The sequence below is a fragment of the Prinia subflava genome, chromosome 4, assembly GCF_021018805.1.
Source record: "Prinia subflava isolate CZ2003 ecotype Zambia chromosome 4, Cam_Psub_1.2, whole genome shotgun sequence".
Lineage (NCBI taxonomy): Eukaryota > Metazoa > Chordata > Aves > Passeriformes > Cisticolidae > Prinia > Prinia subflava.
The window spans coordinates 32093403-32237581 of record NC_086250.1 but is presented as its reverse complement, the minus strand read 5'-3'; the positions used below and the strand labels follow the sequence as shown (position 1 = coordinate 32237581).

Genomic DNA, 144179 nt, shown 5'->3' with positions numbered 1-144179 from the left:
ATGTTACTGGAGTCATATAGAACAGAATTGTGATATGCTGAATGAAAAAGCAAAAATATCATCATCACTTACATGTCCATTCCCACACCTTTCACTTCAAAATGTAGGATAATTTGTCTTGACAAATATATGGTGCCAATGAAAAGAAAATATTTCTTTTGTATTCCTTTCATACTTGTATTGAACATAGTAATCTGCCTAGGTTAGAATGACTAGTTAGGAATTTGTCCTAATTTTACAGAGAAAATCTCAGACACTGAACTAAACAATATGAAAATATTTTATGACCCCTGAAGCATTTTCCAGTTTTTGGGTACTCAGATTTTTTCCTTTCCCTCATGCCTCATGTAAAGTAATTGAATAGGAAAGACAAAGAAAATGCAAATAAACCCCAAGTAAGGGTCATAACAAGTTTACAAATTGGGAATAATAATTTAATTTATAAAATTGTGAGTCTTTTGCAGATAATTGGGATATTGGAAAAAGAATTTAAAAATTACCTTCATAAAGAATCCTGAGTTTTTGAAAACAAATACAACATTTTTTCAGCTGATAGCAGGAAATGTGATAACTCAATTTTTTGTAGCTAAAATATTGTAGGTATAAGTATTTTTGAAACTGATATGTATTTTTGAACATATCTAACCCAAGCTTCATGTTACTGCAAGGGAGTTTCAGATCACAATGTACTCCAAAACAAATCTTATTAAAAAAAAATTCAATCTCTAGATAACTATTTTCTCATTCTTTCCTGTTGTTCATTGCTGCCCTGAAGTAAAACAGAATGGTGACCTAGTCACGATGGCCACAAACTGAAAGAAAAGAAATCTATTTCTTTCTGTTTGAGTTACCTCCTGGATTTTGCTTGTTGAAAACCGGAGACATCAGCCTCAGAGTAGAGCAGAGATGCTACCATAGTTCACAGGATTACTCAGGGTATTTCCAAAACCTGCTGTTATTAAAGCTGGTCTTTAGATAGAACTTCATTAATGGCTACAAAATGGCAGTTTGAGGGAGAATCTTACACTCTTGCTGAAGTGCCACTGCTGCAGAAGATGCTGAGCTACATTGGCCATAGCCTTGTGGGCTGTGACCCTCAGCTACAAACTCTTTGCTTGTCAGAAGGTGTGGAACATGTCTCAAAAAATAATGAAAACTAAATCTATAGCTACAGTTTTGTTTGGGAAAAAACATCAAATTTTTCTATAACCTTCCTTTGTTCATATGAATATTTCCTTGGTAGGTCTCTTACTCATAAAGAGAAAAACAGAAAGAAAAAAGACTCTACCACATGACTGCAGAAAAAGGAATGTCTTGAGCTGGCTACTTGTTAAGTTCTTATTTATCTGTGTTCTTATACATCGCATTGAAGTGGCACTTTTCAAGGACCTGTTAGGGAGGTGGGAAGTTATTGCTCTCTTCTGACACAAGTCTATGTTGGGAAATTTTGCTTTGAAGGGAGGCGTGTTTATGGTGATGGCTTGACCACAACTACAGGCAGCCCAAAACTGAAGCAAGAGGGTGGGGGGAAAAAAAAAAAAAAAAAAAAGGGAAAAAAAAAAAAAAAAAAAAGAGAGAGAGAAGAAAAAAGTCAATCTAAAAAATGTTGTGTGGTAACCACATCACTGAGTTATAATGTAAAACAGACAAAACGATGGGAAAACAGGTTTGAACATACAGTGAGTTGCCCTTTTGCAAAAGAGTGATCCTAGTGGGTTAAAAAGATAGTAATCTAAACTATCCCTTACTACAAAAAAGGGAAAGCTTTAAATAAGCTGTTGTCTTAGTCATCAATTAAATAATAACCACTAAGTAAACTAGTTGACATCTTTGTTAAATAGGAATTTAATTATAAAACTTGAATCTTGGCAATGGCACTTGAAGTGACACTTTAAACTGTGATCAGAAGTGTGTATGTTATCCTTCTCTTCTACACACAGAAGTGTGTATCCTATCGTTACTAATAACACCTCTTTATGTGGAGGAATTCCTTTTCCTTTTCCTAATTTTCACATTTCACCCTTTATCCACTTTTTATGTCCTTGAGAGAAATATGTCCAAAGCAGTTTTAATATCTGTATATTACCAAAGTAGTATGAAGTCCAGTAAAATTATAGTGGATTACTGGATTTCTAACAGGAGAGATAATAAAGAAAAATAAGATTTATTTTTATTATTCTTTGTATCTTTCTATATATATATGTGGAAATACATTTATTTGGTAATATTTCTCTGAACTCTAAGAAAAATCTTCATAGTACGACCATTCTTGTGTAGAATGTACAGAGTAATAGAAGTATCATATCCTTGACATCCATTATCTCTCTTCTCTACCACAGTTTTCTGTCATTTATTTCTGTAAAGTTTTGTTGCAGTATATTAGACTATATTCATTAAATTTATTAATATTTATTAAATAAAATAACAGACAACGTACTGTTATACATTGGAGTATATAAACAATATAACAAAAAAATAACAATATAATGTATTCTTTGAATTTTAATATTGTATAGCATAATTTCAATATTTTAAATTTTACTTTTATTACTTATAGTTTTTAGTGACAAATAAATAAAATTATTAGAAAGCAAAAATCCAAACTGATGGTGCTTTTTCCTGAAAGATATTCTGCCAAGCATGGTAAAATTTGGCTGTATCAAAATTCCAGGGTTTCTACGATACTACAGTACTGTGTGATTTATTCATGTTTGTAGATCAACATCTAAATTGAAGGAAACATTTCTACCAGATAAAGGCATCAGTGCAAGAGCTGACTTCAAATGAAGTGCAGACTGTATCCACAGCAGAGATTCTCACCTTCCTGTCTTTCACTCTTCTTACACTGACACAACATTTCCACAGTCAAAAACAGAGGGAATTTCCTCTTTAAATAAGAGAAAATAACGGGGAGGTAGGGAGAACTAATTGCCAGCACCAAGAAGATGCCACAGCCTCTGCTGTCAAAGTCTCTCTCTGAGATTACCCTGTGTCTGAGACCCCTGTGCAGCAGAAGATGGGTAGAAGAAGGCCAGAGTGCATGGGCAGCATTTGCTATCTCTGCTCTGAATCCCTTACTCTGTGGGCAGAAGCTGCAGCAGCTCCCTTGGCACAGTGTGGCAATATCTCTATTGGATTTAGATCAAGCCCAGAAATTGTGTAGGTTACTCAGCTTTGCTGAGATTTGAAGCATGGATACCATTATTCCCACAAAATAAGGCGAATTCTGATTTTTCAGAAGTAATCATGGCAACAAATAATTATATTTATTTAACTCTGCCAAAGCTTTCTAATAGTCTCTTAGACATTCCTGACTGAGGAGCCTGTGATTCAGAATGAAGTGTTAGGAAAATAGCTTGAGGATATTCTTGTCATTCAAAACCTTTCTCAAAAAATCTTTCCATTTCAGCAAGTTTCATTAAATAGTTTTGATTGAAGAAGTAGAACAAGAACAGAAGTTTTCCCTTTTTAAAAAAAGTTTATACTTAAAATATTCACGCAGCATCCAAGAAATAATATACTGTTCAGTCTTTATTTTCTGGAGTGAGTCTGCTTTTCTTTTTTTGAGTGAACTCTGCAGCTACCACAGTAAAAAAAGTGTTCTGGCCTCTACTGTTAAGCATGTCCCATTTAGTTTAAATACAGATTAAGGATTGTAATCTGTATGCTTCATTGAACCTGGTAAATGAAGAATTTACTTTAAAATCTCCAGACATGAGGATTTTTACTACTTTTGTCCACAGTTACTTCTTGTCACTAAATTGCCTTGACTCTTGAGACAAGTCAGGAATTTTCTGTTTCTACAGTCAGTGTCTCAGGCAGTGTCCCAGAATAACTTCAGGGTCTTTATATGACAAAAGATACAGTTCAAAGTCTCATCAAGCAGTTGGAGTGGCATTTCTCCAAGAATTTTTTCTTTTTTCCTCCCTCCAATTCCTCCTTTCCTTCTTCTCCTCTTATATCCAATTGTTAAGCAGAAAAAATGAGTTCAATGGATGAAAAAAAATAAATCAGTTAATTACAAAATCAGTTTACACATCTTTTGACCTGTTTTTCAAATTATGAAAGCAAGACTGGGAATTTGGGAAATCTTCTTTTCCCAAATACATGTTGATAAACACTACACAAACACAAAAATACATATATTTTCCCAAATCATGTCATCTGTTGTCTGTTGAGCTATGAAAGAAAGATTATGTTAGCAAGAGGAGATTTTCCCTATATATCTCTTTACTTGCATAAAATGGGAAATTAAAGCATGGGTTTGGTTACTGCACACATAATACATACTCTACACCAGCATCTTTTCCCCACAATGACTGGCTTATGAAAATCAGAAGGGAAAAAGTAAAACCAGTACGGCTTCCCCAAGATCCTCATCTTCAAAGCGCAGACTCGCTGAGACTCAAAGAATGGAGGTCTCAGAACATCTTTGATATTCCTGTGCCTTTGAAGTGTTGGGCAGTGACCAGGAGGCCATTCCATACCTATGAGCAATGGCTTTAACCTGACTTGGACTCCATATAGACAACTTTCTTCTTTTCATAGTTTTCTGAAAACTTACACTTTTCAATGTTTAATGTATGATCTATAGCTTGAGATGTTGAAAGTCTGTCAAAGAACATTTTTATTTTTAGATCTAAATACTTCCTCTACTATAGATCTTTTATGTAGAAAGATAATTTATTTTTTCTCTTTCAGTTTTATACCATGTGTTTTTATCACATTTTTTATTTGTGCTCTGCATGGACAACCTGATTTTGTGTCCCTATTCATTTGGAATGCACTAAAGTCCATATATCCATGGATAAATATTTCATAAAGATATAGTTTTAACTGATAAAAATACTGAGGAAAACTCTTTCATTCTACTTTACTTCATAACATCAAACAACTGATAACTGATTGTGTCAGGTCTGAAACTACCTTTTTAGATTTTTGCTTTGAGGTTTGACTTTTTCTTTTGTCATTTCTTTCTTCACTTCCTAACACTTGGTCCAATAAAGAAATTTTGTCACTAAATGTAAGATTCTCTTTTATAAATGACAAATATTTTCAATTTTTTTTTTCCTAAAGTGTCATTATAAATAAAGTATTGTTCAGACACTTAATTGAAAGTGAAAAATAAGATAGACAATAGCTTTTGGAATTATGTAAAAAGTAGAAGCACTTTAAACAGATGTTTTTGAATATTCTATTCAGTTTTAAAATATTATTTTTAGACTTTCTTTAGAATCAGTTTTTCAAATATTAGTTATCTTAGTGTACTTTAAAGTTAGTTCAATTCACCAGTACAGAATTTCTACATAAAAATCTTGCAAATTTGAATTGGCTGATTTTCAGTGCGATGTTTACTGTAACAAATACAATATGTAAAATACATATATAGAATTTCAGAATTCTATGAAACTATTCAGGTACACTTTTTCTTCTTAATACAGTTATTACTAAAAATAATTTAAAAATTAAACTAGTTTTTCTCACTCTTCTGTAATGAAATAATTTAGAGCTGTTTACAAAAAGTAAGGTTTTTTTGAGACAGTAACATCCCGAAGCAGTTTTCAGGTAAACAAAGACCTGTTCTTCTGAACATTCCTAAAAAAACTTTTTGACCAGCTCATGACCCAAAGAAGGAAAAGTAGATTTTTGCTTAGAGCCCACACAATTATATTACAAGTTTTGTAAATTTTCCCAGAAGAGAAAGAAATAACATATGTTTTCAGAGCCATCCCTAAGGACTCTGATGCAAAGGAAAACTTATTTTCCAAAATACATTAGTACACAGTTGAATTCACATAACACATATAGACTCCAGTGTTATTTCAATTTTTTTTTTTTTTAGTTTATTTTTGCAATCATAATTATGGGCAAAAATATAATTACATTTTTAATAGAATATAAAAAAGCAAGAAACAAAATCTATTGCAGTGATTTGATGTTAAGTGACATCAAAACTATGGCAAAAGCAAAATGGAAAGGCAAACCTTAGAGAACAGACTGATTAAATCAGTCAATATATTTAAATATATTTACTTAATCAAAGATAGTAAAGAGCTAAGCTGATTGCATTGGATAATGTGGTCATCAGAGGAAAAATATTAATCTAGATGAGAAAAATATCCTAGTATTATTGTCTGGTACCTAAGAGTAGAGAAATTAAATTTAGAAATGCATATAGGTATATATGAACATCTATCAAGAATGTTATTACCATCATGTATGTTAGGAATGGTAGAAGTGAATTTTATATTTCTTGGCATTTCAAGTTTAAGTCATAATTCTCTGGAATGAAGATAAAAAAATTCAGCCACTTTCACTCTGGCTGAAATTCTACCACTACAAAACCAGCAATCAACAGACATAATTTAAAGTTCCTGACTGCCTGGTGAGCGCTTCTGGTACACATTCCCATCTTTCTGTCTGGTCTTCCTTTAGAAGGGAAAAGTCATTCCTTTAGCCAGCTTTCACTGCGGGTTTTAAAATACTCATTTCCTTCCTCTAAGTGAACAAAATTCGTTGCTATATTTTTACCTCTAGCTGTTTTCTGTATGGCAGCACACTATTCAAATACAGAAATATCACTGTCTATCTAATTAAAACCTAAGACACAGAACCACATAGGCAGAAAAAAATCCATAAGAGCATTAAAACCAGCCATAAACCTAGCCAAATTAACCACTAAGTAATGTACCTAAACACTATACTTGCACATCTTTTAAATACCTCCAAGGGTGGTGACTCCACCATTTCAATGGAGTGTTCCAGAGCTTGATAACACTCTTGGTGTAGAAATTTTTCCTAATAAGCAATATAAAATTTCCCCAGGCACAACTTCAGGCTATTTCCTCTTGTCCTGTCACTCATTAACAGGGAGAAAATACTAATGCCCATCTCATTAAGACCTCCTTTCTGGTAGTTGTAGAGTGATAAAGTGATGTATTTATGTAAATTCATATTTATAATATATGCACTTAGAATCTACTCATATGAGTATAAGCATTAATATGAATATAATGAATATTTTAAAAAGATTTCTTCAATAGTCTTTCCATAAAAATCAGTTACAAGTCATTCTGATTCTTTACTAATTTTGAAACTCAATTGCATGAAAATTTTTAATAACTGGAAAAAAATATGCCATGCTGCTTGGCATGGATGTAATTTTATCATTTATGCATTAAATGAGACAGGCATATGTCTAAAAAAGGTCAATAGAATGAAGATGTGGTTACGCTCTGGTAGCAATCATTTATTACTTCAATACACAAACCTGTTGGTTGGTGAAATGAGTTTTGAAAACAACCAATAGTCTGACTTTTGTTGAGGCCAATGGACACATATGCCCAGGTATTTGAGGAAATACCCCAGGACTGAATAGTCTATTCAGCTGCCAAGATATGTTCAATTAAGAAACTAACTATTGACAGTGATAAATTCTGTAGTGTTTTTCTAATTTCAAAAGATTTTCTGGATATTTATTCTTCCTAAAATAAAATACTACTAGTAAAATTTTCATTAGAATTTTTCAGATAATTTCCATGGAAACTTATAATTTGGGCTGTATAATGCCTTATTTACCAACCTCTTAAAGAATACCACACAAATACTTTCTGGAACAAATAACTTACAAATAAAGTCTGTGTCGAAAGAAAATTAAAATTCTGATTTATGGCACTCTTCCAAAGCTGTGAAAAGCTTACTGATTGCAGTCTAAGAAATTAGTTGGAGAAAAATGTTGGTTTTCAAGATGTTATTTTTCATGGGTTTTATTCAACGGCTTTTGAAAGTGTCAAATCTGATGTTGCCCTTACATCAGGGAGGGTCAAAGCTTACGTAATCTAAAGTGAATGTGACATTCAAGATCATCACAGGTTTGTAGAAGATAATAAGTCCATTTCTCATGGAAACAAATTGTTCTACCATTAATTTACAAGTCGGTAAGGGAAATAATTGTTTTACCATTAATTAATTTATAGGTATAATTTTTAGGTAAGCACTTTAAAACCAATGAATACTCAAAATCAATAATATTTGGATTGTCATTGCTCAAATGTATTAGACTTCCACAACCCAAGTTTCCTAAGTATGTTTTCTTTTGCACATAACTGCTGAACTACTGAACAGTCTTTGTTGGACATATAAGAGCAATTTCTTACGCTGTATGTATTCAAAGTCCTCCAACATTCCTAAATAGAATGTGATGGCTTAGAGAGTTGATGATGAATGTTTTCCTCCATCAGATTATTCCACACAATTTTTCATAGTAAAAGCAGCAGGAATCAGAGAATCCTAGAATTAAATGCAGACTAAGAAAGCTATGATGAAAATTCAGCTCCTTCAAGGAAATTGTATACTTAAAATTGCTTTTTTATAAAGTCTAAGATGCTACATTCACCTGTTTGTTCAAATTTGTTATTTTTTACAGGAGAAAAGAAGTGTTACTTTGGCTGTGAAAATTATTTACTTTGTACAAGAAAAGTTAGATTTGAAATGGTGTCTCACTTTGGCACTAGGTGGAGCTATCTCTTTGAAATTAGTCAACTCTGTTGCCAATTCAACTTCTCGTCCATGTGTATTGTACTGCAAATTAACATATAAGGGTGAAAAAAAGGAGAGAAAAATAATAAAGAGAAAAATTCAAGAGATGAAGCCAAACAAGTAATATAATTATTTAAGTCATTATGAAAATGATTCCAGAATAATTTCAAATTCAAATGTTCTTTTAACACATTGAAAGCTTTTTCCATGGTGGTAATTTTTATTAAATACTACTGCAAACTTAAAGTCTGAAGAAGTAGACTAAGTAAAATGAGATTAGTTAAGAGCTACTTGTTTTGTTTCAACTACTGCAGTAACAATACATGATGCTCACCATGGGGGTAATGCAACTAGATTTTTTGCTTCATATTTTGACATATATGCTTCTATTCTGAAGCTACTGCTCCTTGGAAGCTAAAAACTCAGTATCTAACCTCTCCTCCACACACTCAGTTGAAGGTATTTCATTTTCAGAACATTTGATGTGTAAACACATAATCAAAATCTGGTTCCAATTAGAACCAAATTCTGTGAGTATTTTTGGATGGGACTATTCTTGCAAGAGGTTACTAAACTGTGTTAATCAAAAATAATTAAGAGGAATTCTTTGTAATAAGGTTCAAAACAAGTTCTGTGGGTTATGGAGCCTCAGAAGGAATGACTTTTAGTGAGACTCATGCAAAATTTCAAAAATTTCCGTGGGATGTTTCAGTTTTACAACATATTGTCAGAGGCATTAGAACAGAAATAAGTAAGCTGGCTAAGAAACAAAAAGTAAGTACACATAGTAAGATTAGCTTTCCCATGGATTACACAACTCCTTTTTTTTTCTTTTTGGAGCTTCCAAAATAGGCTTTCCACAAGCTGTGCCAGATGTCTTTCTCCAGTACCACATCACCTCTTTTTGAATCCACTAAATAGGAAGACTATTCTTGGCTAACACTGTGTGCTATGGTCTTTTTCCAAACAAAGAGAAAAGATAAGGAAATCTGCAGCTCATTTATCTACATTCTAGCAGATTTCCAAAGTTCCCAGTGTGTGGCTAGACTGTCAAACACTAAGGTGTACCATGTACTGAAATGGCCCGATTTTCATGCAAAATGGTTTTTCCTTTTTGAAATGTCTAAATACACGTCCTGTGCCTCTCCCTCATGCTGTGCTGTTTCCAAATCAGCACAAATTCCCCATGTCATTAATCCACTTTGCATTGGAAATCATTTTGTTACGACTGTATTTCATTTTCCATCTTTGTGGTTACTGCGTAAGTAAAATGAAATACTTGAAAGGGCTTTTTCATCCACCAGTAACCAGAAAAATTGCACATGAGCCAACAATGTGCAGTTGCAGCCCGAAAAGGCTGTCATACCCCAGGCTGTGTAAAAGGAAGTGTGGCCAGGAGGTGGAGGGAGATGATTCTTCTCTGCTCTGGTGAGATATCACCTGGACTACTGTGTCCAGATACAAGAAAATATGGACTTGTTGGAGCTGGTCCAGAAGAGTGGCACATAGATGATCAAAAAGACTGAGCATCTCAGCTGTGAAGAAAGACACAGAGAGCTCAGGTTGCTCAGCCTGGAGAAGTTTCTGACAACTTATTTGGTCTTTGAATATGTAAGAGTTGTTTTATATAAGTAAGATGGAAAAAACCTTTTTAGCAGGGTCTGTTGCAATAGGGTGAGGAGAAAACAGTTTTAAACTGATAGAGTGTAAATTTAGATTTGATATAAGGAAGAGATTCTTTGCTGTGAGGGTGATGAGACATTGACACGTTGTCCAGAGAAGCTGGGGATGCCCCATTACTGGAAATGTTCAGTGTTGTGCTGGATCACTAGGATGACAGGGTTGAACTGGATGATCTTTAAGAGTCCCTTCCAACCCAACCCATTCTATGATTCTGTTTTTCTAAGTACCTAAATTTGTAATTTAGTTATGAAGGAAGTCCGTCATGGACATATGGTGCATCTTGGTCCATGCAACAGGATTATTAGACATTTAAAGCAGTGCTGCTTGAGAAAGGTGAGAGCTGAATCTGAATTAGTGGGCTTGGTGAACATGCCTCAAAAGTGCATTCAGTCTGTATTAATATATTTGCATGGTGTGTAAACTTCTAAAAGCAGAACAAAACAAAGTTTAAATTATTTGAACAGCATAGACTTTAACTGAAAATTGTTGTAAAAACCAGATCAAGAATAAATGTGGGGTTTTTTTCTATTCACTATACTAAAAAATACGTATCTTTAATGTAACTTTTATACAGTTCTGACCTTTATAGACAGAAAAAAGTAAACATTATTAGTAATAACAATAACATTGTCAGCAACAGCAGATATTTGTGCCCTGCCTAGTTGATATCTAGCAATTATATATATGCTCTAGGCTTTTGAAAAAGCTCAGAGTCAATAGATTGTAAAATTTTCAATGCTGCCCTCCATAATGCAATGTTCTACCCAATGATTAAGGATTCTAATTTTCTATGCTTCAGAGTAACAGAAAATAAACTAAAATATTTATAAAAGAAAAAAATCCACAGAGTTTGATAGAGCCTATTTTGAACAATGAAGTCTTCATTGCTATGGAAATCATGAAGTTATTTCTAGGATACCCTATTGCCTCCTCTGGCATATGCTGATATGAGACAGAGGAAGACTCTTCATTTTACTTCCCAATAAATTATGGCTAGTGAAGTTACTTAGAAAAATGAGAACAAATTCTAAGTAAATGCTGAAATTTGTTAATAATGGGCAGGGAGAGAAAATTTTAATAACCCAAAGAACAAATTTTAATTTCACAAAAAATTACCACCTGAGTTCTGTGTTTCATATATAGTCTGTTTCATTTGAATACTCATGAATATAAATTATTAAACAACTTTGTAAAGTTAACATCAAAAACTGTTCACATCCCTGACAGTTCTATTGAAAGCATAATGGATGCTACTAACACAGACCTGCATATATAAACTGATTGCATTTATTTGCATTTGTCTGGGTTGTTAAAGATGATTTGAAACTATGATACAAATTGATTCTAGGGTCTGTTCTATGTGCTTCAGTTTCAGGAGAGATCTTGATTTTTGTTAGCACTTGTTAGCAGATTCTTGGAAGGTAGCCTATTGCAAGTTGAAAGGGAAAGAGCGAAAGGCGGTTAGGGAAAGCTCAGCTTTACTGGAAACACACAGATGAAAGCAGTCTTCTGTTTTGCAAATATACAGGATTTTCTGAGAGCAATGAATAGCTCTCTGAGAAAACATTTTTGAGAGTGCAAAAAGGTTTATCTTTTTTTTATTATTGCTATGACATTAACATAACAAGATTAAAACACTGGAAGTAGGTTAAAAGGATTAACATTTAGTTTTAGGTGATTAACAGCCTATTTGCAGAGAGGTCTTATCCCTGGTATGTAGGAAAAAAATGAAATTATAATGAAGTCATGCATGAAACTATTTCTCCTTGAGGAACTGATTTTTCATTAACCATTTAAATAGTAAGTGATGATTAAAATACAGCACAATTCACTCAAAATTCCCATTTATTTGGTTCCATTAGATTTATATTCAGAAATTAAATTGGTTACAGAGATCAGCATGGTTAGCCCAGTGTCTGGCACCAGATAAAAATCTGAGTACTGGTGAGATTTCTTTGGTTCAAATTCAAAGCTGAAATGAATGAGTGCTACTTGCCAAAACTTTGCTACAAGAACCATAAATCAATCCTGTAGTTAAAGTCTGTTCAGAGTATTTGCTAGGAATTTTGTGTAATCAATAAAGATTTACACATGTAAAATATAGCATCTTATGTGCAAGTAAAATACAAAATGGGAACACTAGATGAAGTAATGTAACTGTTATTAACCTTATTTGGGATGGAGAAGTACAGCACGTATTGAAGGTAACAATGGAGAAACAGTATGAAAATAATTAGCACTATTTTAAAATAGGTGATTCTTTCCCTTGCACATTTCTATGAATTTCCTTCCCTGCAGTGCTTGTGCCACTTATTTCCTTACAGATCTCTTACAATACATACCATAGCGATATGAAAGGATTCCCAGTGGTTCACTGAAACCTTTAGTTTTTACCTTTCTCACCAACTTGAATGAAACAATTTTAATTTTTTCAGCATCCAGATCTTAAAAATGTAGGTTTTAAAATGTCACCATAATTGTTTCTAGATTATGTATATCTTCTTTGGCTTTTTAAAAATAAATTTTTGTCTACATGGTTTTTTAAAATTTAATGTGAGATACTGACCCCTTTATAAAAAAGAATTAGTCTGCTAAGTAGGTCCCAAAAAATTGTATCCCATTTTTTTCCCAAGAAGTGCATTTTAATTGTCTTGAATATCTTTGAATGTCTAGAACTATAAATGAACAAAAACCAGATAAAGATGTCAGATACTCACTGTTTCAGCAGTTCTTTAAAACTTATTTTTGCATTGTTTCCCAGACATTTTTTAAAGAGCTATACCAGTCCATTAGTGGTCTTTTATCCTGAAACTGAGGATATTGCTTAGTTTCTACACCCAAAATTAGTTTTACAAATAGGAAAATAGATTATTTAAGGTGATTGAAATGGATGAAATAAGTGATTTGTGACTGAAGCTGGTCAAACTTTTATTATAAGCCTTAAAGTTTGTGTAAATCCATGGTGGAGCAGGCAAAGTGCAGGTTGGAGGACTCCATACACAACATATTTTCAAATAATGATCCAGATGGGTTCATTATAGGCTAGTTAGGCAGTACCTGGAGCAAGTTTCACAGCTGCCATTAGATATTTCTGTCAATCTACAGAAAGTGTAAGTCCAGGAGATTAAAAAGAAAGGATGGGATGGATGTGCCAAATCTTGGCAGCTCTCCTAAGTAGATAGGTGTCATGCAAGAGATGTCTGCACTGAGTGTGAGAACAGCTGATGTCACCTGTGTTTATCTTCTATCACAAAAAAAGGAAAATGTTTAGAAAGTAGGAAATATTTAGAAAGTACAACCTAGTAGTCCTTGTATCAGCATAATACATAAATTTTTGATTTTATCTTCTGGTTATGCCCAAAATAACTTCTTTTTTTCAGTATGACATATTTGTACAAGCATGGAACATCCTGTATCTATCTTTTCTATCCCTTCATGTGTACAAGGACATATACCCTGGGCTGCCTAGTGAGTAAGTACAAGAACCCAGCTCTTTTTAATTTTCCTCATCTTATTTTCTTGACTTTAAATCATTCTCTGATCACACCATTCTTGGTGTCTTCTATGAACTTGGGATTTTTATTGCTGTTGCATCCATAACTTTCTGTACTGCTCCTGAGGAGGCCTTTCTATCACTAGCCAGCAGAAAAAAGATTGTGCCATAAATCACAGTGACACACAGAAATCTATTTTAAGTGACCCACAGCAAGACTTGCCTTTTTCACCATGATATGATACATACAATTTCAAAACAGTTATCAGGCAATCTCTGGTCCAAGACACAACCCTTAAGAGGACAACTCAGTAACTAACTCAGTTTTGAACACCATGTAAGTGTGTTTCAAACACTATTTTCCAGTGATTTCCCATTTTTTTCAGGCTCCTTATAGTAAGTTCACATTTTTGTGACAGCTTCTGAATATTTAACATAGAGCAGACACTAAATATTTACTGGACTCTGTATATTTAAAGCAATCCTAAAGCAAATTAGCTTGTCAAAGAAGGAAATCAGATTGGTTTGATATGATTTAATCTTTAAAATCCATGTTGACTATTTCTTGTATGATTACACTCTAGATATTTGTCTATAGTATGTTTATTACTTGTTCTTAAATTGTTAGAAAAATATAGGTTTGCACTCTAATGCTATTCACTATCTTTCAAAGGTAGGTTAGATTGCAGTCTAAGTTGTACCTAAATAAAACACTGAATTTTGTTGTGTACCTTGAGAGGTACCCAACTTTCCTGTTATTTGGCTTGGAACCTTCCAGTATCTAAATTTAGGCACCTTTACATGCTCATAAATACCTTCCTGGAGTCACATGTAATCTAAATTTCTTGTCAAAACCCACCTGAATGTTGTTGGAAGTCTGTTGCATTTGTTGCTGGAAAGCATTTCACTTCCCTTTGAATTTTCACTACTGTCATTAAATCTGTGCTAGAGATTGCACTCAGATATGACAGTGTGGCAAGGCTTTCCACATCTAGTTCTCTTCCATTTCCTGTCTTTTTTTGACTTAGTTCTTCATTTAAAATTGTTGCTCAGGCAAATCCTTTCCACTGTTCATGAACATTTCATTGAATTTGTCAGACATCTGAAACTCTTCAAGTGATGAGTCTCTGCAAATCTTTCTCTTTTTAGTTATCTGTAAGAGTTTCCTATAATGACTCATTCATATGTAAATATCCATGCTGGAGATGCTCTAGGTCAAATGTGATCAATATCCCTCTTGTTTACTGGAGAGAAATGCAGAGATGGCTGTGAAAAAGGAGATTGCTAAATCCAGACACTCCAGTTCCCCACATTTGAAATGACACTTGTTTTATCTGCACAATTTTTTCATCCAACTTTTTTTTAAAATTTCATTTAATATTTATTTTTATTTCTGAAAATGACAATAAGAAATCAGAAGGAAAGAAGATCAAGTACCAATTTCAGGAAAGTATATTTTCTGTCTTACATATTATGACTACTTTATAAAATTCAAACAAATGTTTAAGTAGTCTGTGACCTTCATGCAACTTGCAAAAGCTTTTTAGCTCCTTGCTGCCTTAAGGATCTTGAGCTCCTTCATTTCATGGGTCCATGGGACCTGATGAGATGCATCTTCAGATTCTGAGGGAACTGACAGATGAAGTGGCTGAGCCACTACACAACGTGTTTGGGAAGTCATGTCAGCCTTGTAAAGTTCCTACTGACAGAAAAAAGGGAAACATAGAACTCATTTCTACAAAGAATAAAAGTAGGACACAGGGAGGTCCACGCCAGTCAGTCTCCCCTCTGTACCCAGTAAGATCATGGATCAGATCCTCCTGGAACCTTGGCTAAGGCACACAGAAAATAAAGAGGTTGTTGGTGACAGCCTACATGGCCACATTATGGGGAAATTGTACCTGACAAAACTGGTGACCTTTTATGATAGGGTTACAGCATTGGTAGATAAGGGAAAAGCAACAGATATGATTTACCTGGACTTGTGCTAAGCATCTGACATTGTCTCACACAACATCCTTGCCTCTAAACTGGAGAGACAATGGTTTTAATATGTGAATCCCTTGGTGGGTAAAAATTTGACTGAATGATCACACTCATACTTTCTGGCTAGATGTCCAAGTGGAGACCAGTGACCAATAGTGTTCAGCACTAATCAAGGGACATTTACAAGAAAAAGTAAATTATGCATATTATTTTGAAGAGAAAAATAAGTATTTACTTATGGAAATGGTCCTGCAGGATTGTTACTGTGGCTTTGCGAAGGTTAGAGGTGTGTACGTCCCAGTATCTTCAAAGAGGGGCAGAATAAATTCATGGAAGAAAAACTGTGTGAGGACTATGAAATTCACAGAGAGCTGTAGATGACCAGAAGCTCTGGAACTGAAAGTGGTCACAGATCACAAAAAGAGGTATCACTACCCATGCTTTGTGCTGATACTCTTTCTGAAAGACAAAGAACTTTGGCTGGCAGGATGGCTGTTCATGTCAATGGGACTTTCCCATTTTCTTGGCTTTAATACTGCTTTGTGTTCAACACTTAATTTTTGGTAGCTGTAGAAACTCTGGTAAACATCTAAACGAGAACTAAGTCCAGGAGTAGAATTAGATTTTCATTTTGGGAGCCAGGTAGCAATTTTTTTCTCCATTGTATTCAAACTGTATTTTAATACATCTGACATATAACTGAATAATATCATTTCAATAAAGATTAAAGATAAAAGCAGGATGGGAGAAAGAAACTCGTAATTAACAAAATAACTTTATTAAAGAAAGCGTTTAGTTAATTTTCTAGTTAGCCTTACCTTTCAAACATTCACTGTTTCAAATCTGAAGAAAGCAAAAAACAATCTTGTTTATTTCAAATCTAAACTCATGCTTGGAGAAATATTTTTTTGGGAGGCAAAATTTTTCTAATAACTCTTCTTTTTTATCATTGAAGAGGTGGATATTCAGTATTTCATTCAGCTCCTTACTCTTTCCAGCTTAACTGACTTTACCTAATGTTCTACATGAGGCATAACAGAAAAAATGTGAGTAGTATTAGGAGTATTCTTAAAGCTACTCACCATTATCTATAATTTAGAGGCATTATCAGTTATAGTTAAAAACTGGCGTGTTTATTGTAATGTGTCACTGTATAAAGCCCATATTTACAGCTTTTATCAGAACAAAATATAATAATTGATTTTCCAGAAGTCACAGAAAGCATCCATTAATGAGTATTTTCAGGATGTAAGCTAAAGTATTGAAAAGAAGAAAATAAAGTATATTCTTGCCTAAAAATAAAGCTTTGCTCTTACAATGAGTTCTGGATACAGCCCAAACACTGTGTAAATTGGTACATATATCTCTATAACATCATTTTGGGCAGACTGTAGTTTGTGCCTACCCCTGTGCTTGTGTTGAGCTCCAAGCGTGTCTATGTGGCTCTGCATCTGCATGCAAACCTGTTCTGGAACTCTACTCTTTTCTTCTTGTCACAGATCAAATACAGATTTTTATTCATTACACTGAATGTGCAGAAGTCCTTATTTTAACATGTAGCATATTCATTAAAAGCTCAAAGAGAAAATAATGTCAAATGTTCTTCAATTCAAACCACATGTCAAGTAGGTTCATTTAATGCTGAAATGGTCATTGAGAGCCCTGGCTTAGAGGAGATATTTCTTCTCAGTAATGTGCTGAGCCGCTTGTAGCTACTGTAATAAGCAGTCTACTCCTTTTCTACTAGTCTGAAGATTCACTATAACTAATATTACAGGACTTTTTAGAAAAGGCTGTCAGATATGTACTGCAGTTTAACATGAGAAACAAGCATAGCATGATTTAAGGAAAAAAAATTATCCATCACTCTCAGTGTATGCATTAATATAAAAGCCGTGTTTATAGTGTACTGAGAATCTTGCTTGTGCAAAGCCAAGAGGTTCCTAGTCATGTTAAAAAGCAGAAAAGAATCACATAAATAAGATAAAAATATTTGATTGTAGAACTTTATATTTCTTTTTGTGATTCCATTCTTCACATGCAAGCCATACACATGCAGAACGTTTGGCAAATTCATACTTGCTTTGAGGGCATTTATTTTTCATAGAATGTTAGTGTCATAAAAGAGTTTAAGTTCAAAGGGGCTTCTCAAGGTCAGCTAGTGCAACCCCCCTGCAGTGCACAGGGACATCTTCAGCTAAATCAGGCTGCTTAGAGCCACATCCAACCTTAACCTGGATGTTTGCTACCACCTCTTTGAGTAACCAGTTCAGGTGCCCCACCAACACTATTTTAAAACGTGTCTTCCTTATATCCTGCCTCAATTTACCCTCTTTCAATTTAAAACCATTATTGCTCTTGTCCTGTTACAATATGCCTTTGCAAAAAGTCTCTGTTTGTGGCAGTGTGTTAATTTAATCAGTTATGCTTTGTATAATTTTGTACTCGTTGGGTTCTCTGTACCCCACCCCCCGATTGTTCCTTTGTTTAACTCACATGACTCCTGCACCTGTTATGCGGCACACGGTTAGCTGTCTGTTATTTCTCCCGCCTTTGTAAAACCCCTCCCACTCTCTCCTGATTAGCCCAAAATATGTTCTCCTACCCCCGGATCCCTTAGCAACCTGCCCTGGTTGGCTGGCAGCGGCTGACCACCCCCTTTGCCCCCCTCCGAATCCCTCGGACAAAAACCCCCTGCACCCTCCTCCCCCCGGACTGTCCCGGGCTGGAGAGGTGTTTGTAATAAACCCTCTGTTCGTCTGGAATTGTTTCCTCTTTTCGTTCCACTGCCTGTCGAATCTCCATCGCTCACACGGGCCCCTGATAAGACAAGAACCCACAGGAGTCAGTACTGCTTGCACTGCTCACAGGCTGACCCTTGCAAACTCTGCCGCAGCATCTGGGCTGGTCGTAATAGAGCCGTTGGCTCTGAGTGAGCACCCCGACAGAGTGTTGGCGTCCACCGCGGGGCCTTTGAAAGAGGCTTTCAGCGCCTTTATGGACCCCCCGGACAGGATTGGTGGGCGAAGAGCCGAGCCCACCTGAATTATTCCCTGGTCGTCACGCCGCCCCGGGTTTGAGCAGCCTCTGCGGAGGAGTGCTCCCCGGGGAAGGGAGGGCAGCCGTCTCCGCCGCGTCCCAAAGACAGTCCTCCTCCGGCAGTGGATTTTCTGGAGCAGTTTTAGAGCACCCATGCCAGGGTTTCGTAAGTAAGCAAACCCCCCTAGACCGCGGGGCAGGTTGGTGGGACGGCATTCCCCTTGTGGCAGCCTGTGGGGGACAGCCCCCCCCCCAGGCTGAGGTTGCGCGACCCCCAGGGATCGGGTTTTTCAGCCCCCTGTCCCGGGGGGCTTTTCGTTCCCTCGGTTGATTTAAGGCTTTTATTTTTGTGTGCGAGCGCGGGCTCGTGCGGGGCTGCCAGCAGTTGTGGTTTTTCGCCGGCCAGCTCGTTTCAGTTTCGCCGCGCGCGCGGGCTTTTTGCGGCAGCGGTCGGGCGCGTGGTACATCGGTTTAAAAAGGCACGGCGGCAGAGGTTTTTTTTCGTTGTGATATTTCGTTCGCTGGCTCCAGAAATTACGCAGGCAGAATGGGTGCTTCTCTGTCGGCTTCCCAGAAAGGAGTGTTTTACAGTTGCGTTGCATTGTTAGAAGCTAATAATGTTAAGTTCTCTAAGGATTGTTTAAAAAAGCTGATCAGATGGGTTTTCCTGCACTACCCGACGGCATCCCCGCCGATGGTCCACACCTCCCAGTTTTGGGAGCTGGTGGAAAAGAAACTGTTACAATTAGGCAACGCCGGGGAAAAGGACACACAGAAGTTAGCTTTTTTAATTTTGCAATTAAAGACGGCAGCAACGAAAAAGGGAGTGCAGAAAAGCTCTCAGGAAACCCAGCTTGCCCCGGTTTCCCTTCAACCCAGTCGCAGTCCCTCTGCTCCGAGAAGGGGAATTTTAAGGAAAGCAACGACTCAGAGAGTTGTCAGCCCAGTCTCTCCGAAAAATTCCCGGCCCCCGAGCCTCAGTAGTCTTGGACAGACTGCTGAGGACTCCTCGAAAAGCTCTGGCCAAGCGGATCAAGGACCTTCACCTGCCCCGCTTCCCCGAACTGCAAACCCAAGGTTCAGTTTAATTTAAATGCGTCACACCGGCCATCAAATGGCGGCAGTGACCCACCTAATGGCGTCCACTCCTCCACGTGGCTGCCACCGTTCCCCCATCCCCTGAACCCCTTTCTTCCCTCCAACCCCTTCCTTCCCTCAGCTCCTCCCCCAGTCCCTCCCATAGCCCCTCCCCAGACCCCTCCCTCCTCCCCAAAGGTCCCGCCCACTCACCCTGCCCCTCAACACGCCCCTGAGGCGGGGCCGAGTCCCTCTCCCTGCCCCGGAAGGACGCCATCTTGCCGGCAATTTTCCCATGCCCTCATTTCCGGTTCCCACGGTTGGGAACCAGAAGAAATGAGCGAGGGTGAGCTGGAGGTCACTCTCTCTGCTGCGCCAGTCACCTACCGCAGAACACGTGGTGGTGACACACCAAAACCCAATTGGCATGCTTTTTCCCAAAGCATCATTCGGGATTTATGCAAGGCTCACAAGGAATATGGCAGGGAGAGTCCCTACTTCCGTGGCCTCCTCACTGCTGATCTCGCAGGTGTCCATGTTGTTCCAGCAGACCTCCAGCAGCTTTTCTCTTGCCTAATGAATGGCACAGAGTTTAAGCTCTGGGACGCAGCATTCAAACAGGCCCTGCGAGAGGCAATGCCTCAGTTACCCTTCCCAGCCATCGATGAACAGGGCAATCCCCTTTGCCTTGAGTTGCTTGCTGGTGAAGGTTCCTATGTTTCCCCTGAGTCCCAGGCAGCCCTAATACCCTCGGCAGTCCTCTCTATTATAAAAGATATAGCCTGCAAGGCTTTCTTTTGCTTGCAGCCAGACGCACCATCACCACCCTATACCACCATTAGGCAGGGACCTTCTGAATCATTTGTTGCCTTTGTAGAGCGGCTCACCAGAGCAGTGGAAGTTCAAGTTAAAACAGAAAGTGCACGGGAAGGTATTATAGGGGAGCTTGTTTTCGTTAATGCTAACGACCTGTGTAAACAGGCAATTTTGAGTCTTCCCCTAGATCCGCCCCGCACTCTCCAGTCCATGCTCCAGGTGTGCCAGATGAAGGTGCCCTTCCTTGCCCGGCGGAACCCACCACCACCCTCCCAGGCAACCTTTCCACCCAAGGCTTGCGTGCTGCAGAATCATCCCAACAGCCTCGACATCGTCCGCCTCAGCGGCGACCCTCCTTCGGCAACCACCCTGGTCGCTGCTTCTTCTGCAAGGAGGAAGGACACTGGACTGCCAACTGCCCTAGGAAACCTTCAAAACAGCATTCTCCAACTACACCTCCGGGAACGCCGGTGCCTTCCCAGGCACAGCAAAAAAACTGAAAGAGGAGCGTGGGTCCACCCAGCGTGACGACCCCAATCGGGTGGACCAGGCAGGGACCTCCAAAGGGGGTCAATTTGATGGACAATTTACACCGGACTTGACATCACCTGAACATGACATAGCAAAACCAATTCTCACCACCTCTTCCTTTTTTGAACCCTACAGGTTGCATCTCACCAGACCATTGTACCTGATGGATAGGGACTTTCATTTCGTCACCATAGACCCAAGGAAGTTGCATCGGTGGCCAATGACTGGCTAAGGTAAGTTCATCGTCGTTGGTGATTGCAAATATACTCCGCAGGAGATTGAGGTAGTCCCGGGGACACTTCACAACAACCCCAGGGCCCTCATTCTCTGGCCGCGCTGCACTCATCCACCCACATTTTTACCCAAGGGCCAGGTCATCGCACAGGCAATCCCATATGGTGACCCAGAACATCTTACCTTTACTGTGAATGCTGTACATCACATTTCCACCCGTAAGCCCTTGGTGCAAGGTACACTTACTGTGGGGGATGAGTCAATAGATAAAGATCTTCTTTTTGACACAGGAGCAGATGTTACGATTATTCCGACCGCGGAATGGCCGTTGCATTGGGCCCTGGAAGACGTGGACGGACAGTTCCGAGGTGTAGGAGGGTTCCAATTCGCAAAACAGTCAAAAAGCGTGGTAAAAATTACGGGGCCAAAAGGACAATTGGCTGCCATCCGTCCTTTTGTTTTAGATTACCAGGAACCCCTGCTGGGTAGAGACCTCATGGCCCAGTGGGGGGTCACAATTGAAATTCCCGACCCCTCACAAAATTTTTGGGCAGCGGCTGCTGAAAAGCGCCCGACCCTCAAACTGAATTGGACGACAGATAAACCAGTCTGAGTTGAGCAGTGGTCGCTAACAAAAGAGAAATTACAGGCACTTGAGGAGCTCGTGGAGGAGCAATTAGCTAAAGGTCACATCGTGGAGACCAATTCTCCATGGAACCCACCCGTTTTTGTCATTTGAAAGAGTGACACAAAACGATGGCGCCTCCTCCACGACCTCCGCCAAATTAACGAGGTAATTGAAGATATGGGGTCTCTCCAACCTGGGATGCCTTCCCCAACCATGCTGCCACAAAATTGGAATCTGGCTATAATTGACATAAAAGATTGCTTTTTCCAAATTCCTCTACACCCGGATGATGCCCCGCGTTTCGCCTTCTCGGTTCCTTCCATCAGCCGAGCGGCCCCAAGGAAGAGGTACCACTGGAAGGTGCTCTCCCAAGGGATGAAGGCCTCCCCAGTGATGTGTCAGCAGTACGTCTCTTCCTTGCTGTCCCCTGTGCGTGCAGCCACGGAGGGGGTTGTCATCCACCACTATATGGATGACATCCTCATTTGCGTGCCGACCGAAGATGAACTTATGCGAGCGCTTGACCTTGTAACCAATTCGTTAGTTGCTGCAGGGTTCGAGCTGCAAAAAGATAAGATCCAAAGGATGCCACCCTGGAAGTACCTGGGCCTGGAGATTGGTAAGAGGACCATTGTGCCTCAAAAATTGGAAATTCGGACAAATGTCTGTACCCTTGCGGACGCCCATCAGCTTTGCGGTGCCTTGAATTGGGTAAGGCCCTGGCTAGGTCTGACCACCTAGGACTTAGCCCCTCTTTTCAATTTATTGAAAGGGGGAGAGGAGCTCAGTTCTCCTAGGGTGCTTACCGCAGAGGCAAAAGCAGCATTGGAGAAGGTCCAGCAGGCAATGACATTGCGACAGGCACATAGATGTGATCCCGAGCTTCCCTTTCGGTTCATCATTCTGGGTAAGCTGCCACATCTACATGGGATCATTTTTCAATGGGACACAGGTGCAAAAACATCAGCACACAACACTAAGGGCCAAGGCAGAAAGGACCCTCTCCTTGTTATAGAGTGGGTCTTTCTCAGCCACCATCGGCCCAAAAGAATGACACAGCCACAAGAGCTTATGGCTGAGCTCATCCGCAAAGCAAGAACGCGGATGAAAGATTTGGCAGGGTGCGACTTTGAATGTATTCACATGCCAATTGGACTGTCAACAGGCCAAATGACCAAACCCATGTTGGAACACCTGCTTCAAGAGAATGAAGCACTTCAATTCGCTCTAGATTCCTTTATGGGCCAAATTTCAATTCATTGGCCGGCCCACAAATTATTTAATTCGGACGTAACATTTAGATTGGCTTTAAGGAGTGTCCAGAGCAGGAGACCTCTCGATGTGCTGACAGTTTTTACAGACGCGTCCGGGAGTTCTCACAAGTCAGTAATGACTTGGGAAGACCCTGAAACTCGGCAGTGGGAGGCAGTATTAAAATAGTTGAGGGTTCACCTCAAATAGCTGAGTTGGCCGCTGTCGTCAGGGCACTTGAGAGATTCCCTGGACCTCTCAATATTGTAACCGACTCCGCATACGTAGCGGGGGTGGTATCTAGAGCAGATCAGGCAATTTTACAAGAGGTGTCCAACACAGCTCTGTATGAGCAGCTCTCGAAATTGGTCAAGCTTGTCTCCCACCGAGAGCAACCGTTTTATGTGATGCATACCAGGTCACATACCGATTTGCCTGGGTTTATTGCTGAGGGTAACAGGAGGGCTGACGCTCTTGCTGCCTCTGTAGCGATAGCCCCGTTGCCTGACGTTTTTGAGCAGGCCAAGCTCAGTCATCAGTTGTTCCACCAGAATGCGCCTAGCTTGGTCAGACGTTTTAACCTCACACGTCAACAAGCTAAGGCGATCGTCGGCTCGTGTCCTTCCTGCCAGTCCCACGCTGTGCCTACCCTGCATGCCGGAGTCAACCCTCGCGGGTTGGAGAGCTGTGAACTCTGGCAGACGGATGTCACCCACATTCCATCATTTGGGAGACTGAAGTACGTTCACGTCTCCGTCGATACCTTCTCTGGCGCTGTCTATGCCTCTGCGCACGCAGGTGAGAGGGCCCAACATGCCATCCAACACTTTGTTCAGGCCTTCTCATTCATGGGCATCCCCAAGGGGATCAAAACAGACAACGGCCCTGCGTACAAGTCCAAGGAATTTGCTGGCTTCCTGCAGCAATGGGGAGTGGAGCACAAAACAGGCATCCCCCACTCCCCCACAGGCCAAGCAATCGTAGAGAGGACACACCAAGAGATCAAGAGGGTCCTTAAACATCAGCAGCAGGTGTTAAAGGTGGATCCGCCGGCAATCAGATTGGCCAGAGCCCTTTATGTCATCAATTTTCTAAATTGTTCCTTTGAAAATCCCAATCCGCCCATTACCACACACTTTGGGTGCAATAAGGAGTGGCAGTTCGATCCCAAGCCCCCAGTGCTGGTGAGATCGCCTGAGTCAGGGAAGGTGGAGGGTCCATTTGACCTGGTGACGTGGGGGCGTGGGTACGCTTGTGTCCTCACGCCTACCGGGATCAAATGGATACCTGCCAAGTGGGTAAAACCATTCATTAAAAGGAAGAGGGAGCGTGACGACAGCGTCCCACAGGTGGCTTCGGCGGCATTCCGCTGTTGAAGGCGAGTCTCCTCCAGACCCTCTCTTCCCATCCTGTGGGAATGGGACCATGACCTGTCCTTTACCTATTTTTGTGACCCAAATTAATAATTTTTGGCCTCCCAATTTTGTTTTTCAGACCCGGACCCAAGATGCTAAGCCTCCCGACCGTGCTCTTTCTGACCAGGCTGCTAACATTCACTCAAGCTTGGGCCATCCCACAGCCATGAGCCAACGTGTGGGCTCTGCTCGCGGAATCTATGGGACAGGATCACATCTGTCTCAATCAAGCATCAGCCTCAGACCCGATGTCCACATGCCTCATAGGGATTCCCTTTAAACAGAGGGAAATGCCTGAAAGACTTCTCTATTGTGCCCCCTGCATCAGTAAGACCCCCCAAGTTAATCCTTTTATTGGCTAGAGGAATTTTATGCTTTCCCTGCCAAATATGAGGGAGGAACTCCGAGAGCTGCAGTTCCTTGGAGCGACTACAGCTCCCGCCTGCATTAGTATTACCAATTCAGCCGACGCTTTAGACAACCGCACCAAGCACGTTTTTCAATCTAAGGTGCTGGACAGAGCCCACTCGTGGTGTGAGAGGTTGGCCAAGGGAGTTTTTCCCCCTCAAATTCACAACCACCCCAAAAGGTTACCCGAGGGAGTCTTTCTGATCTGCAGAGATCGGGCTTGGGCAGGTATCCCCTCTCGTCTTTCTGGAGGTCCGTGCACCCTAGGGAAGGTAGGGCTGTTCACAACCAACAAGATGCAAATTACGGATTGGAAAGAAAAGCAAAAGAGACAAAGTGGTGCACATGGATCGGCAGTTTCCAAAAGAGACCTTAGAAAATTAGACCCGGATTGCGATTCGGAAATTATTCATTGGAACAAAACTAAAGAGGTCGCAATCACAAATTTTGCCCCATGGGTCTCCATTGCTAAGGCTGTGGGGGAATTGGGACATTTAGAACGTTGGGTGGTGAAACAAGCAAATTTAACCTCCAGAACCCTATTCAACCTCCTGCAGGATGAGGAAATAATGAGGCAAGCTTCCCTCCATAATCTGGCAGCCATAGACTACCTCTTACTTCTCCACGATCACACGTGTGAGGAGTTTGAGGGTCTGTGTTGTTTTAATTTGTCAACTCGGGCTGAGAGCACTCGAAAACTCATTGCACAGATGCAAGATATGATCAGTGACATCAAAAGAGAGACAGGTGATTGGATGAGCAACATTTTTAAAGGTTGGGGTTTATCTGGATGGGCTGGGTCCATTTTAAAAACATGTTTGTTGATTTTGTTTATTATTTTAGTTGTTTGTCTTGCTTTCAGACTAATCAGGAGATCGTTAATTAAGTTAGTTTTAAGTTCCACATCTGCTCCCTCTCCGGCTGCTGCTCGGGTCGCTATGGCCACGGCTCCTGAAGACGAGTTGAAGGAGCTTGAGAAGGACCTTGAGGAAGAAGGTGACGGTGAAAACCTCGCAGACGATTAGTGGCCAACCCAACAACCATGATTTGCCAAATGTTACCTGGACTCTGAGCATCTGCTGGACCCCCCTCAGTTTCGTTCTTTTTAGTAAAAAGAAAAGGGGGAGATGTGGCAGTGTGTTAATTTAATCAGTTATGCTTTGTATAATTTTGTACTCGTTGGGTTCTCTGTACCCCACCCCCCGATTGTTCCTTTGTTTAACTCACATGACTCCTGCACCTGTTATGCGGCACACGGTTAGCTGTCTGTTATTTCTCCCGCCTTTGTAAAACCCCTCCCACTCTCTCCTGATTAGCCCAAAATATGTTCTCCTACCCCCGGATCCCTTAGCAACCTGCCCTGGTTGGCCAGCAGTGACTGACCACCCCCTTTGCCCCCCCTCCGACTCGCCTCGGACAAAAACCCCCTGCACCCTCCTCCCCCCAGACAGTCCCGGGCTGGAGAGGTGTTTGTAATAAACCCTCTGTTCGTCTGGAATTGTTTCCTCTTTTCGTTCCACTGCCTGTCGAATCTCCATCACTCACACGGGCCCCTGATAAGACAAGAACCCACAGGAGTCAGTACTGCTTGCGCTGCTCGCAGGCTGACCCTCTCAAACTCTGCCGCAGCATCTGGGCTGGTCGTAATAGAGCCGTTGGCTCTGAGTGAGCAGCCCGACATCTGTTCATGTTTCCTGTAGGCTCCCTTCATGTGGAAATCCACAATTAGGTCACTACAAAGTGTCTTTTTCAGGCTGCACAATCCTGATTCTCTCAGCCTTTCCTCACAGGAGGGCTGAATGTCATCCCTCTGAACATTTTGGTGTCCCTCCTCTGGACTCTCTCCAACAGGTCCCTGTCCTTCCTGTGCTAGGACTCCAGAGCTGGGTGCATCCCTGCAGGTGGGGACTCACCAGAGTGGAGAAGAAGGGTAGAATGCCCTCCCTGGCTCTGGTGCCCACACCGCTTTGGATGCAGCCCAGGATGCCACTGGTTTTTGGGTTTCAGGTTCATGCTGTTTGGTTATGCCCAGATTCTCCTCCACCAGCACCCCCAAGGCCTTCATTGCAGGGCTGTTCTTAACCCATTCATTCCTCAGCCTGTGGTGATACTGAGGATGGCTCTGACCCAGGTGCAGCACATTATACATGGCCTCATTAATCTCATGAAGTTCCCACGGACCTTCTTCTCCACCTTGTTCAGGTTCCTTTGGATGGCATCCTGTTCCTTAGATGTGTCAGCTGCACAACTCACCTTGGTGTCATGTACAAACTTGCTGAAGGTGCAATCAAACTCACTAGGTGGAACTGATGAAGATATTGAACTACTGGCCCTGATACTGGCCCTTGAGGAACACCACTTGTCACTAATCTCCATCTGGACCTTGAGCTATTCAACACTGTCCTTTGGATGTGACCATTTAAGGAATGTAACCAAAAAATCGGACACAATTTCAAACTTTGACTATTAAGAGGATAGTAATAATTCCCTCTTTAAATAATTTGTGCAAGCCTGAGCTTCTGCAAGAAGTAATCATCTGTATACTTCATAATTCTGACATGTTCCTGTCTTTTTATCCCCTCTTCCCTTGGTTGGTTTTAATAGTATTATTGAAATGTGTAACTAACATTCAGATATCTGGTACTAAGAACACACTTGAAAAGAAAAAATATTAATACTTTTCCATCATGCATCATAAATCCTACTTCATCTCTATCTTCTTTGGAAGCTGCATGAGAAGTTTTGAAAAGCAGATAAGTGGCAAAAGAAAAATCTTCATTATGATAAAGAAAGTTTCATTGAGTTACACTTCAGTATGCCTACAGTTTATATGGTTTAATAGTTTCTTCCAGGTACACCCGAGATTCATAATATGTTTTATTAAAAGAGCAGAAGTAGTGTTCCTCAGGAACTGCCTCTTAATATTTCTGTTATGTTTGTCACAGTTCAGGTCTTTTGATGCAACAGGAATATAAAAAGGAGACAGCCTTAAACTTGGTTGTAAATTACTGAGTTTTGAACACTAATGAATACTTGACTCGTGCAGGATGTTAGCTGCAGATATAGAGCAGTGTAAACATTTTCTAAATAGCAGCCCAGCTCGGTTTTACTGCTTATTGGAGATGATAGCCAAATATTAAAGCTGTCATAGTTCATAATGACACCCATCACCCCCTTTCCAAATTTAATATTTTGGAGTCATTTTGTGGTTGCTAAGTCCAATATATGTACTTCTTATTGACATTGATGGTTTTATTGCAACATAATAATTTTGTCTTCTATTTTATATCTCAGTAGCTTGTTTCAGACAAGGATTATTTTTTATTTGAAGTCACTCATGACCATCTCTTCTATTTAACCTTTTCTCTCTGTGCTAACAGCAGAAGTGAGAGAAAAATTGAATATACCAAAAAAAGTAAGCACAGTAATTTGAAAGAAGGGTCTGGGATGAAGTGAGATGACTCAAGAAGCTCACTCAATAATTTTCTGCTGATCAGTTTTCTGGTGACAGTAGGACCCCAGCCTTGGTTTGTGTTTAAATGTAGGAGCAGTAGCAACAATTATATGATAAACATGTTAGCAGTACTTGCCACGGCATTGTATTTGCTAGTGTACATGATTTAAGAATCACATATGGAAGAAAAGGAATTCATCTAATGTTATTCCCTTAACACCAGCTGATAACCTACAGGCAAATTCAGTTCTGATTAGATTTTGTTGGAGACAAAATTCATTGAATACAAATCAAGATGCGTGCACAGTTAGAATTTAGTCTGATCTACACAATATAGGTTTATTTCCTCAGTTCTTGTTTTGATTGGATCATACCTTCTGAAGAACACACTATTGGAAGTAAAATATTTATAACACTGGAAAACCTATCAAAAACCATATTAAATTGTTATAATGCTAATTTATTCTCATATTCATTCCTTGGCTCATGTTTAAAATTATTTGGCTTTAGTTTTCTGGCCTTAGATGCCATAAAATTGTTTGCTATTGAAGAATGCAAAATTTCCAAAGGAGGAATTAATAGGAAAAAATACAGTTTTATGAGTTCACTTGGGCTATCCATGTAATGTCACAGTATCATTGTTTTCTACAGCATTTTCTTACTCCATAAAACACTAGCTGAATACAAAAAAGAAACCTTATAGCTCTTCTTACAGATAATATAGAGACTTCAGAAGCAAAAATTCTTTTGTGCATTTTTTTATTTACTTCAAAGTAGAATAAGTTTTCAGCTAATCCTTAGGGTAACCTATCAAAAAATAATGAATCTTCCACAAATTGATTAGAATATAATGTCATTCCATAAGCATCTTGATTTGAGGGTTTATTTCAAGAGTGGAAACAACTGCATTAAAAATATTTCAAGAACTCTTCTGTGAGTTTCCATATGCGGAATTTCCCTAAAGTAAACAGAAATGAAATCCCCATTCCTAACAGCACTGGATTTTAGAGAAACCATGATGTAGTAGCTTTGAGAATAGTATTGCCCTATTTCATAACTACTTTAGTTTTAATTAAACGTTCTAACAGATGCAGTATCTGTCAATAGTACTTCATTTAAAATTTATTATGCTGAATATATGCAATTGTACCACTATGGTTATATTTCGGCACAGATGATTTGATTTAATAACATTTACTTGATAAAATTAAGCAAGCCTATAGTTTATTAAAACTATTCAATTTATACTATTTTCTTTCAGTATTAAGTATTGTATGTCATTTATTTAACCAAAAAAGGAAGTTAAAAAAATCAGATAAGAAAATGTTAGGTTTCAAGCTAGAATTCACATGAGTTTAGTAGTAATTATCAATAATGAATCACTACTCAAAACTTTCAGAAAAGCTATATAACAAATTTTAAAAAGATAGTTCTGAATATTCAGATCTCAGGAACTAAGTATTAACTCAAATTCCTCAAAGACATCCTGAATGCTTGTTCAGGTCTCAGAACACCCAAGTTATTAAGCGTTTTGACAGCAATTTTAATGGATGTAAGAGAAAACTCTATCTGTCAATTTATGACTCATATCAAACAATATTAGCACTGTATTTTAAACTTAAAAATATTAGTTGAACAAGAGAAATCACAAAGCCATAGGAAGAGAAAAGATGAAAGTCTTTGTACTAACAGAATAAACATGAACTAATATTACCCAAAAAGCAGATATTGCTACATGCTTCCAAAGTCAGTAAAAGCAGAACAATCACCTACAAAATGGATGAAAAAAAGAAAGAGAGGGAGGAAAAAAAACCAGAGGGAGGAAATATTATGTTGTAACTCAAATTCTAGTGATTGAACTGTGTGAGGAAAGCTCAGTAGCCAGGCAGCTGAGAGATTTCTCAATGTCACCAAAAGCCCCAGCTCTCCTAATCCAGCATGTCTTCCTGAGCAATGCACAGTCTCCAATGGCTCGGAGGATAGTGGGGACTGGAGCAAACAGTGGGCCCTGAGGTATGGAATTAATTACCAACAGAATAAACAAACCAAATTAAACAGTGAACAAGTTACCTTCTCGACCATCTGCTCCCATCATTCTTAAACAGGAAATGAATTCAAGAATGAAATACTTGGCAAAGAAACAGCCTGTAGATGCAACAGATGAATACTGCTAGTATACCTAAGTCATTGCTGCAGGACAGGATATGTCAGGTAGTGGTTTGTGTCTTGTTTTATTTATGGCTTTTCCTTTTACTTTACAGATATTAGGTATCAAATTCTTAAAAAATGTAGTAACAAAACATTCCAGCTGCTCCACCTATTGTAAGATTAGTAATACACATGCTCATGACTGATATTTAAAGCTGGAGAATTCTAGATATTGATATAATGAAAACCTGCAGTTATAGGCAATAAATTATTTCAATTATTTTATTTCTCCATTATTTTTGAAACATAATAACTGATACAGAAACCTAAATACAGTGAGGTTAAAATTAATGGGGATTCAAAAGCTGAAAAACAGTCGGTACCCAACAAAAACATACTATGATATGTAGGTCTTTCTCATGGTTTAGTAACTAAAGATCTTGGTTAGCACAGGTTTTGTCCTCTCTTGATATTGGATCCTCTTCCAGCACCGTTCAAATTCTGTCCTGTTCTGAATTTTTCCAAAGATTTTTATATCTACTCTCCTGGTTTCTATGGAAATTCTAAAATATTATACAAAGTTGCTGCAGAAGTCATTCTTCAGAGAAGAATTAGAAACAAAGTAAAATCCCCTCAAATTTTCTTATTCTTGGCAAGAAAAAGAAAAAAAAAAAAGAGTTGAAACTGAATATTGTTCAAAAAATCCCCAGTGAATATTACAGACCATTCTTTTAGATAACTAGTTTTACAAAACTTTATATAACTCTCCTACCCACCAATCACTCCTCCCCCTCTTATTTCTGCAGTTTGAAAAGGAAAATATCTACTTCATCACCATGACATTAGATTCATCATCACATTTTCTATGAAATATTCACTCTTTTTCTGCTACATTACAGGGATAATGGTAAAGTTATTACTGTATCAGCAACACCTAAGTGTAGAGTAAAATTGTTGAAATAACACAGCTCTACATCCATAACATGATGGCAGAGTTTTATCAGTTCTAATAAATACATAAGAATGATCACGGAAGTCTGCTAGTGGACCCCATCATAAAGATAAATATTTTGTCTAAACTGGAAAAAAAATCTTATCTTCTGTCATCTTCCTGAAGCGTTAAATTTTCAGATCCTTCAGAGCCCATACTGCCTCACATCTTCATTATAAAGCTATGAATTATCACATTTTCATGACATTCATTTTTACTATTATTTAGATAATATAAGAATCTTGCTGTGATGATTATTCTATTGTAAAGAAATATCAGCACAAATTAGATCTGTGATAAATATTAAAATTATTTTTTTTAAGTAAGAACATGAAGGGAAAACTTTACATTTCCAGCCTCATTGTCCAAATTTTGGTACAGTGAAGAACTATATCCAATGGAGCAAGGAAAACAAGATGAAATCAAAAGGCATGATATGAAAATACTGTAACACTAATGGCTATAGCAAGTTACAAAATAGGCATTGAACAGTGAAGAATTTACCACTGATCTTCTTTTGATGTCTACAACAGTGAATTGGTCATGTCATGAGTAATTGCTGTCACTGTAATGAGTTACCTCACTATTGCTTCTTACTTTCTAAGTGTTGCTACTTTTTAAAGCGCTCTTGCAAAAATCTGAGAAAATATGAAGCTACATGCTCTAAAAGAAGGAAAATCTTGGGAAAAGTAAAAGTAAACTACTCTAGAGACTTTTTTTCCTTTTTAGAAATATGTATAAATAAGGTGCACAGTAACACCATGCATATAGGCCATACTAATAAATACATGATGATATATTGTCTCTATTACTTGAAAATGTTTGCTATATCATGTAGGAAAGTGTTGAGTCATCAAAGGGGAGCATTCTAGTTAGTTAGATTTTTATTAATATGCTTCAGCACTATAGATTCTCCACTTAGACTAAATATTTTAGGAAAGCGGGAAAAGGCATAATAGTAAATTGATATTTTATGGGGACAACAAAATTGATATTTAAGAGGAGGAGTTCAGGACACCATTTTCCCTCCTCACCTTCTCCTCACTGTGAGGATATGGGGTGCCTTCTGCGAGAAGCCTCTCCCGTGTCTGACAGAGACGCCAGCTGATGCCAAGATGGAACCAACACTGGTCAAGGCCAAGCACACCAGTGATACCAGTAGTGTCTCTGGGATAACATGTTTAAGAAGGAAGCAAAAATCGCTGGGCAGCAGCTGCTGGAAAGAGGAGTGAGGAGATGTAAAGAAATAACCCTGCAGACAGCAAGGTCAGGGAAGAAGGACGGTGAGGAGGTGTTCCTGGTACCAGGGCAGAGATTCCCCTGCAGCCCGTGGTGAAGGCCATGGTGAGCCAGCTGTGCCCCTGCAGCCCATGGAGGTCAATGATGCAGCAGAGGTGCATCTGCACTCTTCAGAGGACCCCACACCGGAGCAAAAGGATGCATCCAAAAAATTCTGTGACCCAATAGGAAAGCCCATACCGGAGCAGGTTCCTACCAGTTCCTGCAGACCCATGGAGAGCATAGCCCATACTGGAGCAGGTTGGCTGGTAAGACTTGTGAACCTGTGGTGGAGTTTTGCTGGAACAGTGTGTTTCTGAAGGACTACAGCACATGGGAAGGACCTGTGCTGGAGCAGCTTGTGAAAAACTGTCTCCCAGAGGAGAGACACCATGCTGGAACAGAGAAAGAGTATGAAGAGAAAGGTGCGGCAGATGATGTGTGATGAACTGATCTCAACTCCCATTCTCCATCCCCCTGCATCACTGGAGGGGAGGAGGTAGAGAAATCAAGAATGAAGTTGAGCCTGGAAAGAAAGGAGGGATGAGAGGGATCTGTCTGAAGATTTGGTTTTATTTCTTATTACCCTGCTCAGATTTGATTGGTAATAAGTAACATTTATTTCCCTGACCTGAGTCTGTTTTGCCTGTGGTAGTAATGGCTGGGTGATCTCCCCCATCCTTATCTCTGCCCAAGAGCTTTTGGTTGTATTTTCTCTTCTATTCCCTGCTTAGGAAGTGAGGGATATAACAGCTTTGGTGGGCACCTGACATCCAAATGGGATATAGATCAAGTGCAGAAGTGGTTGGAAGAATATGTACCAACCTAAGAGATGTTGAATGTTACCTCTTTGTGCTGAGTTAATGAACAAGAAAAAATTCTAATACGTTATGTTATTGCTGTCAGAGTAGACCTCTATTTTATAGCCACTTTTTTAGCATATTCTCTTCTCAGAAGCATATAAATTCCTTTTTAATCATGACCATAAATGCATACTCATACATTTACAAACAGTTATAGTTCTATATTTAGATATATACAAAAAAGGAAAAGACAGTTTAAAATCTCCATCTCTCAGCCTCTCTGAGTTATAGTTTTTTAAACTTATATAAGCATACATCTGTAGTGAATTTATTTAATTTTCATTACTACTGATTATTTAAAGCTTAATTACAGTCAAAATGTTTGTAACACCTGTATTTGTCTCAGATATTTTAAGAGACAAAAGTTTTCTTATTTCAGTTGAGTCTGCAATGTTTTTAATGAGAAAAACTTAAATTGCAAAATACATTGCATACAAATTTTGGATGAACCCATGATATTTCTTAGAATTGATATGTTCTGTTAAGAAACTATTGAACTTGAACTTGATAATTCCTCCAGATAAATCGAGAGAAACAATATGATAGAAAAGCATTTAATTTTTTAATAAATCTAAAATAATACTTTTGTGCCAAAGCAGTTTTTGTTTCAAATATCAATGTACTGGTCCTGCTGTACTATTTATCACTCAACAATCATTATTTCGCTCACATACATTTTTAAAGAATTAGAAAAATCTATTCTTGTTTATATCATAATTTCCTCTTGTTATTGAGCAGCTTTACCTTGTTATGTGAACATTACACAAGCATAAAATCTTTGCTCACAATATACAGAGAATGTTTAGATAAAAGAGAGCAATTTAGTACTAACTAAAGAAAATCCTCAGACATACAAGTGTTTCTATCCATGCACCTTTATATTTGCTGATGGTGGGAGGCACAAAGATTTACTAAGTTTAATCTTTCAGACATTATAATTTGTGACTTGTATTTCCTCTTTGTTGCATTTGTTCTTTTTGTTTCTCAAAGACAGTTTTATATACCTACATGTTTTAAACTCCAGGTAATGAAATACATTGTAACATGAAAATGCAGGAAAGTGAAAATTTGAGCTAATTCACAAAACTGGAAGGAAGACGTGGGGAAGAAGTACTGAAATTAAATAAAGTACAAGTAGAGAAGTACTGAAATTTCCATGTAGACATGTAGCCAGGGAAACAGTCAGAAAAAATACACCTACATTAGATTGATAAGTTTTCTTCTATGAGATGAAACTACAGCAAAAAATAAACATCCCTTTCAGCAAAGTGAACTCAAGATAAACTTCATTCCACCCAAAAGACCAATACAACATATGTTTTCAATGACTTCTTTTTAGAACTCTTTTGTAGAAATAGAACTGTTAAAATGCCATGGAAAATTATGCTTTTGCAGACTAACTGTTTACTGGGGAACTATGCATTAACAAACTCTCCAGAAGATGACAAATATATGCAAATGAGTGGGAGAAAAACTAGACATGGCTGTATACTTATTCAGAATGTCAAATCTACTGTTATTAAATGTATTTCAACATTATCACTGAAATAGTATTATCACTGTGAAAACAAAAACTCTTTAGAGTTCAGTTACATGCTATTTTTAGCAGCCAGTTCATATTTTTATAACGACTCAAGTACTGGCTTGCCAGTAAGTCATGTAACATTTCAGGACTGAATGAATAGCAGTGTTGCAACATACAAGCAGGCCTTCATTTCCAAATTCCTGTTTTAACACCTCTCTGAGATCACCTTATTTGCCTTGTTTTTGATCCTCAGAGTACAGGCTGTGGTGATCCTGGCTGGCAGAGCCCTGTGCCTGGAGGAGTGAGCAAACCAGAGCACAGACAATTTGGGCCATGGCAGGCAGTGCCGTGCTGCGTGGACAGCGTGCAGCACTCTGCCATGGGACCAGCTCAACCAGCTCATCCCAAAGGACCGCCCTCGGGCAGCTTCTCCTCAGCACTGGTGATTATACCTCCTGCTTGACCTTGCTTTTATATGACAGTGCATCAAGAGGTTCCTGTGGGGACATCTTTTATATTTGACTGTACAGAGTTTTTCCTTATGAGAAAATAGTTTGAAAGACCAAAAAGAGAGAATATCTGCTATGAGGAGTGTCTGCATGGCTTGCTGCTCCTGGGTCAGAGTCCTATTTGATGCTACACAACCTGGAGTCCTCAGCTCTAAGGGGAAATAAGATTATCCATGCTATTCTCTTCTTCCAGCATTAAATTTAATGAAAAGCTTTTTAAATAAGATTTTAGATGGTATAAGTACATTTTTTTTACACAGATCACAATGGATCAGCACCTCCTGAGGAAAAAAAAGGCCCACCAAGACTTTTTTCCTTATAGTGTTTCAAAATGTAAATGCCTGTAGGCTGTCCTTTTCCTTGAAAGACCTGGGTCAGCAGAAGATTTTTCTGATTCAGAGTCCAGGTGAGCAATCTTGGGCTTACTTGGCTTGTAATGATGTCCTGGCAAAGCAGAGCTATTCTTATGCCAGCAGTAAAGGTGATTGTTTTCATTAAAATTTCCAACTAACTGTTTTTTTCTCTTTATAAAACCTTTTCAAAGTCAAAGCTGAACCTGTGTTTGGCATGGATTATATTCACAAAATAATTAACTGGATAGTTTTATCTCGCATTCATAATTAAGCCCTGTTCCAGGCCTACTTAAAACTGTCGTAACCACCTGTTATAAAGTGCTTGTACAAACTGATAAACAAACCACAAGGGTCAGGTTTCAACCCACCAAGCCCCTGAAATCCAACTGATACAACTCATTTAAAAGTTTTGCCAGTTTTGACTCCCTTTATTATCAGTGGAGAGAGAACTCTTCAGAGATCTCTTCAGATCTCTTCAGATCTCCTCAGAGGAAAAGACACAGCTTAGGTGGAGCAAAACAAAGTTAGTAAGACTAGGAGTTACATTCACTCCAAGGATGTAGTTACAGGAGTATGAACAGACAGCTTTCCCTTGAGTACCATAAACACCTATGGAATTGGATACCTACAGGATTCAAAACTATAATCAGATGAAGTGTTTCTGGGGTCCATTGGCTAAACTTGTTGCTGTAAAAAAGACTGTCTCCTCCAAGTGGGAGAACCAGTGTTTAAAGAACTCTGAACAAGTGAGGAGGCCAGAGATGTCTTCAGTAGAGAACCCAGTCCCACATGTCCACCATTCTGGATAGTGCCTTAACTATCAGCTGTCAGTTGTATAAGGATTGTATATTCAACCACGATTCATAAGGTAGTTCCATTACATATTACTTCCCTTGTTTCGTGTACCAAAGTAGAATGGAAAGGAAGAAGAGAAACATGTGAATGGGTGGGTAGGCAGAATATTTTAATGAAAAAAGGATTGCATTTCAGAACCTGTTCTAAAAACTTGCTTATAAAAATTGGTAGATTGAACTGGAGAGTTTGAAATCCTCTCCTCACTGATGTTCTCCTGATAAATGAGAGTAAGTGTTCTTAGGCAGCACCAAAAGTTGTTTGCAGAAGCTTTGATGATTAATTTAAGTATTAGCTTGTCTTTCTGAAGGTAAAAAAAGTCCTTCACGTGAAATCAAAGTTGCTACTTAAGGATTTTTTAGAGGTTGAGTGACATATGTTTACTCAACAAAGATTTTGGAAATCGTGGAACTTTTGGATGAGTAGGAGATGCTACATAAACTGAAGTCAAACCAGAAATCCAAGCAAAACATGAAATTGGTCCCATTTATTCTCAAATCTATTAATCTACATAAATTAACTCATAGTCTCTAGAATAGTTAATGTTAAGTAACAATGGATAGCACCACAGTTACTATTTGTTGGATTCATCCTAAAGTTTTTAGTATACATGCACATCACTCTTTTATACAGAACAGACTCTCTTTGGATGAAATTTCCTATTCCCAAAAGGATTTGAAAATTATATTCTTCCCAGCCGAGTGAACACTGTGCCTCAGCTGTTAACATCTGCAGGGAACAAGAGATGCATAACCATGTAAGAGGCATGTTGCATTGCACACCAGTGATTTTAGCCATGTCTTTGCATTTAATGTTCTCTTTCCAGACACGCAACTGATATTTAGACTTTTCAAATTAAATATGTACCACATTGTAAATTTTTATTTTTCTGTGAAAATTTTAGAAAATGGAAATTTTTGCTACAAATATTTAGCCAGGGAACTCTCATCAGATGAAAATTTATTCTGCTTTTGTTCCCACTGACACGTCTCCTCTCCCAGACCATAATCATTAGGAAGCTAGCACAACATTCGTGACAATTGTGACTGACTCGTCCACCCCTAAGATGGAATTTGTCTGTATAATGGTGTGGTAAATGCTCCTGAATTAGACACACAGAGAAACTGGTGGTGCTCAATCCATTCATGCACAGGAAAAGGCTAATCATTTTAACTGAAGTAATCCTACAGCTGAAGATGTGATTTAATTTTCAGGTTGCTATTTAATTACTGTTACAAACAATTAAGGAAATTTGTCTGAAGGATACCATGTGTAAGTCTATTATAGCTGATGATAAGCATTGCATGTATAGCTGACTTTTCAAATGTATCAGGAACCTGAAATTTCACTAGAGTGAATGGAAGACCTTGAATTAATTCAGTTTAATTCTGTGTAAACAGCTTTACAACTGCTAGATGGATCTATGTTGAGGTTAAAAATCTTTTGTTTTCCAGATAAATTTCAGCTTTGTTCAGGGTCCTGTCACATTTAACTTTTAATCTGACTTCTGAAATTTCCAAGGGAAAAAGAGTGGTGAATTTGTTGATTAATAAAGTACCCTTATTTGTTAGGAGGTGGAAGGACTTTTACAGAAAAATGAGTCTGAGATGGCTCAGCAAACACATTAATTGCATCAATTGTATCCTTTCTCTGGATATATTGTTACTAATGTGTTTGCTTAGCAGATAATAGAACAAGACTTTTTAATACTGATACCTAGAGATGCTCCATAATATGTTGAGTATTTTATTGGACTTTCATGCAGTGGCTTCCATAATAGGACAAGAATTTTCAGACAGTAGCACAATATACTTAATCCATTGAGTTTACCTTATCCTGTCAATTCAGAAATTATTTTTGTGGAATACACGCCTGGATTTCAATGCAAGCAATATTTCAGATTCTGAGCCTGTATAAAGAAAAAACTTTGAAGTACATGGAAAAGGAGGAAAATATTTGCCTTGAGAAGTTACTTCTGGAAAGGAAGGCATGTCAGGAAGTCTTGTCTCCAGTCAGAAGCTTTGCCATAACTATTTTTAAGGGAATATCTAGATATTCTTGATGCAACTAAACATCAGAATTGTTTTCTATGAACTTCAAAGGATAAGAAGGACAAATCCAAGCAAAAAAGCAGAATTGCAGCTGGGGTTATCGACATTTTGACACACAGCTAGTGAGGGACTTAGTACAGCTGCTGAAATACCTGATGTCTGAAATATCTGCAGATCTGAGCGTTGCAGTGCATTCTGGCTTATTTTTTATGACACCATGGATATATGTAATAAATTATTCATACAAATGCAGCATTCTGTTTTTTTTACTCTTTTTGTTTTAAAAATGCTTTCCTTGCTTGTGGTGCCTCATGGGTGATCTGGGCTTATATCTTGGTCACTGTAACATTTCTGTCAGTAGCCAAAGATAATCAAATTCAGATTGTTTTGGACTTTGGTCTTTACAAGCTTGCTCTTTATCTATGTCTGCTAGAAATTGCTTTTAACTGTTCTGCTGAGCCATTCTTCCTGTCAAGTAAACACCTGAAAGAGTATACTTAAAATAGTCAATAAAAGCAACTGACCTTTTTGCCTGTCTTTAAATGTAATGCTTACCTCTTTTTTTGAAAAGACGTAGCTTTGATTACTTAACTTTTCAAATTATATTTACTATTAGGGAAGACTTAAGTTATTATTTTGTCTCACAGTCTGTTATTTATCATGTGAAAAAACAAAGGAAAATCAATTGCTGGTCTTTATATAAAAGTGACCTCAAGCAAGATGTCTATCCAATTGTAGTTACCCAACTCTATATTCTACAAATGAATAAATGAAGTATGATGAATAGACATATACCAAATATCTGTATGGCCTGGTAAATATTGAAGTGCTTAACTCACTGGATTAGGACTTGAAAATCAGACCATTTTGAACTTGAATGTTCTAGTCACTGACAAAATGTTAGTGTCCTATCATTTAAAAAGGAAACAGCTTTACAGTGGGGAGACTTCCTCATTGAGATAAATTGAATTTTTGAGATACATTTTTTAATTAATATCTACTTTTAGCAAAAAGAAGTTACATTTAATTTTAATAAGAAAAAAAATATAAGGCAAAAAACATCTAAACTGTCCCAATTCCCTTGTGGTACCCTAGCCACTAGTGAGTAACTACTGCATGATTTCTTATATTTTACTATTGCATAGTCAATCATCCAGCAGCTTGCTATAGATCTCTAGGATCACTCAGAGGTCCTAATATCACAGAAATCCAGAAATTAACATAAGTTGAACTTTAGTTAATGTCCAGATAAATAACTTGTACAGATCAGAAAACAGAGTGAATACAATAGCTTGCTTCCAGTGATTTGATATCATACACCCAAGCCTAAGCCCTTATCATCTTCAAAAATAGTTCAGGTACTTCAGATCTAACCACGGGAGAGAGGGCAGGGCATCCTATTGAAGAGAAGAAACTAGAATGTTTTTCCTTTGTATGTTCTCTGTGACCCACCAAGGGAACAGGGAGGCTGACATGCATGGAGTTGTTACAGACTGATTTGGCTTCTTTCTGAAATCAAATTTCTAAAGAATCTTCAGTAGCCTTTACGCTGGAATGACGTGAAGGAAAGGTTAGGCCTCTGCCTCCTCGCTGAGTACCTACACCCTGGGTATTTTCTGGTGCACTACTAAACACCTGCTCACAGCTTGCCTCTGACAAAGTGTCTTATTCCATTAAAGGCACTTTTGCAGAGCAGAATCTGATGGAAGAACACTTGAGCTGCAACATGAAAGCTACAAATGGCTATTTCAGAAGTTTGGAACTAACTCTCAAACCTTGCTCAGTTCCACCAGTAGGTAGGAAGTAATTTATGTTTGCAAGGTAGCTTTTTATTCAGATTTGGGAATTGTATATCAACATATCAGTTTCCTATCTATCAACTCTTTAAAATTTCACTTAGAAGCATAACTAGAAGAGAAAATGGTTTTATTTCCTTACAATTAACTATGATGAGTGGTAAAAAACAAAAGTGTGACCGAACTAGTTGTAGACTGCAGATTTCTACATGAGTTACTTCAAAACCTTCAAATCTGATATACATTGATATATAGATTGTAAATTACTGGATTAGTTTTGGAATAAATCAAGATTGAATCCCTTATCTTTGTAAGTGTATAAAAATGCCTGAATCAACAACTTGAATTACTAAATGTGTAAGAAATATTTGGTAGAAATAATGCTGTAGAAAATTACTCAGATCTGATAACTCTGAAACTATGATAAATGGATATTGATAGTCAAAAGTAACCAGAACAGAGAAGAAGGTTTATTTCAGGCAAGAGAGATCCCTGCAGGTGAAGTCACTCTACAGCTGAGAACCCACACAAAGCAAAGATGTAAATTTCATTAATATTATTTAGGTCCTTAACCAAATTTCAATTAAGATGTAATACTTATATAACTTGAACCAACCAGATTTTAGGCATCCTGAAGTTATTATGGTACCTTACCAAAATAAGCAATTTGTCTCAAACTAGGAAGTACTTTTAAGATATATATTTGCTATTCTTTTTCATTTAAATGATTTGGTTTATAGTATTATTACCCCAGAGAACAGTTGCAAAGATGCATGCTGCACTGAAGATTGAAATAGCTAAAAACCCACATAATTGAGTTTTGCCATTGGACAGAACATCTGTGAAATTACATCCCTAGATTCTGAAAGCTATAAAGCAGTGTCCATGTGAGTGCCCACTAATCTGCACACTATCTACACACATTTCAGTTCTTCAACCCTGCACAGATGTCACACAATCATAGAATGGAAGAATCATTTAGGATGGAGAAGACCATTGATTCCAGCCTTTGACCAAATACCACCATAACAATTGGACCATAGCATAAGGTGTCATGTCCTGTTGTTTCTTGAACACCTCCAGGGATGGTGATTCCAGTACCTCCCTAGGCACTCCATTCCAATGTTTAACAGTCCTTTCCAATAAGAATTCCCCCTGATGTCCCACAATATCCTCTCCTGGTACAGTTTGACAGCATTTCCCCTTGTCCTGCTGCTTGTTGCATGGGAGAAGAGATTGACCCCCACTTTGCTACAACCCCTTTTCAGGTACTTGTAGAGGGTGATAATGTCACCCTGAGCCTCCTTTTCTCCAGGATAAACAAGCCCAGCTCCCTTAGCTGCTCCTCACAGGACTTTTCCTCCAGACCCTTCAGCAGTGCCATTGCCCTTCTCTGGACACTCCAGAACCTCATTGTCTTTCTGTAATGAGGGGCCCAGAACTGGACACAGAACTTGAGCTGTGATCTCCCTTGTGTTGAGCACAGGGAAACAATGACTTCCCTGGTCCAGCTGACCATCGTATTTCTGATACAGGCCAGGATGCCATTGGCCTTGTTGGCCACCTGAACACACTGCTGGCTCATGTTTATCTGGCTGTTAATCAGCACATCCAGGTCCTTTTCTGCTAAGCCACTCTCCAGACGCTCCTACACCAGCCATTAGTGCTGCAGGGGGTTATTGTGACCAATGTGTAGGACTCAATTTTTGGCCTTGTTGAACCTCATACAGTTGGCCTTGGCCCATTGATCCAACCTGTCCATGTCCCTCTGAACTGCCTTCCTACCCTCCAGCAGGTCAACACTTCCAGCCAACTAAATGCCATCTGCAAACCTCCTGAGGGTTTTGATCCCCTGCTCTAGATCATCAATAAAGATATTAAACAGGACTAGGCCTATTACTGAGCCCTGGTGAGCACCACTGGTGACTGGCCACCAACTGGATGTGTCACCACCCACCATCAGTCTCTAGGTCCTGCCCATCCAGCTGACTTTAACACAATGAAGAGTGCACCTGTCCAAGCCATGGACCACCAGCTTTTCTAGGAAAATGGAATCTGAGTTGTTTCAGAACATGATTTATAAAGGAAGTTTAACCAGGACACTGCTGCAATTTTGTATGAACTTATGATTTATAATTTTTCCTTTTTGTGGTCTTTGTGAGTGTGATAAGATTCCCTAAGTAAATACAATGTGGTAGCTGTTGAAATGCTGCATTTTAGCATGTTGATTAATATTCATTTAACAAGATACCCTAATCTTGAATCTTAACAGATATCATTAAGGGATATCATTGCTTGAAGGCTACAAATAAAGAAAACTAAAGCTTTAAAATTATGTGTAAAAATAGAGAATGTTAATGGTTTAAGGTCAAATTCTCAGTGAATAGAATAGAAGACATTAAAGTAATTTGTGGACTTTAATCATATTTGCTTGCTCACTGATGTTATAGCAAAGACTGCACTGATAACAGGCTAACACTGAACAGATTTTTATTAAAAATTTATTTTTCCCCTGTAAAGTTTGAATATAATATTTAATATTTTATATTTATTTCCCTTCTAAAGTACATATGAATAAAACAATTTATGTGAAAAATTTAGTTTACCTCAATGGACTCACCACTGTAAAGCTGGCTTCTTTTTACATGATAGGACAATAAATTTTGTCAGTCACTAAGATGTGTCTGCTGAACAGGTATCAGAGATTTCTCAGAGGACCTTCACAGTCATGTAAAGATTTGGCCACAACTCACTCCTAACAGAGGAGTGTGTGCTAACTTTCAGGATGACCACCAAAAATCAGAATGTGAAACTATGAAATGTTGCTCAGGTACTTAATTTTTTAACATCATACTAATGTTCTTATTTCTTCTCTTTCTCTTCTTTTTTTTTTTTTTAATTTTATTTCTTAGCAGTAAATAACTGCAGCTGCTGAAAATTATTGCAAAAATACATGTCCAGATATATTTAGCAAATCTTTAGAAAAATAAAAACAGAGTTTTAAAATAGAAAATATATGGCAACTTATTCTTTTAGTGTCTTTCCTAGTATCACCTACAGTAATGTAAAGGCAAAGTGTGGGCAGTTTAGCAAGCTTTCCTCTTACCCTCAGTTTATTTTTTGATTCTTTATAAAATCTCTTATCATGAAGTAGACAAACACTACTACTTGTTAGGCTCAGAATTTCCTTTAAATCTGGAGATTGGCACACTCATGTTAAATAATTGTGAAGTTTTGACAAGTAGTTTAAAATGCATATCAATCAAACAACGAGACTTTTTTTCTCAGCTACTTCCAGTGTGGACATATGGCATGGGGAAAAAAAATGGGGTATTTGTCATAAGGCTGCACCTACTGCTGTTATCTCCTGAGTAACAGAGCCATAGAACATAGCTTTCAAAATACTGTGAACTTTCCTTGTTTCCTTCTTTGGACTTGATGATCAGCCAGCTGTCATTCTGCATATTTTACTCAGATTAATTTATACCTAAAATTTGGGTAATAATGTACTAAAGAGAAGGCCTTGACTTCATTAAAAAGAAAGAAGCTTTGCCTGCAACTTCAGTAGACTAACTCGGAATTTTATGTTTAATGTTTTGTGAATATCAATCTTGCATCAGAACACAATTGTGCTGTACCTCTACAGGTATAAAGAAAGAATGGTAATAAAAGACTCTCCTAAAAAGCTTATAAATGAAGGCTGTCCATTATGCAAGTGACTTTTCAAAAAGAGTCAGTTTTAACCAACATGAAACCTGTCATACATATATCTGGGTTTGCAATGATTTCTACAGAATTAAACAACAAGAAAATCAAAATGTAAGCGACTATGCAGCACCAGTATATATTGGGCACTAAACCTATTTTGTCAGAAATAAATTTGAATTGATTTAATAGATCATTCCCATTGCTAGGATAACTCAGACTTCTTGTTAAGTCTGAAAGCAACACAGGATTTTCAGAAGAGCAGGTAATAGCACTTACCCTTTGGAAGGAGTCAATACATATCTTTCATTTAGAGAAGAAAGAAAAGGACCAAGATGAGTGCTAAGGAATTTATTTCTTTGGCTTAAGAACTAATGTCAGGACTGAGTATGTAAAGAGGTAGTCAAAGTTGTGTGGCTATTGTGAGACACATACATCTTTTTCCTTCCATTTCAAGGCCCTTAACTTGTAAGTGCAACTTGGTCTAGTTATAACCCTGTTTTCATTTGTATCAGAAAGGCAGGAGGACAATGGGCTACCTCGCTCAGGGATACATGAAAAGAAAGCTGTTTTTCTCTGTATTTTTCATTTTGGTGCCAAATTCAGCCAAACCAGAACAGATATTTTACCTAATTAGATATATTTAAAGAAATTATTCTCTTTATTAAAGGCTTTAGAGCTAAGCACATAATTAGAGTATGCTGTAACTAAGCTCCAGTGAATTACAGATCAGTTTGCCTATAGCTAAGAGAACTAAGAGTATTAAGGTCAATATTTTTACCTGCTTACTTTTGTGTTTTTGTCTACAGTCAACTCAAGATTTATTTTCATGTGTAGAGATTTATGTAGAGAGTGAGAAAATGAAGAACTTCTTTGTTGATTATTTAATTTAATTGGATTGTAATCAGAGTTGTCTATCTGAAGGGTCAGAGTCTCAGTTGAACAAATTGAACACATAATAAATGGATGTCCTTTGACACCAGATAATATTCTGGGTGCTAGGAAATTCTTAGGTTAGCTCAATTCTATCTTATGTATCATGGGTTATGAGCAACTGCAAAAATTATTTTCTGATATTTAATTACTGATTACAGCAGAGTTACAAAAGAAAGGACTCTATCATGTGATCTTGAAGTATTTGAAGTCTTAGGTAACATTAAAAAAAATATAAGTAACACTTAATGTAAAGCACCCACTTCATACTTAATATAGAAGTATTCCTGGAAGCTGAGTCTGATACAAGGTCTTCCGAGGTTGTCTAACCATCAGACTATAAAGTCAAATTCACCCTGCACTTCCTCTCTGGTCCAGTATATCCTTCATTCCTATTTGCCTGGACACTTGTTCAAAAGAGACATGCAGATTTCTTACACTTTGGTGGACTCTTGTCTGAGTAGGACATGAAGATTGAAGGTGGAGCGCACTTGAGAGCTTTTACGAAAGGGGTGGAACTGAATCTGGGAGTCCAAGGTATTCAGTGGGCACGCTAAAAGTGGTGTGCCATGCTGCGTGAGAAACTGGGGAAAGACTTCTCTTTGTCTGTGGTCTAAAACTGACCTACTTTAGATTTGTGTGTGAAGAGCATGGTCCTGCTGTGCTCTATGGCCTCTGGAAATGTTTAACGGCTTGAGCTTTTGGGGTGACTCAGACTTGACTCCTCCAAGTTTCTCAATCTAACCTGAGCTCAGACATGATCTAAGTGCTGAGCTCCTTTAGCCTGCCAAGCATAGGACAGTTCTGGGCACGTGCAGTGACTTAATAAGTACTGAAGAGATTTAACATCAAATGTTACAGGGCTTATAGAGATTAGGTGTCTCCAGCTCAGAAGGTGAGTCAGGACTTTGCAATTACAATTTCCCCTCCTCAGCCTAAGCTTTATTCTAGTACCTCAGTCTTGTACTTTAATCTGCCTTGAATGCCCTCTACATCTGAAATAAACAAAAGCTATCCCTATGTATTAGAGGGTTCTTTGTTTCTGGTAGTTAACTGCAGAATCATATTTCTTTAGAGAATGAACCTTAGAAACACATAAAATGCTCAGCCGTGATCAAAAACACATAAGTCACATTTCTGTACTTCAGGCTCTTCTGATCTAGGAAACAAATATGTATCCATTGCATTTAAGTAGAGAAAAGTCTGAGATAAGATCAATGTTCAGGTACCTTTGAAAATCTGAGTTCCTGTTGCTAGAACAAAGCTCACACAGACGGTGCATTTTTCTCAGCACACAGGTTCCTAAATTGTCCTGGATCAAAAAATTGATTAAATTGATTGCGTAGTATGGGCAATTCTGTTTGGATAACATTCTTTAAACTACACTCATTTGCATGCAGTAACATTTGTGATTTTTACACTTAATGATATAATATTTAAAACTTGCTAACGCTTCTTTGAATCTTTTTGTCACAATATTAGTTACAGTAGGATCATTCAGATAAACTTTTTTTCCACCCACCCACTGGGAAGGGAAAATGAAGAGCTGAGAAATCAAAAGGATCTGAAAGTAGATAAAAGAACATTTTCTTCTAAAATATATATATATTTTTGTCTCTCTTTTTAAAAAGATCTTTATCACAGTTCTCAAGCCACAGGCTATTGAAATTTCTAGTGCAAAGATTCACCTGGTGCTGAACAATCACGTACAACTTTTGTTTGATCTCTTTAATGTGAAGCTTTTAAGTCAGGCTGCTGAGATCATTGCCTATTGTGCTGACCAATGCAGTATCCTTGTACTTCCCTGCAAGTCTGCATTCATCTGCTGCCTCTGGTCTTGCCTTATACTCAATTCAAAACTTTTTTCAGGCAGTGACTGTGTCATGTGCTTTTAATATATACACACATATCTATATATGTCTATATATATCTATATATCTGTCTGAACTGAATTCTTAAGTAATACTTTATACCAACCAGTAGTTATGTAAAATCATGTATATTTATTTAATGGACTTTTTGCAAAAATAAAAATATATATGTTGTGTTTCTATTATGGCACTTCAATATGATAGCTCTGTATTTGAAGGTAATTCCAGTTATTAATATTCTAAATAAAATTAAATAAGCTATTTTAACATTCAGCTTTGTGAGAGTTTGAAGAAAAAGGGTTTATTTTGCATGAGAAACTCTCAAAATTGCGACATTTAAAACCAGAAATCCTTTCAGTACTATGTCATTCTGAAAAGTGAGTATAATTCAGAAAAGCAAAGAACCCGATATTTAGTAATTTCTGTTTCTTATATAGTAAGGTATCATAGGGCAATTTTTCTTCAACATATGCCTCAGGCCTTTCATTGTGACTCTTCCAGAAGTAGTCACTGACCCAGTACAATCTATATGTTAGAAAAATGTTTCTCCTCATTTCTGGAAAAAGCAAATATATAGTTAGATCCTAAAAACACTGCAAATACATGTAAATGTTAATTTTGGCCCATCAGATTAGAACATGCCAAGTGTTACTGTCTTTGTAAAATGAGCTTAATCTTCTAGATAAAGCAAATTATTAATTTATGTGCTACAAAAGGCTGAGAAGAATCCCTTCCATTCAAATAATCTGCTATTCAGAGATTTCTCATCAGGTTATAAACACTCCGCCAAATACATTTAGAATTTTGTATCCCAAAGGTTAATTATACCTGCAAAAAAAGCCCAACACCAAAGTATTTACATAATATTTGCAGAAATTCTAATTTATTTATTATATTTACATGACTATATATCGGCATTAAATGGAATTACAGCCAGCAGAATCTCTTCTAAGCAACTTGCTTTTGTTGGAATAATTAACAATATAAATATTCCAGCATTCACTTTATTGTTACACTAAAGACTCTACTGGGATATATAAAGACACTAAAGGTAAAGTGGATAAGTCAATTTACTGTAATTTTCTCTTTCACATGTTGCATAGTAGCTCTTTAAAAGGCTGCGGGTTTACAATCTTCATGAAGACTTAAACCTGCTATCTGAGTGTGAGATGTGAACTCAAACTGAGAAAAAGGGGAAGCTGACTTCTGTTGATGTTGTTATTGATGATATTGCCACATTAGAGAAGTTTGTTGCAAAAGTTTTCACGTTGGCTACCTATGCCATGCTTTCTCTCATTCTTGTAATGCTCTCTAAGAGAATGGCACTCAGGTGTGAAGGTGTGGGTGATTTTTTTGTTCTCATGGATGTTTGTACAACTACGTTTTCGACTTATTATGACTCTCAAAACCAAGCTGTTCATTGCCCAAAAACTAACAGCTCTAATCAGGAAGTATCTTTTACCTGTGTGCAGAGATGGCTCCAGAAAATGTCAACCAGCACTACATATTATTAACATATGACTGTGGTTCAAATGAAAAATAACAAAAATTTAAATGGAATATCATGATATTTCATCATAGACTTGTATTAAGGAAACAATAACACATATTTTCTCTTCCCCAAAAAGTCTTCTACACTATAAAAACAGCTAAATCAGTTGCAGAAGAACGTCCTAGTAGAGTCATTAGGTATATTAGTCCGTTTCTTTGCAGCTACAAGTTTAGTAAAAAAGAAGGAGGCTTGGCTGGGGTTTCTGTATCCTGGCACCTACAAAAAGTGAAGGTTTTTATTGGCAGTTAGAAGAACTGGCCAAGCTCTATCTTTGATAGGAAAAGACTAAGACAAAATGAAAGGAAATTGATGCAAAAAAGAGCCACTTAACAGTTTTGGGGTTTTTTTAATATTTTGTCCTAACAGCTTCATTCATCTAATCATCTATTATTCCTTCTTACTTTTAATTTTTTTTTTTAATACCATTTAGTTACATATTGGCTTAGCTACTGGTTTTAATTTATGTTGTACAGTTCTTAAGATATGGCATTAATTATTTATTTGAAATTGTAAGCCAAAGCCATTTTGAGTCAGGTGTTTTATAATTCCATATGGTAAGAAGGAGACAATTGATTTTTGTCCTATCTCTATATAACAATGATTGAGGTGAAATGGATACTGCTTATACCAAATTAGAAGCAAAGGAAACTCAAGAGCATGGCATTCACATCCTGTGGCTTCAGCCATTTAAAAGGCAGATAATATCTTCTAGGCTTTCTCGGTTGTCAGCGATACTTTAGATAGCAAACAGAGCTTTGATTGCATGCTGCTGCTTGGAAATGGCACTGCTTGGTTGGCATTAGCAGGCAAAATTCTTTTGCATTACCTCCAGCCAGTGAATAAGGAACTCTTCAAACCAGCTAAAGGGTTTTTTCCTCCCTTATAGGTCACTCATTATTTTATACAACACTGGTGTGCATACAGGATCATCACTACATATATTTGATGACTAAATAGTACATTGCAGTCCTTGCAATTCGTATCATTGCAAAACATGACTTTAGCAACATAAGCATAGCGAAAAAGCCTTTTAAAAGTAAGATGAGATAATAAACAGCACAAACTCTTCTTGTTTATAGTGCAGCATTCAGTGCTTATTACTGTTCTGTGTAAAATGCTAAGGAAACAATAATTTCCAGGCTTCATAAAAGCAGTGTAAATATCAGCAGGTGTATTAGTGCTATTACCATGGCTGTAAAAAGCTCATTTGAGCAAAATGTTCAGGAAGAAACTCTTATTACTTGGCAATGCTACTGGACCATAATCTTAATACAAAAGCTGAAATCATTAGCTGAAACCATAACTACCTTAAAACAAGTATGTATGCACAAGAGTTCTTAAAAGCTTGGTAAAACAGCCTAAACCAGAGCAGGCGTCTTCTGCTCATCAGTTACAGTGGAAGCAACAAACCCATGCTGGGCAAAGTGGATTTCCTCTGATGAAAGCTACCTCATCAAGCTTCTTGGAGACGCAAATAAAGGTGTCTCTGGATTAAAATCCATTTCAAAAGAAGACATTTCATAACCTGAAACAGAACTGGAAATGTAAGGAGTGAATCAGGTTCATCAGATAGCTATTGCTACCAGTCTGAATTATTGATTGTCAAACTTATTAGTTCTATGGTAATCGATGATAACTGGTCTGCAGATAAAATTTCTCACTGTCTGTATTTATACAGCTGCAACTGGGTATAGTTGAGTAACTCATTCTTGTGTAATTCCACTGGTGATGCATAAGAAGTTCAGACAGGACCAACAGAGAGTACAGAAAGAATTGTGAGGAATTTTTTTTCACTTGTTTGTTTTATTTCTTTGAGAAAGATCACCTCAGTTATTAGTGGACTGAAGTGAAGAAAAGAAGAAAAAATGAAAAAAAAATGAAACAAGTATTCATTAAACATGTACAAATTCCATAAATCTTGGATAAAATTATGAAGACATCACTGTGCTGAAAAATGAAGAAATATATAACACTAATTATACCAACAAGCATATTGACTATAACTCATAGACAAAGGAGTAAACAACATGGAGAATACTCAAGATACTGAACACCGACCTTTCCCTTCTGATGGTATAAATAAATCTTGGTATAAACAATGCATAACTTTTCATTTTTTGACCAAATTTTTGAAGATTAAAAAAAAATAAAGAAAACAATATGTTTAATGCAAATTATGAAGTCTTGAACTTTTTTATTTTTACTTGAATAAGTGAAGTACCTAATAAACTATTCCTGACACAATCCTAATCCAAAGGTAAAGAATGGTCAAAGTAGTAAATGTGACTGAGTGATGAACTAGTTTTTATCTTCTAGCATAATGAATTATAACAGTCTTAATACTGTGCAATTAATCTTTAGAAAGACAGCAGTAACTGTAAAATAGAGTGAAAACTGATTAAGAAAAAGGCATAGAAAATCAATTTATGCTTAAACTATAATCCATTTACATTGAATATGGAGAGTGAACCTTGACCCAGAACATCAATACTACTGAGCACAAGAAAAAGGAAATCAGCTGCCAAGAAAAAACTTAAATGAATGAATGGTGATGAAAATTCCAAATTTATACTTTGCTTTTGGAAAATGAAAGGTAACTGAAGGCAATACAGAGTACTTCAGACTGAAATCTGACACACCACATCAGCTACCAAAAAAACCCCGCTAATAAACCCAACCACAAAACACTCTGAGCTTTCAAACTGGAAATACATCTGTGAAAGTTAGAGTTGATTCACTGTGTTTTTTTATTTTTCTAATAAATAATGAAAAAAAATGTTAGACAACTGTTTAGTTCACAGAGCAGGACCATGAAAGCAAGTCAATGCCCACTTCCAGCCACAGATTTCTCCACTGCTGCAGTTTTTAAAAGATAGGGTGTCAGCTATAATTAAATCAATAATTAGGCAGCTGCAAATTATAATGGAAACCCTGAAAAACTTCATAAGTTAACCCATGCAAGCATTTCCTGTTAGTCACTGGATAGCTTCAAGCATTTTATTCCATGAGACTTGACCATGAATTTTATAAGAGGAAGTAATTTTGCAATAGTTGAAGTAATAGAGTATTTTACAGAAATCATTTTCAAGGTCTTCAGCTTTTCTGAGTAATGGATTTTAAACTTCAACCTGAGATCTTGAAAATGGATTTTACTTTTTTTTTCCTTTCCCCAAATAACTGGCAAACAAAAAGATTTCTTGAGTTACAACCTGAAAACCAACGCATCAAAATTACTAGAACCACCAGAAAAGCCTTCTACCAAGTGAGAGGTAACATTTAAAGGTAAATGGCACAGAATATTGAATTATTTTTGTCATCAGCAAACACTGGAACTTGCACAAGGACAGATCCTTGTTCTCCCTTAGGAGTCGAGTAGAACATGTTAAGGTCAAAGTTGCTAAAAATGACATGGTTAAGATGTTGCTACATCTTGACCCTCTATACACCAAATTCTTCAAAATACCAGGAGATAATTTTGACATACAATCGCCTACAAGAGCTTTTCAAACAGTTAAATGTGGTTAGAAGCTATTTTCTGTCATTAAAGCATCCACACTTCTGATTTCTGTAAGAATTTGAAAAGTAAAACCTATGTGAAATGACAGAAGCTAAAAGGATGTTTTGGAACCTCAGCCAAACTTTTACTTAAATTTAATTTTATGAGGAGCTGACACATATCTGTACTGGTTTCATCTGACATTAAATTGGAATGGTATTTTTATGCAATCTAATACGTTTTCTTTACTGACAAATCATTCATTTTTTAAAATGCCTTATGCAGAGCTCTTGGGTCAGAAAAGAAGGTCACATATAGAACATTTCTGTAAGAAGTTGGCTCAAAATGGAAGGCTTGAACCTGATCTGAAGCATAAATAGGATTTTGGTATGTTTTTGCCAGATAAGGGTTTTTTAATAACTGTCTTTTGTCTGAGTCTGGCTCATATCTACATTCCCTCAGTGTTCAGAAAACAGAAATTAAACAAGACAGATTTCAGGTAGGAAACCTATGTATAGAGGAAAATTCGGGAAAAAAAAAAGTTATTTCCTTTATCTATAGTAGCTAAGGACTGACCTTCTAGTCAGAAACTGTTGAGGTCTCATATGAAGGCAGCCAAAGAAATATGAGTAGTATCAGCTATTTCCCTAACTGTTAAACGTAAGTATTTGAACAAAGCAAACAAAAAACACCAAAATAAAAACAAAAAAAAAAGGGAAAATTAGGTTGGAGTAATTACTGAAAGTTTTTAGGTTTCTGAACAAAAGCCTCTCCTCATATAGGTATGCAGAATCTAAGTTCTAGTGGCTAGGGGCAATGAAAGAACTCATAGAATTTTGGCTTGCGATAAGAACAAACCAGATCAAAACAATTTTGTTTCCTCTGTGGCAGAAAAATCATCTTTGATGAAAAGTGGAAGAAGTATATGTAACATATAAGGTAATATATATGCATAGATAAATTTCAATTTTTATTTTACATGATGATTTCATAAGAAAACATTGAGCTGGATGAAAAACTGGTTTGAAAAGGTGTATTTTGATAGTAAAATATTTATTTTTACTGTTCATTATGAAATTTGAGTGAGTTATCTGGTGATGACCACATAGATTTGTCTTGGACTAGTATCATTATTATTAACAAATTTTAACGGACAGATTTTCAACAGTCAGTATAGAATGTGTTACATGCAAATCAGAGAACAAAAATTCATCAATTCAAAAGCAGTTTCCAACTTTCAAAATATTAAATAAAATAAGAAATGAGAATGATGAGATGTCAAGGGGAAAAAAAACCCACACAACTGACTATGGGAAATTTGAAAACTGTCTCATCTAGGGGAAAGACAAGGAAAGCCTACAGAGGACTGAAAGGGGTGATGTTAAAAAAGTTTTTACTTAGCCAAAAGGTCCAACTAATTGAGCGTTCCTTTTGTATACAACACTAGCCAGTAAAAACTCCTTGGGAAAAACTATATGGAGGGAAGTAAGGTGCACTGACCCCTCCCTAGTATAATCTCTGAAAATATACCAAGCCTGAAATTACAGATTTGGGGTAAATGCCAAAAAGAAACTCTTAACAGAGCTCAGGGAAGTTTCAAATCACTATCAGGAGACATTTCTGTAACAGTTAGACAAATGTTTATGAGATGATAGTTAATGCTAGAATGAGTCACGATATGAATCAAGGTCCTGAGATCTCTTTCAGACATATGGTTCCATATTTTCTCAGTCATTTTCCAGCCATCTTCCAGGGGTTTTTTTGATTTTTTTGGCAGAAAATATTTGATGTCTTTTATGAATAAACCATGTGAAATGTTTGGCTGAGGAAGATGAAGTGAAGAGGTTACAGTTCTTCTCAGGCAGAATACAATTCAGCAGCACAAAACCAGACTAGACTGAAAATAAAAAGGTCTTTTCAGAAAACTAGATGAACTTCAATATTTGTTCAGGAGATGTCACTTGAATTTGAAAACAAAGTGAATGAAGCCCTAAGGGGAATCAAATGAGAGTTCATACTTGGGAACACATCGAAAGAGTATTTTAGGACAAGTTTTCAAGAGAATTGTTATTTCATATAATAAATAAGAATTTTATTCTCCCCATTATTCAGCACATCTCCATTAATTTTATTGTCCTCTTTCACCTAGTATGTTAGTAAAATGTCTCCTTTTTTCTCTATGCTGGTCTTCAATACTCTCAGATGTAGGACCAGACATGGTATGTTTCTCCTGCATCATATGTCTTCTTGCTAATAATTGAATCTTTAGCTATTAAATTAGAAATCTTTTATGTGCAGGAAGTCAGCTAAACAAAGTTGTATCCATCATATTACAATTATGTGATAGATATTACCTAAGGTAAGACTAAAAATATACAATATAAAGGCTGAAATTATTAAAAGCTTCATATAGAACTTGAGCAATTTGCACACAACCAGACACCAAAATTACAGACTTCTCCATCAGGAGAGGCTTCCCAAGGAAGTGGTCACAGCAGCAGGCCTGACAGTTTGGATAAAGCTCTCAGGCACATGGTATGATTCTTACAGGTGTCCTATGCAGGGCCAAGAATTGGCCTTCAATGATCCTTGTGGGTCTCTGAACTCAGCAGATCTAGGAATAAAATTAAAAAAAAAAAAAAAAAAAAAAGAATTGAACATTTTATTTAGAGGAGATTAGCTGTCCTTTCCTATTCCATTAAAAAAAAAAAAAAAAAAAAAAAAAAAAAAAAAAAAGTTGTGGAATAGTACCCCTCTTTATCTCTCATTACTTCTATAAAAGGGTTTTTTCCCTCCCATAATTATGGAAAATCTGATGCCAGAAAAAATGAACTAAACCCCACCTTGACATTTATACATTGATGCTAATCAAGGCTAATCAGGGTTGTCCCTGTAGCACATAGCAACATAATAGTTTTTCTAAACAGACGTACACCCTACAGGTCTTAATTCACTCTTTTAGAGGCACTGACATGTTGAGGTTCAACTAGTTATGCTTTTCAGAATTAGATTTCCACAAACTGAAACTTTATAACTACATAAACCCCAGTTTACCTTAATTGGTCTTCACAGAGTCAGAGAGTCACAGAATATTCTGAGTTGGAAAGGACAGGCAATGATGACTGAATATAATTCTCATCTTTACCACTTTCTCTTTGCTTTCCGAACAAGGATAAAAATTTTGTTTGATCTTCTCCTTCATGAAGAATTTTCACTGGTGCAAGCTACTTCTTGACATATTTTTCTTCCATGGCTATTATCTAATTTTTGTGTTTACCGGTTCCTTAGCCATCTGAAAAGTAATATAGGATTAACCCTTTGCCAGACATGTTACATAGGCAACTTTTTGCATATGATTAATGTTCAGGTGATGAATATTTCTTCACGTGAAGAATGTTTCTTCAAAAGAGCAATACCTGTCACACGTCTCAGTATTGATCTTAAGGTGACACACACCAGAAATTCCATCTGAGGGTTAGGTATAACTTCTTTACAGTGCAGGTTACCATGGACTGGAAGAGATTGCCCAGAGAGACTGTGGGGTGTCCCTCACTGGAAATATTAAAGATGAATCTGGATGCAATCCTGTGCCATGTGCTCTGTGAAGACCCTGCTTGAGCATCGAGGTTGGACCAGATGACCCACAGTGGTCCTTTCCAACCTTACACTTTCTGGGATTCTGTGCATATATTAGTACAGGATTACACTTAATTTTCTGAAGCATGGCCTCAGACTTATTTACGCTATTCTTTCTATAGAGCCAGATTCAAATGTAAAGTATGGGGAAAGTGCTTCATGACACCTCATGGAAAGTAAGGCTACAGATGTTCCATGCCTACTGTAAGCATTACCTACTCCAATTCACTATGATATATCATAATCCTACGTGTTAGATACCAATGTTGAGCAGTAGAAAAATTGAAGTGTTTTTAGAAATCTATATATTTGATTTTAAAGAGTGATTTCAATTCACAAAATGCCTGGAAATTTTTTTTTTCTCTTTTGAATAACAAGTTCATATATTTACATTGATTATCTACAGTAGTTTTGAACCTTGCTTAAATTTATTCTATAAATATTTTTTCACTGAGATGACTGCAATGTAAGTGTAAATGAAACAACCTGTGTTGGTTTCATCAGACTATGCTCTGTATTGAGAGCTGAGACATCAATTTCCATGGAACTTATGACAAGGTGGAAAATTTTAGCTATATTTTGGCTGATGCATCAAGGGAAAAGATTATCATTGCCAAAACCAATTCCCTCTGCAATTCTTTACCTCGGTTATCTGTACTATTCTGCCTGTTATCTGTTTTCTCTCCCCATTGTTCTGGTTGGCAAGGGAAGTACGGGTCACTCTGCAGTGGCACCTGAGCACAGCTGCACAGGCTGCTCCTTGCACTGACGAGCTAATTACACAACAGTGACAAACCTGAAGGCACATTTCCTGCTGAGCTGAAAGATATCACTTTCAACAGAAGGGTAACTCATGCAAAGGGGGAACACAATCCTCCACGTTCACATCCCTTTGTAAAAGGAATTGTTGCATAAGTTGTGTCTACGGCAAAATTTGTTTAGGCCTGATTATTACGCAAGCTGACACAATGGGAGGAAAAATGTTTCAGTGGATACAAAAAGTGTTCTGATCAAATGAAATACAAGCCCCATCAATAATGGCTTGAAAGAGACTGTTTTACTGCCTACACCAAATGTGTCTATTTTTTTTAAGACTGCTTAGGTAAAGGTGAATTGCACTGACCATGCATTTAATGATATATTTTTCTATGCACAACTTGGCATAGATTATAACACTGAAAACATAGTCATAGTGATGTGAGGAATATTTGTTAAAATTTTCTAGCTTGATAATTTGAATTTGTTTCCCTAGCAGTCGGTTTCTATGCATAAGAGAAGCAGGAAATAATTTCTCCAAATTGGAATTGATGAAAGGTCTTTTTCTAAGCCACACATACAAGTCATTACTGATTAAATTATGTATTAAAAATTTAAGGGTGAATTATTTTCTCACCACCTTTTTTTTTTTTTTTTTTTTTTTTTTTTTTTTTTTTAATGGGTTCACTTATGCTTTATAGAGAGACTGAATGATATGCTTCACTCTTGAGTATTTATAACCATTCTGCTTAATTGAACTGTCAACTATGTGAAGAAATACACCAAAAATCTTTTACAACATCTAAAGCTTGGGATTCAACTGAAAGATCCCATTTCAGAAAAAAGCCCCAAGAATTATATTAAGAGTTTTATAGGGTAATTTTTTGCAATTGAGCAAAATCAGGTAGGTCGCAATAGAAGTATGTTGGTTCTTGTGCAGCTGATCTGTTACAGTGGTTTTTGTTTGACATTTTCCAAATCAAGTCTGACTTCATTTTCACTTTCCCATGAGGTAAAAATACAGATTTAAATGAGGCTCAATATGTCTCTTCCAAGCTGTACGTATATTACAGCTTCAAAATTATTTGTTTATCTGTCAGATGTCTTCATTCATATTTAGAACTTGTCTCCCAAGGGAACCTCCTTGGGATTTTGATTTGTCCAATTATTTCTTTTTGTACATTTTTTAATATTTCTTGCCAAATTAGGTTTGTCATGTAAGCAAGACACAGCACAGATACTAAGAGAAAGCTTATTTCCTTTGAAGTCCAAAGCAGATTATTATGGGAAACTCTTGATATTTTCCAGGCATACAAGTTTCAGAGGTAATATAAAGAAAATAGTATCAAGCAAAGCTCTTCTGCACTGAACTGCTCCAATAATATAAGTGGGCAATTGGCTTCAAGGTCCAGGTCCATCATGAAATGGATGGTATCCATCTATATCAGAATCAAAACTGATGTGTTTATCTTGGTCATTGCTCCTGCTTACGGATGCTAGAGAGAGGGCAGACAGGGAGGTGACATGTAGGTGTTAAGCCTCAGAGTGAGAATGCTCTCAGGAAAACATATGCAGTATGCTCTCGGAGCCTATGCCAAAAAAAAAAAAAACAAAAAAAACAACAACTTACTTCTCTTTTTCTTTCTCTCTCTTTCTCTTTTCTTATTCTCTTTTCTAAAAAAAACTTATGGCAAAAAATCAAAGCCTTTTAGATTTATTTTTTGTTTTATTTACTTTCCATTACTCTTATCCATTCACTTCTGTCTTAAGATTTGATAAAAGTAAAACTAAGCTTAAAAATTATATACATATATTTTGCGAACAATATGTTTCCTTTTCTTTTTTTAAAGTTGCTTTATGTTTCTCACACACAATCTTGCTTCACATACTCCTTTATCTTCAGGAGAAAATAACATACTGTCCCATAAAATGCCTGGTTAGCATGAGAATTTCAGCTCTCTAAGTATTGCTTTACACAATTCTCCATGAAGTAAAAAGCTTTTCAGTCACTGCGGATGAGTCAATCTCTTAGGAAATGCTTCTTCTTACAGAGGTGGCTAGGAATTCTCTTTCAGGTTAAGTCACTTAAAATTAGGTGTCGTCGATATGAGCTGATGTTTAATTTACCTTAAAGTTAATAGAACTCTAGGACTTGGTGCAGTTACCCAGGCAGAGGCATTCAATATTGTCTGAGGTGCACTAGAGTGTGAAGTTCCACCTGCCACCTGAAGAACCTCCCTCTTGTGACTTGCCAGTGCTGGCCTCCTCCAGGGAACCAACATTTGAGGGCATCCGAGATGGCACTCTAGCTGGAAACCTGAGCTCAGGCTACACAATCCACATCCATAACAATACAGCCTCTATAGTCTTGGAAGGATTTAGATAACTAATCCCTGCATATTCACTCAGCTGTGGATTAATTTTTTCTGTAATTTTTGTACAGTAGGTCTCCGTTAATGGAAGGTCAGGCTTGTGAATATACATGCAAACATCTACATTAATATGTCTTCATTTCAAACTGATTCCCATCCCAATTTTTTGTCAAATGCCTTTGAGAGGCTTCACTGTGCCTCCTACTTTTCCTTTAGAAGTTTAAATTAAAACTTCAAGAAATCAATATGTGATTTCAGTATGGGGCAGAAAGGCAAAACCCATTTGCATATCAGGAGGCAATTTGAAACATTGCCTCAGAAAGATACATCTCATCTTCAGTTTAACCAATTCTTCTTAGGAGCTGAGGTACACTGAGAAAAGGTGTCTCTCTACAAACAGCTAAAAAGCTTTTTTTTTATTTCTCACAAAAGAAACATGAGCTTGCAGTTCCTCAGCTGGTTTTATCTTGTAATGAGAAGAGAGGAACCAGGTCATTCCATGGGACATAAAACAATTAGGAATTAGGAGTTTGAGAGATCCATTCCTGAAATTATTCCAATGGTTATGTAGCGTAAAAAATTAAAGTGTTAAAAGCTTTCTAAAATAATATAAAACTGCAACAGGATTTTTCCAATAAATGTTTTGAAATTAAATCTTCTATAGCTGAATCAAAAAACTTAAACATTTAGATTTAAGATGTTCCTCATATAAAAGAATTTTTACCTCTTCAAATTCTTACCAGTTGTGGCTAAGTGAACTAAAATAATGAACAAAATGAATAGAAACTAATATTAGTATTTTAATCATAAAATAAAATTATCAGTGTAATCCTTACATTTGCAGAATACTTAAAAGTGTACAAGGGTCACTGATCAGCACTGAAGCTTGATTAAGTGAACATTTGAATCAGCAAAGCATCCAGGCAGACTGTGAAACATTTAGAGTTCATGTAGTGGTCTTCTATTTCAAGACAAGTCTGGGACTCTTACAGTGAAGTGCAATAGTCTGAGAGAAATTTTTTACTGTCTTGCAGAGATGATTTTCTCAAGCCTGAAACTGGAGATAAAATAGATTTAAGGGGCACCCTGAACAGACACTAATTGATCATTGAGTTAATTGGAAGAGTTGAAGCTATTTTAAATAATAGAAAAACTAATCAAGACTTATTAACCATAGGTAACAAATCCATTTGAGAGGGCTCTGGAGAAGCAGGATAATCTGATTTGATAATTTATTGGAGAGGAAGACTATCACTCATGAAAAATGTCCTCTCAAAGTTCTCATTTGTGCTCCCCATTGTAATTATTGCAGGTTTGTAGAAGTTCTGTAGTGTGTCAAGCTCCACTGATTAATCTGGGCAATGTAGTTGTCAAATAAATTTTCAATGTACAATTTGAATCTAAATCTGTCAATAGAGAACATGAATGTTAGATTATTCATATTTTTAAAACTTCTCTTATCCTCTCATTATTGCTAATGATGTGTAACATTCTGAATATTCACATATACAGGATTAGTGAAAAGATAATTACAAAAGCTCTTCCAGGAATACTCTTTCAAAAGACTACTACTTCCAGGCCATTTTCCAAAGGCATCTCTGACATAGGTGACTAACCTATTAGTTCCTGTTCCTTCCATCTGATGAGAAGTGGCATTTTCTTCATCGTAGCGCACTTTGTTGATCTTTAGATATGAAGAGTTTAAAAAATATAGTCACTCAACACTGTTCTATTGTCTATCTCTACTATTATTAATTTTTTAATATGGTTTATCTGTTCAATTGTATTATATGACTTGCTGCTTGGAATTTGTTAGACTTCAGGCAGCTTTTTTTCCTTCTGCTTTTGTAAGAAGCATATAAGTTTCAGTTAGGCTTCAGGGCTCCCTTTGAAACCACAGGTATTTGGATAATCCTATAGCTACTACCTCAAGAGTCACAGACAAACATCCACAAGTGGATTGAAGGATCAGCTATGTGGCTCTGCTTAAGTCAGTGAAAAGTTCCTCATTGGAACTAGACAGTTCTAGAGAATAGCAAGTTATGTCTTCAGTATTTCATCACCCAAAATAAGTATTTCAAATCACGCTCAAAGATAAGTGTGAGACAGAATTTACAAAAGGGAAAAATATGAAGTCTTTTTCTGGTGTTTTATTCTGGCTGTCATGATCTTCCACGTGAATTCAATGCTTTCCATATTATTAAATCTATTTTGAGTATATGATTACTTGAACTAGTAGTTATCAACCATATTAAGAACTCAGTCTTTTTAATACCATGGTGCAGTGACTGATTTTCAGACAGAGAAGGCAGAGTTTTCAGGGAGATTCTCAGGTTCTACAGACACACAATCTGCACACTTTCTAAATGGTGGTGGTACTACTACTGCTACTACTACTACTATGATTGTAGTAATCTCTGAACACTACTGAGCCTGAGGTGTGTTCATACAGGAGCTTGGTCTCAATGTATACATTAAGCATCACCTAACTTTATCCACTTTCCATGAGTTATTTCTTGATGTTTTAAAAGTTTTTGTTATTTTCTGCCTTATCAGATTGACTTGCAAACTGTGAACATGACTGCACGGCCATTACATAAACTTTCTTGGTAGGTCCTAATAAAATCCCTTTGTGTGAATGTTTATCTTCTTGGAGATGGCATGCACAAGCCATGAAATTACAGAATAATTTTTATATTTTGCATAGCCCTGTGGTTTTGGTTGTTTTTTGATTTTTTTTTTTCTGCTTCTGTTTATAGTTTTCTTACAAAACTGCAGAAGCTCTTTATGTAGTCAAGTTGTATCATTAAAAAATAGAGAGTTAAAGCCAGAAAGTTGGACTTGGGAAGCATCAAGAGGTGATAGAGTCTAGATTATATCACACTGAAGCTACTTAAACTTACTGTCAATTTAAAGAAGCTGCAGACTGAACTTTTAAGTTGCAGAGCTAAGGAATGGGTTTGCAAATATCAGATGCTGCAGCACACAAACACACAGACACACAGACACTTGGACACACAGACACAGAGACACACACACCCACACACATACACATACACCCGTGTTTATGTTGTTTGTTCAATTAAAATATGTTCAGTAGCTAGAAACTTTGAAAGCAAGACTTGGGATATGACAAGTTGAGGAGAAGAAGAAAAACCACATTCACTGGGATATGTGAAGGGCAAAGTGAAATCAGCAGATTAGTTCATCAAGAGAGCGACAGAAAGAGCTGCCAAAACACAAGTCAAAACAAGACTTGAGGAATCAGTCAAGAATGAAAGACATCGGGAGGGTCATAAGTCTTTGATTAGAATTGTCAATAAGTGATTCCTTCTGTGTTGTGAAACACAATCTGTCTAAATTTAGATTAGTCTCATATTTTTCTCTCAGCTAGAATTGTTGAAAAATATAGCCACAAAAAGCAGGACAGATAAATTTGAGGAGCAGCTTCTTGCAACAAGACTATTTATCTCATATTGGGGCATATCTTCAATTTACACTTATACAAATAAGAAAATATCCTTTCCAGTTCTAAGAAGACATTATCTGACCCCTATTATTCTGAAAAAATATACCATAAAAACATTATGATATCATCTAAATTTTAAGATGATTCTAATATATTTTTTCAGTATTAAAAAAATGTAATTGAATATCATTGTAGACATAGACACATAAATCAAATAATAGAGGTGAAAGCTTAAGTAATACTATCTCTTGCTCATAATTTCTCTTATTGTAAGTAAAGTTATGAGTAATAGTTTAGACAAATTAAATTCCTGTACATTTTAATAGGATGAATTTACAGCTTCAAAATTATAGGTTCTCTTTCCAGCATTTAATTTATGAAATCTCTTTAGTTATTATATATGCACATACAATGTGCATGGAGCTCTTGAATAACAGCATTTGTATCTTGGAGAATAAAGGTTTAATAATCTTGTTTAGAAGTGAGTGCAGAAGGTAATAAAAAGAAATGTGCAAATAAACCAATTGATTGTTGTAATAACTAAGATAGCCCACTGATATCTGATTATCAGCCTACATAATTGTCTTTGTACAATCTGATTCTGGATGGAGTTAAACCAAGATTTCCTAGATTAACTTTTTTAGTCATCAAAAAATATTTGGATTAACCTTGAGGTTTTAACAAAGAAGTTTTAAAAAGTTTTCACAAATAGAATTTCTGTAAGTCTAATTTTGAACAGTCTGAACTTCATTAAACCTTTTTTTTTAATATGTCAGTACAGAAAAGACAGTGTTATATTTTAAGTCAAGTTAGCTGAGATAAGCAAGTACTTAGACCTTAAGCATGTGAGTAGTCCTGACAGAAAATAATCAATTCACTACTAAATTAGCTTTGATGCACCACAGCTATCTGTGATTTTCCAATGGAAAGTATTATAAATACTTTCCATTGGAAAATGAAAAAGAAAGAGGCACTGCTGGACATAGATTTCAGATTATGATTTTGCCAGTTTGTACACTTCAGAGGGGGACATTGATGCTGCAAAAAGGATGGCAATCACCAGTTGAGTGTTTGAAAAATTATTCCAGGTGGCTCAAGAACACAACAGTGAGGAAACAAGTACCTGAATAAGAGGAACAGTGGCACGCCCATACTATCGCATGTTCAAGTGTTTTATGATGCATTTTCTATACTGGCATAAATATTTGAGGCCTACAAATGAGAAACTGTAATAGTGTGAGACAAGACATAGGTAAATTTTCTGTTTAACTTGATTTAGAAATTAAAAGATGAGGCATTACCTTAATTCTGAAATTAAAAATTTATTTTTCATATTTTCCCATCTCAATATGTTGAATAAATAACTTAAGTTCAGCTGAACCAATATTTTGTAGTGAGTCTGAAAGACTGTTAACTTTTTTTAGCCAGCCCTAATGTGGAAATGTCAGATAAAATGACTGATGTGTATCATAACAGATTTATTTAAGTCTCATCACCTTACTGCTTGGTTTCTCCTCAGTTTATTGTACCAGTTATCTCATGGATGTGTGTGTCTGAGGCTTTAAGTGATGCACTCTTTCTTCTGCAGTGTGAACACAACAGGATGGCAGCAGGCAGCAACTCAGAACTGACCAGTCTAGGTCACTTTTTGCACCTAGCTAAGATGTTATCACCTTTTTAGGAGGTGTTGAGGGCTTCTTTTAAACACATCATTTCCTTGGCAGCATATAGAGATGCATATATCAATGCATCTACATGCACAGGAATTTTCCTTAATTTTGAGGGATAGAAAAAATGATAAAAGTTTACTTTTTCAGACATGAAATAGTGGAAGTTTCATCTATAGTAGCTTCTAAGTTCCTGTTTCCTCAAATGTATAAAAGCTGCAAATACCTTGACATCAATGTGCACTCTGTGTCAAATGCTTCATTAGCCTATACAGTCATCCTTTGAAGGGTCAAATGTTCATGGCATCAGTCTCCTGTCCTTATTATAGGAAGTAGGTTAACTTCCTTTTCCTGGTGATTTTCTGTAAAAGTATTACAGCAGAGTAGGCAGCTGGGCTGGCTTTTACAAATTGAAGGCACGAAACTCTGCAGCTCTCTGGCCTGTCCAATCTACAAACTATCCCCCACAAGCAGTGTCTGTGATTTTTGTGAAGCTAAGCAGTTAAATATTTGGTTTCTCTAAACCCATAAAATGACAGAATGGTGTATTATGTATAGCTCAGACTTATCCATACATGTGCTCTTCATAGGCCTGACAGAGTTTAGCAAAATCATATGATTTAATCAACCCAGATTTTTTTATATTCTGTCTTTGATCAGGAGGACAATAAGTACTATCTTCAAAATCTCTACTACCAAAAGCTCTTTGGTTCACTTGAAAGTATTACCCAATAGCATGTACCAACTTGACTCCATGACACCTAGGACACACAAAAAATGTAATATCATCCCAACATTCCAGGACTGGAACAAATTCATCTTACTGTTTGCTAGAGTATGTAAAAATTTTCTTAACACTCTGCTGATCATTTCAAAGAGGCTTAATGGAAGACAGATTATTCACGCTGAGGAGTGATCTAAGCATCCTCAATCTTCACTTCTCAAAGTGTATTGCAAAATATCTGCAGTCCTGGTGATTTCTTTAAGAAAAAAAAAATCACACTTCTCAGAACAGCAAGCACTCTTTTACCTGCATATATTACTATCATATTTAATTTTTTTCACAGCGTTTTCAATGAGCTCTCTAAATATTATAATGTTTAATAATCCAAAATTGGTGCTGTTAATTTCTCACACCAGGATGAAAAAAACACTCCGCAGGGCCAATTTAGTCTGTCACTATTTGCATTTGAAACACGTCAGTGAAATTACCAGCTACACACATGGCAAGCTAAAGTGGCCCCAGCTCGCCTTTCTGTCCCCTGTAAAGGGGGAATCACCTGTTCTCAGAAAGGAAGATCCTGTTAGGAAACACCTCTCCCTTTTTCAGTCTTTTGAGGTCTTTACTAAGAAACCTTCAGGAAAGATCATATATCTCATTAGGTTTATCAAATTTAACCAAGAGGGACTTTTAAATAAACTATAGACATTATCAATTATTTAGGAATAGAAGGAAAAAAAATAAGAGTAATGTCATGCATATGATAGTGTCCCTAAATTCAAAGCTTTCTAAAGTCATGTCTATCATACTTGAAAATCAGTGAGCATGCACAAGGTATAACTTCCAGCTTACAGGCTTTTTTCTTGATCTCTTAGATTTCCCATCTTTTTTTCCCTTTCAGAAAATGTTGGAATTGTTCTGCACAATAAGCACTTCTTTAAAACCCTTACTATAGAACTAAAACTTCACAAGACACTAGGTAAGAGGAAATGATGTAAGCTGATAATTCATTTAAGAATGATGCAGTGCTGCAAAGTCAGTCTAACTGCATTATGTTCATAGTCACAGAAGAACAGTATGTAGAAGAAACATCTAAATTAAATTCTCATAAGGGTAAGACTGAGAATGCAAGCACACAGTGGTGATTCAAAATCATATTATACAAATATGTTAGAATTACAGTGTCTATCCTTTGGTGATGTGAGAAAACTAGAAAATGAAACAGTTGTCACAGTCTCAAAGAAGTGAAAATCCACCAATTTCCATTTCTCACAGAGTATAGAACTTAATAAGAAGCTAAGAAAAGGATTTGTTTTAAAAGTTTGACCTTGCTATATTGCCATTTTTCTTCAGCTACTATGATTTGTCCTTACCAGCGAGACACGCCGCTGCTCTGGGAAATGGCACTAGAAGAATTAGCTGCTGTAAGAGATCAAAGGACCTCATATGAGCCTCACCAAGAACCACCTGCACATTACTGAGGCCCTTGTAGAACTTCATGGGGACAGGAACATGATCTTCTTTAATGTGATGTTTGTAAAGACAACATAAAATCTGTTTTAGATGACAGAAAAAGCTGTTAACACCAGAAGTACAGCAAACATTGAGGTGTGCCATGGCTGCAACCTCTAATGATATAGATCCCTTCATTATAGTCAACTTTTTTTGTCAGATTATGGATGAAACTCAGGAGCTTTGTTTGAGAAACGCAATCGAAGTAATGACTTTCGATTTCCTAACATTTGAGTCCTGGTGTCTTCTAAGGCACGAAGTGGCAAGGCTTACAGGAGTGTTCACGTTGTTCTTCTTTGGCTACTTCATGAATTCTGTAGGCACATAATTATCTCTATTTGAGGCTACCACTGGTCATAACAAAATAAAGAGTAACTTCCCTACAGAAAAGAATGAAAGAGAAAAATTGCATCTGAAAGAAAGTATTCATCCACCAGAAAAAGCAACTGGTGACACTGTGTTTTTATTGCATACAATGTTTTTGAGAAATATGTAATAACACAGAGACACATCACTTTAAGTACGTAAATCACATGAATTTAATTCCACCTTATTTTTGTTAGTATCTATATTACTTGTGTTATGTCTAGACTTTACAGTAAATAAGTTCACTTGATCTGCTTACAATACCTAATTTCACAGGGTTTTGACTGGATTTATAGCCCCTGAAGAGTGCTTCCCAGGGAATTTGTTTTAGTCTGGCATGATGTGCCATTCACCCTGGAGTAATTTGGAAGCAGCATCCTACTACAGAGCTATGGAGAATTTTAGAAAATGAAGAAAAAGTTTGACCTTATTTGTGGTCACTAATGTAAACCAAAACCAGCTATCGCCCATCAAAACATTTATTGCAGCCTCTCAGATATAAGTTATATTGCTTCATACATTTTTTTCTGAAAATAAATTTAGTTCAACAACAACAATTAAAACTGTGAGGAGGTTCACAACATCCCTAAAGCATTTGCATTCCAGAAGCAAGCTAATAATTTTTTTATAGGCAGCTTTAAACAGACACAAATCCATCCATAATGATACAATGAGCATGGAAAAGATTAGTTTTCTTTTAGCAATTGGACTTTTTTATTTCCAAGTATTTCAGTAATCTAGTTTCTATAACAATAAAAATCTATCTTTCCTTGAATTTAGAAGATCCTGGATGTGGTTTGAGGGGTAAACTACATGGGGAAGTTCTTGGGTGATTCCCCTTAAAACATCTGGCTAACATCTTCATGGCCCATCACTTTACAGTAAATTGTAAAGGTCAGTAAATAAGATTACAAGGCATGATAATGAGGATTCTAAAGTATATTATTATTATACTTTCTTGAGTTTACCTTCCGTCCATGTGGTGATAGTTTTACAAATTTCAGATGATCAGTCTTCATGAAAATGTATGGTAATAGGAGATATATGAAGAAGTTGACTATATAAAGGATTCAAAGTATTGACAACTACAAGCCATACAAGAGTATGAAAGAATTTCTGTTCTGTTATATATCCCTTCTCAAAAGTCCTTTAGATATGTGAAAATTTTTCTTCTTCCCTCTGCTCTGGGGAGAGTATAACTGACATGGTTTTGGCCAAGTACTAGCTTTATTATGTATAGGAAATATACAATGAAAATGTATAGGAAATATAGATCATATTGGGGCTGAACCATATCTTCTTGCTGTAAAAATAAGCACCTGAAATCATCTTGATATCAAGATTTCCATGTTAAACTCCCTGTAATGTTATAAATTTAATATAGTTATGTAAAATTTTCACACGGAAATACACAGCTAAAATACTGATTAGCTGTAAAAGAATATCTTAGCTCCCAGTAGATTTGTTTACAGGCACAGGATTGGTTTCATTGTTTGGTACTGCATATAGCATGTATTTCAGTACTGGATCAGAGACATGTCTCACCTTGGAACAAACAATTAAAATTATGATCAGAATTTAAAATTGAAAATGAATATCAATAAAATAAAGTGGTGTTTATATGTAGAGAAAATATTTCTATGATTGGCTAATTATCAAATTTAAGTGAATATGGATGTCAGCCACCAAACAGAATTATCCATTTTGTTAAATTTTATGCTTCTTAATTTGAAATGCCTATTAAATGGTCACTGATTTAAAAACAAGCAAACAAGAAAAGAAGCAAAACTCCTATTAAGAACTTAATACTAATTTCAAATGAGTGTAAGAAAATATATGCTATTTTACTGTCTTATTTTGTAGGTCAGAAAAGTTCCCTGGTTCTGAAAAGTGAATTTTTTTACAGTGTTTTTACAGGTATTTTTTTTAATTGGTATAATAATATGCAAAAAAAAAAAAATCAAAATAAAAAAAGGACATTTAAAAAAAACCTTAGGAAAACGTAATGCCAAACACAAAGATATCAATGTTAAATTTGCCTCTGTCTTTTTATGAAGAAAACCGTTTAAAGCCAAAACACCTTGAGAATATAAAGTAAACAATAAGGATTAAAATGTTAATCAGTTGCCTTTCTGAAATGAAGTAGGTGGACAAGATCAAAAGTAAAAGATAATTCTGAAATAACTCTTTATATATGACATTGAGATAATGTTCCTTAATCCTTTTAGACATTTATCCCTAAATTACGTTTGCATCTTATAATTGTACTTAATGTGTCATAAAAAAATTCCTGAGAACAAATACAAAAGTATAATAAATATTTGGCCCTGAATTAGAACAAGTGGATCAGAACACTTTTAGAAGGAGAAAAGGCAATTTTCTGACAGGACTTTAGAGGTGCTACAGTAATTCAAATATATATGAAATTACCCATAAGAATATAGAATTGAAGTCAAATGCATTAGCAGTGAAATAAAATGTTTCTGATTTAATTCTCTCAGTAAAAATGAAGAGATAGAAAGGAGACAAAATTTCATAATTTTCAAAAATCAGCCTCTGGCTCTACCTCTGTCACTTGTGATTTCTGTAATTTTCTTTTTTCAAAATGCACCCTTGGTTTAAATCTCCGTCTCCAAATAAAAACCCAGTTCATTCCTCCATGCTTACACTTTTAAACTTTCATTGACTGTATTGACTTCTTATAAGAACTTACATTTTATCAACTAATATGAAATATGAATTAAAAATAGCCCTAGAATCGATGTCATTTTGGTTAAATCTTTTCTAATTTATATATCTTGTCTTAGGTCAAGTAGCAACTTGCTTAATCCCCAGACAGAACAGTTTGGTAACTGAAGAGAATCTCATATTTAATACAACCTTTTGCTGAACCTCCAACAACACTACAGATGTGCCTCTAGTACACCTTGACAACATTATTTTACTCATTTGGCTCTTTCTTTTACAGTGCTTTGTATGAGATTGCCTTTTCTTTTCTTTTAAAAAAAATCCATTGATTTTTTCCTCTGTATTATTTTACAATTCAGCATTTCATCATGATCTGCTTACCTTTGGCTCTGCCCAAGACAGTCAGTGAGGAATGACTAGAGTTGACTTTGTTGTATATATATTTTACAGCAAAGTGAATACAGACATAATCTAAAAGTTCTCATGTTGGAAACTTGAGAAAACTGAAAGCAAACTATGCAAACTGAAAGCAAACTTTGTGTTAACTATTTCTGTCTGCAGTTTAGAAAAGCAATAAAGCAATCAGGTGAAACACTTTGGAAGAGTTATAAAGACTTGGAGCCTTGTAATTGAGTAAACCAGTTTGCCATGACATGAGTTCAGACTGATAAGGGCTTTTAGTTTAGTAAAAGACACTAATCATACTCAGTGTTATTTAGAGATATTATAGGAAGCAAGAAGATGGAATGGTTCATTCAGATACACCACTGAGCAATTGCAATATGATTTTGAAGACAGCTAATAGTCACATTAGAGTGTTTGCAGCTCGAAAATTATACTTTAATATCCAAAGTGCTTAAAGCCCAAACTTAAAAAAGATCTAGGTTATACAGACTATGTGATCACTGCAAATTTTTTAAAGACCAACACAAAGCAGCAAACCAAATTCTGGCTTATTTTTGGTCACTTGATCTGTGATTTGATTTGTATTAAATAGTAAATTGTTGTGAAAAAAAGCATATTGTGTGTGTGTGGCTCTACGCAGATATTTACTATATGTAATATGTTAGGTAGAAAAGTTATGTAGTATTAACATTTTAAATAATATAGTAAATGTAGTTTTTAACATTGAATCTAAGTAAGAATCGTGTGTAAGGTATTTTTCCTTAGCTCAAGAGAAAAGAGAAGATAACCCGGAGGTTTCTGCATAGAAAGAACAATTAAAACAAGCCAGACTAAAACCCCTCTTGGATGTTTCAGAGGGAAAGATGCATATCTCCTTGAATCCACAGAAACCACCCTGGTCAAGCCAGACCATGCATATCTCCTTGAATCCACAGAAACCACCCTGGTCAAGCCAGACCATGCATATCTCCTTGAATCCACAAAAGCTACCTGGTTAAGCCAGACTCCAGGACGCCAGGGGTTTAGCAAAAGGCTCTTGGCAAACGGGCTTTTCTTAGATAAAGTATGCATAATCATTAAAGTTTGTCCTCAAAAATAGAGAGGTTTCTCCCTAACGGGGCCCTTCTCCTTTGCAGCCTTTGTCTGGGAGGGAGAGGGGACGGTAGTCCCGGGCTACCTTCTTTGCTCTTATTGTCTCATTATTTGTCCTGTCTCTGAAAACTTTTTGAACTTTTATTATTGTATTAATTTTTTTGTAACCAATTTTTATTCTTTATTAAATTTTCATAAATTTCAAAAAGCGAGTGATTGGCGTTTATCACAATTGTTATATTTTCATTACCAGCTTTCTGTCCTAAAGTTATTTTCTTTCCTGGACAGCTTAATATTGGTTTAAGAAACCCTGCCACCAAATCATCAAATATTAGGATAAAAGAGTCAATTACCTTTGACAATTGCACAAGGTCACTGTTAGATCTGGCAACAAAATGTTCAGAACACTTATGCAATCCTCCTTTCCTGGTTTCATCTGTGTCTGTAAATAAGGAACAGACATGTTATCTCTAAAAGAGTTTGAAGGTTAAAGCAGATGCAATTACCTCTATTGCCTGACTTGCAGATCAAGACTGATTGTAAGCTGACCATTGGAAAGTTTCCCATCTAACTTAACAGCTTTGGTGTCAGGCACAAATCACTGATAAGAAATTGTTACCTGGGGAATTGCATTTTATGGAAATGGTTTGCTCTGGCTCACCCCTGGAAAATGTATGGTTTATCCCCAGTCTGTACCCTCCCTGCAGTATCGTGTATCTGTAACTCTATTGGCTGGAGAATGTCACCACGCCCCTTTGAACCTCTGTGATAAGGGTGCAAACGCAGGGGTCTCGCCCTCTTTGCCCCCTTCCCCTGGAGGTCTCCGGATGCTCCCTTTCCCCTCCCCCCTTCCCCCTCTCCCCTTCCCTTCCCCCACTCCCGCAGGACCATGCTCCCTGCCTGGAGTGGGACTCTGAATAAACCCTCACCTCATCAGCACCCCACCGGCATCTGAGTCTCTTTGCCTGCCAGCACGGGAACACCCACGAGCCCCTACGACCCCGGGGGTCTCCCAGGGACCCTCCCCAGGAGCCCCCCAAAATTTAAACTACAACAGTTACCATATATCTGAGGAGAATCATCACGTCTGTAATTTCCAGAGGGTTGGTTTTTTTGGAACATGTTGCTTCCCTTTGTCTGCTATAATTTTTCATCAACCATGACCTATGTCAACTAAAAAAAACCAGTGTGTGTGCATCTTTAACTCCATAACCATGACCCGTAGCTTTTAAAAGATGAGAATAAAGGAATAAATACATATTCCTGTCAGATTCAAATGGAACCTTGAGCTTTTAATTAATTTAATCAATTCTTTGTAATCAGAATTTGTTGAGCCAATGACACAAGGTGTTGCTATTTTGCACCCTTCCACTCTGAAATGTCACTGACTATATTTTCATTAGCATATAGTATATTTATCATAAGAATGATTCATGAGGCATAATTTTTGCTGCTGAGGACCTGATGCCATACTGTTATCTAATAGTAGATCTCATTATAGGTATTGATGTCCATGAGGGATTGGAGTGCATTTTTCTGTTAAGTGTCATCCCCAAACGATCAAGTCAGTGCAGTCTGGGAATCCTTCATGAAGCAAATCACATCAGCAAGCAGGAACAATTGGAATATTCCCTTTAATATCTCAGTTCTCTCCAAATGAACATGCTTAGGCAGAGAAGCATGTCATCTTTATAACTCATGGTAAATGAATAATCATGGATCATTCCAACAGGATGGATTCAACACTTCTCATTTAACTTTCCACAAGATAGCTTAGAAAACTGAATCTATAGGAAAGAAGTAAGAAGATGAGTAACACAGGTATAGACATCTAATTTTTCTAATTTTGGTGGTTTTTTAAAAATTTCTTTACTGTTAAAACAGATAAAAATAAATGCTTATACTTGTTCATGAACCATTTCTCCATAATTTTGTAAACTATTTTGTAAACTATCCAGAAATAAATATGACTGTAGAATACCATTAGTAATAATCTAGTAGAAAACAGCAACTGACATTTCCACTCAAGGTTTTTTGTTATTTTACTTGCCAAATTATTATTCACTAAGACCACTGATGGTTGAGATAACCCTTATGCATTTCTTCACTACTACTACAAACTGCAAACTTGATGCAAATTTTTGCTTGCACCTCCAATTTCTAGAAAAGAGAAGAATAATATTTCTTAGTCTAAAGACCAGGGGTTTCAGTCTGGTTTACCTCCATATGTTGAGTAATGTTGGAGAGACAGCCTGGTGCTGTGCCAGCACTGCTCAGCAGTAGCCAAACACTGGTGTGTTATCAACACCTTTCCAGAACCAACACCTTTCCAGTGCAGCACAGTGAGGGCTGCTATGAGGAAAATTAACTCCATCTCAACCAGACCCATTACATCCACATATTGACCCATAAAGCCTCAGCATCATTCATCACACTTAGAGGTTGACCAGGACAACCTGCAATTTCATGTAATCAAAATATTGTTAAAGCACTTGAGGAGTCAAAACATGTTCTTCAAAATGCAGTCACCACTGGTGACCTCCAAGAGTAAAATGTGAGGAAAGAACCAAGGCATGTTACCAAGTATAACAAGGGAAGGACGCACTTCTGTACCTATTTTCAAAAAGTTCTCATAGCTTCTTGTCAGAAGCAGTCCAGAAAAGCTGTCAATATGTAGTAAGTTCTGAGATCTTTATCCTGCTTCTTAGAGGAGAGACTTTTCATTGACTGGGGCTTACTGTAATCCTGTGCACATCAGCTAAACATACAACTACTTTTAGCATTAAAGTCCCCTGCCACATAGGTTCAGTGTTATATTAAATAATCCTGATGAATGAGACAGCTTTAATTGTCCCTCTATTTAGTTAATAAAACTTTACAATATTTTAATTTCTAAGTTGCATGTTTGAAGACAAAAAAATTTGCAATACGTGGGGTTTTTTAAAATTTTTTCCCTCTACTTCATGGCAAAGCATAGAAACAAGAATTGAAATAAGTTTCTATGGGTTTCTTAAATTTCTTGTAGATGGCAAGTGAATACGAGTCTGAAACTAACATTAGCTGGAAAAGTAGTCATTAATAAATGGACTAGGTGACCTCAAAAAGGTCCTCTACCAGACATTTTACCAAATTTATGCTAAATAGCCAAATAACTGAATAAACACATAGTAGACCAAATGATGGAATCATGTATGCTTCACTGAGACCTCGTCGGTCTGCCAAAGCCATTACAAATTATAATAGGGTGAAACCAACCTGAAATGCCTGTTTGCCACACATAGTTGGACCTAGTAGTTATTATAGAAGAAAATCATCATATTGTTCCATCTTCCATGTCTTGGTGAGAAGGTGGGAGGTGAGGGGGAGAGGGCGTAGAGGAGTAGTTCTGTCAAAAGTGTGAAGTGGTTGTGCAGCAAATATATGCCTTCTATTTATGTAACTGTTTCTCACAAAGTGATTACTCAAGTCAGCTCTGCAGCACCTGGAACACCTATGAAGGCAAGATGTAGGTAGTAGTGTGTCAAAATTTGAGTAAAATTAATAGTAACTGCTACTGCCAAGATTTTTTGATACACTGACAAAACATTGCCTTTGTTACACCTAAGACTGTACTTTTTTTTCATAGAAAAGTAAGCAGCATAACACAGAGAGCAGAATCTGGCTCAAAATGCAATAATGCTAAAGCTAGGAATAGACATGAAAGATATTGTTCCCTATAAAGACCACATCTGTTTCAGTTCAACAAAATCCCCTAGGATTGTTCTCTGAGGTTGAGGTCACCTTGAATACCTTCACTCACGCTCTTACATTTCAATTTACTCATCCTTGGCAAAGGTCATGGTCTTGTCCTAGTTCACTGTTCATTCATTTGGGAAAGAGTTAACTGATTGTGGCCAAGTAGATGATAGCTGAACAGTTTTATGTTATGACAGTATTCCATTAAAAATGTCAGTCCCATAATGGAAAATGCATGCAGACATTATGTTTCAAACCCACAAATGTTAGGGAAACACATGTTAAAGTGAGCTTGCATCCATACTTTCTGCAGTTACATCTATCTAGAGAAGTACACAATTTCCTGCTGTGAAAATTATTTTTCAGTTATTAAAACAGAGCTGTAAGATCATTTTATTTCTGAACAACTGTCCACATATTATTCAGAACACTTAAATTATACTTTTATAGTCAGGTAAGACTCTCTCCTCAGGCTGCTCAGGGTCTGATACTGATGATTTTGGCCCAAATCCTATCTTGATTGAACAGTCTTATAAGTAGAATTTCCAGATATTTCTACATGTGCTCGGTAGCCCCAATGAAACAAAGACAATCCAAACTAATAGATTATCTTTGCTTTGGAAAAAAATGGAAGAGAAAACACTACACTCAGGAAGAAAATGTTGTACTTGTACATTTTCTGATCCTACCTATCATCAGTGATATTTGAAGTCAATAATGTTTTCCATTAGGTTTGGACAAATGTAATACTATATTTGTTATAAAGAAAAAAAAATGACTCGAGGCTGGTAGATTGAATTAATAGGTTGCCTGTTTCATCATAAATCTTGCTGTTTATCCATTTAGAATGATCTCACAGCCAAAAGAGTTTATTCAATTATAAGCAATTTAATTGCATTAAAACATTTATTTATTTTTATTAATATAAGTCTAAAAGTAATTGTGACTATTTTCATGTTTACTTGCATGTCTCCTCCAGCAGGATCAGACCTGTGGTATGGCACAAGTAAATAAATGATTTCCCTTCTTGTAGATAAAGTAAATCTACAACTGGAAAAACTGAATTGCTTCCTTTAAACCTAATTCAGAGAACTGGATTTTTTTAAAAGTGCAAATAGATTTAGATGTTTTCAAATCCAGGATAGTGTTCCTCTTTCCTTGTTATTATCATGATCATAGACGACACCTGAATCCTCATGTCAATACAATAGCTCTGCTACATATACAGACTAAAATGTCAACATACTTGAACAATATACTTAATATTATAAAAAAAAAGAAGGCAAAATATTCTAGAGTATACAAAAAAATTAGTGATTTATTTGCTTTCATGTGAAACAAAGAAATAAAAAGAAGAATGATATTTAAGAATATTATCTGAAAATAGTAATCTTAATTTTATCAATTTTTTTCAATCTCAAAACGATTTTCTCTGAAAATATACTCCAGTCTTAGAAATGTTTCAGATTTCTTCATTAAGCTAGAGCTACTCAAAGGAATACTCTTTAGGTCTGACCTCATAAATATTGAGTCTTTTAGTTGAACTCAGTTTTCCTCTGCTGATGAATGCATAAACATTTTAACTCATGCACAAGTAATAAAGATAATTAATGTCATGTTTATGATCTAATAGATCAGAGGTAATACTGGCAAGAAGCCAGTATGAATAATGAAAGAACAAACTAATAATCTCATGATGACATTCTTTACTGAACATCTCAAAAACCATCTCAATGACAGATTTGCCATGACCTATCTTGTTTCTTCTGCCATTCTACTGGAAGCTACATCCTAATGAAAGTAAGTATGTATCCATGTTTGGTTAATCCAGAGAGAACAATGAGGCATATTGACAAAAAGACTCGAGCTTTCAGACAGTTGATGTCTCATTTTTAACAGCAAATCAGTGAAAAAATGTGAAACCTGAGTTATCACAGTGCTGTTGTGAGCACAAGATCTTTATATGATAATTAATCATTGTTTCCATTGATTCACTACTGTCCAGTACTTGTATCAGTCCATTGCTGCTTCAGCCAAACAAAACCACTATGATTCAGAGCAAAGTCTCATCTGGAGACTCCATTGTAGCATATGTCAGTAAAATTTTTGTAAATTAATACCTTTAGACAAATGTACAACATACGTATAGCTGCAGAAAATACAGCAATTTTGCTAATCAAGAACTTGAGGAAAAAAATCTGTGTGTAAGACTGCTGAGGTGGAATGCTTTCAATGGTCCTTTACACTATTTTTGCCAGCTGTAAAATGTGCAGCCTTTTAGAGAGGACCATCCTCTCCAATTTATTTAAACTGCTGAAGTACAAGGAAAGAAGTGGAAGAAATGGAAGAGTGTCAGTGATGAAATTACTCTTCTCTGAAAGGATCCTTTCTATGATAAATTCACAAGTATGTTCACTGTACAGACCAGCTTATAAAATCAAAAAAACAAAGACGATACGAGGAATTCAACTTGTTTTAGTGTGAGAAAGTAGATAATAAGTGCTGTACTTTTACAGAAAGTAAAGTACTTTTAAAATATTGTCTAGTTTAATGTAGATTTTTTTTTTCCAAAGAAATTTTAATATAGGAGAAAATAAAATTGAAACAGTGTATATAGTTCTACAGGGCTGCAGTTTCTGCAATTATGAGTATAAATACCACACATTTTACATAATTAAAAAAAAAAGTCATAAGTGGAAAGGTGAAAATTCAGAACTAGGAAGAAAACTATTCAACCTTCATTAAGAGTTTCAAAAATAAAAGCAGGTTTATTAAAATAATCCTAGTACCTATGAAATTTCTCAGGTTTTCAACAACCAAAGCAATTTAATCAATACTACTGAGAAAAACAAGTGGAGTTTATTCAGTACATGCTGTCCATGTAATTAGAAAAGGTTAGTCAATATGACTGTATAGTAATACAGATAGAATAAGGTATTTGCAGGAAAGAAGGTCTTTACAACTTCAAAAAGCTGCCTATTAGGGAAACTTACAGATTCCAATTTCATAAAATTAACATTTTCTAAAAATACTATCCCACAACTACATGCAAAATGAAAAAGTTTTCCAAGCAATTTTGCATAGAGTGTACATGCTGTTTTATTCCCATTTTTTTTAATGAGTTGTTTTTATTGTTTCGTGAAAACTTTTTCTAACATTTTTTGTTTTCATTGACTACTCAGTTTTAGTAAGTGACTCTTCAAATAAAGAAAAAAATCTTTTTTTTACACTGCGCATGACTAAAAAAATAATACCAGCTCTAGCAGTGAGGACCTTGTGTCAGTTCATTATACCTAGATTAAAAATTGCACAGAAGGAAAATTATAAAAGTAATTGAGATCTATTATAATAAAGTAGGAAAAATATTACCATTGTTCTAGAATTTTATAAACAAAATATGCATACTGTAAAGCTTGAAATGTTCCCTAGATGTAACTCTCTAAATCACAAGACCAAGTCTGGGGCATAGTAAGCATATGAAGCATATTATTCTTCACTTAAACTTCTTTAAAAATTTCTAATTATCTTGGTTTAAAAAAAGATAATTTTTTATAAAAAATAAAATATCAAAAGGAAATGAGACAATAAAATTGTTTTTTATTGGTAAAATCCTCATGGTGTATTACATGCAATAATTGCTTCTGGTAAGATTAGACAAGTTGCTTTGATTGGTGTAATTCCACTGCAATAAATGAAATTCAAAAGAATATGATTTTTTTTCTTGTAAAGGGCAATGCCTACATTCTAACATCAAAGTATTTAGGTATTAAATAAATATTTTGCCACCTAAGTTATGGAACTTCATCCTAAGCAGAAATTGGTACAGTGTTCTGAGCAATATCAATCAAAATCTGTAGACAACTGAGGTATGTCTTAGGCAAAGACAAAGCGTTTAAGCTTTTCCCATCTGTATTAAATTTTAGATAAACACAAAAGTGCAGCACATTTTTTATAAGGTGAAACCAAGCTCCCTACAGCAGGTTAATCGATTTTGCCTTAAGGAAAGCAATAAAGGTTCAATGAGAATTCAAAACTTTGGTATTTTGACTCATGCCTATCTTTTGGTAAAAACTCCTACCACACAAATTTTCTTTTGATCTCCTGGTTTTGAGATTTATAATGGCTTAGATCACTAGTAAATTGATGTTGAAGACAACCAAGGCTATGAAAGGAAACCTTTCCTTACAAGAAGTAATTTTAATTTAAAAATACATACTAAAAGACTAAAAAGACTAATACATACTAAAACACATACTAAAGAAAACATAAAAAATACATACCAAATAAATGGGAGTAGGAAATGGTTAACTAAAAGTAATAATTTACTTTTTTTAAATGGACAAAGTAACAGCTGGCTACAACAGCTGCCAGTGTTCTGATTTTTGGACAGATGTGTTTTCCATGCAATTTTAAGTCCACAAAGACCAGATACTTCCCGTGGCTGTTTGAAACATTTTCTCCATGTTCACTATTCTGTGATTTGCTTTTAATTAAGGCTTTAGTTCTGAATTTATAAAGTTCTCAGGCAAGACAAGAGATATAAGGTTCAAAATAGGATTCACTTTGGCATCACACTGCTACTTTTGAGGTATTTTCATTTAGACTCAAAGGTAAAATTATCATACATGGCACTGTATTTGCATGTATATAATGTGTACATACATAGATAAAGATGTAAATATGAGTGTTTCATGTAAACACTTACTAAAACTTAGAAATTAATTTGCTTTAGAAAGGTCCATGTTGCTGGTTTCAGTCATGTTGAGGAAAATTTGAGCGTATCTATTTGCTCACATGAAGATTGGATTATTTCCTAGAGTTGCACTGGAAAACTGGAAAAGAAAACAAACTACAGAATTGAGTTCTACAGTTTTGTGGACCTAATCTTGATCTTACGAAATGCTGAGCATGCTGTCACTGATCCAAGAAAATAATTAGGCCCAGCAATTACAACAACTGTTTAGCCTCAAGGATGAAAGAGATGTCTCCTTGGATTCAGCTGGACAATTCCAATGTTTTGCTCTCAGTCCAAAAGTAGTTGCTCTGCTGGAAAGAGTTCAGAGCACTTAGCATATTGTTAGATAGATACTTAAATGAACCACAGATTGATCTTGTCCTCATGTTTAGGGCTTTGCAACTCTCTATTTTTCAGCATAGGCTGAAGTGATGACAGATAGTTAAAGAGAGGTAATTGCAATGAACTCTGTACATTTCATATGTGATGGGACATAAGGAGAAGCTGGGTTCCCAAAGTTTGTTGCCAGAGCCCTGGTACAGAGGTAGTTAAGACAAAAAATGTCAGACCACACCCTTCTCAGTGAGAACAGCACATCCATATAAAATTATTTTGGCTGTGCTGAAAGAAGAATTAAGCACAACCTTTTGCCTACATAGCAAAGGAAATAAAGATTAAATAATTAAATCTTTATGATTTTATGTGTATGTTTTATTCAATTACTCATTCTGTTCAAGAAATTTACAGCATGTATGTCCTCAACTATTAATAATGTCTTATCTCTCTGGTCAAGGACTAGAATAAGAATGAGAGAGAACAATTACAATACCTAAGATTTTAAATATTTAATGGTAATACCTGATGAAGAATACCTGATTCACACTGTTTTCAAAGAAAGATATTTGCACTACTAAAGTAATGGAGGCAATTATTCTTTGTATGGAAAATATATATAAGCTTCCTACCTTGTCCTCAAGCTATTTTTATTTCTACTACTCTCATGTAGTTTGACAATTATTAAATGTATTGTGGTCTATATGCCTGAACTGTACCCCTGTGACTGATGTACTGCATACTAATTTTTTAATTTTCTGTTATCTCCTAGAGGCAACTGTTTATGGATTTTGGGCTTTGTACCATCTTCATAGCTTTGGGGAATGGTGTGTCTTATATTTGTAGTCAATTTTTTATTTTTCTTGGGGTCTCAGGAATGATATTGTTAAACTATATCTAATGTCTATTTAGTCAAGTCTGCTGATGCTGACTGGGGACAGTATCAGACCAAATGCAAAAAGCAAAGTCCTAGCAATAGTCATGAAAATAATTCTGGCTTCCCCCATGGCAGCTTAATGCTGGCCATAAAACAATTGCAAATTAATTAAAATTCTGAAATTCTATAATTTAAAGCTCTCCAAAAATTATATTCTGCTTCTAATTCTCTTGCTATTTTGCATTGCTCTAACTCATACTTAGAGTCCTTGGTTATATAAAAAATACTTTTAATTTTCCTTTTTAAAAAAGTTTTGATCTCAAAGCATATCCATGTGTTAAGTATGTACTGATGAGCAAAGGATTTATGATCTTTGAATTTGCCCCACTGACCTTTGCCAAGAGCATTGTTTTGTATAAGAAGGTCTCCTGGTAAACCTTCTTTATCTCCAATAGCTCTTGTGGCACCTCATTTGGATACTTCCTGGGAATTTCTTTCACATCTGTCTTCATTGATACCTGCTCTTCTTTCAAAATTAGTCTCAGGATCGTTCCTTGAGTTTCTTTTGGAAGTCTTGAGATGGATTGAGCTTTTTTTCACGTGGTCCTCCAGACAATGTCATATGATAGCTAATCCTTCATATAATATAAGAACTAAACAGAAATAGTTACTTTATAACAAATATAAACTAATAGTAAATATAAACTAATAGCAAATATAAACTAAATGGTTACTTCTGCAGAAAGTGCCATATTTCATAAAAATTCCCAAGACCAAATTGGAAAAAAAGTAAGCAAAGAGGAAATACTCCTGCTTAAATAAGTAGTATAAGAGAAATATTTTAAAGATAACCCTGTGTCAGTAATTCAGTGTTTCAAAGTCACAATTCTTTCCTATCAGTTCCTTTTCTGTTTAGACTGTACTGCATAATGAGACAAATTCTCTCTGGAGACACTGAATATATAAAAGCCATGTTATGTGAAGCAGCATATCAACAACAAATTTAAACATATGTTCAGGTTTTTGTGGGTTTTTGGTGTTTTTTGTTTGGTTGGTTGGTTGGTTGGTTGGTTTTTTGTTTGTTTGTGGGGTTTTTTTTTTGGTTGGTTGGTTGGTTGGTTGGTTTTGTTTGGCTTTGGGTTTTTTTGTGACTTATTCATTTTTTATTTTTAAGACAAGCTTTTAGTTTGTTTCTATTTATGCATTTTACATTGCATATATTTATCCTGGATTCATGTATCTAAGAATTCAAGTACAGTGAAAACATTATTTAATCATAATAGCACCTTGATAGAAGCACAGAACTAAAAAATCTTTCAGAGGTCCACTCAAATTTAAGAAAGTGGAATTTATTCTCAAATAGTTAACTAAGGTGACCTAATTACTTTTTATATCTAAGGACAGTAATAAATAGTGGAGGACTGGGAACCCTAGGAACTACAAGCATTGGCCAGATACTGGCATCCAAATAACGGGAAGAAAGGTACATCCACTAATTTTTATTAGAAATTACTGCAGATTTACATTATTTTTTTAAAATAAAAAGTACTTTTATTATGTAAATTTTCTGCTCTTATGTGCTTTGTTCTTTCTGTAAACAGAACCAGCACCTGTAAATGAAGAAATTTGTGCACATTTAGAAGAATGAAGAAGTTACAAACTTTTAGTTAGTGCTTTTACTTGTAAGTGGGGTCAGTGGTAATTTAAGAATTGCTAAAGAGGTTATAGACATTTCATTAAAATCAGTCAGCATTATTTCCTTGGTACAAACCAGGTGATTCTGCAAGTATCTCAGTCCTTCCACCCTTCAAGTTCCTCCTTTTCACTTTTCATAGAATAGCTGAAAAATGTCTTTCCTTGATTGCTGTTTTCTTTTCTTGCCTTTTTCCTTCTTTTATTTTCAGCATATTAACTAAGAGTTCATTAGTTCTCATGAACTGAGAACTGTTCATTAAGAACAGTTAAATCTAGTTTGTCTTCAGATGTCTGACTGTTCTCCCTATTTGAATTGCAACATGCAACTGTATGTCCTTACAGCACATATTGATGGATTTTACAAGCACTAACGAGCATTGAACCACTAAGTTAATGTTCCCACAGACACAGAACATTAGATTACTATTTCTAAAAGCATTACCTACCATTTGGTATGCTCAGACAGCCATGTGTATATAAATTAGTAACTAGTGTTTGACTCAGTTTACTCAAAGTAATCAAAACTTGCTCATTTGATCCATTTCCTGGCAACTACAATGACTCATTAGCAAATTGTCTTCCTATAAGCACTCCAAAAACATGGCTTCTTCCCAAAATTATTTGCATTACCTGGATTACCTTTTAACTTAAATAGGTATTTCATAATGCACCAAGAAATGGAGTCAGGTTTATTAAGTTAATCATACGATAGCACCCTTTTATGGATGCATAGTTCAGGGGAACAAATGGATGACTCAATTTATATAATTTCAGGGAAAAAAAGGGTTCATACAACGTTCTTCCATAAATCTAGAAACCTCTTTCTCTGGGTAGAAAATACATATAATAAAATGGTCCTTTGCTACACTTCCAGCTGAAGAGGAGTGACAGACATTGATCAGGACACTGATCCCCAGTAGATTAAAAACTCTGATAAGTTTCATGGGTTTAGGAAGTACTGTTCCTAACTACTGTGCTGGGAAGTATTTCAGAGAATTTCATTCTCTGACTCTTCATCCATCACTGTATTGAGCTTACATAGTGAAAGCAGAATTCATTTGCTCTGCATACTCTGTCTAGTTTAAATTAAAATAATGATCAACACGTATTTCGGTGGTATGCTGCTACCATAGAAAATTGGAGGGGTTGCAAAGAAATTAAAGGAGGAAGAAATCATCAGTTACATAAGGTATTTGTGTAAGACAGTCTGTTCAAATACCCTGAAATTACCCCTGCACTGAAATTTCCCAAATTTTTATCACAATAACATATAAAATCAGGATTTTCCTGCCTATTTAGACCTATAACCAGTCTATGATACAGCACATAAAATTTACTGTATTATCCAAAGCTTCTCATTTACTTTTTCTTTTTCAGGGTAAGAAAGAGAGTGACAAACTACTCTTTTCCTCTAGGTTCTAGTAAGAACCTTGTGTTGCCTTCTGGGTAGGAGTGTCTCTGCTGCTCCTTGAGGGGCTTGGTTGGAATCGTGCTCTGGCATTGGCTGGGAGAGTATTTGTGGCCCTGGGCCAAACATTGGCAGGAGCTGTGCAGTCAAACCACAGTGGGTCCCTGGCACCATGCTCACAGTTTGATGCCAGTCAGTGCCACTAAGGCACACAGCTACTTGTGTGCAAGCGTTCAAGTCTCATTCCTGGCCCTGATTAGCTTACCAGGGCACCTACAATCAACACAGTCAGATTTTGGCGTCGCAAATCACTTGCTTTTTTGTGTGTTTTGCTTTTAGATATCAGCACAGCAACAAATTCTAGAACATTTCAACCTGGCCTTAAACAGAAGATGATGTACTCACGCATACAAAGATTAAATGAGAGAAAGGATAATTCATTACATTGGATGCTTATGTTTAGGCTTAGAAGGTTTTTAATAATTCCCTAGTCCATCAGACCTTCTGTGAGACTACCAGATCACTTGGCTTCTCTGTTTCTGTTCCACACCTGCAAAGCTGTACTTTCTATTCCTCCCAGGAGTCCTGTTAAAATTATAAGGCTGGCTGACTTTCTGACAATTGCAACTCTGTCACAGTGCACAAATAAATAGGGAGTGATTGTTCCTAGCTCTGATTGTTAGAACAAATTTAGTCTATAACTGCCTTGATTATTCTGGAGTTCAACAGCTATTGCCATAGCAACCTGTTTTAATAACTTTCAGAGAGCAGAAAATACACGAGAATTAGGTTAATTCTGTGGTTAGGCACTGTACATAATGCCACTATCCGGATCCCCATAGAGACTACAAGGAATGCACATTCTAAACAGGAGCTTAATCAACAGATCAAGGCATTCTACTTACCAATGAATGAAGATTTCTTCCTCTTTTCTACAAAATGCTTTCATTATCTGAAACTTTTATTTAAAATGAGGTTTATCCATTTTAAATGGTGGTATCTTAGTGAAAGCAATACTGTGTACATAAACTTTTGGCATTAACTGTCCTATCTGTGGAAAGTATTATGCTTCTGGATTGAAAAGAAGGTTATTCTTTTTCTACACCTTTATGTCCCACCAAATACCAAATCATTGCAAGAACATATTCTTTCTGACAATGCCTTAAAAATTTTTGTTCATTTACAAAAAGATTAAGTTCTTCAATTTCAGCTTTGCTTTCTTTTTACTGAAGTACACTTTCTTAATAATTGTTTTTATTAAAGCGTTTATCTTTTCATTTTGGATCACTGATATTTAAGATCCAAAGTCATTAGTACAGATAAGTAATATATTGGGAAGAATTTCTTTGACGAGTACCTACCTTGAGAAATAGACAAAAAAATCTCTTGTTTTTTTCAGTAGAAGTCTTTTACAAATAAAGCAGTAAGACATTTGTAATATGGCATAGTTACTGATTTTTGTGCGAGTCCCATCAAGGTGATTTTACAAGGAAGAAAATATTGCTATGCATACCTCCTGAGAGTTGTTGCTTTCAATTCAAAAGTCTGTAGACTATTTTGATTTTTGATCTTTGATGTTTGAACACAGACTGGGAAGAGAAATAGCAGTGTGAGGAGAAAACCAGAAGACAGAATATGAAGTACTGGATTCAATAAAGTACAAATATTGAATTATTTTTCTGTAGTAAGAGTAATATAAGAGTAATTAAATGGCAATACTGACCCGTCAGAAATACATACATATATACTGAGTACACATGTGTACTGCAGTCCCTGGTGTTACATGAATTGCTTTAAGAATATATAAAAATTTCCAAGAACAGTCCAGCTGCTGAGGAGAAGGATACCTTTGTGCATGTGCTCTGGCTCATCATACTGTTTAAATGACACCAAGTACTCAAAGGATAAACCTTGATTTTTGAATCCATGATCAGGAGGCTAGGCATGCCAGAGAAAGCTAAGTCATAAAAGCAGCCATTTTTACACTAACTACTTCCTATAAAGAAGTGAATCTTCTCTTAAATTTGGGCTGAGTTTGCTACTTCAAGGTATAATTATGAAACCATATTTTTTCTTCTAGTGAACTTAATCAAGATTTGCATGAAAATACATGCTTGACAAGCCAGAACAATGCAAAAATTTCCTAACTTAGTGCACCACCCACTGAGAATATTGTTGTATATCTGAATCAGACATGAGTCAACATCTAACAATTATTTAGAAGGGGACAAGGTAGCATAATAAAAAAAACCCTCTTTATTTTCAACAACTGCAGAATTAAAGCCAATATTTTAAATCATTTCCTTCTCACTTTGTTGTGTGATCCCAAGGACTAAGGGATGCAGTGCAAATTTTTGTTTATGTTTAATTTCTATCATGAAGTTTAGATGAGCCAACACAATTCCCATCATCAGTCAACAATGACCTTGAGGTTTTGTTGCCTCACCCATAGACTCAGGCAGGTGTAGACTAGAATGTTTGTTCTTACCTTTAAAAACACTTCAGAAGGTGATATTGGGCAATTACTGTGCCTCTGGCCTGTCCACTGAACTTCTAATCTGCCACCTATGATAAAGGAAGAAGAAATATTTCTGTTTCTTCTTTAATTCAGCCCTAATGGTCAGTTTTAGTGCTTTCATAAATGTTTTTTGAAAATGTGTTTGGACTAAGATTTGATTCAGAACAGCTCCTGAAAGAAACAGGATTAGGAAATGAAAGAGTTCATGTGTATTCATAGTATTCAAAAGCTTTAAAACCCTTTCCTACATTTTCATCCTTTCCAAGTACTGACAGGAAGGTAAGTGCTTCAAACAACCTTCCTTCTCCTCTGAAGGTGACAAAAAGTTTATATTCATGCTGAGTTGTACCTGTGTTGTTGAAGTTTTAAGCTGAATTTTATTTTATTGCTCCCCAAAGATTAGGGAACATCCCCAATATAACTCTAACATTAATAAGTGTCTGTTGCCATGACCTTTTATCTTTGGCTACAATCCCAAAGATAAAAATTAAAAAATTAAGGTTTATATGTATCTATGATTTAAACATTTATGCATTCAAAACCAATTTTGATGTAAGTGTCTAATACAACCCTCTGCTTTTTTTCTTAGATCTACATGTGCTTATTCTATATCAGAGAGTTGACTTGCACAGAGATTATATTAAAATATACTCCATACTTCTTTTTGAAATAAGTTTTTTTTTTCTAATATTAGTAATATTTAGATTGCTCCTATACAGGAAAAAAAGCAGGAGTAATGACCACTGGACAGAAGATTAATTTATATGTAAGTAATAATCTCAAATCCTAAGAAAAATTGGATGAACTACATCAAAGTAATACATCTAAGTAATTTAAGGACAGACTACTAAGACTCATTTTAAAACTGAGTTGAACAACAGTTGAAAGAGACCAAAGAAAGGGGAGGTGAAAATCCTAAGTTAGTTAGGTAGAGGGTTAGAAACAAAGAAGTATGTTGCAAAATAAACAGTGAAAGTTGATCAGTGATGCATGCCTAAGGAAATATGGAGAGCAAATAAAACCAGAATAGGAAAGAGCCATCAGCATGCTCAGAACAAAGGATATGGTTATAGGAGACAACCAAGGTAGCTTCTTTTGCTAAACTTATCAGTACTGAAGTGACTAGAATGTATAACATATACGTATAATGCATATACAAATATGCAACATATATGAAATAAAACATGTAAATATGTATGTTCTATATATAAATATACAAGATATGCTTAAAAGCTGCAAAAAATAAGGCCACTAAAAAAAGATACTTAGTATTTTCTATGAGAAAACAAAAAGCAAGATTAATCTCAAAATGATTCAGGGAGGAATCCAATTTTGGAAAGGTGTTTTACAATATTCTGTAGCAGAATGAGAGGCAGAGAGAAAACAACTGATTTTTAAGGGGAAGCTTGGCATGTTTACAAGATGACCGTGTGACATGGTTCCCTGACATGAGAAGCTGCTAGGCACAGTGACCTCCACAATACTTGCAGCTCTCTGAGATACTGACCTCCTAATGCTGCTAAGCAACATATTCTGGCGTGATTATGATTCATGACCACTTTGAATTTGAGTAGTCCATTGCCAGACATCACCTCAAGGTTCAGTAAACACATTTCGTATGAGTATCACCCATTTAATACACATAACTCAACAAAACTGTTGAAAGGCAGTAATAATGAAAGTAGAATATAAAGGTCTTAAATACAAGGAAAGCCTCTGTATATGCTAATTCTACAGCATAATATTAATATAATATTTATACACAAAATAGACATGTTTAAAGTCCTAAGTACCTGCCAAATGCATCATTTGCAGAGAAAACATAGCAAAGGAAAATGCAGTTCCATATATGTCTGAATTTTTCTGGTCATCTTGAAGACGGTTTGGCTCAAGCAAGGTCATGTCCTCAGCTGCAGGTAGCACCACTGTTTGGCATTAGAGAGAACTGAAAAAAACTCCCAGTCCCTGAAGCTTCTTCCCAAGAGTAAATGCTATTTTTAATTGGTGAAAAATAGAGCATACTAATTCTATCAAATCCGTGAATGAATTTCATATGTGACTATGTTCACTTGATTAGGGTATTGCTTATGAAGACAGTTTTGGGAATGGAAATACATAAAGCATCTAAGGAAATTTTGTCAGGACAGCACAATTTACAGAGTAAATTCTGGAGGAATTATGGTCTCTTATCCTCAGAAAGTTTTTTGTGTCAGTTTTTAAAAGTTCATAAAAAGCTGAAGAGCTCCAAAAACTCCCAACTTTTTCTTAAGAAGAACAACAAAAAATTAGTATTCCTCCATCACAAATTGTTAAGAATTAAGAAATAATCTGTTCCACAATTTGCATTTAAAGTAAATACTGGAGACTATGTTTCAGGACTTTTTGGTAGGTGAAGAAAGTTAAGATTTCTTTTATTTAAATAAAAAAGAAGAAATGGGCATAAATTAAATTAAAAAAAAAAACGCACCAAGAAAAAAATCAAATAAAACCAAAACACAACAAAACAAAATCCCCTTAATGAAACAACACCAAATAAATATAAATTTCTTCTTGAAACACAAGAAGACACTATTTGGTTGTAAGATTGATCAAAACTGGTGCAGGTTGCCCAGAGATATTGTAGAATCTCCCTTCCTGGAGATACACAAAAGCTATTTGATGGGCAGCCTATTCTAGGTAGCTCTTCTTTAGCAAGAAGGTTGGAAAAATCTATCTCAGGAAGTCCCTGCCAGCCTTAACTATTCTGTGATTATTTTGTCTCTCAGTGATAACTCTGTATAGAGTTTTCTTGGATATCCAAATTGGCATTTGCTTGTCTAAATCTGTTGTTTAAAAAGTAACACAATGATAAAGTTTGAAATTTTCAGCATATTTTTGGTTGGATTCAGATTTAATCCTATTTTTCACTCACTAATACCATGCAGAACGACCATACGAACAAAAGATGTATCCTATGTGTCAGTGGTATTAAAAAAGAAATCTATAACAACAAAAAATGAGGAGAGATTTATACAATAAATTAAAAATACTTCTTGAGGTATAATACAGTAGCATAGAACAAGCCATAATGTCAGCTTAATTCTTCCTTGAACTAATTTGAGGTGCTATGGTTTCTGGTTTCTGAGCAACTCAGTCTCTAAGCTGCCTGCTTAAGTTAATGTGCAAATGGCTATTCATGCTTCAGTGCGTCTATATCAGCTTTTACTGAGGGTTGTTTTCAGAACTAGTTTTACTATGTTTGCTGATTGATTAATATTTCACTTCTTAGCAGCAATTGAAAGAAAACTTGAGTTGATAAAACAAATTAAACAGTAAGCCTTCACCATACTTGGATTGCTGCCCAAGACTTATATAAGTCAAACCAAAGATCAACATATGTGGCAAACTTTATCAGCAAGATTTTAAGTGAGCCTGTTGTGGAAAGACCTTTATTTTAAGTGGATGCCAAGATTTTTGTTCATAAGCACAAAATCCCAAAAACATTGTAAGAATATTTTTAAAAAGTAACATTTATAACATCAATCATAGATTCAGAAGTTGTCCTGTATTTATAACAGTGCACAGGCTTGCTTTCTTTAGCAAACCCAGAACTGTATCAGAATATGCTTCAGAAGTACTGCTTGCTGCACTGACTGATCTTCACAAGAGTTAACCCCTGCATTTCCGAGTGTTGGGTCTCTGGATCCACATTTAAAGGCAATGCTTGCTTTGGCGAACAATAGGTTCGCAAACACAAACACGCAAGTCTGCTTCTATTCACAAGGCTTTGTGTGGCTCACTTCATTATAATATACAATTATGTGGTATCATTTAAAATGCAGAGCAGGACATAGCTCTAATTTGAATAGGGTAAGGAGGGAAGGGTGTTGTGGGTAGAGCTCATTGTGTGATTAGTAGCATTTAGTCATTTTGGGCAGTTGCCCCGGAAGGAAAGAAGAAAAACTACTAACTGCTTAGAGGTTTTGTACCCCAGTAAATCACAACATAAAGATCAATTATAACAAAACCAACAACAACAACAACAACAACAACAACAAAACAAACAAACAAACAAAAACCCCCCCACACACACAAAAAAAAACCACCACAAAAAAAATAGGCTACACTGACAAAACTAATAGCTACAGAAACAGAAAAAGGTACACACATGCCATAAAACTCGCATATAGGCAAAGACAAGATCACTTGAGCTATATATTGACATACATTATGTCCATGCATAATAGACACATGTATAAAAATTTAGAAGCAACGGTATAAAAGACCACAGATGAAGACATAGGTATAATTTTGAATTACTGTTTCTCTCATTCCTGCATTAAAAAAAACACTCTTTAAAGGAAGAAAATATCTTTTACTCAAAAGTAAGGATGGTGAAATGTCCATAGAACTGATGGACGGTTCAGGTTCAGACTACTGGCAATCCTGCATCAGCTTATTTAGCACACTGATATTCATACTGACTGTATTATTACTGATATTCTGAATCTGATCAATGTCTGAGATGTTGGAGTAAATTTTCTGTGTGAGGATGAGTATATCAAAGCAGTAATTACTATACAAATCATTCTAAATTTATCCTTCAAATGAGAAAGAATGTTGATAGAGTAAGTTGTTCTATAGAAACATTTTACTTTTCTACTTCAGAGAAAAGAAAGAAGAACTAATACCAAGAAAACGTCTGTGGAATGGATCTTCTGCTCGTTGGAGGATGTGATTCAACCTATTTTTACTAAATCAATTAAAATGTATAGTTTGAACATAGTTTAAATACTCACAGCTGAAACTAACATCCTGAAAATCCCTGTTATTCTGGCACTGAGCCCTGGACGAAACTCAGTTCTTTAGAAGATGCAGATTTTTATCTGAAAATTTCTTAGGCTCCTGAAGTTTTGTGTCTCTAAGTTCCCAGAAATGCCCTGTTTTCTTGGAGTTCAAGAGACAGTGCAAATTTTACATCAAAACCTTAGAGGTATCCCAGTATGGATTGTTCCTTACCTTCTGAGCTCTGCTCCTGCTGAAACCTAGCCACCACAAGGAAACATGGAAGAAAACATGAAGCCAGAAACAAAGAAAGGGAAACTTTCTCATAGGAGGAGGAGGAGGAGGAGGAAGTTCTCTCATATAAATGAGAAAATGGCAACTTGCAATTCTGGTAGAAACCTAGTTTCAGTGACATTTCAGTGTAAGGCAAGTCAAAGCAGGAACCAGAAGCTGATCTCATATATTCAAACACTGCTACAGAGTCTCACTTTTTGACTGAAAGCCTTCCCAGGCTGAAGGCACATTTTTACCCCCAGTATTCCATACTAACTAGTTCAGATGAAGACTTTGGACTTCATCTGAGTCCTTAACTTTCCGTGAGTCCAGTATAAAGCCTTGCGTAAGGTTTCAGGCTCATCCTCAGGGACAAACATCAGGAAGCAGGCATTTTGGTACATCATGGATAGATTTCTACAGGGATTGAGACCTTTTGGATCTAATTAAAAAGGAAAAGCAGAAATTATAGACTGTGTGCTTAACTTAATAGACAGGTTATGAGGCACAAATCAAATACCCACATTTCTGCAAGTGATCTGTTACACATCTTGACCTGTTATCCAAACTGTTTTGATTCTTTTTGTTGTCATTTTTCAAATAAAACAATTAGACAGAATAAACAGACTATGCCTGTTCCTCTGATGATTTACTGTCATTACATTCTTAAGAAATGTATTACTAGACTGTATTTTAGACACATTTTTGTACATTTAGCTCATGAAAGAGGCTGACTTAATAAAATCTTAACAATTGTATATACCTTCCTCTAAATTTTTTTTGCTGTTCTCCCCCCAAAGTAGGTAAAATATTATATTAGGAAACTATATTTACAGTGTTTAGACCAAAGCATAATAAATAAAATAATAACTAAAGGAACAATGCCTTTACACTTGCAATTAGTCACACATAAATTAATGACACAACTTACATATATATGTGTGTGTGTGTGTGTATTTATGTGTAGATATATATATATATATGGATACAGTGTTGCCTGTTCGATCTGCAGATATACACTACATGATACAATGTAAGAATGCACAAATTAAAACAAGTAACAACAAGTTACAATGTAACTCAATGAATTCACTTTTCTGTCCCCTTTCCCCAGTTTTTTACATAAAGTTTGGATGTGATTGCTACTCCTGCATACATGATTCAAAGGGCAGGAACTATAGATTTATATACTATGAAAAGTAATTTGATTTGAACTCCATTTCTTGCCTAATCTTCCCTAACTTCCCACTTTCCATTAGATTTGTCAGAGAACATCAAGTATTTCAGACAGCTATCTGCAATAGCCTATTTCCAATGTCATACTGATAAAGGAAAATCAAATCCTAGTGTATCCAAGTGCTTCTATTACTTGCCCTGAAAGATTCTAATCTAATATCCAAAACACAAGCAAAGATATTTTTTACTTTTTATAACACTTTCCCTTAAAACAAAGTTGAGTCCATGATTTTCTGACTCAAAAACTGAGATAGTTATATGCATGTAGCATTGAAAGTTGTTAATGAATTTTAATACTAGAAAACCCATAAATAATTTAACTAATTATGGACCTTGTCCATTTTGACTAACCTATTTCTTTCAATAGTTCTTGACATATTCTAGGCACATCTTGGACAGCACTGCTCCAGACAGCTTGAAATTGAATCTCTGCAGAAATAATGCTGCTGAAATTCTAAGGGGAGAGAATTGTTTCTATTATAAGGACTGGAATGATCCACATTTGAGGTTGAAAAATAATGCCTCTGGGTCCTTGAGCTAAAATAATTGTTTTCAATGGGCACAATTTAAATGAAGTGCAATATTTCTAGAGACTGAAAGTCTCTATAGGGAATGGAGTTGATTCATTACAATGGTTGGCATTAGCAGGTTACATCTCTGGTGAGGATCTACCCCAGAGAAAGTGTTCAGCACAACTGAATTAAAATATGGGATAAAAAAAGTTTTAGAAAGGTATTTCATTAAAATATATCTATGTAATAAAAACAAGCTGTAAAATCAACAGGGTTAAAGAGAATTAAGAATTTCCCTAATAACAATCATTTTAAGCCTTCTAGCACCCCTTGCTGGAGTTCTCTTTTTAATACCTATTAGATAAACTAAGCTGGAAAAAATAAATAACCCTTTTAAAAAGAAGCTCTGACAGAGGGAACGATACATAAACAGGTTCTAAATAACCATGGAAGGAGATCTCAGCTGGTATAACCCAGGGTGGTTTTACTGATTCATAAGATTAAAATTAACAGCTGTTTAGGTTCTTGTAAAGGGGGTTTGTTCTACAGAACGTGGTCTCAGCTTTGCATTTCAAAAGTCAAACGTTCTCTTGCTCGACAGGTTTCAAACAAGATTTTACTGAAGATCCTTCAAGGGTGATTTATTCTGTTCAGTGCTAAGAAAGATGGATGACCCCAGTTCTAGGATAAGTAATAACTTGTGATTTCATAAACTCCTAAATTAAGAGGGATATAAAGGACCCTTATGAATCCTACTGCTCAACCTCTTGTTTAGCATATGCCAGAGAGCTATATCAGCTGAAGTACAGTGATGTGCCACCTCCATTGCCCTCAATTTAAATGCCTGAGATGCTTGGGTTGGTGAAGACTGCAGTTGCCAAGAGTAAAAGGAGATAGTCTGAAGATACAAGACACAGTTACTTAGGATCTTTTCCCTCTTTCACTGTAGCGCATCAGAATTGCATATGTTCTGCTGTAAGCCTGGCTCTCTTGGGCAAGAGAAAGGCATAATTCTTTTGTTTACCTCCCCAGGGTCTTTATTAACACACATACTTGGAAGACATTATGTTATTAGTTGATTAGTAATGCAGGAATAGTTTCCAACATGAACTTGAATTTCACATATGCCAATGATGAGCTTTCATTATTTGCTCCTTATGGTCTCATCTTTTAGACAGTTCCTTGACAACAGTAATGCTTTCCTTTTGAGAAATACTGACAATTTGTTTTTGAAAACTTTCTTATAAGGAGATACCGTGCAGGGAACGGGCACAACAGTGCCTTATGGAAATAGAAATCATCCCACTGATTCCAGAGGCTGCAGATGGGTTATGCATCTACTGCTGCCTTCCTGACCACAAGCTGATTGGGCAGCCAGCATGTACAAATTCTCTAATGGCTGAGTTAACCTTCATATTACATTTATAGCTGCCAATATGAAAGGAGTGACCAATGCAAACACAGAGAACACTGGCCAACACAAAGCTGCTGCCAGCTGCTGTTTCAGCTCTGGAGGACACATGTAGCTTGAGTAAATTAGTGCAGTATTTTCTTAAACAGGCATGAACAGCTCAGACACAGTTTTGAGAGCAGACACTTGAAAAGGTGAGCTTTCCTCCTTCTTGGAACCTGTGATTATGTCTAAATATTCCTTAACCATAAATAAGATCTCAAGCGTTTATTTATAAATAATTTCTGCCTGAGAAAATAAACAATCATGGAGTCTAACCATACAAGAAACAGATCCTACTTCTGAAAAGTTTACCTCCAGAAGCAAGGAAGAAAGGAATATATTGGAAAATGTACACTCAGACAAAAAATATCACATGATTAAATCCCTGATTAAGGAACGTCTGCAGTGTTCTCTATCTCCAACAACCTCCTTATGCTACAGGATGTTAATTTATATCAGGCTGTTTATTATTCTCTGGGTTTAATGGAATGGTTCTTAACTGATCTTTGTAGAGAAACTACTGCCTCCATGGTACAGACTTTCATTCCTAGAGGAACATCCAATTACTCTGAGTAATTTTTAGTTATTCTGTTTATTATCTTTCATCATTCTATGAGTTATTAAATCTAAATTTTTCAATTATTTGCAGTGATTTATTCCAATATGGTCATTTAGTTTCAGGCTATTCATTCTTTTGGAGAAAATGAGGAATTTATCTGTTCTTAAAACATACAGTAGTATAAGAAAAGCCTTTTGGGACAAGTGCAAATATATACTATGTGACTGAAATTTCCCTTTAAATGACGTGCAGCTCTACTGAGATGACTGTAGTGGTTCTTCATTTTCCTGTTGCAGACCAGCAACCTTCACTTTAGTGAGGATTCTGGAGGCTAGGCCAAATAGGCTAGGTGTTAAACTGAGAACTATCCATTTTGAGGACACAAGAGATATTTAATCCTATATATTTTTCAAGTGAAAATATAATCCTAAATTTTGTTAATGCTTTAGATTCACTATTTGCAATATCCTCACTGCAGTGAATAAAATAACTTTATATGGGTTATTTTTAAAAGTGCTGTAAGATTTGTAGCTTTAGAAACCACTCATTTCCATTTTTTATAATTAGATGGTTACAATTGTATAATTAATATGCATTAAGCATCTAGCAATTTTGTACAGATGTAAGTACTTCATCATCATTGTACCATATACGTTGTGGGCACACACAAAATATTATTTAAAGCCTTTTCTCACTGCCTTCATGCTTATGTTTTTAGACACAAAATTATTGATGTTGTCTGCCCCATAGCTATCATGTATGTTTGTTGGAGCTATCTGATAAATCTGATAGATGCTATCAAATTCCACATGAAGATGCTAATTATTTGTTTTCTATAGGATTTTTTCCTAAATTTGTTAAAAGCTACTCTGTTTTCATTACTATTAGCTGTTGTCCATCTGCTCACATTTTAAAACTGTGACTTGTAAAATTATTGTTCATAAAAAAGATAATAAAATACATCAGGCAAAATTACCAGTTTTTTAAGGTAGATTTCTATGTTTTCTTTATTATAAAAATCAAAATTTCCATATGATTACTGTGTCTTTGAATTCTTGTGCAGAATGTCTCTTGCAATATAGCATTTCTCTAAGCTAGTACTGCACTATTTCATCATAGCCCCCTTTTGTGCATAACGTCTAGGGATAGGATAAAAGAACTCAGAAAAGAAATGCCTTTTGGGCCCCCGAGCTTCTGCTCCACAGAAGAGGAACATAAAACCATACAAAGAATGCTGGAAGGGACTTTAAGATATTGCTTAGTCATTTTTTCTTTCCTCTCTCAAGCAATTATGTCTGGGGCTAGCTTGAAAGACATTTGTCTAATATAGAAATTTTCAATGAGTAACATAAATCTCTCCTGCTGCAATTTAAACTCTTCATTTTCTTCTACTGATCATGAACATAAGAAAGGAATTCTTCCCTTCCTCTTTGAGACAGTTTTTATGTACTTGAATGCCATTAACATGTTTCTCTTCTGTCTTTGTTTGCTGACTCTCAAGAACCCAAGTAGTCCAGTCATTTCTAAAAAACATGATTTTTAAACCCTCAACCATTCTTGAGTATTTTTTCCACTTTTTCCAATTGTTCCACGTTATGCTTGAAGTACAAAGGTTACAACACAGAGCTTACAAATTATGTACTACATATGACAGTGAAAACATATTATTTGAATGTCTTAAGTATAATTCCCTTTTTTACTACAGCATGAAGTTGGTCACCCGCATGTAACATGTAAATAATTTAAAGAACAAAGCCATTTTGACAGACTACTTTTGCTCTGAACTACCACTTAAATGCAGACCACCTGTCTACATTACCACCTAAATGAAGACCACCTGTCTGTACTAAGCATAACTTCATCTCCATGTGCTTCTACATAAATTTGCTCCCAATTCTATATCTGAACAATAAAAGTAGTTCTTATTAATTAAATATCAGCCAGTATACCTCCCAGACTAATGCCTGTGTAAGGTTGATTAATTGTAAGTATTATTCTATCTTAAACCATTAATAATATTTCTGGATGTGGTCATTCAGCTAATTATGGATCCACCACTAAACAATTTCACTTACATTATTCTTACCATTAGAAGAGTTACTAGGTGTCAGTTGGGGGGTTTTTTGTGTGTGTCTTTTGTTGTTGTTGTTGTTGTTGTTGTTAGTATGTCAATATCTTAGTAAGAATTTAGATATAGTTCTGCTACTCTTTGTCCACTGGCCACTGAAGATGTCATGCAACAGCTTTTTAGCAACAAGATGTGCCAAACCCTCAGTTTTCCTCATATTTTCCTAGGAGTTTACAAACAGTTTGCAGTTTTTTAGTATTTTTCCATACTCAGCTTACAGTTTTTTTCTCCTCCTTTATCCCACTTTTTAAAGAGAGGGAAGTATTTCAAGCTTACAGCTTCTAAAAGATGTTGCTTACCCCTTTGTTTCCCAAAACATGTAATTCTTGTCTCTGAGCTTGCTTTGGACATAATTCTGAGATTAATTTTGCCTAGGTTCTTGTCTTTAAAGCATTCTGCAGACTTCTTTATTTTCTCCTGTTCTGGGAAACAGAATTCTGGGTGAAAATCCTTTGATTTGTCCTTAACTGCATTAGTCAGATACATAAAACTCTTTGACCTCTTCAACATTATCTACTCCCTATTACCTCCTTACCCAAATTTTCCTTCTGTTTGTATGATCCCTTTTTTATTTGTCCTCACTGTTTGAGACACCAGAAACTTGTGATTCAGACTTCATTTGGAAATTGATCTCATATTAAATTCCTATCTTCTCCTTGTATTTAAATACTACTTATCTAAATATCACTATAAGAAAATTTTACAAAGATTTTATGAAACTTTATTGGACCTAATTAAGGTCTGTTTTGAAAATCAAGTATTCTGAGTTGGAGACTAAAAAAATCTCTAGAAATTCTGCGATTTAACTGTAAACCAAAGATAGCTAACAGATTTCCGAATGGAACTTTAATGTGGGTTCATCCAAATTATGAAATATCTTTTACAAGTTTTCTTGATTTTTTTCTTTTGATCAAAGAAAAAGTGTTCAGCAGTTGAGACAATGCAAAAGGAAACTCACTTCATATCTTAACTTTGAGAGAGATTATTATTTTTTCATGATTTGTGTGCTATGTTTCATAAAGTAGATAAAACAAAAACCTGTATGTTTAATATGCTGTCTGAACCTCAAGAATGTCTGGATAATGCTCAGAAGACATTGCAATTTAAGTGGCTAATTCTGAGGGTATTTTAAAATTGAAAAAATAGAGAAGCATGTATTATTGCATTCAGTATGTTATGTATATCCACTTTTCTTCGGTTTTAACTTAGGAATTTTCGTTAGGATTTAATTTCCTCTTCCCATCCTATATTGGTTGTTTCAAGTATTGCAGTCAATTAATTCTACTATAACGCTGATATTACGGTCTAGTTTCTAATGTTAACAGCAAATAAGTAACCAAGCATGGTATTAAACACTGCATTACAGGGAATAGCTCTTTAAAACAAACAGCAGTAGTATCACAGTACTAAAATGCTGATAATGTCCCATCAGGAACAGTGTGCACAGTGCTGATAACCATCCCACAGGAAGGAAGTTACCTCAGGAAAGGCGATGCATAATGGAACACAGTATGACATCCCAATCAGAAGCCTGATTTGACTTTCCAAGAGTTGGGACTAAGTTTTCAGAGTAGAATAATTATTCAAAGTTACATAAATGTTGTGAATGGCTTGTACATCTTTGTTTATTCATTCATTCTAGTAAGAACAGAAGTACTTGTCATATTAGTGAAGTGTAAGGTGGGAGTGAGGTCCCTGATGATCCTATTAGCAAAATTCAGAATTTGCTATATGAGCCAGATAGAAAAAAAGAAGCTAGAGGTCTGCCTAAAAAGATGACTAACAAAGAGCATGCTGCAGCTTAGTCAGGATAATTACTGTAAAGTATATATGCTAATATAAAATATTTTTGTTCACAAATAAGTTTTAATGCGTGATGTGGGTAAACTCTTCTTGTGAGGTTTCAATTCAGTGTTGCCAGCCACAGGCACTCAAGTTATTTTAGCGCCACACCTTGTGCCCACTCCACCCAGAAGGTGAGATTTGGAACAGAGCACATCAGGGTTAGTGAGTGTGTTTGGTTTTGTGCCTCACTGGGAATGCTTATCTTGCACTTAATATTCAGTCTGGAAGGCTAGAAAAATTTTTGATTATAAATGAAGGCTGAGGTTTCTTAGGTAATAATCTGTTTTTGGCAGCTCAAATTTCAAACAATAAAATAAATGAAGCCAAACTCAACAAATAAAACTCCACCTATTACATGATTGATAAGAAAAAAACCCTCATATAAAATTTTTTCCAATTCAAGTAATGTTTCCATGCAGGTAAAAAAGAGTTAAAACATTTGGATCTTGCAGATTTCATCAAGTACATGCAGCAAAGATGGTGCTTGCCTTTTCTCTGAAAGCCCAAGACATGACACAAAAAGAAAGCCACACTATTCTTTGAAAATTGACACAGAAAACAGATATTTGTGTAAGGATTTTGGCATCAGTTTTACCTCCTTGGAAAGAATATGTCAGTGTCCTATGCACTTCTGACAACCCAGGAGGATTTCACTTCATACAGAACAGCAAAGAAAAGAGGGAACAATAGTATTTAGGATAACCCTGCTCTGTCTGTTGACTCTTGAGAATTCAGAATAGAAGCTCTTAACTCTATTGTAACTTATATATAAGTTGGCTACTCAGCCTGAAGTTATAACTATTATTAAGTGTGCTGATTTTGGCTGGGGTAGAGATAATTTTCTTTGCAGTAGCTTGTACGGTGCTTGTTTTGGATATGTGACCAAAATAGTGTTGATGTCACAGGGATGTTTTAGCTACTGCTGAGCAGTGCTCACACAGAATTAAGGTGATCCCTTTTCTGCCCCTCACACCACTCCACCAGCAAGGAGGTTAGGGGTGCATAAGAAGCCGGAAGAGGACACAGCTGGGTTAGCTGACCCCAGCTGACCAAAAGGAAATTTCATACCATAGGATGTTGTGCTCAAAAACAAAATCTGGGGGAAATATGGAGGGGATATAGGGTCAATAGTGTTTATCTTCCCAAGTAATGGTTATGTGTGATGGAACACTGCTTTCCCAGAGATGGTTGAACACCTGCGTGACCATGGGAAGCAATAAAAAAATTCCTTTGCTTTGCTTCTGCACAGAGATTTTGTTTTCTATAAGGTGCTTTTATCTCAAACAAGAAATATTCAAACTTTTCTCCTTCTGATTCTTTCTCCCATTTCACTTGTGGGGAGTGAGTGATGGTCTTGACTGCCTGCTGGGGATTAGTCCTTAAAAAGATTGGAGGCATTCAGCTTTCTATGCAGAAATACTCAGGGCTATCCTAGAGACTGTAGGATATTTGGAAAGTCCAGAGGGGAATATGACCTGTAGCAGAAGACAGGGAGAATAATCCTGTATTTGGGTTTAGATATCCCTGCTTAGAGTATCTAAAACATCACTGAAACTGTATATTTAAAGCACTAGAGTCACTTCCTGTGAATTTGGAATCCAGTACATTTTAAGTAAACAAATATTTTTAGCAGAATAAAAATCTTAGAATGTAATGTGAATGTAGCTGAAAAACAATCCTATTGCCTACACCATCTGCACTGCACCTACATAAATACCAACAATGGTTTTGTTGTGTTTTAGTACACCCACTTGCTGTTAGCAGACTTTGCTTCTAAGGCAAGGATAATTCAGAGGCAGAAAAATCCTTTAAACAGGATTATATAGTTTATTTGACTTTTGCTCCATGTCCACTGAGATGGTAAGGTGAGTAGGGTTAAACTAGACAATGCCCTGAATGACCTGATCTAATTGCTATGGGACCATATCACATTAAGAAATCCCTTCCAGCCTTGAGTTCTGTTATTATAATATTAAAGATTCATTCAGAACAATTCTAAATTATTTGATCCTATGGCTGTTAATCTTATGTTCAACATAAAAGCAAATAAAGAATAGAGCCAATCAGCCATTTAAACATATGTATGCCCATGGACCCAGGTCTGTTCTACTATATTTTTGAAAGCTCTTCTCTCTTGCTCATATAATTCGACATACTAAGTTGATTCTGTCTTAATCTGCTGGCTGATCTCTGGCTACATGAGCCATTTTTAGGGCTCTGAGCTTTTGACACGGTTGCAGCATAATGCAGAATAATTTGTTTTGCCTGAAGAAGGGGCAGAAGAAGAAAATGCCCCAGTGCCTAACTTATATGTTGTGAGGGCCATCAGAGTTCTGTGGGTTGAAGTGTACCTCTAGGTCCAGAGCAGACAGAGCTGTGCCCTCTCAGCCCCATATTTCCCTAGATATTGAGGAAACAACCACCATTGAGGTGGAATTTAATCAACTTGCTTTTGTTTCAGCCCTCACCCATTTTTTAGAGTGAAGTTGTAAGTGAAAAGAGCCCTTGAGTGAGTTGTGGCATGCATTACTTTTTACTTTACCTGTAGGGGCATATATGTTAACATCTAATAGATTGATGATTCACCTTTGCTGCTGAGGGCAAGAAGATTTCTTGCTCAACTGAAGTGAAAATGCCTTGATCTTTTAAACTTTTTGTGCCCTAAAAGAGCTGTGCTCTTACAAAAATTCCGACGTTGTAAGAAATGATCATGACTGTGATCAAAAAAAAGACTCAGAAATGTAGAATCTAACACAGCTGATGTATTAAAGATGAGTGAGGGAAAAAACTCTACCTGTTATGGCACTTTTTGCCATTGTTGTAAAAAGTAGTCTGCAAGAAATAGGAGAAAAAGGAGTTAACACAATTTTCAAATTTGTCTTCTGATGAAAGATCAAACTGTACCATTCTTCAGTCCAGGACCTGAATGGTTAATTTAGAAGAAAGGTGTATCAAGATAGATGTAGCTTGATCAGCTGGATGCTCCAGAGAAAACGATAGCTGATCTGAACTATTTTTTCAGTAAAGAAATTTCAAGCCATATTGATTCTAACACACTGAAGATTACACAAGATGAGCAGTGAACATTTTCTGTTCCTAAATTGCAAGCCTACCTGGGGAAAACTAGAGATGGCTGCTATTTGTTGGTGGTTTTTTTTAGGGGGAGGGAAGGGAGCGGGAAGCAGTGTTTGTGGTCTTTGTGGTTTTGTGTTGCTGTGTTCTTCTAAACATTTTTTTGCTGCTCTTTAAATTTTTATTGCGCATTATTCAAGGAGAGAAAGTTTGAATGTGCAGGCATTAGCCTGTTGATACCCATATTCTAGTCTGATTTTTCATAGCTTTAAGTATTTTCCAAGGTTATGCACATTTGTGCAGAGCTTAAATGCTCTGTTAGATATTGCAATATGTTAAAAGAGAGAAGCTAGCTGGGACTAATATCATCTTTGTGCCACTCAATGGCAGTTTAAAAGGAATCTAGGTACAGTGGAGTCTGAAAGTTAAGCCTCTACAAAATTACAAATTTATGCTGAGGTTTATAGGTAAGATTGTATTATGTTGACACATTCTCTTCATTAATTCATGATTTTAGAGATTAATTTCTTGCAAACTTTACTTTTTGTTTCATTCCAAATAAGAAATCACTTTTATTATTTGTTGTTTATTAACTTTAACACAGTTTTGAGAAAGTATGACTGTCTTCATCTTACAAGATTACCACAAAAATAAAAGGCAATTATGTAAAATACTTTAATCTACCCTGTCTCTTTCCAAACGGTGTGTGTGTCACTCACAAAGTACATTTATCTCTCTTGGATTCAAGAAATATTCTTCCAATTTAAACTAGAACATCAAAATTCCTTCCTCAAATATGTAATACTTTCATTGTCCAAAGTTTAGTTATACAATTATAATGTTATTGTATTAACAAGATAGAACTGTATAATTGATTAAATGTGTTTTCATGCAAAGAACTACGGGTTTTTGCAAATGAATAGGAAGTTTGGCTTAGCTAATATAAAGTTTGGGATTCCACAAAAGAATTCCACCCAAACTGAAATCATATGTACAACAGGAAAGAGTGCAAGAGAAATAAATTACTCTGCATAACATAAATGTCAAGAGCTTGTTATAGTAAACAGATAATTAAATGTAAAAATAAAGCATATCAGGCCCAAGGAACTACAAGTCACATGCCATGGGTTTTTAAGACCAGGCCTCTAATAACAGCAGTAAACTGGCTTTGGCTTTATTTCTAGCCACAGCATGCCAAAACAGTCCCAAGTATCTTCTGAACTGAGCAAACATTCAATAACTGTCCAGGTTTTTCTATACCAGTGATCTTTCTGACATATTCTTTACTATTCTCCCTGACATCTGTATACTGCTTAAGCATCACAAAGAGACAGTAAAAAGCATTCATCTCCATTTTCACCAAATGAGCTTAGCTATGAACAAGGGAGGGCTAGGATTTCATATCTTTTGTTCCATTGCTAAGAGAAATATAATTACTTTGGTTAGTTCTTTTCTGTCTGTAGATGCGTAGTGTCATAAGTTCTCTGAAGAAAGTTGTATTTAGCTCAAAATTATGAGGTAGTAAGGATACTCAGACTTCTAAAATCACATGGAGGTATGTAAACATGCATTTGTGTGTGTGAAGCTGCAGGCAGATTTCTTGTTATCAAGCAATTTAACATATTTTAAAGAGAATTTCAGAGATTTTTTGTATGGCAATAGTGGGAAGTTCTGTAGATTGACATTTTTAGCACAGGCATATAAAAAAGTTTCTTCTTTCTTTTAAACAAATCTTGGAGCTATTTCTTAAAGTTTACTGTTATAAACTGTCAGAATAACTAAGAATAATGGTATGAAACTAAGAAAAAGTAAATTTAGGCTGAGCATCATAACAAATGAATGGTCAGGAAATAACTAGAAGTCCCAGTTGGAGAGGATAAAGCACTTTCATTTGAGTGATTTAGAACTTGGAAATTCATTTCTGTGAAAAATCCAGCTCATGGAAAAGAATGACCCAGATGAGTATTGGTTTCTTAGAGTCCTTTCTAAGCTGATTGTGTGGTTCACATAGTAGACTATCATTCTATCTATTTGCTTTTTACTGCTTCTTTATGATAATGTAGTTGATATCATATAATGTTACAGATTCATCTCTGCAGCATTTTTATAGAACCATTCAGGCAGACAGTTTTTAATAGAGCCATAATCCTAGCTGAAGAGAAACCTGATGTGAGCATTGCTCAAAGGGTAGCAGGAATCTGTTAATAATTTATGAAAGTTTTGATATTCTCTTGATATCATATAACAGAGAATATTTATACTTAACTATACCACTGTAATAAATAAGAATATTATTTAAATTAAATTTGCATTAAACCTTTCTCTAGTTTGCATTTTAAAATGGTGACATTACATATGGATTATTGTTATTGAAATAATCTGTAATGAAATTTAGTATCCCAAATACCTGCACACAAATCAGGAAATATGCAGAATTTTTTTATTATTATTATTAAGGCATTTCAAACTCACATTGAGGATCCGATACTTTGAAATTTCTCAGAGCTTCTAAGATTCTGCTTTGGTTCTGTTTTGGAGAATAACAAACACTTTGTCTGAAGACTTCATAAATAATCTTTTATTTGTCAATAAAATGGTACACAGCTCAAAAGATGCACTGAAAATTCATGGTGAAACAATTTCCCAGAGTAGCTGGGATGTTACTAGAGAAAGCTGGTGTTTAAGAGACACGACTCTGCATTGCAGAATTTTCTGCATTTCAGGCTCATCTCAAGAACTTCATGTTCCTCAGTTAGATCTCAAGGCTCTACACAATCACTTGCAATTCCTAAATAAGCCGTCCATGGTTCCCTTTCTCCTTTTGTACCAGTCCTTGGATGCCTAGCCAATGGAAACTGCTAGGTAAATCCATGTAACTGAGAAATGAGCCATGGTATCACACAGCTGCCTTTCTAAATAGTATACAATTCCAGAAAACAAACCCAAAATAAAGACCTTCAAAAAGAAAAACATGTGAACTGGTTTGTTAGATATGTTGTAATATTCAAATGTTTTTTTTTCTTCTCCAAGAAACTGTCAGATTGATAATCACAGACATAATTAATGTTATCTTTTCTCATATTCTTTTAGCATTTTGCTGTGAAATTTTATTTTGTAAAATCAGTCTGTATTACATTACTTTCCAAAAAGTATTATCCAACAGCAGAGTTGTACCTTCAGAACCTGAACAATCAAAGTTTAAGCAATAGATCTAATTTATAGATCTGGACTGGTGATCTAGAACTTTGGAAAGTTACAAAACCTGTTTCTAAAACTATTCTCTTCACAGGACAAAAGCAACGATGGAAAAAACCACTACAGAATCACAGAATGTTCTGAGTTGGAGGGGACTCACAAGGATCATCAAGTCCAGCTCTTAAGTGAATAGCCTATACAGGGGGCAAATCCACAACCTTGGCATCATTAGCACCAGGCTCTAACCAGCTGAGTTGCTTCCAGGGTCATGACTGTGACTTTGAAAGCTTTTGGACTTGCTGACTATCAGAAATACCAAATGTTCTCTCAGTTAAAATAGATTTGATAAGTCATTTCTTCAAGTACCAGCAACAGATGCTTGGTATGTTGGAGTGAAATAAAGTACATTCTCATTTGCATACTTCTGTGGAATTTAAAAATTCAGAATGAATAGATTTTTCTCACGATTTCTAGGTGCTCTCTGATATGTTTTTTCACACTCTTTCATGCTATAGCTTGATAACACTACTTAAAACTGATGAAGAAATAGTTGCTATAAAAGCTAAGCCTTATTTACCTTAATTTTAAAGCCCTTGACTCATCTTTCTCAGAACATCTCCTGAATTAGAGGATTACTAATGGTTTAGTTACAGTTTTTCATCTCTGGCTGATCTCTTTCATATTACTTTAATTTCTCAGATATTATCCTCCAATTATTTTAGCTGTACTGATTAATCCTAATGATATGGATATTGATACATGTGCAGCAATTTTCTGGGATCAGACTACACTTGGATTTAGCAAAGCACGAAAATACCTGAAGCATACTTACCTATATTCATTTTTAAATTCAGTGAAAAAATAGTGGCAATAACTGCAATTTAGACTGATGACACAGAATTAGTTTTTTCACTAAAAAACTCTCCATTAACACAGTTCTTCCACAGGATATCAGTAGGAGAAATCTGAACAAGTGAAAATGGATTAGTAATAAAATGTAAAAGTCAAACTCAAACTATCTCTATCAATTTTATTTCAGTAATGCAATATTTGAATAAACAATGTTAAAAAGTTAACCATTTTTCTAACCTCATTCATCTTTTGATGAATGGAAATTAAAATGAATGGTTTGTCCCTTTGAAATATTCATCAGATAAACAGTGCAGGTAAACTGAACAGGAAACAAAGAATTGGAATCAGTGGAGAGTAACTATATTTGTAACCCTTTACTAATGTAGTTTCTAAGCATGGAGAGTAACTGTATTTGTAACCCTTTACTAATGTAGTTTCTAAGCATTCTTATTTAGCAAAAGTGTGTATTAGCCACATTTTCAATGCTTTAGAACCTCCTGTACCTCAACGAAATATATTTTGCATGTTGGCAACCAATTTCCTTATTGAGTCTTTGTCGTTGAAGTGTGAGAACATAAAGACAAGAATAAACTATATATTTCAGACTTACCACAATTTCTGAGTTTTTTAAATAGGCTTATTCCAAGAGAAAAATATCTTGGTGTCATGTGAATGCTTTCACAGTGAGATTCTCTGAAATGCCCTCAAACTGATCAGGTAAAGAATAATGACATTTTTCTCAGAACACTTATGCCTCATTCCAAAGTGGATAAAGCATTCACAGAGCCAGTGAGACCAGCGGGAAGCAAAGAAAAACCCGGCAGGGATCCCTTCAGGTAACAGCATAAACTTTCACATTTGTCCTTCAGACTACATTGGTTGCTCTGTACTTTGCAGAACTTTATTGATGCTTTCTGAAAGCTGCAAAGTAAGAGGAGATAGGACATCTTTTTAGAACATGAGCTTGGATTCTAGGCCTTGATTGGCCTGTTATTGTTGGTTTTTCGAGATGAGGACAGTATTAGGGTCTAATTATACAGTACATGGTCTACCAATAATGTATCTGTGTTAGCTCCAGAGCCAGCCCTTGCTTTGTGATGAAATTCTCTTCTCCCTTAGTTTCCATGATGTTACCAGTCAAAAGGTTTCCTACCTGTATGAGTGTTTTTCTGTAGAAAACAACACAAATTAAGCTATATCACATAAATAGAAATAAAAAAACCCAAAGAACTGAGTGAGACAAGACTGAAGACTTGAAAGGATCCACCTTCAACTTCCTTCCTTCTTTCTTTCTCTCCCTCTACAGGTACTGTGTCTTTGTCCCTGTTGCAGTTAATCTTTTAATTGGTTCTGATATTTGTTGCATCACCTTTTTGAAGGCTTCTCTCAAGTTAGAAAATCCTCCCTTGCTATGTCTCTCAGTTTTTTTGACTGCACTGCTGAAATTTTTCCTAGCTGAACGTACTCACTTGTTCTCAGGGTATTTTTTCCCTGTCTCCAGGAGACTCTGTGTGCCCACCCACAGCAGGAACACAAAACCTGGCAGCCCTTCTTCCTGCCACCCAACCACACCTTCTTTAACAAAACATACAGGAAACAACGCTCACACAATGGACCAAGAACAAACAGATTTAAAATTTCTACTATCTTTCACATAGTTCACACCCTCCTTTTACCTTAATTGCTGGATCTGGGCCTGTGCCAGTCTGGGGTGGATTTTAAAGACCATGAAATAAATAGCATGAAATTGGAGGGTTCCTTGTTTCCTAGCCACATAGGGATTTAGGTAACAGACTTAGGCAAATTAAAGTATGACTGGTTGGATTACTAGAATACAAGTAATAGTTTATAAAGTTTCAGCCACTGCAATTTATCTCTTATTGCTTCCAAGTCCACACCAAGGAAAGTAGATCAATATTTACCCCTTTTTAAAAAAAATTAAAATACATATTTTTGCCTGCTGAATCTTATCACTTCATTTCAACTGAAAAGTAAATAAAATTGTACTCAAGAACACTTGATTGCTCTCCAAAATTTTTGAAGATAGTTTGTGAGGCTGGTTATTCTGCTTCAGACTTTGCTTTGGAGGCTTTTAAGATCATATTTCAAAAGCTAAGAATATTTAAATAAAAAATGGGCACTTTCCCAAATGCAAGAGACACCTCCTTGCTTCCGATTAGAATAGATTTTTGGTTCCTGCTAACACTTGTTACACTTGTTACCTACAGGTGATACCATATTGTTCAGCTGACATTTTTCAGGTCAATTAAATTGCCCCAAAGAAAAAAGAAATTTAAAAAAAGTGATTTTCTACAAGAAGCCAAATTTAATACATGATTAAAACTGAAGCATTTTCTGGAAGAAAACTTTGTTGAAACAGGATTATATCAGAGCTGGAAAAAACCTACAGTCATACATCTTATCCACTCAGGTTATTAGTAAGAAAAGTCTAGATTTGAAACTCATCCAGAATGCAAAGAAGTGATGCTTGGTCTCTCAGTATTTCTGCATATAAAGCAAACTCCAAACTACCAACACTTTTATACAACTAAGAAAAATAAACAAGAAAACAACCTTTTTTTTTTTTAATTGTCATAATATGAAATCAGAAAAAAGAAAATCAAACTTTGAAAGCTGTTTGCAAATTAAATCATTAGTAATTGCAGGGCATTTTTATATGGATGACCTAGTCTTTCTATGCTTCAGATCAGTAACTGAAATTACACAAAGGAAATAAATTATAGTTCTATTTTTTTTATTACATCAATACTTTTATACAATTATATCTAAACTTTTTAATGTTTTCATTTATAAAAAAAGCCTGCTGTAGTTTCAATTTGTGTGCCTTGGGACTTTCTATTAATATTCAGTTAATGTCTGAAATTAAATGGATAAATTCATGTGATATAAAGTTGAAAGGCTTCTTATTTTCAGTTTAGTTTAAGCACACTATTGGGTATTTTTAATTATGCTGGAAGAAGGAGCTTGCTCCAAAACTAGTGCCCTCATGGAAAGCTATGCTCTTATGGCTTGAGCTGAACAGAGTGGAATAATTTTACTGCTCTGGAGGGGAGATTAGGTATTGTTTCTGTTATATTCCATTCCTTTCACTGTGAACAAATAATTCAATTTCTTTCTGCAGTTTGGCACATCTTAAGCATTTAAAGCTGTATTCAACTTTCCCATCTTGTCTAGTTGTCTTGGAAACTATCTCAGGAAGGAACTGGAGCTGATTTTTTATATCTGTTTTGCTTTTCAAAAATTCTCTAGTTTAGCTATCAAGTGAATTACTGAGCACTGCTAAAATATTAAAATAAAATGTTTACTGGCAGGCAAAAACTGAAGGTCTTTTGAAAGTTGGAAATGAAAAATCCTCCTGTCCAAAGGAAGAAATAAAGACTCAAAAGAAAACTTGGACACATAAGTTTAAAAATGACAACCTATTTTGTCAATGGGTTGTGTTTGTATGTCTGATTTTATTATTTTAAGGCTGGTTTAATTAGTAATATTTATAAGCTAAAATAAATGAGATTCTCATATACACACAACTAAGGAAGCTTCAAAATCAAATTTGCATTAAAAAATACCCTTCTGACAAGTTTGGTTGGTCTGGTATTTTTGTTTAGCACATGTGTTTCCTAATTTAAAAAGCAGAAATATTCAATTTATAAGAAAAGGTTAATATATTGTTTATTTCTATGTTTTATGTTTATGATGGCCAAGTGGGATAACAGAAAATGTAAAATGATGTACAAGTTGACATTTTGCTATCCATTCTAAGGTCTCCCTCTGTTTACTGTCAGCACCAAGACTGGCAAGTTTATTAGCATAAAAGAAGAGATAATTACCCACATTAGGTGTCTGTGCTAAATTGTACAGTCAGTAACGAATTGTTGCTAACACCACACAAAGAAATGTTTCTTCAGAAGATATTACAAGTTAAAAAAAAAATTGTTTAGGTCCTTTTTAAGTGTCAGGCTCCCGAACACAAAAAGAAAATAAGGGTTGGTGATGAAGCTGAATGACACCAATAAAAGTGTTTTCAGTGTCTGCCCAGCCCAAATATTTTGGAAGAGGTGACTGATGTGTATTATGGCTGCTCTCTGAAGAGGGAAGGGAATAGAGAATTCTTGAGCACCATCAGTATTGCTGTGTGCAGAGGACTTCAAACTGTTAGCACAGTGACAGTTTACTTTAAGCGGTCACAGCTTCTGTCCTTTTTATAAATTTTGCACTGAATTTATTTTGGACCTTATAAATTTCTGTGTGAGTTTGGCACCTACAGTGTTCAGTGTATCACCTCAGTTATACACGTCATCTTTGCAATTTCAATGAAACCTAACAGGTAACAAGCTAGTAAATTTACCAATGAATATATACGTGGTCTAAAAGATGACTGCAATATAGAATTTATGAATCAGAAAGCATGTTTTCGAAAATATGATTATGTTTCACATACATACATTCACAAAAATGAATGCAACTACTAGCACATGCACATGTTCCATGTCTGGCTGTCTCTTCCTTTCTGCAAAGGAGTATATTACTGATTCTAGTATTGCCCAGATTCATGAAAAATATTTAAGCAACAATGATCTAAACACATTTGCATTCCCCCTTCTCAGATGAGGAAGCATGGTTGCCTGGAATTCATAGATATTCTTTTGGAAAGGGCATTTTATCAAACCACTGAAGAATCCCCTTCCTGATATCTGGGGTATGAATAAGCCAGTTCATGACATAGAATAGCAGTGCATGGAAGTAATAGCTGCAAGAGCAGGTCCTTCAGAAGACTCAAGGTGGATCAAAGAACTAATAAGAAATCAAAATCAGCAGTCTCATATTCTGAGAGAAAACATCCAGATACACAGAAATAGTGTGCTAATACTAAACTAATCTAGTGGCCATGGAGGTTATACTGTACACCTCAAGGGATTGCCAGAGGTGGGAGAGAGGGGCTCTCCCTTTGGAGGAAAAGGACGTTCCTTCTGGTAGGGAGAAAATGTGGTGGGGAAGCAGGTCACATTTTTACGGACTTTCCATATATGTAATGTCTTTGTCTTATGCCTCTTGTTATTAATATTGTAGCTGTTCCTGTTCACTTTCTTATTTCATTGTTATTTCCAGTAAATTGTTCTTATCTCAACCTATGATCTTTCCCTTTTGTGCTTTCAATTGAAGGTGGAGAGGGAGCAAGCAGTGGCATGATTTTAGCAGATTACTAAATTGGAGAATATCATTCCTAAACCATGACATATTTAATAAAATCTATCAGGACAGTCTTGATAAAAGAGTTAGTCTTAACCTATGCTAAGTTGAAACTTATAGATGTAACAAATATATGACACCAGCAACCATTTCCCTTTGTGCATTTTGATCAAGACATGTAATATGAGATTCAGCCATACGGTCCTTCAATATATTTGCATTGGTCTAACTCGAGCAGGCTCATACAAGTTCTCGAAAGAGAGAAGAATTCAAACACACTCCAGAAATGAGACATAAGTGAGATGTGACCTGACAGTATGGGTAATTGCCTTTAAGAGAATTGTGAGATTTTGTTCACATAAGAGCAGAAAATAAGAAAAGGGGAAAGCCATGCTCTTCTGTTGAAAAATAAGATTTTAAGATATATCTATCCTATCTATTTTTCTATCGTGTATTTTTAAATTAACTCTTCATGAAAGAAAGACACTTGGTACTGTGACTCAGAGCACAGTATTATATCCACCAGCAGGTAATAGTTTTTCCATCTCACAGCTTTATTACACTCTGATTATTAGAGTGATTTATTGTTTCCATTTGTGTCACTTTTCTTGTAAGAAAAATAATTCATAGTCTGACCAATTCTGTGGCACAAAGAACTGTGAGACAGGACAGGCAATCTGTGCTACTCAATTTTCCACACTGGCTTTTAGTCACTAATTTTTTCTGATCATGTTACCTGTAATAAGTAGTGAAAATATTGATTAGACAGCAATCCAGGTAGTTCACAAACAGCCAGCACTGGTTTGAAAAGCTAATAGAGAAAAAAATTGTAAAAGAAACATGGATATTCTAGTAGCATTCCTGGGAGTGCTAGTTGAAGATCTCATAAAAATCTAATAAAGATCTAATAAAAATGAGTGTACCTTTGAAGGCCAGTTCAAACCTCCATATCTATCAGATGGGAATCAGCCACAGAATGGTTGAGATTGGAAGCAGCCTCTGGAGGACACCTGGTCCAACCTCCCTGCTCTAGGAGCAGTGCTATTTATAGCCAACTGCTCCGGCATCTGAAGGTCTCCAAGGAGGGAGATTCCACAAACACCCTGGGCAGCCTGTGCCAATGCACCATCAACCTCATAGTAAAAAAGTGTTTTGTGATGTTTAGACAGAACACCCCCTGTTTCAGTTTGTGCCCATTGCCTCTGCTCCTGTCAGTGGGCACCACTGAAAAGAGCCTGGCTTGGTCACCTGTCGATGTGCTCACAGAGAGCCGACGGCTCTGTCACGGCTAGCCCAGAGCAGCGACAGGCGTCGTAGGGGGGTCAGTCTGCGAGCAACGCAGGCTCCTGTGAGTTCTTTGCCTAGCAGAGGCTTGTGTGAGCGATGGAGATTCGACAGGCAGTGGAACGAAAGGAGGAAACAATTCCAGACGAACAGAGGGTTTATTGCAAACACCTCTCCAGCCCCAAACTGTTCCGCGCGAGGAGGGTGCAGGGGGTTTTTGTCCGAGGGAGTCGGAGGGGGGGCAAGGGGGGTGGCCAGCCACTGCCAGCCAACCAGGGCAGGTTGCTAAGGGATCCGGGGGTACGGGAACATATTTTGGGCTATTCAGGAGAGAGTGGGAGGGATTTTGCCAAGGCGGGAGAAATAACAGGCAGCTAACCGTGTGTCACATAACAGGTGCAGGAGTCATGTGAGTTAAACAAAGGAACAGTCGAGGGGTGGGGTACAGAGAACCCAACAAGTACAAAATTATGCAAAGCATAACCAATTAAATTAACACGCTGCCACAGTCACCTTTGCACCCTCCCCTCAGGAATTGGTACACATAGATGAGCTCTCTCGAACCTGCCTCTTCTGCAGGCTGAACAGTCCCAGATCTCTCAACCTTCCACACAGGAAGGGTACTTTACTTCCCTTATATTTTTTGTGGCTTTTCACAGGACTCTTTCTAGTATATGCATGTCTCTTTTACTGGGGACACCAGAATAGGACAGAGTATGACAGGTATGGCCTCAACAGTACGAAATAATGGAGAAGGATCACCTCCTCAGACTTGCTGACAATGCTTCCCCTAATTCAGCCTGGAACACCATTAGCCTTTTTTGCTGCAAGGGTACATTATTGGCTTTACTGTAAATCCTAAGTCCTTTTCTACGCCCATGTCTCATTTTCCAATGGGGTGGCCCTAGCATCTGCTAATGCAGTCTTTTTCCTCCCCAGATGAAGGGCTTTCCACCTTGCTGAATATCATGAGGCTCCTTTCAGCCCATTTCTCCAGCTTTTCAGGTGCCTTTAAATGGTAGCAGTCTTCTGGTTTATCAGCTACTCTGCTCAGTTTTGCGTCACTTGCTCACTTGCCAACAGTACTCTCAGTCCCACCATCCCGGTCATTAAAGAAGAACTGAACAGGAGCAGACCCAGCATTGCTCATTGGTGCACATTGCTAGCTGCTGGCCTCTAGCTAGTCTTTATATTACTCATCACCACCCCCTGGATGTGGTCATTCAGCCAGTTTTCAGTTCACCCCACTGTGCATCTAGCACATACTTCACAGATCCCTCTATGAGGATCTTATGAAAGATAGTGATGAAAATCTTACTGAAGTCAAGAGAGATAATATCCTTTGCTTTCCCTTCATCTATCAAGGGAGAAACTTCATTATAGGAAGTCATCAAGTTGGCCAAACATAATTTAAGAATATTTCTTAATATGTCCATCAAAAGTGTCTTTTAATTTTTAGTGCTTAGTTCACATCTCAGAAGATAAAAACATTAAAATAAGAACCAAAAAGAGTATACCACATAAACTTTAATGATACAATTAAGCGCTGCCACCATATGTACCAAGAAAAATCTTTTTTTCATTTTAATTAGTGGAACTGAGGTTCGAAACTTTATTAAGAAAGCACCATGATAGGAACCTGGTTCTGATATACATAAACCAGAGTTTTCTGGTTTATGAGTTCTGGTCAGTTAATCGTTAACCTCAAGTCATAATATCTCAAATATTTAAGTTATGGAATTTCTTTCCTTGTTTTCTTAATTCTCCACAAATGATTCACCGATTTGTCCCCAATGTTAAGCAAGAAACATATTCTTAAACTTGGATGGTACAGCTTGATATGAATGTTCATTGCTATTCTCTTTGCTTTCATGTCTACACTTAAAGCAAATCTTATTTTTTTTCCCCTAGATATCATTTCAGGCTTGAGCAGTCCTTTGATCAATAGTACTGTCATCTGCAGCACCAAAAGTTCAAAGTATAAATTCAGTAATGGAGAAATGCAGTTGTTCAGGTAAGGTTGGAGACAATGAGGTATAAATGGAGAAAGGGAGATGGGTGCAAAACAAAACAAAAAAATCTCTGTGTTCTACTCACTGTATTTGAACTACATTGTTATTTTCTTTTAGTTACTTATAAAGTATGGGAGGCCATGAGTCTAGTAATTAATTGTTGCATTTTTGATGGAGCAAAACAGAAACAGAATCAGATGAACATCTGATTTCAGTTACCTAAAAAAATCTACATATGAAGAAGTGCTTTATTAATACTCATTCTGGGTGGTGATGTACCTATTGGGTTTTATCACGCAGCATGCACACATTTTTGGAAAATGAGTCAGTCCTTGCAATTGCCCCAAATTCTGTGTTTTCTTCTTTCAGTTCCTATATGCACACTCTGTTATCATAACCATTGCTTTTTCAATGTACTCTTTGTTCCCTTTGTCAAAGTCAGTTCAGGAAAGTAACGATCAAGGTGACTTCTCTTCAGGAGAGGTGCTTTTATTTCTCTAAAAATTTATGAAGGTAGTAACTGTAGATGTCAGACTCCAGTTAACAGCATATATTCTATATTTTTACATTTCTGTTTTTTAAGTAATGATAATTTCTTTTCCAGACACATTCTTCTTTACTGTACTTGACCTTGCAACTGTTCTATTTAAGAGGAAGAAGAATGGGAAAAATGATCTTACTGAGAGCTTTCAAGAAAGTAGGAAATCAAGCCTACATTTCCCAGGCTGAAGATCCTAACACCTTGTGACACTTTAACAGATGGAGTCAATGAGATCTTAAAGGTCTTTGATTCTATGATTTTATACTTATCATTTCCATTTATTAAAAAAACCCCAAAAACCTCAAGACTTTGTCTTTATAGTGAGCCTTTATGTTATCTATTCCCAGTGTTATAACAAACACATATTTAGTGTTACTAAATATGTATATTGAAGTTCTTGTTAGATTATCAAAGAAACACCACCCCAGTAATTTTATAAGAGGTGAAGCATGCATGGTACAGCCCTTCTCTACACTGAGATACTGTCTCAGCCATTTCATCCAGTGAAACCAAAATACTCTTTGCTTGATTCTTCTTGCTATACACAAGTAAATCTTCTCAGAATAGAGCATGTTGCATTCCCTGAGACAGTGAAGCAATGTTAGTCTTCTCTAGCATATTTCAGCTCACCTTGTAATTTAGGGAGTTCATTTAATATCCTTTAGACACTACTGAAACCTTTCATTACATGTCTGAGGAGCTGAGGTCAGCAGTATTCTTCATAAAGTTGCACAGCTGCATTACTATATATGGTGATCAATAAAATCAACACCAGTAAAAATGTTTAACATCATTTTGTCAACTCTTAAAATATTTCTTTTCACATTTGAGAGGTTTTAAAATTGACCACAGTTAATTGCAGACATCTGTTTCTGTTTAACTGCAAATAATGAAAACCTTCTCTAGCTACATTCAGTAAAGAGACCTTATAGTGTACTAGATATTTATTATTTTGACCAATGAAATAGCTTAAAATTGCTTTCTGTACCTGAATCAAGTGTTTCAGGTATTCCCACCAAGTATTTTTAGTGATAATCCCCCTTAAAGAAATTCTGAAAGAAAATCAAAACTAGATCAGTAGCAACTGCATGGTAAGATAAAATCAGCTCCAAATGCTGTTGAAAAGTTCAGTGTGATCAGGTCTGGAGGCAAAAAAAATGGAAAAGTATCTACTAACAAGATAAATCCTACATATGAGAAGGGGATATATAAAAAAGCACACCCCCCCGCCCCCCCAAAATCTAAGACTTAAAAAATCAGTGGCAGATATTGATTGTAAACTAAAGTTTAGGTTCCTTTTTTTGGCAATTAATTTCTTTCACACAGAAATTAATTTTTTTTAAAACTTATTTTTCCATAAAAAGAAACTTCATATTTCTTATCTTTTGGAACAATTATGGTTGACTTTCTCCTAAGTTTATGTTGATCAGAGCTCCAGTTCACAAACATTCATGGACTCAGATTTCTAATCACGTTTGGGCTGGCGTGTTCTACCTGTCTGCATATACGTTCTTAAGACATAAAAAAGGGAAAGTTCAACCAAATTGCGTTATCCTCTGTTTGCCACAGTCTGAAAAGATACACACAATCAGATACTGTGGCTCAGATGACTTGTGATAGCTTGTACATTATTCCTACTGAATTAAAAACAAAAATTCTCTTGATGGATCTGGAAACTCCTGTAGGTACTCTGAGGTACTTAGACTCCATCTAAAGAATCTTCTTGGAATACCAGATGAGCTACTTATACTCTAAGCATTCAAAAGCTGAAGAAAAAGCATGAATTTTCAAATCTTTTTACAGTAAGTGGAAAATAAAGTGTTTTAGAATAAATTTTGAAGAACTAACAACACATAGCAGGGTAATACAGTTTAGCACATTTCACTGGGATCACTGTGTTCAAGAGTGATAGAGGCATTTGGGATATTGCTGTTCTCAGCTATCTCAGGCTGGAAGTTTGTCTTTCAGAACATAGTCCTTGATTACTCTCTTTGAAAAATGACACTGGCCATTCCTTTTTTCCAAGGCACCTCAACATACTGTTTCAAGGCATGGTGTGCTGAGGTAGTGGGGCATACTGATTCAGCAGGTATTTGTCTTTTGAATGGTTGTGGCAGAAAGAAAATAATGCTACACAGAATGATCAAAGACTTCCTAGGAGATATCCTCAGCAGAAAAAACATGCAGCCTGATGGCTAAACTTCTTGAAAAAGGTAGAGACTTTAAAATATCTCAGCCTGAGGAAGATGCTGAATTTAGCTGATGGATACCTTCAGCACTAGTCTTTATCCTCCAGTCCTCTACAGATATTACAATGTTATTACATATAACATAATATCCTCTGGCTAATGTGGATAATCTTACTAGGCCATTTTTTCTCCCCTTATGCAGTCTAAAACCATACTGAATAAGGCCTAACAGAATCTGTGAGTAGGTAAGATGCAAGCAGCTTGAGGCCTGTAATTGGGCACTCAGATGTGGATCACAAAACTCCTTTTGATTTGCATAGTTCTCTGTTCTAGTTTCCACCAAACAGTGACCTATTTAAATAAGGGGAGAAAATTAGGGCAATAGTATATTTCATATGCTAATCATAAAAGATATTACAAAGGCTTTCATTAATATATGTCACCACCCAGGACTACCTATCTCATAACTAGTTTACAAGCATCTTGTTCCAGAAACAAGCAACTCTTCCTGATTTAAGTGTCAATCAAGCAACGTTAACATATGGTCATCTTTCACACTTAGATAATTCTGCCAACGGTCTCATGGACACTAGAAACCATTATTTTGGAGAAAATTGCCCTTTGGTTCTCAATTTGAATATCTTCCACAGCATATCAACCTATTCCAATTTCTGGTATTAGTTTGACTGGATGCATAGCAATCATACAGAACTGTACCAGTTTTTCTGCATGACTAATGCTCCCAAGCGAGCAGAGAGAGACAGCCACACCAACAACACACCCACTATCTTTTTGCATAATATGTACTTTACACTCACCAATCTGTTCACATACAGGGATTTTTCTTAAGTCATTGTAACCAAGAATTTTAAAGAGATAACGTAAGGAAAATGACAGGCAGTAAAAAAAAAAAGACAAAAAAACCCCCAACAAACAAACAAACAAAAGAAACCCCACAAAACAAAACAAAAAGAAAATCAAACAAAAAACAAGCTGGACAAAACACCATTAAGCAAATGTACTGAGACCAAATTACATCTGTTCAGAGCTGTTCAAACAGTTATTGAAAAAAGGTGTAGACACTTTTCATGTTCCGGCAGTTGTGCCATTGCTGACTGCATCAATTTTAAGAGCCCTCAATTTATGTACCATAAACCAATATATTCCAGTCCATCCCATCTAACTTAGGATAAACTGGAATTTTTCCATGTAAATTTAATAATATATGTCATATAATATCTCATATGTAGATTATATAAATATATATGTGCACTATATATATAATTTTTTAGATAAACTGAATGAGCACTCAGCCTGAATGATGCTCATCAGAACACATTGTCTGTAATTAAGCACCACGACAGAGAAATTGTATTCACCAGTCATAGACAGCCTTCTTTGGAGCAAGAGTTGTGCTGTGACTTGGAGACAATCATATGACAGAGAGTTGCTCTCCACAACAGGACAAGGGACTGGCCATGCTCCGATTCCAGCTACTCATGATCACTAAAGTTACTGCATATGGCTCTGCAAAGAGAAGTCATAGGATCATGAAAGTTTTCTGGGAATCTTACAATATCTTTGAACATTCTGCTTTAGCTCCAACTACTTTTATTTCATCATTAAAGGAGAGGATCAGAGGAAACCTGTTCAGTGGTATAATTAAATCTGTATGGAGTTAATCCATGTTTAATTTGAGCAACATTTACTCTTCATCTCATTGTCTTTCCTGGAAGACCAGAAAGATAACTTTACCCAGCCACCACACTGCCATTGTGCTCTTTGCTTCATGTTCAGCAAATTCAACCACAGAACAAAATATTTTTAATTTATCTCAAGCTGAGGAATTTTAAACTTCATTAGAAATATTTCTTTATTTCAGCCAGCCTGAACTGCAGCATCTACCTGGGAAATTGGTGAGGACAGTGTGAAAAGAAAAAAACTAAAAAATATAATATATTGCAGCAATCTAACATCTGCCATAGTTGTCTGTCTGTGGTCTGATTTTTAGACAGGAGGGAGCAAGCTGTGCCCAGAGTGCTAGGGGGCCATTAAAACTCAAGCCCAAGGCAGATCCACTTGTGGGAGAGCATAAATCAGTGCTTCAGCCAGGTGAGGTCAGCCTTCATTTACTGCCTGGTCTGGGCACAACTGAGGTTACCCCTCTGGATGTGCAGATTGCATGTGATTGCAAAACTGTTAAAAGATATGTTGTTTGAAAGTCAGAACAGGAAACTTACTGAGAGGGTGACTGAGGTCTCTCTATTTAAGTGCCTATTCCCTTCTGAGCTTTTGTGACGAACAGAGATAACCATCTGTGCTCAATTGTTAGGTATGGTTTTGTAACATCAGCATCTGCTGATAAAGAAAATAAGAGAATGTGTGCCTGCAATAGCTGAAGCCTCATTTACCACATCAGAATCCACTTTCTAATTGTTCAGTTTTATTTTAGTCAGAACACAGATGTTGTCAGTCCTTCTGCCATCAGAAATTATCTAGACTAAGACAGCCTTAGAACTGTGTAATTGTTAGATTTTTGTTCTTGGGTATTTTTTTCCAATATATCCTGGATCTTTAAAAACAAATAAAAAGTATGATTTTTTTTCCATTCATTTCTCAAATAAATTTAAAAAATGTTTTCTAAAAAGTTGTTTTTCTATGTAACCACATCCTCTCAATCTAAAATGATAGTTTCAGAGAAGGGAGAGATGAAAGTGAAATCTCCTGGAAGATTACAGAACATATGTTTTGTTGTGCCAGCTGTAAAATATTAGTTCAGAAGGTCTGCCTGTGTGCTCCTGAGAATTCTTGACAAATTTTAGTGTTGCAGCATATGATGTATTAAATCATAAAAAATCTGTCTCACTCAATAATGGCTCACAGTCACACACCTGCACTAAACACAGTCTGCACCATTTTGATAAAATGTTACTATTGGACACAAAGGGGTGTATTTCAAGTAAAAATCCTTGTTAGGTTTGCAGTGAACCTGGCAGAAAATTTAACAGAATATGGTAGGATTTATTCTCAGTGCCTGAAGTATCTTCTATTGAGGGAACTCCTTTGCCCCAGAAATGCAACAGAGCACTTGCATGACTAAGAAGAGCCAGCCTGGGTCTTCTGGGCTTGCTGGCTGGGGCTCATATCCAGCCATGTCACACTAGAGATGGTTACATGGAGAGTGATCCTCTGTATTGTGCTTACAAGAGCCAACCGAAACTCTGTGTGAAAAGGCCTGAACTGGCTTGTATAGACTTGTTAGCTAGAGATCCACCTGGCAGGTGAGCATCTGTATTTCTTCAGAGCCCAAGCAGTTGTCAAAATGTTGTATCCACACTTGTGAAATGCTGTCTGTAAGCATCTGTATCCCTGTGAGCACTCTACATGACACAGTGAGTCTGGAACTGAATAAACCATCAGTGAGTTGTTGACTTATTTGATGAGAATTCTAAAAGGAAATAGGAATACATTTTATATTTTACACCAATCACAATCTCAGTCTCCCTACAGCAAACTACTTCCCATCATTTTTCTTTGACAAAACAAACATAAACTAAAGAATAAATTGAATAACTTCACAAATTGAATAGTTTCAGTAGAAAGACCAGAGACTAGTCCTTCATTATATATTATATACAATGAATTATATACTTCAGAGATTTTGGAGGAGTTATTTTCCACAATGAAGATGAAGTGAAATAGACATGATAACAATGAAGAAAAACATAAATGTAAGAAGAATACCTTTATAAAGGCATCAGCAAAGAAAGAAACTGAAGTAGAAACCTAAAATATGATTTCATAAGAGGATTAATGTAAACAAGAAAAATACTGAATAATTTAGAGCATAACAAGAAAATCCATTTTTTATATTATGGCAGGGGTAGAGCCCTGTGACGCTCACTGATGAATATTTAAAAATTAGTTTGTTCAGTGTTAGAAATGAAAATGTATTGAGTTTTCTGTCTCAAAACAGTGTTTAAAGGGAAAAATTCAAGTAAAAGAGAGGAATATATTAGGTAATTTTAGCAGACTTTCACCTCTGGATCTTTGTTTCAAATTACAAAAAAAAAAAAAAAAAAAAAAAAAAAAAAAAAAAAAAATAATATATATATATATATATATATATATAAAATTACAATATTAAACTTGAAATAAATCTGCTTTCCTTAGTCCATTTGTTCTGAGTGAATATATTTCCACATCACTCATATTATTTTGAGCAGAGAGTATCAAACTGACTTAGTTCCTGGATTATTTTTTGTTCAAGAAATTTTTTCCTCCAGGACGGTGTATGTTACCTCTATGAATAGAACTTCTCAGTTGTGAGTTATCATTAAATATGATCTTACAAAAAAAAATTGAAAAGACTGGAGGATTGCAATGAAACTCCAAAAGGAATAGGACTCAATAAATTTCAGTTTAACACAAGATAAAGACCTATAGACAAGAATAAAATTGTTTTCAGAAGCATCTGTACAAACAATAAGATAGTTGAAAATGTGTACAAAAATCATGGACACCTTAAGGAAATTTTCTGCTTCCAAAAATGCCATAGAAAAAGGAACTTCCAATGCAATGATACACAGAAAGGCAGTTGTTTGGAATATTATAATGGTTTCCATTACTTTTATATCCTCAGTTTGGTCTTAGCTGGAGGTCAGTAACATTTTAATTTGATACAACTTTTTCTTCTGCCCCAGTTTCACATCTAATGATAAGCGTACCAGAAAAACCCTAAACCAAGGTGTGGCATTGCTGCTTCCATATGCATATACATGTAAAAAAAAAATTGTTCAACTGAAATATTTCACTCACTAAAGCAACAGGTGAAAACGGTGTGTCACCTTCAGCTCCTTTTTGACAGTACTTTTTATATTTTAACCCCACCTATTCTAGCAAAAGTTTCATGTAGCATGCCCAAAGAAGGGCAGTGATGCTGGTGAACGGTCTGGAGCACAAGTCTTATGAAGAGCAGCTGAAGGGGTGGGGTTGTTCAGCCTGGAGAAAAGGAGGCTGAGGGGAGACCTCATTGCTCTCTACAGCTGCCTGAAAGGAGGCTACAGCCGAGTGGGGCTGGTCTCTTCTCCCAGCAGGCGGAAACTGGCTCAAGATGTGCAAGGGAGAGGTTAGATTGGATACTAGGAAGCATTTTTTCACTGAAACAGTTGTCAGACATTGAAGTAGGCCTCCCCGGGATGTAGTGGAATCATCACCCAGTGAGTGTTTAAAAGGCACGTAGACATGGCACTTGGGAATATGGTTTAGCAGGGAACATGGTGGTGCTGGGTTAATGACTGGACACCTCAGTGGTCTTAGAGGTCTTTTTCAAGCTTCGCAATTCTATTATTCAATGTTTTAACTTCATATATAATTTTAATCTCTAAAAAAATTTGTTGTTATAAAAGATGGCTGCCTACTCAGAAAAAGTTACATATCTTGTTTTTATGTAAGGTAACACTTAAAGAAATACATTTAAATTTGAGTAAGTAGGGAGATAAGCTATAAAACTCCAAAGAATTTAAATTAATGTGAAAGGATAGTCCTGGAACACAAAAAGAAATTTGAATAGGAGTAAATCAAACAAAATCAAAAGAGCATCAGAAAATTCTTCATGCAAATGGAAGGGCATTGAAGAATTATAGTTCTGACTGCTATATACATGACTAAAATATACAGAATTTTCAAAATACAATTCAAGAATCTTAGCTGTGGTTGTTTACAAGATGACCACAATAATTCTTTTCTCCAAGCCTAATATTTTTCTTGATAAATCACCCCTAGCTTGTATATCTTCAATAAATATTTTCATAGTACATATTTTTGCTGGCTTAGATCAAAAGAACTTTTATCTCTTGTGCTAAACAAATGCTTTCATGTCCCTTAAACTAGGTTTCTGGTGAAAGCATGAGACTCTGCATTTTAGCACATACGTATTCTTACACCAGCACTGGACTACCATTCCTTGCCAGGTCTAAATCTCTCCAGCACGGGGCACCTGCAGTGCTGTGTTCCGAGAACGTGACCTTGCACTGTCTCCTCGGCATGCCTCTTCTCTCAAGTGCAAATGCAACCATAGCTCCACCCAGGCGTAGTGAGACTGTAATGAACACAGCTGAGAACAGCCCTGCACAGAACACACCAAGGCAAGGTCAAACCTTTCGCTTTCATTTGTGAGGCAGAGACCACTGAAACGTTTTGATGGATTTTCTGTGCAGAAGAAGCCAAGAACCTAATGTTAGAATTCTGCCTGACAAGATTTTCAGCCACAACCCAAGACTGATCAGCATATATCCCAACATCTGCAGGAGTTCAAGCTACTTACTTGATATGCTGTTTTCTTTAAAGCAGGGAATAGCAAGCATTAGAAACAGGGACCCAGCTGCAGAAACATTACAAGCTATCTTATATCCAAGGGATCATCTATCTTATATCCAAGGGATCTCAGTGCCACAGATACTCAGCCACGTTTAAAGGACTTGCAAACACCACCCACAAACGCACATAATCATAGAAATGCATGTAGAGAAAATGGAGACGAGCATATTAATACAAAGAAAAGATTCAGATGGATACTGAGAAAGTTTCAAAGTCAAAGAAACAAATTTTATAAGAATAGTGGTTTAGATACATCCTGAGATTAAGATCTCTTGTCTCCAATGAGGGCTAGGGCAGAAGTATTAAAATACAACACATGAAGAAAAAATCTAAGGAAATTAGTCTGGGATTGTGGTCCAAGTTTGAAAATTAAGAGCTTAGTGAGAATACAGAAATGCTAATATTCACCTCTGCTTCCCATTGTGTAGAATTACCCGTTTCTTAGAACCAACTACATAAAACTATCTGGAAATAAGAGGTTCTGAGATATAAGGAGCCTGTCAGTTTTTAAAGTTCCAGCATGGGCTGTTGAATTCGAGTCAGCATATGAACATGTACACTTGGCTGAAAATTTGTAATGTCTCAAAATATGTTTTCTGAGGATACTTTACGTATCTGAGAAATGGCAGAGGACAGAGTGCAGTGCCCTTCTGCATTATTTACCATAACCTAAAGTCTAAACCTGAACTCAGTTTGGGCTTATTGTGCTATTTTAAATTGCCCAGCATCCTTGGAAAGGTTAAGAAATACTTTCCTTCATAACATTCCGAAAATTTCCTGCTTATTCTTTTGCTTTCCTTCAGCTTCCTTTTTAAAAATGTTTGTAGAAATTACAGATTTGGTTTGTTCCAAGAAATAGGAATCTGATTATTGACCAAAAATGGCCAGTAATTTACAATAAATCAGAGTTATTACAACTGCCTTTTCCATTTAGTCATTTGGTAATTAATTGTAATTCAATTTATTAATTAAATTGTAAGATAATATTTCTCAAGTAGTTTTTATGATCTTTACTGTTCAAAACTTGGATTTGATTCTGCAGAATCACTCATTTATATCATGAATTATTGTTCCTCTTCTGAAATTTGTGGTTTTAATGTTTTGAATAGAAAACTGCTTAAGATGAAACTAGCATAAATAGTTCTATTTTAAGTAGTTAAACTTTCAGACTTAACTAGAACTCATATGGCAATATCTAGTCATTAGTTCAGGCTAAAATCTATAGGCAAAAGTGGATTTCTTACAGCTTCTTATGAATAAAATTGCATAGTTTTACCAAAAGTAACCAAAATATTATTAAAGGAACTCTAAATTAATTTTATTTTAATTATTACTACAGCTAGGGCAGAAAAGACAGCTTTTGAATTTGTAATGTTTCAGCAAGAACTTATAAATTTTAGATTCATAATAGGATGAGGCTGAAAAAATATTTTTCCCTGGGGGAAAATGTAGAAACTAATAATTCCTGCTTCACTCTATTTTTCTTTCCATTTTTTTAAGAGTAGCCAAAACAGTAAAAAAGGTATTTTGATAAAGTTCTACATTTTGTTTGCAAAATTTGGTTAAAATTATTTTAACTATCAGTAGTAGTACAAATATGTCTAAGGTAAATAGATATGTGTAGTTATTATATTACTATAGCACTATCTTACTACTGTAGCTCGTAAAAGATGCACGTTCTAGATGTTGATGAGAAAGTTTTGTTCTGGAGAGGATGACATGGTTTAACTCAAAGGAAAACTATTTCAAACACACTTCGACACAGGCAGATCTAAAAATTAAACAACTATTACAAGATGTCTTAAGCAGTGCCTGAGCTTTTTATATGGGGCTTGCCCTGGTCATCATCTTTTTAGTTCCCTCAGAAATACAACATGCCCGTGAAAGAAATTTTTGTAGAGCATTGATACATATAACCAACAACTACAAAGTAAAATATATTTGCAAATGAAAATGATGAAAGCAAAGTTGTACTCTTCTATATGATTTGCATTGGGACATGCTTATAGGATTCTGGAGTTCAGACTTCTATCACACTGCTTTTTAGCAAGGCTGAGGAACAACATGAATATTAAGAGTATGATTTTCAAGAATGCTTTTTCACTCCTATTCTTTTCAGTAATGGATGTAGGCTCAGATAAAGACCTGTGTCTATGCCCATAGGTGTGTGGACAATATGATACTGGGTTCTACAACATCTAAAAGTTTGACAGATATATAAAAGGTTTAGATGATAAATATCCAGATCCTGAGATATGCACAGGGAACACACTGACATAAGAGGATTGTTGAAGTAAGAACTTGGGGTTTTAAGGTTGTTACAGTGCCGAAAGGATAATACAGCACCTTTGCAGATAAAAAAGCCCCCAGGTCCCTTTCTGGAGTTTGCCACTCCTAGCTACCATGCAAAGTTGGAGTTAGCTGTATATATATGTATATATAGATAATAGGAATATGAGAGTCTTTGGATAAGGCAACTTAGAAAATTCTGCATTATTAATCTATAACAGCTGGTGCCTTCCTCTTATTTTATCTATAACATATTTCCTAGCAATTACCAGTGTTTCAAGGGAAAAAAAAACAAAACAAAAAAACCACAAAGTACAGTTATTCTGGTATTATGTTTTGATGGGAAAATCACTCATAAAGGTGACTGGTGTCAATACTCTTAATGTGGATATTCATCCTAACTCAGTAATGTAATCTGGCAATCTAAACATTGAATTGTGCAATTTGTTTGGTCTAAAATCCATATTTGAAATAATTAGATACCCAGCCAGTATACTGCTCTAGTGTAGAGTGTACATGAATGAATCACAAACTCATTCTGTGTTCAATGATCTTCTGAGATAATTTATGACAAATGTCAACTGCAATTTCCGGGTGAAATAAAATTTTGATAGCAAGCAGTATATTCCACTTAATTTGTCCCAAGACATTGATTTTACATTGATCAGTCTTTTTTTACATTAATCTTTCTTGTCTTGACATAATTTGTCAGCACATTGGACATCTTCTTGTCTTCAGTTTAGCAAATAGACATATAGACAACCCTCCCTACCTCACTCCCACCCACCTCCCCGCCCCCCCCCCCCCCCAAAAAAAAATCAGTTTCTTGCTAGTTTCTCTTGTTTAAAGGGAAGACATGGATGACAAAGTTGGAAAAGAATTGCAACTTCTCAAAATTCTATAGCAGTCATTATATTTACTAGCCTAAAATTGAAAAATCTATGTGAAGGCTGATAATACCTTTGCATCTCCCAGCAATCTTTATTAAATAATTGTTCTCCTTTTTCTTTCCACAATCAGAGAACAAGCTCTAATCATTGTGAAACATCTATGATCACTGTGCAAAATTTTTTTTCTTCAGTCTGGAACACCAAATAATTAAATGTTTGTATCACAGCTATAAACAAAAATAAGAAATGGAGTTATGCCCACTAAAGATTGCTGAAGAGATTGTCTAAATTAAGCAATATGGACTTCTGTATGGGAGTTCCACTCCTAGACTGAGTATTGTAAATATTTGGAAATGAACCAAGAAAGATGTTTAGTCTGTGTCTGCTTTGAATGCAAGTTTTAGTCCAACAGGAATGCTTTGAAACAGTTTTTTGATTGGATCAGATGGAAAAGAGAACACATAATTAGTGGAACAAACATATAATTTATGGAAAAGAGAGAGAACCTCTGAGGAAGCAGCATGTACAAATGAGATATCCAGCAGCAAAAGGGATCATGGAGTGATGAAGTTTTGCCAGATATGGTATTATTTTTAAATAGTCAGCAAATCTATATGCTAAAAAAATAATGAGTAATCTACACACCTGAGGTTTTAGTTTAGCAGTCCTCAGTAACATACTTAATCTATGTTAATCTCATTTTCTTAGTCAAATGCCTCAGGCTTTCACTTAATCCAAAATTCCAGTTAATCTAAAAGACCACGAAGATAGCATCAGGGTGGGAAAAGCTTGGCAAGGATCTAGTTTAACATGATATGAGCTGCATACATTAATGAGTCAGAGAAAACTTACCAGCTAGATAAAACATGTAATACTGACAGGGAGACAAATGGAAAATGAGTCGTGGATCTCCTTGTTAGTGCATTATCACAAATTACTGATTTAACTCAGAAAATGGCCAAATCATTTTGCAAATCAGAGGAATACAGTGGCTTTCTTGAAATTTTTATAGACTAAGAGACATGTTAGAAAACACCCTCATCACACACACTCAATCACGGCCCCCATTTAAAAGCTTTTAATGCAGATATAGGATATATTGTAATTAACAGAAAGAAAAAAAGGGAAAATATTCAGAGCAGTTGCATTGAGAAAGGCTGAAGGAAGATGGGAGAGGAAGTAGATTATGCTCTGCATAGGGGCCATGGTGAAGAAGTATCTGAAAATAAGAGTGATGGAAGGGGAATAGAGGGGGAGCAGTTAATTTTGCAGTACAACTTCAACGTCATAGTAAAAAGACTACATAAAATCTATGTAATAAAAACATATGAAGTAAAATTTTCATTATAACTGTCAGTATATATATTTATATGTATAGTAGTAAAACTTCAGTTTATAACTATCATTCCTTTTCATAATCCACCCCTCGAAATTTTTCTACTTGGTTTGAACTGATAGATTTGGACCAGAAACATCTAATGGAGGGAAACTTGTGAGTGCTGTCCTTTCTTCTTTCCTCATTACTCCTCCTGCCTGCACATCTTAGATGATGTGGACTTACATTTTCCTTTGCAAAACAGCATCTCTTGGCTAGAAGAACTCCTTTTGGATGATGTCAAAGTAGGATTTCTAGTAAAACCCTTTTGGGTAAATTGTCCAATCTGTAACGTGGAAATCTATCTAAACCTTCAAGAAAATATGGGATCTTACCTGTAACTTTATTGCAATTGGCATTTCAGAGTCAGCAGAAGCTGTTTGGCAAATAAAGAGATAAAGGACAGAGTCATCTTTTCTCTGTCTTTGTAACCACCTTGAAAAGTAATTAAGGATGTTGCTGTGCTTATGGTGTTTTTGTACATGAGATGTGTGAGAGCAACTGTACTTTTTTCTACTCTTCCTCCTGACTTGGTGAGGAGAAGTGACTTGGCCTAATATGTAAATATAAGTGCTTTGATGTGTGAGACATGCAGAAGGGGATTTGGGGGATTTGTTTTAACTAATATAATGGTGGACAGATAGCATTCCTTTAAATTGCAGCTATTCTGGATAAGAGGAAGACCCTTTGGGTTGAGCATTTACAGCCCTGTTTTTCCATGTAATCTTTTTCCTGCAGGAATAATGGCAGGGGTTTGCTAGGCCTGGTTTTCCTTGGCAGTGATGGCTGCAGCCAAAGTGCACCATGACTGTGACCATTGCCCTTGGTTGGAAGGAAGTCAAATAGTGACATAATTGTGGCTTTGTGGGAGAGTTGGCTGGCTGGAGCTGAGCTTTCAGGGAATAAATCTTGGAGGCCTGCCAATTAAAGAGCCTTTTCCTCATGCTGACTGCAGACAGCAGGGCTGGACATCTGCCAGAGCAGGGGATGTCAAAGGGTGCTGACTCACAGAGCCTTATTCTTAGAGCACAGCCCTTGTCCTGTCCTGAAAATCTGTCCTTTGGTGGTGAAGCAGTCCTCACTGCTAGACCAGAGCTCCTGCTGGGTGACACACACCAGGATTTGTTGGAAGCTGTGGCCAGGAAGAAGCATTGGAGGATGGTCTGTCAAATATTTTGTCAATCTCAGCTTCAGAAAACAATGTTGAAAGAAGAGTCATAATTTTCATCTTTTCCTGCCAGGTTTCCTGTGTTAGAGTATGAGTATACATGATATTAACAGGTGCATGCTTAATATTAACAGAATATCTAGATCATGGTATTCTGTCAGAAACACTGATCCATCTAAACGTTGTGTCAACACACTGAGTAAACTGACTGGTCTGTATCCTTTATTTCAAACTCAGATTTCCTCAGGTCCCATTTCATCTAGTAGAGGCAGTCTGCTCACCAAAGTTCTGACCGAGTAGTGTGAAACTATTTGAGCAGCAAAACACCGTTTTCTCTCCCAGTACAGCTTGTTTGAAAATATGGAATCTTCCACTCTCTAGTATATTTACAATTTCTTTCTCTTCATTATAGATAGGAATGGTAAAACTAAGAAGAATTATGAAAGAAATACTTCAGAAAATGTGAGACTGGGGACTCTATAGCAGCTCCAGTAAATAGTGTGGTTATTGTGGGGCTTGGTTGGGTGGGAGAGGTTAGGATGAGTTCTCTGAGCAAGGTAGGAAGAGAAACACCTACCTCAGTATTCATCCACATCACCTTCAGGACCACTGCACCAATTACAATTTTTTAGTTGTTGCTACATGGGGAATAAAAATAATTTTCATTCCCAGACAATTGAATATTATTCCTCACAAGATTCCAGATACTGGTCATTTCCACACTTTTGTGGACCTAGTTTGTGTCTACCTTGATGAGCTACATAACATTGGATAATGTTAAGCAATTAATTTTGAAAAACGTTTTTCAGATTATTTGTTTCACTTTGTCAACTGTAATATAATTCATTATTTTTTCTCTTGTATATAATGCCACAGGAATCCTCTTTTGCTTAGATAAATGATTTTATTTGCATAACTGGAGCTTGAAAATGAGGACTTTTGAGAGTTTTAAAAGAAGAATATGATGTAAAAGTGGATGTCATCATATTTTTCAGTATTTTTGATATTAATTTCAGATACATTAATTTCTCATAATAATTAGTTAAAATATTTTTTAATATTTTGTACTTCCAAGGAATTATGCATCATGTGTATAAACAGTTCCAGGAAGTTCTATCACATCCTGATTTAATACCTGAAGTGCTTCAACGAACATCTACTTTTTGTAAATTAAATTCAAATTTGAAATTATATTTATTACATCCCAGAGTCACAATTCAGCTCTTATTAAACTAATTAACTGAGCCTGAAAATCAGGCTTTTAGATAAAGGCACCTTTATTTTCACTGAAACCAACAAAAATATTTAAGAATTGTTTAAGACTATTATATCATCTTTGTTTTAGAAATATTGTACTGATAATGAAAACCATTCTGTTTGATTACAAAAGAAAATGGAAATTATTCAAGAAACATAAAATCTTTCAGAAGTTTTTAAAGGTATATTGCTTTCTGGTAGATTTTCTTTGGCTGATTCCTTGTGCAATTTTAATTGCAAGTATAAAATGTAATATTTCTCAGAGGAAACCTTAACCTTAACTAGGAAATTATCAGAAGACTGATTTTGAAAACAGTCCATTTTAATATTACATACGTAGATCAGTAGATCATAGATCAATAAAACTTTTGATCAGATTTCTTTTAACTTTACCCTGGCTATTTCAGTCATCTTGAAGGCAAAAGGCTCAGCAAGAGAGAACTTCCACTGCCTCGAACACAGCTTTTTTCCCTGAAGTTTTCCACAAACAGTAAAATCTATATCTACTATGTCCATATGCTACAATTAAACAAGGTGCAAAGTTCTAACAAAAACCATAAACATGCAGTGATGCCACCATTATTTTTATGACTTTTTATGTGGCATACTTGCATCAGTTAACCTTCCCTGTGACCTTTAATTTCTGAAAGCATTTTTTGAAACAGATGTATTTACACATACATTATATTCATGTTTTATGACATGGAAGAAGAAAGGATTCATAATGAGAGTTAGAAGGATGGTTACTTAGAAACACCACCAAATCTTTTTTTCCCGAGGCCTTGTGATTTTCTTTGTGTGATGGTAGAAAATTATTTCAGTCAGCTGAAAGTTTCCACTCTCTTCTCTTCCTTGAAGAAGAAAACCACAGGGGTTTTCAGGGTGCACATTTAATACTGTACTTATCTTGTGCAGGATATAGGAGTCTTAGGTTATCTAGGAACTTCCATTTGCAATATTACAGCACTGTGTTTGTCCCTTAGCACAGACATACAAGTACACTGTCATTTGCAAGGGTTCCTGGATTTGACACTTAGTCTTCTGGGAGAATATCTCAAAAATTTTAATGTCTCACTAAACAAAGCATTCATGAGCTGGTGCACAAAGGCATTGAGTGGTAGCAGGTCTGTTCTTTCCAGACCAATAAGTGAATTTGGAGCATTGCTTCTTATATCTCAGGCACTCCCAGCTCTGAATATGTAGATAAAAAGCTTGCATCCTCTGGGAAATAGCTCTTTCAGTCTCATTTGTATACGGAATTAGTGTATTAATTAACTAAAGGGTAGTCTCCATGAAAACTAAGAGCTAGAGGAATATCGACAGGCAGAAAACACAGAAATGTCACTTTGACCTGGAGATTTATTCAGCAATACCAAATGGAATTTGCCAGCAGAAGGTAGGAGTAATGACCTCTGAAACAGAAGTCAGCTCATGTAGAAGAGGTTTTCCAGCCAGAAGGAAGGTTGCCAGCAGCACAACAGCTAGCAGTGATCCTCTGTTTGCCCAAATAATTCTATGTTAATTTCAGTTTTTAATTTTTGCAAACACTTCACATGAAAGACCTATTTTGAAAATCTGCAAAATTGCAAATTTGCATGAAATAAATCTGACAAAAAGTATAGTTTTGTAACTGTTCAGCAAGAAAATACTGTAACATTGTTATAAATGCAGTTTTAAGACATGACCAATCTCCCTCATGCCTCAGCAGAGGAAACTAAACCATGATCTTTAAGCATCTGGCAGGCTCCAGTTGCATGAACAATTATAAAAGAATGTTGATGTGCTTTATACATGTGGAGGAAAAATAGATACTTTGAAGGAAAGTGAGATGTATAAACATTACTTAACATGCCCATGACAGCTAAATATGGCCATTTTACAATGACTGGTATCAAGAAACTTCTGATAACCCTAGTCCATACATTTAGAAAATGCTGGAATAAAATCAGATGTTGTGGAGAGGAGAGTGATTGTCTGTGTCAGTGATTACCTTAGAAGATGATTTCGTTTAAAAAAAAGGAGAAATTTTGATTAAAAGAAGTAATGGAAAGTATGAGAAGCTTCATACATTAACCAAATTACTGAAGGCAGATCATTATATATAATGCTTAGAAACAGTATTAGCAAGCTAGACTTTCATCTTCCATGACAGTGCACCTCCTTGAAGGACAGAGAGAATGAAATTGCAGTATATGCTTTGTATCTTATTAAGGGAAAAAACAACTCTTGTTTTGCTACAAGATTAAGGCCATGGTTTAATATCTTGATTATCTTGTATAATATTCTCCTGTGTATCATTTTACATTGAAATTTGTTAGTATATACAGGTCAAAGGGAAGTATGTTTCACAACACACACACACACATATATATATATATATAACCTGTTCAAAAATACAGTTGCAACAAAACCATCTGCAAATATTGTTAGACATTGCTGTAGTATCATTTTAGTCAAGTGAGTTCCCAAAGTGCTAATCTACATGCAGTGTAAGAGAAGAAAATTTTTCATTTTTCAGGGCATGAAAAAGATGCATCAGGTAGGGTGAAAAACTGTTTAGATTAGGACAAAAGGAAGATGAGTCATGCCAAGAGACAATGTCTCCTGTGTTTACATTCTTGCCTCACAATGACTTGGCTGATGAACAAGGGCAGGCCAGGTTGCTAAAGGGAGGTTGAACGTGTTCAGTTGTGACATCCACATCTTTCACTGGCAGCAGCCCTGGGAGCTGCCTTCACTGAGCCACCTCCAGAGTAACCACTCTGTGCTTTTCTGGGAATAGCCCTTCTGCCGGGGATGACTGGAACATGGTTGTTCTGAACCAGTGGAAATCATGCTGAAGACCTTTCTGGGGAGAAGTACAGGTAGCCACACTTTCACTGGCTCTACAGATTTCATGATAATTAGGGATGGAGCTCACAATTCAGGACTGTTCTTTATACTTTGAAATCCTGCAGTGACAGTGTAGTGTTAGGCACAACACATGCCTAGTTGTCCATTTGAGTCTAGTGTTCAAATAGGGATGGGGTATAGACAACACACACAGTAAATCTGTAAGAACAAGATCTGGCAGTATTCCCTGACAATATTCTTTTTAGGCCCAGGGCTGACATTGTAGCCATTTTGCCTTTAAAGCCAGGACCACGGACACTCCAAGAAAGAGACTGGAATATAAAAAAATAAAACCAAAAACATAAACTGAGAATGCTGGTTAAAATTTCAGCTCCCTGGGAGTTCCCGAATTAGACTATATTAAAGTATGTATTAACTCAAAGTTTTCTATTTCACTTTCCCATTGAGAAATCTTGTGGGGTTTTTTTGTTGTGTGGGTTTTGGGTTTTTTTTTTTGAGTTTTTGAGTTTTTGTTGTTGTTGTGTTTTTTTGGTTTGGGTTTTTTTTTTTTTTTTTTTTTTTTTTTTTTTGGTTTGGTTTGGTTTGGTTTGGTTTGGTTTGGTCTTTTTTTTTGTTTTTACTGAGTTCTGGAGGGAATTATTGAGCTAAATTTTCACTGGGAATTGCAGACAAAGCCAGACATCCTTCCATAAAGATTAAAAGTAAAATTTTTGTCCTATAATCAGTGATGCAAGGTTGAAAGTCTAGTATGACTTTCAAACAAATGGCAAGTTCCAGGGGTTTCAAAATGTATTTTTAGAAGAAACATATGCTAATCAAGATATGCCCCACATAGTTCAAACAGCATGATTCACAAGGGAACTTCATTAGCCTCAAAGATGAATGTGTTACAACTCCTGGGAGATCCAATAAAATAGGTAATTTTTTTAAGAAAAAAAGAAACCTGCATTCTCCTAGTTAATCCCCATGGGCTTCCAAGAGGATTGAGGTCTTTTTTCTGTTGTTTCATTACCGTTTTGCTGTCACACAGAAGGTAGATTGCCACCTCAGAAAAAGGCAGCATTACTTTCCATTTTGCCTGGAGTGGACAGACAGATCATTAATGCTGTATAATAGCACGTTGAATATGTCCTGTCTTCAGCAAAACCGACAGGTGAGCAACTCATCATCCAAAGGGCACTAGACAGGGAGGGTCATAGAACACCCCAAAACCATAAACACGGCTGTTTTACTAGAATAAAAGTAGTCATTAATTTCTAGGTAATTTAGAATATTATGCCTTCATAAAATAATGCCTGCTATTTCTGAACTATGATAAATAGAGAAAAAAGTGAAAATACAGAATATTTTTACAGAAAATTAATTTTAATATTTTACAGAAGATTAATTTTTTCATAACCTATTGTAAAAATAGCAATCATTGCCAATTTATGTAATGCAACTTCTATTGTATCCATTTTAACACATAATTATGAATGAGGTTTTAAAATAGTTTTTCTGCTTTTTCTTTCTTTCTGTATAAGAAGCTATTTTTAGAAAACAAAAATGAAATGGAAAGCAACAATAGGCAGAAAAATTTCAGCATTGTGCCAGACTTTGTACAGCTTGTGAAATTTTCTTCTTGAGCAGAGAAGCCAAAGGGCGAAGCCACTGCTGATATCTTGCAGGCTTCATTTAAGTCCTAAATCAGCCTCTCCTCTGTGACAGGAACAAATTCTGAGATACCAGAACAAATTCACTCCTGGAAAAGTTTCACCGAAGAGCCTCGGGGCTCTTGTGATACTTCATTCCTGCACCTGAACTGTGAGTAAGGACACATGGAAGCTGTTCAGGAATGACTGGGAGTAGGATGAAGTCACTGTGTCTTGGCTGTCAGGTCTGAAGTCACACTGACTGGCTTTCCATAATCCATTTACCTTCCAGAACTCACTAAGGCCAGGCTGGAGAATATTAACAACTGCTAGCTTTCTCTAGCACACCCTTGGGCCATATCAGAGAGGATTTGATCTGAAGGCTCTTGTTGGCATGAGAGGCCGGTGGAGCTGGTCCCTGGCTGCTTGCTGGGCTTTGGGCCAGGATCAGCCAGTGAAGGAATGCCATGGCTGAAATCAGTTTGGCTTCTGGCAGCGAGAAATTAGCATCCGTGCATGGACCACCAGTCTCATTAATCCCATTCTCCTCAGCACTAACTGAAGAATTCCGCTAGTCTTAGACAGTAAGGTAGCCTTTCTGTGATTCTGTTGGGGAATTAGCAAAGCCTTTCCATTTAAAATAATTAGTAGGACCTACAAAGGATTTTAAGTTTCCGCATGGCTGCTGCTTAAAAAGTATGTGGACATTTTTCCTTGAAAACAGTTTGCAGCTGGAACTCAAACTGAAATGTTTTTGCTAATGGCAGGCATTTTTCCTGTGGTTGCTTTCCTGTGCTCTGTGATTTTAATCTTTCCATCTATATCCAGTCTGTATTAAATTTTGAATTTAGAGGTGACAGCCATGCTACTTCTTTTTTCTATCTTTGTTTTTTTTGGTAATTAAAAGCTTGCTTACTAAGTATAGAAAATGATAAGTTACATTGTCCATTGCTCTTTACCTGAGAGTTATTTTGCAGTGTTGTATGTAGGTTTTCCTGTCCAGTGACTCCAAGGAACTATTCCCTAACACACGTTTTGACCAGTATTCCATTGCAACTGGCTTTAGCATATCTGTTTCCTACTGATTTTCATCTTTGACTGTGTTGTCAGCTCCTGAGTACCATTTCACACTAGTGTGGAATTTAGAAGTGCTTCAATATTAACTATTAAAAAGAAATATTGCATGTTAGACCTAAAACTAAATGGAGTTTGCAATACTAAAATGTACAAACACACTAAGTATTCTCATCCTTTAACCTGGTTATTTCACTTGGAGATAATTTTGATACAGCACATTACTAATAAAATATCTTAAAAGAATGGTCACTAAAAGTGTAGAACTAAGAAAAGACAATTATTGCATTGAAACTTGAAAAATAATTTGTAAGGACAATAGAACTCATTGGTAAAATGCAACCATTATGCAGGATGTTAGAGCTCTATGGCTTGAAGAACCTTATCCAAGAATTAAGCTGTTTAGAAGAACTAGAATTTGTGATCAGAAAATATCCTAAAACACACATACTTCTCAAAATGAAATTAATGAACGCAAGCTAGTCCACAGAGTATAACCATCCATGTTTTAGGGGTTGAAAAAGTTTTAAAACAGAGCAGAAACCAGTAATTGTTTATTGATTTTCCTTTTGGTAACATTAAACATTTTCTCACAGTACTATTTTCCTTATTGTTGCTGTGTGACTGAATATTTGTTTGGAAAATTTTGCATTAAAAGACTGTTGAAAAGTTAGCCCCATGAGCTGCTGACAACAGCAACTGCTGCTCTGTTTAATTGTGCATTGAAATAAAGGATGGAGTTTCCTGCTGTAGATTATGTAAAACGCAACCATTGTTAATCAAAGGAAGCTCCTTTCCCTGCTATCTGGATTGTGATCTGATCAAAATATTCCAGGGAGTTACTAAGGTTGGACAAAGTTTTAACGACAGTAATTTTTGGCAGATTTCCTCAAGGGCTCCTGAAAACATTAATCTTCAAGGAGGAGAGTTTGCAAAGGCTGGAGAGCTCACAGCTCACTCAGAGTGCTGCAGTTCCCTGCCTCTGTGCAGCTCCCCTGAGCCCGTCAGCTCACAGCTCATTTGGGAAAGCCAGAAAGCACCAAGGGGACTCACCCGGGCTGCTTTGTGCCATGGAAAACGTATACTGACCCCTCAAAAATAGCAATAATTCATGATGATAGCAACAACAATAATACATTCATATATTAAGAAATGTACATATATAATATGTTATACATGCTATCTATTATATAATATGTTAATATATGTGCTTCCACTAACTTTTCTAGAAGAGGAAGTATTGAGTGTTTTTCTCCATATTTTTACAGACAATAGGCATCTTGTAACCCAGCGTTAGGAAACTGCATGTGTTGCTTCTCCCTCTTTTATATGTGAATATCACAGGAAGGGCAAAACACTGCCAGAGTGGTCTGAATTTAACCTACTGGCTTTCCAGGAATTCTTCAGCTGTAACACATCTGAAAACACAATTCTAAACCAGCAGTTTTTTCTCTTTGTTGTAGTTACTGCAGCCAGAACTTACATTTGTGATAATGATAACTCAAGAAAAATAGAATCACTTGACACTGTTTCTAAGTTGAGACTTAGAAAGTTGTCTGCTTTAGGATACCACAAAACTCTTACTTTCATGTAGAAATATTGTATACAAACAGAATAAATATTCATATCAAACTGTAAAGTTAGGATGACGTTTAACATCACTTTGACCTTATTGTGAAATAATGAACTGTAAGGGTATTTTTTAAGGTATATATCAAGAAAAATAACTGTTAGACTATGGATTCACTTGGCCAATAGTTGAAATAGTTATTGAACAATTTAAATGTATGTTGCCAATTCCTGTTTAATTTTAAATAACTTGCTAAAATTAATTTCATTTGGAAGCCCATTTTTCTTGAGATAGCGGTTTCTTATTGCTCCAGCTATTTCTTCTTTTTTGCCGTTTTCTCTTTTCTCCTAGTATGTTCACATTCATGACACTTTCATTTAATATATTCCTCTCCCTTTCAACTGTTTCAACTTCAAACAACACAGTATAACAGCCGAATATAACACGAAAGACTGGTGATATGCTATGTTTATTGACATACAACGAAGAGCTTTATTGCCAACATTTTTTTTTATATTTAACAAAAGCCTAAGAAGCATATATGTATATTAAACAACATTCCAATGACTGGCTTGTAGAGCATTTAAAAAACCCCAGACTTGCCAGCTAAATGAGCTGAGTAAATGCTGCAATAGAAGTATGGGGGCTCTACAGGTAGAAAAGGGTTCAGTCTCTGAGGACAGAATACACATATAAACCCACCACCTTTTCTCAGTGAAGAATTTTAAAGTTTCTTCTTTTTTTTCCTTGCCTTGGTTTTCTGCCCATGGTATCTTTTCAACTCACACAATGTTTCTAGGTTACTTATATATTTATTTTTCAGTCTGTATTCTTTTTTTATTCCTGAGACATAACCAAGATTATTCTGCTTCTAGAGAAATGAATTTAAGAACCCTAGTTGGATTTATTAGGTGCTAGAACTGTTCTATAATAATGTGTCTGTACAGCAGGCCAAAGGGAAGGTGCCTCCACAATATCTATCCCAGAACATGTATGCTCTGCCAAATATTATTGCCACTGAAATAAATATCCTGCAAATTAATGGGACACTACATATGAAATAAATTTCTATATATTTGCCTGCATTTATGTTACTACATTTTGATATTAATGATGTTTCCTTATTGAGTTATTGTATAATATTTTATAATATGATATGATTAAAGATTTTCATTTAAAATTGCCATGAGAATTAATTGATTGTCTTTAAATGTTGCTTGTAAAAACTTTTCTTAAAAGTTGTAAGAAGCATTTGTGTTTCCCCCATGTGCTGTTTCCATGATGAATCCCTTAATCAGAAGGCAGCATTATCCCTGCAAGACAAAAGTCTAAGGAAGGAAGGCCACTTCCTTTTCAGGATAAGATACATGCAGAATCACAGCAATATGAGAAGATCATGATGCCTGGGAAAAAGCTTCAGGGCAAAAAAGAAAAAGGGTGGAGAGAGAAGGGAGCAAAGAAATGAACTGGGATGGCTCTAGGGTTTTGGGTTGGGTTTTTTTTTTAACTACTTCAATTAATTCAACCACAGAGGCAAATGATGCCTGAAAACTCTTGCTGAAAATCTGCTGTCTGAATGCTGCTGGGAACAATGCTGAAAGTGGACACTTTTGAATCCCAAGAGGGCCTTTTCAAAGAAGAAAAAAACGTTGTGCAACTTTGGACCAAATACCTTATGAGGGGAGCTACTACATAACTAGAAAAACAATTTGAAGCCTATTACAGAAGAAGAGAGCAATTGTTTGAGGGAATATGAAAGTACTGGCAATAATAAAAAAACCCCAAAACAGAACAAACAGTCCTTTAAAAAAGCAAGAAGGAAATTTACATACATTAAAAAAAAAAGTGCAAATATCAGGAATCAGCTGGTCACCTGAAAGAAGGTGAATAGTAATCCAGTTTGTACCCTGTACTTGAGAAACTGGAATGAGAAAATGAACTGACAATTTGTCCATTATAATTAGGTCAACCTAAACTGGAAACAATTTCTTTTGGCAGAAATGAATGAACCAATATTTTATTGGGAGCTCTGGAGAGGATTGGGTTCTGATTAATGAGAAACTGAGACACTCAACAGGCAGCAAAGGCTTTGGACCTAGTTATGATTTTAATTACACTAATATGAATAAGACTAATCTTTCTAATACACTTTTAGTGAGAAAGTCACATTACAAAGAAGTCATTCCACCTTCAAGACTACCTGAAAGAAGTCAGCAGTGAATACTGAAGAAAATTATTTACACTTACAAATTATGCCACTTAGAAGAATCACTACAGAATTTAGAATAAAGAATAAAGACAGTTCATTATTTCCAAAGGGTGGCAGAGGAATTGAATTTCCTAGCAGAGAAAAATAATAATAAAAAGGATTGGATACTACTTACACTGTTTCCATACTCACATAATGTATTTCTTATGATTACCTTGATTATGACATGTTAACTTTCATAAATAAAATAATTATATCTGACTTAAATGTGATAGAATCAAAATTAAGATGGTTTTTGTTTTAGTTTTTTTCTCTCTTTTTTTTTTTTTAATTGGAAAGTTCCAAAACAGCCTGAAGTGATGTGGCTCAGGATGATTTTCTACATAATATAGCCAAACTCCATAGATAGCACAGCTAGAGATCTCATAACTCTATTAAAAAGGAGGAAATGTTCACTGTTATTATACATGCCCTGTGAGTTAGTTTGGGAAATATGACATGTAAGAGGAGGTTGTAGGCTTTTGAGCAGTTTATCATCAAAAGGAGACTGAATCTTCATAATACATGAGACACACACAGATCTTCCTTCCTTATTTTGAACTCTGAAAATGTCACAACTTTATGACATGCAGCCAATGCCTTTTTTTTTTTTTTTCTCAGCCTCATCAGTTATTTTCTTCACATTTGTTTTTTTTCTGTGAGGTGTTGTATCCTGGCCATATTGCCAAAGGCTACTAGACCGTTACATGCCCTGCATAAGTATTTCAAAAGCATTGCACTCCATAGGAGAACATGAAAGAGTCCTTCATGTTCTTTGGAATAATAAACGAAGACAAAGGAAAAGATCATGTTCCTCTCTCCCATGCTACTTTGAACACATGCTCGAAGTGCTTACAGACTGAAATACTGCTACCCAAAGCAGCCACAACAAAGAGCTGTAGTGGAACATTTACAGAAATTATGCAGAAACATCAGTTTATCAATTTTCTTCATGTTCCATGAGCTTGGAATTCAGGCCCTTGTGACCACATTATTCAATGAATAATTTCAAGGAGAAAGTTTACAGATTTCATTGGATACATTCATAAAGCGGAAGTGAAAGTAGTAAATGCAAATAATGTATTCATGTTCATAGTAACTCAAGGTACATTCTTATTTTTAACTGCTATCCAATCCACAAAAGCACTTTAAGCATGTGCTTACTTGATTACTGTATTAAAGTTTTAAAATGAGTGGTCCCATTGGGGTTTTTAACATTGACTTCAAAGGGAACCAGATTAGGATTTATACAGATTTGGCTAGTGGTGCTGCTTGTTATTAAAAACCTTCTTTCATGTTGCATACAACTTTGCCAGATTTTAACTATTTAGGCTGAAATTCCGTATGCTTCATAGCTGCCTCAGGCTGAATTCTTCTGGAAAAATCTAAACAAAACGATTTAGCCCTTTTCAAGAGTGAGGACTGACTTGGCACGGAGACTGGGATGGGTAAACCAGGGAATGTGAGTGGGACTGGGAATGTCTGGAAGAGAAAAGGCTGGAAATGGCCAAATCAATCTTATACTACAGCGAAAAGCTGAGATACAGAACCAAGAAATGTACGTTTTTTAAAAAAAAGACAAGCCTGAGGAGCTGGAGATAAAATATTATAGATAGGACAATATGACTAGTACAAGAAACCATGAGTGGGAAAGATGCAGAACTGGGAAAGAGAGAAGCTGGGGCATGAGGATGGAGTATAATACTGGAACCACCTGTGCTTTCACAACACCACCTTCTCTGGAGCTTGGAGCAGAGCCCTGAGCTCCATAAACTCATTGTTCATTCCTCTTGTGGGCAGATGGCCATAAAAGCCACTAGCAAAATTTCTCATTCTCCTCTATGACTTCCCCATGAAGAAATTTCATTAGCTTTGTTAAGATTAAAACCAGTTTCTTATTCCATTTATTAAAATAAGGGATATAAATATTTCAACTTGAGTGACTCATGCATGTATCAATAGGAAACCACATCACAGAACTCAATTCCTCCAGTTTCTTCTTGAAAGAATTTTCACTGCCCTCCTGACTCCCTTGATAAAAAGAACATTATTTCACCTGTGAAATATCAGATTTAGTGGCAGATCTTGGAAAATGTTCCCTTTTGACCATGCGATTCCTGCTGCCACCTAAACCTCTGGTGAGAAACAGGAATTGCATACTAATGAGAGACCAACAATTAAAAAAAAAATACAGGAGACTTTTTGCAAACCAAGCAAGCAAAGTACAGAGAACAGAAATTTTAGATAGCAGCCCAGATTATTCTTAGTAGTTCAGATAAGACTGAAGAAAAGTGTGTATTATTTACTTGCTTCCAACTTGCATGTCTTCTTCCCTATCATAGAGGGTGAGGGAGGCTGCAGAGAAAAGCAGAATAAGAAAGAGGAACAACAGCAAGGAGTTGGGAGCACAAACTACTATTAAAGATCAGAGAATGGATGTCACTGAGGTAATGGAAGGAGAAAATACCTAGGGACCAGCAGGGGCTGTGCAATTTACTGCATGATTGACTGGCAGACAGTCAGGACCTATCTTGAGGGACACAGTGGACAAGCAAGTGTGACTTTCATCATTGCTATTTTTTTTCTAATTCTTTTTAACTGCATTGTAATGTCTAATTCAAAATTAGCTACAGATTTGATAGGGTTGCTTTGATAGATTTGATTTGGTTAGAATTTTTTTTCCTTTAAAAACGGAAATGGTCTATTGGTCTATTGGTTGAAGGATAAGAAAATCTGGGTTTCTGATATGATGATGAAAGGATGTTTCAAGTGCAATTAGTGGTCTTGCATTCCTTGACTCCTAAACAGACAGAGACTCCATAGGAGGAAGTTTGACATGTCTTCTGTCTTTCTGACAAACACTACCACCTCACGTCACTCCTGTGCTGTGCACCATGTGTGGTTGCAGTGCTGAAGCTGCATTTCTTCCCTCCCCCTCCAGCTGGACCATTTTTTGCTCCTGACAACCTAATGTCTGAGACTCAGTGAGATGTAAATTAAATCACTGGAGGGCAGGATTTTGAGCTTGTACCTTGTATCATTGAGGGCTGTACATTACTGCTGTGAGTCAATTGCTGAGCTCATCATTAACATGCCATGCTAATGGAAATATTTGACCTTAAGCTCCTTCTGATTCAGCTTGCCCTCTTCCAGGAGCAACTTTTAATAAGAAATTTGTAAGTTTTTGTGAACCTTATGTGTCTTTGATTTCATGGATGCTCCCCACACTGAAAGTAAAGGGAATGAATAAGTTTTTAACTGCCTGCATAGTGTGCAATGCATAGAGCAGGGGGCTGCACAGGGAAGAGTAGTGAATAATACTTGAAACAAGGGTACATTATGTGGTAAGAACGTTACTTGCATAAACAAAGGTCCTGCAGAAAAATAGTATGTTAATGTGATTGGTGCCTGCATGCTATAATGGAAGGAGTCAAAAGAAATGAATTCATTTTGTGAAAAGAAACTAACCCTGGCATTCTTAATTTTTCAGTAAGATTACACGGTGTGAAGTTCTTTTCTTCAATAGTGTATTTTAAAATAAAAATTATGCCTCCATAATCTCCACTCCAATACAACACAAATATGAAAAAAATAGGAAACTATTTAAATCTACCAAATAATAATGATTGAAGAACTATTTTTATTATCTTACTTGAAATTTTACAAATCTTCTTTCATATACAGTACCTGCACATTGACAAAGTGAAAAGACAGCGCCGCATTTTTTCCATATAAATGTTATAAATTATAATTTAACATGTTTTAATTGATTATCAATTTTTGTTTATAAATAAATTGATAAATATTTTATCAATATTTATAAAATAAAAATTGTTAAAACAATTTTACTATTAAAAAAAAA

General features: G+C 36.1%; 1 long non-coding RNA gene across 2 annotated transcripts; it reads right to left on the bottom strand.

Annotated features, from left to right (window-relative positions):
- Positions 1–50687: 50687 nt before the first annotated feature.
- On the bottom strand, positions 50688–91512 carry LOC134550087 (uncharacterized). 2 transcript variants are annotated; one of them, XR_010080250.1, is made up of 9 exons: positions 91460–91512; positions 86432–86508; positions 85457–85532; positions 81233–81493; positions 74416–74650; positions 72222–72333; positions 71514–71602; positions 55531–55768; positions 50688–55090 (listed from the first exon to the last, which is right to left on the bottom strand). It is a non-coding gene; the product is annotated as an uncharacterized LOC134550087 (long non-coding RNA). The 2 variants fall into 2 exon arrangements; XR_010080251.1 differs by lacking the exon at positions 81233–81493.
- Positions 91513–144179: the final 52667 nt, after the last annotated feature.